General features: G+C 44.2%; 5 protein-coding genes and 1 long non-coding RNA gene across 22 annotated transcripts in view; 1 reads left to right on the forward strand and 5 right to left on the reverse strand.

Annotated features, from left to right (window-relative positions):
• Positions 1 to 11,313: 11,313 nt before the first annotated feature.
• Positions 11,314 to 13,938, reverse strand: LOC111248125 (ribonuclease T2-like). The gene has a single exon (XM_022799926.2). It carries the CDS (start codon positions 12,514 to 12,516, stop codon positions 11,524 to 11,526), a length of 993 nt encoding a protein of 330 aa, XP_022655661.1. The 5' UTR covers positions 12,517 to 13,938; the 3' UTR covers positions 11,314 to 11,523.
• A 32,800-nt stretch (positions 13,939 to 46,738) lies between these two features.
• LOC111248314 (uncharacterized) lies at positions 46,739 to 113,138 on the forward strand. Of its 5 annotated transcripts, none has more exons than XM_086985547.1 (9): positions 46,739 to 49,218; positions 75,367 to 75,455; positions 75,804 to 75,934; positions 102,010 to 102,447; positions 102,995 to 103,337; positions 104,128 to 104,334; positions 104,582 to 106,699; positions 106,963 to 108,581; positions 108,867 to 113,138. In XM_086985547.1, the coding sequence occupies exons 4-9, from the start codon at positions 102,013 to 102,015 to the stop codon at positions 110,163 to 110,165; spliced, it is 6,021 nt and encodes a 2,006-aa protein (XP_086841673.1). In that variant the 5' UTR covers positions 46,739 to 49,218; positions 75,367 to 75,455; positions 75,804 to 75,934; positions 102,010 to 102,012; the 3' UTR covers positions 110,166 to 113,138. The 5 variants fall into 5 exon arrangements, with proteins under 5 accessions (XP_086841673.1, XP_022656175.1, XP_086841674.1 ...); XM_086985548.1 differs by having other exon boundaries at positions 49,204 to 49,218; positions 75,826 to 75,934; XM_086985546.1 differs by lacking the exon at positions 46,739 to 49,218 and adding an exon at positions 74,902 to 75,035 and having other exon boundaries at positions 75,826 to 75,934.
• On the reverse strand, positions 68,602 to 93,701 carry LOC111248315 (uncharacterized). Of its 12 annotated transcripts, none has more exons than XR_015325124.1 (5): positions 83,738 to 84,044; positions 83,261 to 83,385; positions 72,673 to 75,057; positions 72,278 to 72,374; positions 68,602 to 72,180 (listed from the first exon to the last, which is right to left on the reverse strand). It is a non-coding gene; the product is annotated as an uncharacterized LOC111248315 (long non-coding RNA). The 12 variants fall into 12 exon arrangements; XR_015325121.1 differs by having other exon boundaries at positions 83,707 to 84,044; XR_015325126.1 differs by having other exon boundaries at positions 72,673 to 74,561; positions 74,897 to 75,057; positions 83,261 to 83,779.
• A 10,446-nt stretch (positions 113,139 to 123,584) lies between the features above and the next one.
• Positions 123,585 to 126,035, reverse strand: LOC111248098 (lysozyme C-like). 2 transcript variants are annotated; one of them, XM_086985550.1, is made up of 2 exons: positions 125,464 to 126,035; positions 123,585 to 124,203 (listed from the first exon to the last, which is right to left on the reverse strand). In XM_086985550.1, the coding sequence occupies exons 1-2, from the start codon at positions 125,473 to 125,475 to the stop codon at positions 123,910 to 123,912; spliced, it is 306 nt and encodes a 101-aa protein (XP_086841676.1). In that variant the 5' UTR covers positions 125,476 to 126,035; the 3' UTR covers positions 123,585 to 123,909. The 2 variants fall into 2 exon arrangements, with proteins under 2 accessions (XP_086841676.1, XP_022655605.1); XM_022799870.2 differs by lacking the exon at positions 125,464 to 126,035 and adding an exon at positions 124,558 to 125,365.
• Positions 126,036 to 127,276: 1,241 nt separating this feature from the next.
• LOC147756973 (lysozyme C-like) lies at positions 127,277 to 130,443 on the reverse strand. The gene has a single exon (XM_086985551.1). The coding sequence runs from the start codon at positions 128,734 to 128,736 to the stop codon at positions 128,281 to 128,283; it is 456 nt and encodes a 151-aa protein (XP_086841677.1). The 5' UTR covers positions 128,737 to 130,443; the 3' UTR covers positions 127,277 to 128,280.
• An 8,937-nt stretch (positions 130,444 to 139,380) lies between these two features.
• Fsn (F-box synaptic protein) overlaps positions 139,381 to 144,179 on the reverse strand; it is a 7,303-nt gene continuing 2,504 nt past the window's right edge. The window contains exons 1-4 of the mRNA XM_022799778.2: positions 143,476 to 144,179; positions 142,958 to 143,040; positions 141,654 to 141,800; positions 139,381 to 141,453 (exon numbers count right to left, since the gene is read on the reverse strand). The exon at positions 143,476 to 144,179 is cut by the window's right edge and continues 2,504 nt beyond it. Of these exons, the coding sequence (XP_022655513.1) occupies positions 141,262 to 141,453; positions 141,654 to 141,800; positions 142,958 to 143,040; positions 143,476 to 143,860 (807 nt within the window). The 5' untranslated portion in view covers positions 143,861 to 144,179 and the 3' untranslated portion in view covers positions 139,381 to 141,261. The remainder of the gene's footprint in view (positions 141,454 to 141,653; positions 141,801 to 142,957; positions 143,041 to 143,475) is intronic.

Here is a 144,179-nt window from a genome sequence, read left to right on the forward strand (position 1 = left end):
CTGAGAAGCATTTGAAAAATGCTTTTGCATCGTGGACGTCCTCTTTATGGTGGACATTGACATTATCAAAGCGTATATTGGTAACCTCAAACCCTCTGTGATGTGATGTTTTGCAGGCGGTAGTATGACCCACCCTTGACAACCAGACATATATCTCTTAACTTCAAATACTATTTATTCTGCTAGTAGTTTTTCATTCGTGCACCTGTGCCAATACGCACACACTCGCCATTAACTACTCTTAGTTTGCGTTCGGTGGACGAATAGTCGAAAATTGATTGATCCATCAAGTAGCTGAATAACAGTGCTTCAATGACAGGCTGACACGAAGTCGCCAAAGGACCAATTCTTACTGGTGGATATGAGTAAGGTGTGCATTTTTCTTGGGGTCGACGTTAACCTTGGGAATCGCCGCACACACCACGCTAAGATTCGGTAGGAAACTTCTTTTCCATGCTTGTCAGAGGAACAATAGGGATATCTATGTTAGCCAATACACATAACCGTTTAGGGAATTATACTGTTTTTTCAGCGAACCACGTAGGGGTATTTGTATTCGCGAGTCGTATATAACTCGATTTCTACCTTACTATCATCATATTCAGCAGAAGTTTTCACGCAGCTTGAAATGTTCATTCTACCATCGTGTTACATTGGCCGACGAGTATCCGGACAAACACAAGACACGAGAGATGCATCTGTATGCATACGAAATGAGAAAAGGACAAGCGGTTTTATTTGCCTGTTACATTGTGCCGGACCCTGTTGACATCATTTTCATTGACGCCGCATTCATTGCTTGGCCGGCGGCCTGAAACGTTCGAGGTCGACAAAAGGATTAGCGCTCTGCCAATGCCATTTCCCTGTCTCGACTAGACTCATTTACTCTGCTACCGCTTTTACTTCTTCTTTTTCGTTATCTCTATTGTCGAATTTGGTAACAGCGGGAGAAATAACAGGCCTTACCCATACGCAGATCTATGTGGGCCGTCAGAATTGCAACGAGAATGGCTAAGCAAGAAGTGCGATAACGCTTTGAGTGGTGCATTTCGGCATCTTACCAATAATAACAGTACGCCGGTGCCTTTCGAGCCTGTGTACCTAGAGCTGACGAGCGATCTCGTGCTGACCGGCTTGCGCTGAAGGTGCCACCGAGCATTAAGCCGTCCGCTTTCTATCTGTTATGATTTAGGCCAGCACATTTAGGTCCAACGGTTCGCCTGGCAGGGAGTGGCTACTTCGACTACAATGGATACGGCTAATACTACACGGAATATGATGCATGCTGCGGTCTTCTCACTCCTCGCTTGGCAATTTCCTGCTATACCTGCTGGTAGCAGCTCTGTGCATGTGTGTTTGCTGCCAAAGACAAGAAACTGTCTTCCCTGGTCACTGAGGTCTGTGTGTACGTGCATATGTACGGAGTTGTTACGCATATAAGAGTAAAAGAGAGAAAGATAAAGAAACAGAGGTAGCGATAAAGCGAGCAATGAAGAAAGACCAGTCGTTGAGATATGGTATTCATGCTGGGTAGGCGTCTTACATTGACGCGTACAAAATAACCCCCTCATTCCCCCTTGAGCCTGCCTGCCTGCCTGCCTGCCTGCTTGCCTGCCTGCCTGTATTTCTCAGCACGGGAAGCAAAGCGTGAGCAAAGCCCATAGACAACTTATTAAACGTTTTAGAGCGTTCCTGTAGATGTATATGTGGTGCTGCGACTGAATAGGAGTGCACGCCTTTTCGTGTACACAACGCATTTGTATGATCTATGGCAGTGCAATATTGCCGATGTCCTTGATTTGTGATTATTATTGAGATAACGCGACAAAAGTTAGTGCTAAATCTCTAGGAATAATTCCGTGATAAAGGATAGGACTGTAATATGGTTTTGTGTGAAATGGGCATAATCAGTTTCCCTAGTCTTAGCGGAGCCTTGGAATGGTTAAGATTTTTAATTCATAGCGTACATACGTACGAGGAACATGCCTATATGGCCTTCGCTAAACCAAATCTGCGTAATATAATAGGATCCACTTAGCAGAATGTCAACGTTTTCGATTTTCTAATTCCTCAAATGAATGCCGAGCCTGATCAGTTGACAACGATACCCGTATCGATGTTGCTTTTTGCGTGGCGCTATCTTTTCAAGCAGATATGCTATGACAATTATACCGATGATCCGCGAACAAAGGAAGAAGATGCCGCCCCCCAAAAACCATACAAATGTTCTCTCTATTCTCCCGCTCAGAAGCCGGAGGCAGTCGTACACTAACATTAATGCATTCTATTTGGAATAATTTTAGCAATAGCTATGTTACCTCTAAGAACTCCAGACGCCAGACGATCAGTTCAAAGCAAATCCAAGCCCATAATTTAATCAGATACCGTAAATTTCTTGTCCAGTGATCTTGTGTAGCAGGTGACGCAAAAAGATTCCCGTGTAGGTATTTAATAGCATCTTATTTTCACAGTAAATCTTTGAAGGAACGCATAAATATATTTAGTAGTGCACTTCAAACATGGAAGCGTTGCTGAAGGTGTATGTCAACGAGAATAAACTTTAATGTCCAGTATAAAGCAGCACGTAATCAATCATCCATTATTGTTAGAATATTTTTCGAACGAATGCGTTCTGATGGAAAACATCTTTAAGCTATCTTCATAACGCTGCGTTAATTCGGTAGTCCACCTTTACGTTGGCTCTCTGCCCAGTCCTTACCGTGAAAACCGTTTGTATTTCGCAGTTGTGTTAACAATCATCCATTTAGAGGGGCTGCAGGTGACGCGGTGTAAAGTTCGTACGAGCTGATGTGAGCTACACCTTAGTCTTGCCTTGCGTTTCAGTAACAACGGCAATGTTATGATGCGTTTTCGTGCCTGTACCGCCTAACCACGCCCGACCACATGTTACCGTTTACTCCCATCGTCATAACAAGCAGTAGTAGCACACGATACCATCTCATCATCACTAACGCTACTACAGGGAGCGGAAATCTTCAGTGGCGACGACCCATCACGGCAGGCTTGCTATCCAGCATCTTGGCGCACCGTCCGTTAATTCGTTCCTCTCCCTGTTGTAGTTCCCGCGACCCCACTCGAATACGACAAGTCGAAGTATGAACGTGTATGTGTGCGCGCATATCTCTATGCAGGTTTCTCTAGCGGGAATCTCTGTAGGAAAAAGAGACAGAGGGGGGGAGCAGCGCTGAAAAAGGGGAATTATGGGCAAAGGTTATCCCTGAACAGCCTTGTTTCTGGTCAAGAAGAAGGAAACGAAGTAATGGGGGAAGTGGGAAAAACATTAGGGGGTGGGGGCGATAGGGATGTTATGATTTACGATGGCCATGGCTGGGGAAAAGGGGGCGCTGATCGCCGCTGTGCCTCTGACTCACTCATTCACTCCTACTCCTCGTCGCTGGCTGCCATATACAACCATCTCCTCTCTGCAGGCACCCCTCCGGCGATCCCCTACATTTCGTTCTTGTTGTGTCTGTCTGCCTGGCAAACTCGCGAAAATATGAATTTGACGACGAGAGTATGCATGCAGCTAAAGGATTCATCCCTACTATAAAAGAGCTGATTTCACCGAGGCAAGAACAAGCGGCATTATGCCCTGTTACACACGTAGCTTGCATGCGTTCCACTTAACGCATCACGATATTTAAGTAACGTGTGAGTAAGAAGTCAGAGTTGATGGAAAACACAGCTTAACCGAAGCCGAGCGTGAATTCATCTACGTTTGCACAATCGTTTCAAAAATTAACGTTGCTTTACTTTTATATCGTACTTTATATATTTTCCTGATTTCCTCGAGATCTAACACTGTTGAGACTCTAGCGAAGTGCGCTCTTTCGTTGTCAACTAAAGGTCAGGCAGTGTACCTAAATAAGGTGGGTGGGCCTTCACACAATAAATCTATGTTGTACACACTAGAATTAACCTACGCTTGTAGTGAACATGTCAACCATTAGAATCCATATCGGACGAAGTGGAGTTTCAGAGAGCTGTGCAAGCATTTCATCAAACTTGCTAGTTCTTATGAGAACGGTTTCCCCATCCAATAGAAGCATCACGTGTACTGCGAGATGACTGGCGGAATGCCGAGTCAGGAAATAAGCGTAGGGGCTACGGCGCATTTGCTCGTATAAACTTTTCATCGAAATTTAACGTGGATAAAGCAAATTTCCATCAATTCAAACCGGGAAATCTCTCAAACATTAAATAGAAAATCTCTATGTCAGTAGAAAAGTTGATACGCCGAGGGGATCACCTGGTGGTTTATTTAAATAGACACAGCAATTTATACCGACGATATAAAAACACTTGCGCTCAACCAGTGTTAACACGCAGGTAAAAGGCATAGCAGACACGTTTGCGCGCAACTTTTCAAAAGATTTAGGTTTGAAAATGTCACTTACGGGAGTCTTACAGAGTGTCTGTCGCGTCTAAGGTAATAAATTCTCTAATCTTACTATAGCTTTACCTCTTACATATATGGTCTGTTCTCAAATCAAATAAACGCAAATGAACGCAACTTCGGGGACCAATTGTAAAGCACGAAAACGAGATATTTTCAAACGGTTTCCACTTATAAAAACGGTATTGCTCTGCTTTGCACTGGCATCGTATATGTCAACAAAAAACAGTCAGTAAATATTTATATACAGTTGAAAAACGATGTAGTAAAATTGCGAGCATGAGTATTTTGTGGCATCGCCTCTTGCTTGACGAGAGCTTCTAATGCAGTTTTTTCACTGTCTTAGCTCTATTCCCATACGTTCAGGATTTTTCACGGGAATCTGAAACATTTGTTACTGCTTACCCCATTGGATGCTACGGTTTTCCAGAGGTGCTCTGTGGGATGAAGGTCTGCCGAATTGGCGAAGCATCTGAGCGTAATTGACAATAAATAGCGTAGATACTCTGAACTCTTTAATAGGATGCCTCATCGCGCATGAAGATGTAGTCACCGTCAGGAAACCATTCTCATAACTGGGGCAGCATTATGGGCTTAATAGTCACAGCACATTATACCGCCCTTCTAGTAGTGTCTGTGCGAAATGCATCAGCCCAGTGTATTTGCCAGAAAGCATTACAACTTTTGATAGATGTTTGATTCTAAGCACGATGCAATTTTCGGAAAATCGTTTGCAAACACGTTTGAAGGTAAAAAGGGCTTTCTTTTGTTAATAGTGTTGACATAAGACTAATATGAGAGATAAATTTTCTCCTGGTTGCAACAACGTTTTGCTCAATCAAAACGGCCATGTTTCGTTCGAGCATTCGACCGAAATTTCTTGGCAGGTATACATCCGTTGAGGCTCAATAATCTCGTAGGGTTTTTTTTTCGAAACATATATCACCAAGCAAGTTTTAAATTATACAAAACAATCTGCCCCCTTGCAGACACAGGTATGGATTGCGTTAATCACGCAGTCCCAGTAACAAAAGGAGTTCGGTCCTGCCAAAAGGAAGTGTGGCGTCGAGGTGACTGGCGTCCTCCTCGACGTTTCCAAAGCCTTTGATTCATACGAGAAGCAACGATCAGAAACAGCATCACGAGGTGTGCAGACACTCCCTAACTAACGGTGCTAGTATATTCTCGTTTTCCAATAACACTAACTTACCTGGTTATAACGTAGTCTCACCCATGCAGTCGTCACCTCTCTGTTTACTTGGTGTGAACGAGGAGGTAGAAGCGGATGCAATTTTGAGAATGAATGGTATTGAATCATATATACAAGCGAAAAACATGTTCATTCAGCAAATTCATTCAGACGATGACCGCAAAGTTGTCCTGATTTATTGACTTCTGAATCTCACCTATTAGCCAGCACCTATTTCAAGGCCTGCAGGTTTAGCAACGTTTAAGGTAAGCGAGACAACTGTATTGTTGTTACATATTCACAATAGATTTCGCTATATATTTCTGTGTCTTCATGCGCTTATCGTGTTTTCATTCAAAGCTTTTGTTGTGTTTTTAGATTGTAGTCTGAAGATCAGACTCATCCGAAGTCGATGCCGCATACGCTCAATTCCGAGAACTCGCTATCAACAACGTAACTTAACGATTGCTTACGTGCAGTACAGTGATCAACGTTTTCTAATTCTAAGCTTATAAGAGAAAAGCTTACCGAACCTAACATATAGTGGGAACCTTAGGCATAATACAGTTTACTCGTCAAACATGGCCAGAAACGGGTAACAATAACAGCACCAAACTACCATTACCCATGGGCCAAAAACCTTTACGTATATTAAGCTGTGCACCCAAGATAGCAGACAGGATTCCTTTACATGTTATAGCGAATAGAGCGTATTTGTCTCAAACAAGCAAAAACATACACAGGTTGAATAATAACATACATCGTATATAGCCAACCTATCTCCCAATCTAATGATAAAGTCTTACACAAGACCGAACCAAAACAGTCATGCATGCTTCTCGCCTGTCACCCACACTGTTGTATTCACTTCTTGCCAAATCAAAACACCCATCCGTGCTTCCTTTTTTCCGAATGACACGAGTAGTAAAACAAAAAAAATAGATATTTTTAGGCTATTAAAAACTAGAGACAGCAAGTAGATTTCAAGTGAGAGATCTACATAAAATCATTACCGCTACGACGGCGGTAATTACCACGCTTTTCTGTGATGCTGTATTTATATATGGACTTGATATGATCCACTCTTCGTAGCTTTGTTCGAAGTTAGCTGATGCGCGGAATAGGGTGTACCATCGAATGAATAGACGACGTCAGGATTCGTGACTCTTTCCGAGTAACTAAGAAGGAGATAGAACGCGCAAACGCAAATCGCGACAAGTCGGCATAAATATTAACGTCAGTCGGTAGGACAGTAGTGGCATAAAGAGATGGACGCATAAGTGGTGGCTTCAGCCCTCGACCGGGCCCTGGACAATGCTACGTTAAAGCTGCTAACTCACACTGCTTGCTTCGACCCTGGGGCATACACAGAACTCTAGCGTAGCCAAGATCGGCACTCCTTTGTAGCGGAAGTGCTATGTCAAGACAAGCTACATTCCCCCTGGAGAAAAGACGCTGTGCTAAGTATGTTATCATCCGTGCAACAGAACGATCCTGAGCAGGAGACTACGCACTTACCTCTCATGATCTCCTGAGCGACTTTCCGGTCTTGGCTGGGCTGGGGGATACGACAATGCTTAAGAGGAGTTTGTTGCTATGCTCGAAATGTATGCCCTCAATTTAAAGGCGTGTTTCTTTTTTCTTTTCGTTCTATCAGATTTCTTTTTATCTACTAAGCTATTAAAATTGTTAGCTTTAATTGGCCCGATGTCCACAGGCTCCTAGGAAGTTACTTTCGATACTACTTAATGCATTGGAAGTGCATCCCTATGCGGTCCTATGTTACATTAGACCGCTACTGAAGATACGGAGCTTTGTTATGTCTGCATTACAACAGTTTATCCAATTTCCCTATGGAGTGCTCCGGAGTACGCCGATGCAAGAACTTTGCTTTGAATCCTTGTGCAAATATCTAAGCTTGGAGAAATGAATTACATCTTTACTGTTTTGGGATATTTCAGTGGCGGCGCACCAGAGCGGAAATTACCGGTTATTTCTGAGCCTACAGATACTACATTTCTGGGCATGTTTCAGCCGTCGAATACCAAATTACTGATTCAATATCTTCCTATAATACGATTTAATTTTTTACATTTATTTTACTCCTTACCTTATAGCGATTTAAAACCTCATTGCTACTCCGTTACGCGGGTTGTCACGTCCGCTTTATTATAGACATTTACGTCTAGCCTCAACGCTAGAGCTTCCAGAAAGGAACTAGTAAAATTTTATGTAATCCCACGTATTTATTACAATGAGATGTTTAATAAAGAAAAAAAAAAACAGTTTAATAACAGGCGAACACCACTCCCCGTCCGGAAGACCACTGAAAATATGTTTCAGCCCCACATTGCATTTTTGTACATGACTTACGCCCTTACGCGTAACGGATATTGCTTCACACATGAGTGTTTTTCATATCTGCATACCGGCCTAAGTCCATTATATCAGAATCATCTACAAGGACATGCTGACTCACTTGTCGAGAGAAAAGGCCTTAGTTACCTGCAGTGTCCGTCCACGGCGGGCCCCTAGCATTTCCACGTCCCATAAAATTAAAGGCTTCATCCAGGTTCCTTCGATGAACCATGTTATCAGAGCAATAGTATGGTAAAAGGACTCCTTTATGCAGTATGTCGACAAGCTCTTTTAGGGCTGGGCAACACGGTACGAGAATATACGTGACCGTATACAAGACAGCTGCAAATATCGCAACGGTCAACGCCACCGTGATCAGCAAAAAAAGCCAAATCAGCATCCAAAAAGCACCTAAAATGCCTTGGACAGCCATCTCTAGCTTTAAGTGCCGCAATCTATTCGCCATAGCACCGTGCTTCGGCTAACGCTATAGCTGTACTAAGGTTCTTTTTGAATCGAAGCAAGTGAAGATCATACACAGGACTAACTTAGTAAAACGTCTTGGTTGCTAGGGCTGTTGGAATCATTCGTATAGAATATTCCGAGCTGCGAACTCCGTCAGGTCTCACGTACGCTCATACTGATGTATCGCAGTGGAAACGTAATGCCGTTTGGTCATTAGCCTATATGATGAGCACAACCGTGGCCTGGCTTTCATCGTCCGACCCACATTAAAGAGAGACAAATAACACCCATTAAGCACTTCCAGCACGTTATAGATTACGGCTAAAACTGTATTCACGATGTTAATAGTTACGATGTGTCAACCTACATCGTCGTTTCTATCGGAATACGAGGATCTGGAAAATTCAATGGATCCATACTTTGATATCCTGTCGTTCCTAGACCTAAAACTTGGTGACGTTCGTTCGGACACAGCCATAGATCTCATACGTCCCCAGAAGCGACTAACCTGCCTAGCTACGCGTCAAGCAATGTTCCAGTGTAGATCTAGATGATTATGGCACGTTTTTTTCAAGGTTCTCTATATAGCGGCTTCAAATGAAAATCACCGCGTCTAACATCGGAGTTTTCTGCGTAAAATTGAATTTACTACTGTGCTTTTTTTATGCTTTGTCGCTAATATTTAGCTAGTTAGACTAACAGCAGACGCAATTTAAAGTCACGTTAACTTATTAACGTTATTTTCCGTAAAATGAAAACATACATTTCACATAAGATTAATCTAAACTCGATTCTAATTTGCCTTGGCTTCTGATCATTATTCTGTTGGCGTGAATTAAATACACGGACTCCGTCTCAAGCTGGATACCTGCTTCCAGCGGTTTCGCTCCTAGACCTGGAGCCCCTGGGGGTCGGATACAGAACGTTCGCGGAGCATGGAGTTGTTTCGTCACAGTCGCGGAGCGCGAATGTATAGTCGAAGCATATGCGAATCTCTTCAAGAACAGAGACCCCGTTTATTGTCCTACAGACCAGAGTGATGTGGACATCATCCAAACGCTTTCCCAGGGCTTTTTCGAAATCGGTGCGTTTATATAGGCCACTCTTTTTCGGTGTCAACTTGTTAGACTTTAATATATCGTCTAAATTAATGCGTTTGTATAATTCAAGTACCCTTTGAAAATACTTACGTATAGAATTCACCGCGTAATGACGTCTCCCACAAGTCCCATATTTCAACCATTGATAATTCCAGTTATCAACGGCTGATCTGTTCACGATAGCCGTGGGCCACAGTTCGTTCATTTGGTTGACGTCCAACTTGTCAAGATGATTGTAAATTTGTGGATGAGCGCGGCAATATGTATCCTCCATCCATAGGCCGCGTATTGTCCAGTAAGGTTTAAAATTTGATGTATTACATGGAGTATCATCGAAACATTTGCCAGGGAGCCATTGGAGAACAAATATGAATTCCGTCCCGTGTCGATCGATCGCCTGTTGGGTTAGGTTAGAACACTGCTTTTGGGCATACAACAAAAAGAGTTGCATCAAAAGGCAAATCAGTAGCGCAGACATCGATGGCTCATCGCTTCCAGGTTGCCACCGCCTTTGCCACCAGCTATGCCCGCCGCCTCGAATCAGTCCTCCTCGAGAGCGTGCAGCCCCATGAACACCATAAAACAGCCACAAGCATACGCTAAGCACCGCAAATACGACCGGCGAGGCAAGTTGTTTAATTATTGTTTCCATATCTTGAAGGTAAGCTACACTCGTATCGGTCACAGTACATCCAAAAGCAAAGCAATTTTGTTAATTACGTCGCCCCAAAGCATTGGATGTTAATTAATCAGTTTTCATCGACTGGGCTACCTTGATACAATGGCCGTTCCGACAGCCATTTAAAAACATGCCGTTTTAAAAACCGTCTTCGTTGTTCTAGGAGTTTGTACGATTGGCTGGGTCTGCGTATCTTACAAATAGTACGTGACCGTTAATGTGACGATTGACATGATCTACGTAAAAATACGATATCATAGAGCGTAGATTGTTCAATAAACGATAAATAGCTCTTATACTCTTCGTAGTCTATTCAATGACATTTTCAAATAATCTTAAACTCTGTTTATAATCTTTGAAGGTTTTCCACAGCGTAGAAAGAATATACCCCGAAACGTTTGTAATTACTAATAACCTAAAGCGATCAAAATAATAAGGATAGACGATTTCAAATCCCAGTTCAGTAGATGGAGTATTACCTGTCCTTGAATCAAGGTCTCTTTTGGCCCTAATTGTGCGAAACACCGAGTTGCTAGCACAGAAGCTTGTTCCAACTCAGGTTTTTACTCAGTTTTACTACTTTCTGATGAGTTGCCTTGGAATAGTAACTATGTCTAAATAATCTAACTTATAATTTTGCACTTTACATACATTTGCCCCCTACTATCTGAACTAAGTACATTTTCTTGTTAAACTGTTTCACCATAGTAATGTTACAGCTTAATTTTGTTGGAAGCAAAAATTGAGGCATTACAGCTCTCTTTTTACCCGGGCACATTAGTGTAATACAGAATGCCCTACTTGATTGAAAGCAGGCATCCTATAAGTTCCTTCTAATTATATATTTCATAGTGAGTCACTTCTCAGCGTAATGTTACTTTGTTTGCTGAAATGCACAGACGGCGCCGCATAAATACTGGGCTTCATTTAGCAAAGCATTTAAGTACGAAGGAGAATACCAGAAAGCCAGTATGGTGAAAACGTAGCGTGTTTGTGGGTTTCTGGCTCTAATCCTATACAAAAACGAAAACTTCAGTAAGGGAGTATCGTTAAAGACATGCAGTTAACTAGCTTTTAGATTACCTAGCTAAACAATTCACCCGCATCCATTGATCGTTACACGATTTTACTTTGGTAATTTTTGTTAAGTTGTCGATCAAAAAAACAGCTTCTTGCCAGCCTCTTTGCATGATATCTTACGAGCGTCGGTGTCACTCAAATTCTTTGTGTAGGCGTTCAATTATTTTCGTAAGTTCCTTGCTGGGAAACGTCGATCAGCGTGGTTTTCAGTGAGTCTCATCTGTCGAGTATAATACTATGATATTATTTTCCGTAGCCAACGTACGTTCCCAAATAATGCTTCTAACCTGGTTTGTCTTATGACGGCATCACCCTCTGGGGGCAAGCTTGTGGGATAATACCAAAACTTGTCGCCGCATTTAGTAAGACTGTCCTGAGGATGGTTTTCTGATCGGTTTTTTTCCCATATACGAGGCGGTTGCCACGTGCAGTCTTTCAAATTAAAATCGTTGTCGAAACAGATCTGAATCTCCGTGAGCACCTGGCCTGCCTTTCGACATAATATGACAGCCGTGTGCCCATTAACCTTGTCTAAAGCTTGCGCAAGTTCATTTAAGCTCAACCTTTTAGTTGTCGATGGATTAATACCGCTGGTATTCAACGTGCTGTCTATTGCTATCATTTCATACAACTGTATCGCCTTGTCAAAATACTTCAGTACAGAGTTTACTTCATGATGGCCTTTGCAGCATGTGCCATGCTCGAACCATTCTTCGTCCCATAGCTTTTCATCAGAGAAGGAATTCATGTACGACGGCCAAAGCTCGCGTAATTTCTCCTTGTTGAGAGATTTGAGATGTCGGTTAAAGTAGGAGATTGATGCGCAACGAGTCTCGTCTGTCATGAGGCTCTGGATCGTCCAATGGTTTTTTTTGGCTGTCACGTTGCACATCTGATGCTCGACCGTTCGGCCGCCGGCGCACACACCGGGAAACCATTGAAGTGACATAACAAACTCATCGTATTGGAACTCTGTATCCCGCGAAATCTTGCTGAAAGCAACCGCGTTATAGAAACATACGAGCTGGGCAACAAAGATCAGGGTCTGCATAAATAGAATGAGCGGTAAACCTGCTGGGACTAGATTTCCTCCATCCGTCCCTCCGCCGCGGATCCGCATTCGCTGTATTCGACTGTACTGTACTCCATAAGCCAACCATAAAGCTATACTCAGCGTGGTGAATACCAGCGCGGAGGAGTTTACGGACTGTTCGGCATACTCCTGCATTCCGTGCCTTAAATGACAGCGCTTGTAAATATGAGATTCGTTTTACGGTGGCGCCTGGTACAAGAAAATGTACATTTGTTAAATCGCACCTCTATACATACCAACAGGGACCGTTGGATAAGAATTTGTTGACAATCGTCTCAGCGTTTGTCCAGTTAGCAATATTGCTTAATGACAAATTTCGTTGTCGGGCCGAATTCAATAGGATGGGTTCAATCAGATATTCCTCTTGAGCGCCATACGTTTATTCAGCGTCACACACATTTCTAGCTGAGAGTTGCGCCAAAAATCGTAACGGAAACAGGCTGACGGTAAAACCCCCCTATTTCATTATCCATTAATAAACGTTAATGTTATTTTAGCCACGAAGTGAGTAGATTTGAGCGAAAATATTATTTTATACGGAATAGCCACAGCGTAGGTAAAAATAATTCAGCTGGGAGGTTTGAGCGCCATGAAAAGTCGATAGAATTGACGCCATTTTTTTTTATAATTCAGCTGTATCTCGCGCCATTATAGATAGATGTCTTGCGGCATAACTGAACGTTTCGCTAAAAAGGATATATAACAAAATCGATGTATACCCTACAGTAAAAAAGCACAAACGTTTTATATGTTTAGTTGGTTTAGCCTTGACCAATGCCTGTGATACATGTTTCCGTTTGGGTGAGAAGAAAGGTTCGCTGGTAACATGCGTAGCGACGTGACTCGTTCGTGAAATTAGACCGATTCCCAAAGCAGAGGGATTGCTGGAAACTCTGAAGCTCCAGAGTAGCCCGACACTTTACTAGAAGTCAGAACCTCCAAGTCTCGGATCCGACTTCTAACTGAGGCTAAGCGAGCTCCTAGATAATTTGCCACGAGTACCATTATACGAATTCGCTCCCACTATGTATCAGACAATAGGCCTTCAGTAGAGGACTCAATTTTGGGTCCTTAAGGTCTATATGTTGGCGACAACCAAATGTCTTATTTTATGATTATTCTATACCGCGGTGTCTCTTGCTGGTGCATTTTATTGGTTATTTAATAGTTTTCTGAAAATTCTAGCCTTACTTAGGGCTCTGATTTGAATACTCTGACCTAGTAGTTGCTAGCAATAGCGGTTCCCACCGAGCTTTGGCCATCAGTATCGATCATTTTCCATTTCCGGTGGGTTAGCTCGTCTGCAAACGACATGCATGGAGCTACAGCAAAGATTTTCTGAATTTTTCAATAAACATTAAGTATTGTCTGTATCATTCCCAGGCTGGTTACTTCATTCCGAGAGAATACAGAGGATACTAACGCGCAACTCTGTACAACGGGCAGACGAAAGCTGAAAAACAACATATTACTCCTTATGATGGGCTTATTATGGGATTATCAAATGGGCTCCCGCTACTGTGGGATGGATGTGCTGGTCGTGCACGGTATTCTCGTACCTTCACGAGGCCTGTTCATTTAGATTCGGCAGATTGGCCGTTTCCGCACTGTCCATGTCTAGATACACAATTTGGTCTCCACATTTTAGTCTCTGCTCCACTATATCATCACAGTGGCGAAGCTTGAAATAGTGGTCGAAACAAAAGCGTATTGCCGTAAGTATATACGTATCGTCATCAGGCTTGCGGTTACACAATACAGTCACTTGATAGCCGTAAACATTTGATAAAACACTAGAAATATATGCAAGAGTGTGAACAGCTGTCGATGGCGTAAGAGCATTCGCAGCTAATTTGTTGGTTAGATTTACTTCTTCGAACAACGCTATCGTCTTGTCGAAATACTGAGGAACAGAGTTCAGATCATAATGACGCATGCAACATGTCCCGTAACGACGCCAAACTTTACTCCACAGTTTCTCATTATCTGAATCACACGACGGCCAGACTTTGTCCATGTGTTCCTCGTTAAGAGATTTTGAATAGGGATCGAATAAGGGCAATTTTTCACACTTCTCAGCGCCCATAGTCAAGTACCTTATAGTCCAGTCGTCTCTATAACACGAAGTTATGTGCGAGGGATCGCATCTATGGATTGGTCCTAGAACATAGCATACTCCAGGTGTCCATTGAAGTTCAAGGGCAAACTCCAGTTCGTCGACCTTAGACATGCGCCAAATTGGACTCGCATTCATGCACTGCCAGATAAATATCCAAAATTGTAAAAAGAGAATCAGAATGATCAGCCCATCGTATATGGATCGTCTATCAAGCCTATAGATTTCGTTAGGCCCAGCACCTCGAATTCTGCCCCTTTGCTCACGAGCAACTTGAAGGCCATGGAAAAACCATAATGCTGCGCTGAGGCCCACAATCAATAAAGGCATATAGGTTTCCATGAGCTCTACAGTTTTCGGCGTCGAGGTGGGCAATGACCGCTGTGAACTTTTGATCACGGCTCTCAGTACAAGCTATGAAACATTTCTGCATTCATTAGTTGTTTCGTCATCATAACTAGCTAATGGGACCTGTCGAGCTTGCCAGTTAATACGAACGCTATGGTTTGCCAGGTCAAAAACTATAAACATAGAAAAATCCAATTTACAACCATTCACATTTAATAGCCCCGATCGCAATCGGTTTATAGCTTTAGAGATAATTTATGGAAAGGTTTTCTATTCATCCTACGTTTCGAGCTAGCTCCGGAGATCCTTGCAATGATGTATCAACAGTCCTACTATCCTACCACAGCCTGAGGTAAAGTGTTCGCACCTAATGGCATCTTCCGCAGTAGTGTCCTAAAAATCCCGAAACCCTGAAACCGTGAAGCACTTCTGACCGAGGATTAATCAGTGGTCTATTATAGCTGCTTATATCTAGTGGCAAGTTTTTCTGATACACTATTAAACAACAATGAACATATAAACACACCTAGCCTTATTTTAAGGATATCTAACTTAGAACCCCGGGTGTTGCGACATGCGAGGATTGTTAACCCAAATGCATATAATAGACAGATTCTAGTAATGCATATACTAATTCTTCGCAGGCTGCAGTCTACCGTGATGTTTTTTTCGCTTTCCGCGTCGAGGCTCTGAACATATGTAAATGACACTTAGCAAATGTTGTCTCCTACCGCTAGAAAAATGATCCAAAATGTTTAATAATCTACAGGCTCCTGTGCTGTACAGTCCATCCGTTATAGCTGCGTCTGCCACTGTTCCAGTACAAGCACGGCTGTGAGTGCTAGTCGCTAGATGGAATGAGCAGCAAGATGGTTTCATCTTATCGTACAAGTGGATTTAGGCCTGCTTTCCTTTGTTCCGTTTTCTTAATGACGTTAGCTTCCTTAGAACATTCCTATCTTACGCATTGAAGACACTGCCACTGAATATCAGAAAATTAAAGAGGAAAATGAACGTGCGTGCTCAGACGTACCGACATATTGAGTATATGCATCGTTCATATATATGCGTTTCTCTTTCATGAACTTGGTAGTCCGGTTATTTGAAATATATCCGCCTAATAGATAAAGCAATTTTATTTCCCGAGCAACTGCTCAGAAAAGACGTCCGTCTCGAATGGTTCGAATCATCAGTGATTGCACACTATAATTCTCTGATTCGAGCCGGCAGACGCATTGTTTGGAATAGACGATACGTCAATAAATTCAAAGATATGGCTTGTAAAACGCGCATTCGTTTACTGGCCAAGGTGCCGACCCAAACACTCACGTAGCACGATAGAAGAATCTCGTTCACTATGACACAAGAGGAGACATGTCGCTCAAAAAGCCCAAAGAAACTTTCGAATGGTTTATTGTACGACAAAAAATCAGCCACTACACCAAATGCAGGGAAAACATTGTCAGAAATGTGACCAGACATCCAGCGATTTAAGACAATGAAAGGTCTAACAGGCCAACATAGGAATGAGCCAGTTCGAGCTTCGACAATGCAAAAAGAGAGGCTTATGATTATGAAACTTAACGTACGTCGAAATGTAAGTACTTATTCACAGCAAAGAAGTACGAGTCTATAAGACTCGTACTTCATCGAACTTTCTCATTATAGCGATTTACTGTTGTCAGCCGGCGTGCATTAGGTTTTCGATGCGGGAAAAATACGCGCTCTACAATTCAAGCAATGCTTTTTCGATGTCATAGGGCCAGGACAGCCTCCTCTTCTGTCAGTTCCTCTAGCTTTTTCTTGCGTTGAGCTGCGTATTATGCTTGGCAGAAAATGAAATGCGATAATTAGCAGGTCGATGTATGTTCTTCCCTTGTGAAGCCATCGAAGTAAAGAAGATAACTGTATCATTCCAAGTGAACGTCAGACTCTACAGTTCGATCGGTAGACGAATACTTTTCGCGTGCTTTGAAAGCAGTGACTTTTTGTAAACTGCATTCAACCACATATACATCTTTCCGTACGCTGCATGTACGCAGGGATACAGGATAAGCGCATTTGTGCGGCTACGATACTAAACAAATCACTATGTATATATACATTTTGTTTAAATAAACAAAACAGCATCCGCTCTCGTATTCGCATTTGTGGCTATATAAGCACGGTATCGGTGGCCGTGGAACACTCGTCTCAGCCAACAACAGATCTACATTGGTCGAGTTCAATTTATAATCGACGTTGGATCGCTGGCAGGCGGCGATAGAGATTGCGACAGAGTAATTAATAAACCAACGTTGAATGCCAACTAAACGTCACAGGGGGATGACGAACTCTAAAAGCAGATCGTGGACGAAGAGCATTGGATCTAAAGAAATGGAAATGTTTTTATGAATGCCACGTCAACGTCAAGCGCTTCTGTTAGACGGCCTAAATGGTCAGCATAGTTAGAAGCTGCGTATTAGAAAGGCCAAGGCGTTTGGAGCCGCGTGTCGTTTGCTCAGATAAGGCTAACGTGGATCGCGGGACTGCTCCGTGTGTAGGGAGACGGGTTTCCGAACGTGGCATAAAGATGAAACAATGTAAATGTTATCCCTACGTCACTGTATAGGAGCTATTCAACTGTAGGAAAATGCGGACTGCTTGCACGTCATAGGTCTGCAAGATGACTTGATTCCAAGGGCGGGGATAAGAGCGCACCGGCTCGCTGGGTCTCAGTGGTGCTCAACAATATATGTGCTGCAGAGGGTCGGAAAGAAGACCGGTTTTCTCCCATAGAAAACACGCTTTGTCACTTTGGGCGGGAAAAATTACGCTTTACTTGAGAGCTCTGTGTTCCCGGCCTGTCATGGGGGGCATCCAAGCGTCATGAGAACTGTTCACCAATAAAAAAGTGTTTCATGGGCCGGGAAAATTTCGGCTCAAGCTTAGGCGTACGTGTAACTTCCATGCCTGCCAACAAGTGAAAGACAAAAACGAAGTTAAACTGCTTCAAACGTTTGTGAATCCATGAACGACAGATAAGGTATCTGCATAGAGTAAGCAGATCAACGCGCGACATTATCCACCAAAACGAAAGTGCGAGTCTTCCATGGGCCGATCTAGGCTCTTAGGTCTTGTAACGCTGCTGCAGACACGCAAGCTCAATCAAAGCGGAAGCCAGACATCGACAGGACAACCTAGCCTACAGGACAAAATACACAGGATTCTTGTCGCGAGGGGAGCGTATCCAGCATGTTAGGGGGCCGAGGGGTTATAACTGGGACGTTGCCAACCAACGACGAAGTTGATACACTTTGGTTGAAGTACTTGGTCGAGAATGATCTATTTGGGTAAAATAATTTTCTGGATTCCTACACAACAAGCGATGAGTCAAATATTGGCCTTGAGATGGCAGAATAACAGCAAACGCGTAACGGGTCCACAATAGCACACTAACAGGATCACAATTATGGCTTAATTAAAATGGGAAAATCGGACAATTAGCATACGGGAGTGGTATCTTTGATGCGGGGTCGGGATGACCACCACACGGTGGCGGGATGTTTGAATCCGGGTAAGGCAACTATAAATTAGTGCGCTCGGCCTGCCAGAATGCGATAAAAGGATAAACGCAGCAAATGCGCACACAACACAGTTTGTGCCCTTCGATATCGTAACGGCTGACTAGCGTCGGACAGGCTAAAAAGGGATAGCTCTTCCATGGATCGATCTAGGTTCCGTCAGTTCTGTAAGTTTACTAAAACAGAACTGCAACGAGAAGTGTGCAATGGGGCAACAAGGTTTTTGATACTTTGGCCTAATAATTTTTGATTATCCTAAGCTATAGTTTGATAGCTTCGAAACATATGACTATACTGCTGGAGACTGCAGTGCTTTATCTAGTAGTATGTACCCGATGTAGTGTAGTACCCGATGGGCCAATTATGCTATGCTTATTTATTGCTGGTACACTAAGTGCTGTCCGATAGTCTTTTATGATAACAAATTATTCGTCAAAATGCTACTAAACTTAAACTTCACAAGAAGGTGTTTATCTCAGCTACGTTTCGGTTCATTACGATGGCATTTGCTCGTTTAGGCCTATTAGACCAGACAGTGAATAGGAAGATCACATGAAATCCAGGTCCTTCGTAGAAAGAAAAAAAATGTTTGTTACGAGACTGTTTTTCTCTTGTTAAACGTCATTTCTTAAATACATCATCCACTTTACCGCACCCACATGAAACGAGCTTTTAATATACAACCTGTGTTCGATTCAATATATCGTTACGTATGTGCACTGCCTAGTTTCTATTTTTTCTTCGGTACCAATATACTTTTTACCCATACATAATTAAGCCAGTTATAAAACCTCAGATCATTTTCTTCTTATCTCACTACCTGTGACTCGTCGTAGGGGAGCGAGCGTTCTGCTACGTGAACTTGTCTAGACACCATAGCGTTATCACCCGGCCACACTAGTCGTCTTTCGGCCTTTCTGACGCTAGCTGGCCAGGGCACCATCGAACAGTTCGGACTCTCCACTCTTAAGTAAAAGTCGATCATTAAAGGTTAAACTCGTGATTAAGTGCGATTTAAGTGAACACCTGATCCCATCGATCACCAAATAGCTGGGTAAGATGTCACAGCCATACGAACACGGCTACCTCCACTACCCACTACCGATGATTCTCGGTTCCTGATGCTATCATCTGGTTGGGTCTTGAATATAGAACAGGACAATTTTTGTGCCTTGAAAATCCCTACGGACTCGGAATGAAGCGCTGACGTTTAAGCGAACGCTTGAAGCGCCACCTATCTCTCTGCTCAATGCTCAAGTCTTCCGCTTAATTACAAACGACCATGGACGTACGTGCTTGCCGGGTATATTTCGTCAGATATTCACACTACGGGAATTGTTGTTGAAAAGAGAAAGAAACAGACTAGGAATGTGACTTGATATGTAGAGATTTTTTACGTTCTTGCTTAACGTTAGGTATTGGAATTGTGCCATAGCTATGCCCTCTCGACAGTAGGTATTACGTACGCAATGGAAAAACATTATTAATTTATTTATACGCTGATACTCCCATAACTAATGTTGTCCATTGTAAATTCACAATTAAACGAAGGCTTACTGTTATTTCATGTACAATACATTTATCATGTAGCGTTACGATCTACGGTGTGTCAACTGTACACGACCTTGAACTTTGCCGCCATTTTTTTGATCGACTGACAATTGCAAATTGCTTTAAAATTCGCATGGCAGTAACTAGTAACTGCGGTTTCTGTTCTACTACATGCCATATGTAACAGTACATCGCCACAACACGCAGATCGCCTACGCATGTTGGTATAAGCCAACATAGAAAATGGCCAATCCGATTACGAAGCCTATTCAACTGATCAGGATAAACTGAGAGAGATCAGTCAGTCATCGCTCGGCGTCGGAATTCGGGTTCCGGCAGCAGATGGCTCCGCACCGCCTAGGGAGCAAGGCGCATATAAGATAAGGTCCATACTAGATTTCGCCTTAGCGCTCGTAGCGGTGCACGTAGGGTAGCCACAGCATCGGTGCTTTCCATCCAAAGAGAAGCCATCCTGCACTTGTAAAGGATGACAGTGAGCCAGATGACTGAGTCTGATCGAATGAATTGCTTTGAGCAGTAATCAATTTCATTTAATGGAGACCGTTCCTCCGCACGGGACGGCCAGCTAGATGGCCGACTGGAGCTGTTCCATACTGTATAGAGCTACAAAGGCGCCAGCTTCGTGCTCGCACTAGTCATTGGACCGCTGCAGTGTGCGCCCAGGTCGAAAGCGGCATTGAAAGGCCGCCGGGGGTCTGTGCTCAGTCGCGTCAACTATTCCGAACTGTTCCTTCTCGAAATGGATCCACCCGCAATGGGGTGGGGTGCATCACTAGATATATCGACGTGTACGGTAGACCAGCCAACCTTCACTCAACTAGAGCCTAGATATCTATAGAGTACAGGTGAGTGAGGAAGAGAGAACACAGAATACTAAGGTTTGGGGATAGAAACGGATTGATTCATTAAGGGATACGAAGGACAATGATGACTGTGAATGTACTGCCAAATATATTGACGCTCGCAAATCAGGCTCTAGCAGGTACTGTACGCGCTGTTGTTTGGACACTACGTAATTGACGGAATGAGAATAGAATGATACCTTTAAAATGACACGAGACAGTTAGATAAAACAAGGTTGTCTGCGGTAATAGTAATGGTTGAATAAATAGGAAATCATTTATCGGACAATTAGCAATTTAATTTGATTTATATATATATATATATATATATTATTTTTAAGTCTACCAGATTTTCAAAATAAAATAAATTAAATTGGATTGTTCGAATTAAGAGAACTAACCGTTAATTTTTCATCGGTCACGTTTGTTCTGATTCTTTTATTTGACTTATCTCTCACTTACCTTTGTAATTTAAACAAACCTTACATACACCTAACATAAAACCATAAGACCTTTGCCTATACGAAGGGCCCTCTATAAAAGGGGCATCATAAACAATGTCCTAAAGACTACTCAGAATGTAAGTTTACTTTCTACTGTTCGATCGCCGATTCATCTTAACCCAATTTCAAAGTTCGTATTCTAGGTTGTTTCGTGGGAGATCAAAGTCTTTTTTAATGAGTACCCATGAGCATACCGTAAACGTTTTCGAGGATCCTTTTTATAAACCTTTACTCGCCATTTAGAAAGCTACAATGAACTTATCCAGTGATCGGAAGTTAATATCTATTGAATGACATGTATAAATCCATCAAATTTGTGTACTTGAATAGCGAAATACTAGTCTGAAGTCGTTTATAATGTATGCCTCACTGAATATATAAGAACGAAGGTTAGCAGCTGATTTCAGATAATTCAAATATTAAACTACGCTACATATAAAGTACATGAACACTACTATATAGACTGTTGCCCAGAACTGAAGGAAAATTTCATTCAATTAAATCTCATTCAATTTGATCCACACTAATTATCTTAATAAAAGCTGAGTCGTGGGTGAAATACGTTAACACCAATAATTGAAGCACTCTTAGATAGTAACGCATACTTTCAATGAAACGTCTATGTATGATTCACCATCTCTCTTGAAATGTTACTATCAACAATTTATATACTTTTTAACCAAAACAGCACTAATCTATAAGCGACGTGGAGTGTGTTCAGCCCAATTAAATGGTAGCGTATAGCGACAGTCACCGGTCGGTGAACTCCTGGGACAGCATCCGCGTCATCCTGTTCTGCTATCTAGCCCGCGACCCTTGCAAAACAGCAGACACCCACGCGACTGGCGGCAAGGTGCCGCCTTCCTTTAGCCACCTCCAGTCTCCCGGATCAGCAGACTCCGTTGCGAGCTCGCCCGAACTCCAAACCTCCTCCTCACCCCCCTCCCGCGGTGCTCCCGCTCCACAACTCTCTACGAAACTGTGCACTGCCCTAGACTCAACGCAGGCGGCCAGGTTTCCCTGACCGCCCGCCCGCCAGCTCGCATTAGTCTGTCTGCGTGCCCGCGGCAGACTCGGCGGTATTTCTTCCTGCCCAAGCCTACTCAATCGGAGTCCTCCTGTGCTGCAAGCTGCAGCACCCTGCTGCTGCCGCTAGTCGGCCCCATTCAGATTCCCGCGTACCCCCTTCTCCCTCAGACCGACCGCCAGCCGGCCGGCCAGCCGGCCGTCAAGGAGACCAACCCCTCGTATTCCACCGCCGTTGTACCATTCCCCCACCCCTTGTTCACCCTCTACCCGCCACCGCTGCCATTGCTGCGGCCTCTACCACCATCACCCGTCCCGTTTCATTCCTTCCTGAGCGCCTCTACCTACGAAGAGCTCGCACCGCCCTACCCTAGCCTAGCCTAACTCCCCCCAAATAACGATCCCCCAACTTTTTCCCCCTTGAAGGCCCAAGCCCCACATTACCGGCCCGTTTTGCGAGAGCGAGCGAGCCCGTCCGCTGGTCTGACCGCCAACCCGCAGCCGGCCCATAGCCAGACGAAGCTACCGAACCCAACCGCGCAAGCAGGCAAGCAGTTTCACTGGAGAGCCACTCTCTTCCTTTCGAGGAGCTTCCGTTTACTTTAGTTATATAGAGTACTACTGAAAAGTTCAATCTAGTGCTTGCTAGAGGGCGCTACTAGGACTAGTCTTTATTGCTGAACTAGGCGACACGCTGCCATGCAATGTTGAGCGAATCTTCTTTTGTCTAAATTAGTTGTAAAGAACGAAGGATGTGAGGAGGAGCTCGAAAATACAACCGAAACACATATAAAATTGGCATGAAAAAACCCTACTATATAGATATAGACATTAGAGCTATGGAAGAACGTCGCCTTTCTAGCTAGGCCGTCCTGCTTCGTGTTGTTGATGTCAAGTTGATTGAACCGTTTAATTATGTATGCCTTTGCCTTTCTGTATAAGATGTGTCATAAAATCAAGTAAATCATGTCCATGAAAATGCTCAACTGTCTGCATGCTTTAGGAAGAACGACTAAATATTGAACTTTAGACCGAATCATCGAAATTAACTGATATTGCTCGTATGAAAAGGCTACCATCACACAGATTTGGTTAGATAAGAACATTTGCCAGTATCTACTTCTCCCTCACATCAGGTAGCAAAAACAATGGCGTGTTTGCACGAAGTTTGAGCTAGTTCTAAGACAGCTAACGATATATAAGAGGAGTAAGACCCTACTCAAAGATGCAATGAGCGTTACGCTAAATAACAGAAATATGGCTGATGATGAATAATTTTTTGACAAATCTACACAGTCTGGGTTTTACATGATTTAGCCCATTCTAAAGAACCGCCTTTTAATCATTCGGCCACAAAGGTTTGGCATCACTTACTAGCTTGACAAAGTCAAAGTTTCAGTTTGTTGCAAATCGCGTAATACATTTAGGTGATTTGTATCCGTCTGAACGTCTCGAGTGGTGTCGAAGAACGGAGGTGTATCTGTAGCCCTTAGTAACATCCGAACTAGCTGGGAAAGCAACCTTATCTCGATGTCTGACGAAGGGCGAACAAATGTTGGACTCGGGGACCACGAACGGCAACTACCAAATACGACTTAAATCACTTCTGTATTTAGTTTTTCTTCTAAGAATATTTTCCTCCATAGAAGTTCAGTTTAAACGGTTGCTTCATCGAAAGGTTTCATGATGGCCCAGATTGAATGAGAACGAACATCTGTTAACTACTCAAACAAGTCCTCATTTACAAATTCTTTCAGCTTCCACTTAAACCGTTTCAAAGTAGTGATTTAGTGATAGCCAATATTAAATATACTCACTGTTACAGTAAAAAAAAAAAACACTGCTAGAGAGCTAATAGTCATAACGGTACGCGTAGGAAGGTTATAACCTTAACATGTTTGTTCCTGATGATCCACGAACATATCGTTAATTTTTCTGCCCTGTCCAGCAGTAATCGATCATATTTTCAAAAGTTTAATAAGAGCCATCACAGTCCGCACAGAGCGGGACACGTCCTAAGGGCGTCAGTTTCTTCCCCGGCCTCATAGATCTCTTTCAACCTGCTACCTTTCACACCGGTGCTCTGTTGGTCGAAATAACCACTTGTTTAGGTTAGAAGGTTCCCGAAGGACTAACAAAGAGTTCGCCGGTAGTGTGATGCAATGAGAAGATTGGCGCGGGGTTGACGGAATGGGAACAGATCCCGATGGTATAGAAACACACGAAAGACAGAGTGAAAAGACACAGCCAATAGTTAGACATAGTAATGAAGTTTGGCTTGAGGGCTCCGTCGAATAGCACCAGCGCCTCAACATCAACTTCAAGTTAGAATTGGATCTTTACTTGAATTACAATGTATGACGCTCATAATGGTAGTGCTCGCAAACTAAATCAAGTTGAGCATATGTTTAGTGTTCCTAAGTATTTATCTTGCACGGACGAAGGCACAGATGACACGAAATAGGAAAAAATAGACTTGGGCCAAAAGGCTTCACGCACGAAATACTACATTTCGCCAAAAAGAGTTCGCCACCTTAGCGCATAGATGCAGCTTTCTCCACGACATTTCCTTGCTGCTGCTGCTGATGATAAGGACATGAGGATACTGAAATAAAGTTCTTTTACACGGCTATTTTTCATAAACGCTGAAAGTCGCGGTTGTCCTGATGTGGTACAAATGACAGAGGCGGCAGGATCATTATCAATCATAATTTTTGGGCTACTCACGATAATAATCTGACGATTGATAACTGGCAATATTGCCCGTGTTCGTACAATGCTTTTTATTAAAATAGTGGATACTACATCTGTTTACTTAAACCGAGTTTGTAATATATAGCGTACGAAAATCATATGGATCGTTGCTCGGTCTTCCGAAGTTCACAGAATTTGGACAAAATCGGCTTTTCCAACCTGGTGTTTTCTGTCACGGAAGTCGTCGCGAAATAATTAAGGATGATTTCGCTTCATTTTTCCGAGCGGTCCCAAAGGCTCTATTAAGAATTAAGCCTGTTTTACGTTAAGATAGCAGAATAAGCTTAACGGTACGAGGCAATTATTTCAATAGGGCAACGGATTAGTGATCGTAGAACACAACATTTTGAAAAATACGGGGCAGCAATCGAGTGACTAGCTTCGTATAAACTGCCAAAATGACAAATCAAAAGCATCGCGTTTGAAAAAGATCTCAGCAACCATTCATACATATACTAAAGACTTAATAGAACCATCCACGTTTCATAAGCAAGCTCTTAAGTATTTTTTGTTTACTTACACGTGCCAGCGTATCATACGGTAACCTTCACGCTGCGTTCAGGCCAGAAAACATATTATTGAAGTTTATAGACGAGAGGTTTCAGTAATAATACAAAACAGAACAGGGATCTTTCATTGAAACACAAACGGAAGCTTCTGTAAACTATTATTTTGGTATGCTTATATGAAATAAAGGAGTTCTCTAAGAACGAAAGTTGTTCGCCCTCCTTCAGGTGAGATCTCATCCTTCCAAAAATGCCTCCCGCCGAGTAATCCTATGATAGATGAAGGCAACCCCACAAAATGGTAAATAGAAAATAAATGGTGACCGGGAGGGAGTATTGTGCGCGTATATCGTCTTTATGTTCCTATGTTTCGAGTTTTACGTCCGGTATCGCCGTAAGTGTGACGCAGGCCACGTATATCATGTGACACTTTATTATTATAGAATTTGAGGATAAAAAGATGTTATACTTCCGAAACAGATTTGACGGATGCGTCAAATCGGCCCTGTTTAGGTTTATGGCCAATTTCAGTTCCCCTATGCAGAAAGTATCTACAAATGCACTGCAGTCGATTTACTTTATCATATCTGTGTTGTGGAAACTCTTCCCCATCTCAACAATGTGACCAAATTATTATACCCAATTGTGACCAGCCGGCTTATACTCCTGATCAAAACAATTTGTCCTCCTTTCATCGCATTAGCCTATTTCAACAACATGAAAGAATAGTTTTCGGTGTTTAGAGAGCATTGTTTCATGTTATAAAAAGTAATAGTACATTTCTGAAGATCTCGGCATTTGACGACCACTCTGAAACAGATCAGGCGCATGTCATATACTATATAACACTACTCTCTAACAATTGCGCTCTAAAGTACCAAGAAAATTGAACGTGGTAAGCTATTCCGACACGTCTCAAGAAGCCAGTACCAAGCCACTGTGCCTATTCGGAATTCGTTTACAGATATAAAGGAAAAAAACACACTATTTTGCTTGAGAATTGAAGAAGTTATGTAAGCAACAAAAACAAGTTAAACAGTTCATCGAAAATACATCTAGTGAATTACGAACAATGGAAAATACTATGGTATATCTTATAGATTTAATAATCAATCACATATTTATATATATATATATATATATATATATATATATATATATATATATATATATATATATACATATATAGACACGTCTTGAAGAGCTAAATAGACTTATATGGTCAACGCCTTGACAATGAGAATTTATATTTCACAATGTAGCGTTGCTCTATATGTTTAAAGAAGGAATCGCTCCCGAAGAAAATCTGCTGAAGAACGTCCGCTCTTCGACTCAGCCTCGATAACACATTACATTTCAACTTCCTTCAATTTAGAATTCGCAAAGATATCACTGGCCGAAGGAACAGCCTGTGTTCAGCTGGAACACATTATTGGCTTTGTTCAACTCTGAGCCCCTTTCGAACTGGGTGTACTTGAAGCAGAAAGCCCAACATGTTTGCGGCAGTCACACATGGTTTCCGTCTCAACTCAAAACGCAACTCTAGTGTTTTATATACACGAAAAATTCACGTAAATGAGTGTCTGGTGATTTTTAGGGCTCCGCAAATCTACCGGTCCCCGAATTTGTGATTTTGCAGGTCTGCGACAACTGTAAGAAAGCTCCTCACATTTCTTCTGGAAGAAGGTGGATCGTTTTTCTTTAGATATGGATTCAGCGTTGCTACGACCTTCTTTTCAAAACTCTAAAGGTTCTAACTGCGTATTTACGGTTTTATTCAAAGCGATGTTCTCTGTGTTTATGCATGATGGCTCTGGCTCTACAAAAGAAATCATTTTTAAAGATTTTATGCTACCAGCCGACTTAAGCTCGAGTTGTTAGACTTGCAGGGCAACGAGCTAAATGCTCTCAATAAGAGACTAATGCATCTGGATTTCTCCATGAAAGAAAAATATTTTAAAAATTAAAATCTGTTGAAGATTTGACAGTAACAAGAGATACCCAAATTCAGGTGCTAAGCTAAAAATCGACCTTTCATGCTAGGTCGTTACTTGCATTTGTACAAAAAGATTGACTCTTCACAACGATAAGGAGTAATATGCCTAACATGTCATCGGGATATAATTTGTGAATAGTTTTAAGCAACTAGAAACCAGGCCTCCGTGTGACATATTTCCTTGCAGCGTAAGCTGCGTTTTGTGTGCTCTACTATTCAAAAGCAAAAATACCTTTCTTATCTTGCCAATTTCTTTGGGTACACTCTTGGCTCTTGAACCGGTGCTCTACAAACTTACAACCATGTAAGTTAGCTGAGGAGTTGGCCACATTAAAATTGTCCCCCCACTGCCAAAAATATCCGGGTTATTCTTCTCCTCCGCCCTCGACGGCATATCTCTGCCCGATGCCCCCGCGTCGATCGGGCGATGATTCGCATGGTCGGGTAGTCTCGGCGCCTCCTAAATCAGCAGCGGTGCCTAAGTGGTAACGCCAGCAAGGATCCGCGATGGCTTCTAGTTACTACGCTAGAGGCAACGGACCAACAGACCGACCCACTGTGATGTGGCGTGGCACGAAGAATGATCCGGCCACAACGTGCAAGTCATGCGGCGTCGATTTGACTTCCCGCCGCGGCCTCGTCTGCTTGCTTGTCCTGCCCCGGCCCTTTGCAGGCCTTCATATCGGCGGGAAGCACCCGCCACATTTTCTCAGAAGGTGACAGCCCGAATAGCGAGTTTAGGTCGAAGGGGGCGTATTGAAAGAGAGGCTAGCGATTGAGAGGGATATCGTCGTGGAACTTGTGCAGCAGGAAAAGGAGGCAGCTTCTATCGGGGTTGAAGAGAAGCGCCCTTGGCCAAAGAGGTGAAAGAAGGAACCCACGCAGGAAGACGGGCTCACAACAGCAGCGGCAGTGGCGGCGACGCCGATGTCGCTCACTCGTTGGCGGGGTGCATCGTTGGAGCACTGATTGATGAAGCCAGAGGCATGGCGATGAACGCGGCGGCCATCACTGCTACCTACACCGCCTTCATCCTCATGTCCAAATGATATCGATGTACATCGTCCCCCCCACATGCGCGGGGCGCCGTTGTTCTTCGACTGGAACAACAGCTGCGGAAGCGACGATGCCAGTTCGAACAGAGCTCAGACTGGACGAGTGACGAGACTACATATCGAAAAAGGTACGGCGAAGCGTGGCGTAGCAAAATAACTACGATGCCGCCACGGCGGTCGGGAGGGGAGGGGGGGGGGGAATAGGTATATGATACAAAAGAAAACTGCACAATTTAAAATGGGAATATTAATCAAAAATACGTTGGTCTATCTAATACCGGTGCAACTATTTATCATAATCACTTGCAATGTATAGGTTATTTCGTGATAACTTCAAGTTAGACACGTACCAGTGGTCATCATGATACTATTCGTAGAGTATGTATGTGACTCGCGCAGGTGGACGGGATCTCGAGCACAAACGGTTATTTGGCAACGCCATGACGTCCTTTCAGGGTATACATTCTTTTATATTGGCTTGTGTCTGGATAAAGCGTTCTAGACAAGAAGGATCTTATAAATATGCGGCTGCGTCCTAACTATCTGTTAGCGTCGAGTTTTTTTATTCGAAATACTAATTGCAGAGATGTGTCCAAGCGAAGACGAAGATTTAAGACGAACATTGTTAGCATACTCAGCGTGTTACAGAAATGCTCAATAAGCAGTACACCGTTATCCTTCAGCTTCAGCTAGAGATACATATTTCGCCGTTCGGATTCCTAACTTTTTAAGGTATAGAACATTGACAACCCTTTTATAAAGCTAGTGGAAGGCAAGCATGGCTTTTTACAAGAAAAACAAGATATCTTAATGGACACGAATTATTCTATTAGAATTGTGTTTTGTCTTTTAGTAGTACGTAACGCACGACGCAACATATATTCTTAGATGTTTGATAAACGGTAGTGGCTGCACGACTTAGAGATTGCCAGTGTGCTGGCAAGAATATTATCCCATGGGATTCGAGTTGTCCTATCATTGGGCAAGCATCGATCCATCCATAGGATCCTGAGCCTATCTACAACGCAGCGACCTACCGTTGCTTGTTAAGATGCGACAGGGACAGTTTCACAGGGACAAGATGTACAGAGCGTTGTATATATATTAGACTACTACGAGGTTACTACCTGGCTTGTGCAGATAACACGCACAGAGTTGTACAGCGTTCAAGGCGCCCGAAAGGCGTACATAAACGATTTGCTTTTCTGATTAGATAATTTTCAAATATTGTTTTGTAACTAAAGCCGCATTGGGTGCGAATTGCTTCTGGAATCTATCGACTCGTGGTAGTGATCCACAGTAATTACCTGGGCGTGAGCAGCCCACGCGATTTTCTTTCCGTTAGGAATACGCAATCCGTCCAACCGATAAGCTAGAAGATTTGGCTCATACATGGTATTTTGTCTACAAATATTAACGTTTACCGTTATCAGTATTTTCAATATTTTTTTTTATGACACATCATATATATATATATATATATATATATATATATATATACAGTATTGGCCGAGACTCAGTGTCCTGTTGGTTTTTCAGGTGAGTGTCGGACTACCCACGGAAACTAACGGCTTGAGTGGTATATCCGGTCGGCTTTTCCTAAATTTGTTTCTTGACGATGCTTATGGAATCGTGAAGCGTTTTGGGTATTAGCAGCCAGGCATACTTCAGTCTCCATAACTTTCAGCACCAAAAGAGTTATTAACGAACTAAGACCTTCATATTATTTATAGGCAAAGCATCGACTGGTGGAAGCCCGGTCGGCTTTCTGGGCCTTTCACAGTTAAACCTTACCAACCTCGTCATACGGACATGTGGCTAACTCATTTAACTGGTCATCAGGTCTTTGCTCACCGATGCAATTACGGGCGACTCAGCTTTGTATCGTGAGATTCTACCGAACTATGCGATTTCGCAAATTCGGAAGATCGACGTTCTCCGGATCCGGCCTGAATCCGCTTAGTCTCCGCCGCTTCCATCAACGACTCCCGCAGCGCGACAGTAGCAGATGCAAAAAGAACTACTATCTGTCGTAATCCATCGTCAAAGCCCCCCCCCCTCAACCATATGAAATCCCATTGCTCTGCTCCGATCGACGATAAGATGGTACGAGCTTCTGATAAGTGAATTGCAATGTCGATAGCCAACCGTTATAGGTCACATCGAGCATTAGCTTCTTAAAGATGAAATGATAACAACTGATTACTAGAGGTAGGTTTTTGCACTTATCAGAAGAGGTATTCGTTTGGTCGAATGGTGGATGAAACTTCCAAAAATCGAACTAAGTATATCTGCTTCGTTCGCTCATATTCTGAATTAGCTTGATCGCAGATCTTCGCCCGTTTGGCGCGATCCAGTTAGTACAGAATAAGTCTTTAACTTTCTACGAAATTAAAACACAATTATAATAAGTAACAGTTCTAAAAAATAATGACACTAATAATAATAATAATAACAATGATAACGTAACCTTAAAATATTAGTCGGTCGTAAGAAACACAATCTAACCAACAAGCCAAACCAAGCACCATTTAGTCTCTCGGATCTTCTTCAAAAATTGTAACATATGTCTATCTTTGAAGCCCATTCCTCCTGCTGATGGTGCGTTACTTCTTGCCAGAAATAGACCTACGATTATTAATTATTACTTGTTCATATTATTGCATAACTAGCCCTAAACAACTTCCCACTGTCCTAAGTCGAACTGGTAACTTTGAAAAATACATGCAGATGTTACGTACAACATTTTTTTATAATAAACTTATGTTTTATCTGTTGATAGCAGGCATATCTACGTCAACTAGATCCAACATATATTTAGAACGGATTCGAGACATGTGAAGGAGGTTTTGCTCGATCTCCTGACAGCTAACCAGCTCCATCCACAGACTTCTCAGCAATACCAATATAGATTACGCTGGATTGTGTCCGAGTGGGCATTTGTAATAGGGATCCTATTTTTATGGACATCCAAGTATTTAAATAGGGAACCACAAGCAGGCTAACAAAAATGCCCATTTATAGGACGATACGTCAGTTAAGCTAATCCATGGTATTGAAGCTTCAACTTAAGTTGCATTTTCCTTTCAGCAACGGGTGTACTTTTCACTCGAATATTTTAAATCGAATTAATGAGCATTTGTCGTCGCTTCTGCGCGATCCTGAGTGTATGTTAGCGTGTTTTTGTTTATTCCAGTTATAAGGGCAAATTTATGGGTCTCCACAGCGCTTACTCTGCTGTGCGGCAGCCAGTTTGCTACTTATTTGATCCTATAGAGAGGTCAGCCAATCGAGCAGTCGCGATATGGCTGCACTACAAACACCATTTTGACCTCCGTAATAACCATCCCGTAACTAAAGCCCATTAGGCTCCGACTGCCGGCGTTTGTTGCCCCCAGTCTCGTTTCCACGTGCTACTGTTGTTGCCATTGTTGTTGTGGCGACGACAGCGCCATCTTTTAGGCCACGCCGGCACTCCCCGCCGAGTCTGTAAAACATGGGCAACCGTTTGTTGGCTTCATTAACGTCAACGGAAAACTATGCTCTTCGTGTCAGCGTTCTAACAAGGCTAGGAGAAGAGAGGGAGGAAGAAAGGGAGGTTCGCCCCACGTCTTTTGGTGACAGTGGTTACTCCCCATTAGGCGGCCGAATCGACATCGCCATCCTTTCAAGCGTGTAGCAAGTTTCAGAGTTGACTGGGAACAGCAAGTGATCCAGTAAGCTATTGAACGAATTTTTTCTTGCGTTCAACGTCTAACGGCCAAGTCGTTAAGCATTCCTTTCAGACGGCTGTGTTATACGGCCGATCCCTCCCAGCAGCAAAGGAACTATGCTTATATCGCGATCTGACCCCCACCTGTCCCTAAGTTCAGTAGGCAAGCCCATTACCGGTGCGGTATTACAGGGGCATTGTTACGAACCTAGCAGGGACACAGCCGGCACACAGCAGAACACAAAGACAGTGTACATACTATGCGAAGCCAGCAAATGCCCTAAGCCATGCAATGGCGGTTATCACTCACTCAATCGTCTCCGTTTCATTACATCGCTCATCGTTGTTAGAATTAGAAATGCTTGAATTATATGCGTTGCGATAATCACTTTTTAAGAACTACTTGTCCTACCATTACTACTTACCGAAACCGAATCGACCCCGCTGTGTTTCGGTGCCCTGTTTTGCACTGTTTTTCTGTTCATTATCAATCGGCTCCCGATTGTTGCGATGCTTATTCGGCCAATGAGTGGGTGGCCCAGCACTCTCTCATGTTCCCCGCCCTGACGGCGCCAGCGTTACAAAAACAAAAGATAGAAGGACGCCGCCATGAACATCATGGCGGCGTCCTTCTATCTTCTATCATAGTTTTTTATTGCTAGTCAAACTGGGACGTCGTGCGGTTAACTCATCGATACGATTCTAGACATTAATTCAGAAGAAAACTCTACCTGTTTAGCTGTCTCGCGCATGGCGTCCACATAATATGCTGACGGTCTAACGGTCTGTGGCGGCAACTCACTCATATATATATATATATATATATAAAAGTTTCGAGTTGATAAAAAAACATTTTAGCATGCTCCAATTCGTTTAGAATGTCTGCCAATTGAAGCACTGCTACTAATTTCAGCATAAGTTATTTTGTAGATTGCTATATATAGGAAAGCGACCAAAATCCAGTTTGGTTTCATTATTCCTACATATACTCTTATTGGGTTCGAAGAAACGTTCACCGAAACCGTGTGCTGATTCGTACACAACGGGGGGGGGGGGGGGGAGCGTCATTTAAGTTGTTATTTTTTCGTTTCCACGTTATTGTTTAAATGTATATATCTAAGCATTTAGTGTATCTGCTTGTGATTTTTGTTGTTGCTAATTTTTGAATGAATTGGCGCAATTTCATCCCATCATTTTAGTTATTTAGCCAATATTTTCCTTACGGACTCGCTTAAAGTCATACCTAGCCCTTCTGTTAATACACCGTATTCAACGACACTGGCACGCGTCGTACAAACTTCAAAGCAGGCAAAATTACTCCTACAAAATTATCTGGCCGTTATGTGCTGAACCGATATAATAATAATATCATTCAACGTATTTCTCTTGAGTACAGTTATTCAGAACTTAAAACCTTATCTCGACCTAAAAGCATGTAATCATCACTAATATACAAGGATATTATCGAATGATCAATTTACCTTTTACTTTGAACATACGGCACAAAGATTAGGACAGGTCGCACAGGAAAAACAATTATGTCCCTGATAAGGCTTCCATAAATGGAATTGAGCTAGCGAAGGGAAAACTAAACGGAGTTTTCCTGACCTTAAGAAAAAAAGTGTTATAAACAAATAAAATAACGATCTTGTACGCATTATTGTGCACAACCATTGAAATTAGGTCGATAGAGCGGCCTGACGGGCCCTTCTTTCCGAAAGCCTTCCAATGTACGAAAGAAACAAATATCAACGCGTTCAAGTAATGATTGCAACGTTCTAACAAATTTATGAGATGAAAAAGAAACACTTCTTTGTCTCAGAATGTCTAAGAAACCTATATTTATTTTAGATTAAATTAACCAATAACGGCACGGCTACAAGAGCGTCGTTACGATCCGGCACAGAGAAGATCGTCGTATTAAACATAAGTACAAGACCTAAAAATTGCACAGGATTTAGAAATTCAGAGCTCTACTGATTCCAGTTAAATCAACTCTAAGACCTAACACTTTTATTAACCGCCGGGAAAAACAGCCAATTTCGGTTTGTTTGTCGAGTTATTTGTCTAAAACTAGACCGTGGGTCTCGAACTTGGCCCCCGCTAGCTTCTGAAACGTTAATCTCACGCAGATCGCTTCGATATAGCAAGGTCAACGACTCTATTCACAATTTATGCCTATCCAAAGTTCGACAAACTCTACCAACAGTTCCTGGCCACTATTTAGCCAAAAGACTATCCCTCTACTCGAATGAGCTTACTTAAAAATGATTTTCTAAAGCGCATGCTTATTCACGACTCTCTAGTCCGCTCTGTTTTTTTATCAAACACTTTATAAAGAAAACCTCGGTAACAGAGACCACCGACTGGTACTAAGCACCGGTTCATAACACAGAATTTCATACGTGAAGAAATTATCTAGAGTTTGATCCTACCTATCTCGATCAGCGGTTATCGAAACGTGTACTTAAGACGACGTAGGCTAAGACCATGAAGCACGGCACTGTTAAAATAACGAGTCGCCCCTTAAATACGGGCATTTTTGAAGTCACAGAGGGGGACTAACCCCGGTTTGGTAACATGCCAGTTATCTTTCATATCCTTTAAAGTAGGATTGCTCCATCAGGCTAATTCTATTCTAAAGTTCAGTTCTATACGCTTTGTTGCATTTTACGGTGAGCGTCTTTCTAGCCTCAGAATTACTCGTGTAGATCTTGGGGAACACGCCGACAGAAAGGGTCCGTACGATTCCGGACTACTTCTCTGGCACCCTCGCTGACCATGATGATTTGCAGAAGCTTAACAAAGAGAACGAACCAAGATCATGAAAGGCCGCAGGATTCCGGCTTTCGTTGGTCTCTGTTAACATCCGACAACGAATTGATTGGATGTGACTGTGGTTAGAAATACAAAAGGGCACTAAAAATAGCCGCCTATGTTTTCATATGTGAGGCTTCATGATAGCGTGACTCAAGGAATGAAAAGGCGACATGGCATGTGGAATCCATAGTCCTGTTCCGGACTCAAGGTAGGTTTGACATGAAATCTTCAAATTAGGACAAAAAAGAAAAGAATAAGTAGCTCAGCCGATTAATGTATAGAGTTATCATCAATTTCATCGGATATAAGACACTTTTTGCATATCCATTTTGCTGTTTCTAAAAAATATATACATCAAGCTCTATAGCGCAAAGGTTCAATATGCTTACTACGTTAAATGTCTGAATTGAGAGCAGTTTTTGGAAAGCGCGGGCTAGGAGAAGCAGGAAATTCCCTTCGATGTTTTTGTAAAGTAGCAACTAATATAGAACGGAAACCACTATGAGTTAATTTCAGTTAAGTTCTGCTTAGGCTGGCTTTATCTGCATTTACTGCCATTTTTAACATAGTTTGTTGTTTTCGTCCAGTTGTCCAAATTAAAATCATCGCTTTCTTTGAGATTGTTTATCGTTTTTATAGCCGGCGCTCGGCGGATTTGTGCAGGAGTAACAGCACTCGAATAATGGCCGTATTAACCAATGCTAGCTCCCCGCGTGGTCCTGAAATGTCAGCGGGAGATGACCTAAGAACCAATTACCGGTTGATAATTATTCGCATTTGTCCTGACGTTGCCTGCTCGATCTGATATTTTCATTGCCTGCACACTACATCAGCCTCAAGTGAACGAGGTTTTTCGTAAGCAGTCGACACTATGAGTTGACATTACATACAGAAGTACGGTACGCCGAGCGTACTTGTCTCGCATTGGTTGTGAGAGGTATAGCCACGCAACTCTGTCAAGCTTTTTGATCACACGCTGAATTAGTTGTGATGAAAATATCCTATTAGAAGGAGACTTAACCTTAATAGGGCCTTGTTATTACGACCTTTACGTATTGTATTAGCTGACCTTTTACAGCAGCTTTACAAGCTACGAGCAATAGGCCAAAGTTGCGAAATGATTTTGTGCTTCGGTGAAAAGAGCGTTATTAACAAAGCAGATATAACCGAAATATTTCGGCTACTCTTCTTATTGCTAAGATGGAAGCTTTGAAAAATGTTTAGTTGCCCTATTGTTAAAGAAAGTGTGATTTTCCCTCTAAGTTGTGCTTAAAGGCGTGCGTATGTCTTTAGGTGTGGTTACTGCACGTGTCTTTAACTGAGTCGGAGACATAAGATGGCACACGGTCTTAACAGCTTAGAACCCACAGTGCGGTCTTCTTTAGAAGTTGCCCTTGTCTCAGTTTCCCACTCTTATAATCTCTGTTTACAGGGGTGTCACTGAGTGTATTCTATTAGCAGCAATAAAATGATTTGAAAACTTGTGGCTCTCAAAGCTCACTATAATCTCACGAAACTCACAAGTCAGCTCCGCAGCGCACACAATTTCTAAAAACTTCATGATTAACAGTTAGCCACAGACACTCCTATCCCCCCCAAAAAAACTTGCTAGAGCTTATTGTCCTTGCTTGACGACCAGACACGGTCTTATCGTTAAAGAGTGGTCTTATCTAAAGGAAAGAAGATGCGCCAGACATTTATTGAAAAGTGCGTATATTTGAAAAAGGTACCGTTTACGCACAAAACGGCCTCGTCTGGTCGGAAGCGGTTTCAAAACGACGCCATCCAGGAACAAGTGAATGTATTTACCTAATTCTTTATTACAAACTCGATACGCTTAGGGTTTCACTTAGATGCGACATCATTAAGGTGGAATCTTTTTGTGACAGTGATTTGCTTCAGTCGGGTTTTACCCGCTTTTTTCGCATTCTTCTGGCCCTGTTTCTGAAATGACGGTACGGGAGTTTACTTGAAGTTTATCATCTACCGTCCGTGGATTTCTGTAGATCAAGAATTCTTGGATTACCCACAAAAGGAGTTTACATACAGGACAAGTACTGTCAGGTGCCAAAGCATCGTTGGCCCATTATTTGGCGGCGAACCTGTAATCTGCAAGCTCTGTTCGCTGCCAGGAGGGGATCTCACTTTCTAGTACTCCAAAGTGTTAAAAGGGTTTGTAAGACACATGATTTCAGCAGAATGGTCCACTCCTCCCGAAGGATCGAAGCAACGTGATCGCGTTATTAAAGGTTCAGTTTCATGAACGGTTGATCTGCAGGTAGGGTGACGTCGAATTTAATTTTAGATCGTGTGACACACGAGCTATTTTTATGGGGGCAACTAAAAAACGAGCCGTGCTACGACAATATACGATCGGTGGGCAAACATAAGAAAAAATATCCGTGCTCTTATTTCAGAGCTGGGCGTAGATGTATGCGAAAAGATGGTCAAAAACAGAATGAAGCCAATAACTACCATGAACAAAGCCAGCTTAAAGAATGACAAAACAGCCCAGCCTATTGATGGTATATGTAGGTAGAATCTTAAATCTATAAAGTTTGTAGTAGAAAAAGAAATACTATGTAAATACATTCAGATGTTTCATTGCTGGTTTGATATTGCATCGAAGTGACCGTTCCTGTGTCACCTCTACAGCGAAAGGAACTGGTTGGAGATTTGGGTACAGGAAGAGATTTACAGAGGAGAGAAGTTAAATGGAAGGAAAGGATTTTGAAAAATAGCGCGGTGGCAAATGACGTTATTGGCTGTAAAGACATACAAACAGGAAACAAAAAATAAGCATTGTATTTACACAGGAAACGCTTCTTGCGTACTCGTGATCCAAGTTGGTACCGATAAGGAATTAGTCGTAAATTCTCTATGTTGGAATCTTGTTGCAGTTTTTTTCTTTTAGGTTTATATGCTACTTTCTCTGTAGCCACGTTGAATTGTAGAAACACTGGCAGCTGACTATAGACTTGCTACTAGTAGTTTTGCTCTTACTTTCTTGTAGCTCTGTATCGGAAACTTCGACGTATTAGACCGCACGGCTTCCAGAACAATTGCTCTACATACAAGACACAACATGCCTAAAATTGTTATGCTTCGCTATTATGGTTGAGGTTTTTGAGGGAGGAGACCCGATACCTGTCAGCAAGATTATTGTCAAAAGATATTTAATACTGTTAAATGCCTGAGTAGCATGTATATATATATATAGCGTACAGTAAAGTCTATGTGATAAAGGAGCTGTAAAGGCAAAGTCCAAAAGGTTCTGAGTGATCGCAATACATCAAACGTGTTACCCTGGATAATACTGAGCGAAGTAAAATATATAAATATGGGGGAATGATCGTGGGGTCCAACTTGTTCTAAACATGGTGATTAGAAAAGAACCCTTTGAGTGATGGAAAATTCAAACAACTGCATAGAGATATGCTAATGTGCCTTCAATACCAGAGCTTCACGTAACTGAACACCATCTGGCCAACGGAAAGTTGTGCGTTAATGAAACCGTGAACTGAACGAGAATCGGGCGTCCAAACGACAACGCTATTATCAGGGCCGCTCAGATGTCCGAGCTACTACTGTGTCGATCAATTGACAGTCGTGATTGTGTGGGGTGAGTGCAGCCGCTCTTGACAATATGGCGGTGTATCGTTACGTGTGAGCGTTCGGTTGATCCTCCGCTGCCAGCTGCCCGGCTCCAGCGGGTGATGACTGATCGCGCCTTGATACTTCACCAACAATCAACTATTAGCTGTCAATTAATCCAACAAGTAAATTAATGTTTTATGGTGAAACTGCTTAACGTTATTATTATAGTTTGTTACCAATGGGCCATCTATGGGAACTTGTGATGTGCTCATGATAGAAGGTTTCCTTCCATCTTGTTACAGGAGCTGGCCACAGAGAACTCGAAAAAAGCCTCAGCTGCCTTTCTCCTGTCCTGATTGGGAACATTTTGTTTTTGTATACCCACATGTCAATAACCCTTTTCTATTACTGGATTTCGATGACCTATCGTGGTAGGTCCATGCCCGGATGTAACTTATTTTCACATAACGTTACATTGTTTATCGAAGGCGAACTTTATTGGGGTGTAGGACAAAAATTGTTATAGCAGTGTGGGTGAATTTGGACGAATCTAGCCACAAGATTCTGCGATATTATAGCATGGAATGTTAACCAAATTGGCACTAGAGCTCTAATCGTTCTTACCATATATACTAAATCACTGTATGCATTTCGATTAATGGAAGTCACAGCCATCGCGACGTTAAATTACTTCGGCTTCATGCCATAGAGTTTCAAACTGATGAGTACTGATTGTTTTCGTCCTAACCGCACGTCACTAAACACCACGCCTGCATTTGGTTCTATTCACGATAAGCTCCGCTAACCACAAAACCGCATATCTGATCCTCACGCCTTTTTTGTTATTATACGACTGCCATAACGGTATTCTTGCTGCGTACGAATATGTGGATTCTACCATACAATCAACGGTTTTCTTCAACTCGTTTACGGCCGTTACGCTTAATACTACCCATCAGCAAAAGTCTTCTGATCTGTAGCCCCCATTCTATCAACTTGCTGTGTGCTCAATCGAATCAAGAATTCAATACGCCCGTATGAGGCGTCGTGTTCCTAATAAAGTTCGTTTGGAGATAGAGAATATGTAGACCAGATTACTGGTTCACCTATCGTTACGCTATAACATATATATATATATATATATATATATATATATAGCGGTATATTTGCTTAATGGACTTTGATATTTTCGACGAAGACAGTTGGGCTGTAAGACCAACGGCTAATGCCAGGTAGATGTATGAGCTGACCCGTGACAAGAGGGAGCCCACTTCGTATGGGAAAAGCCCCTATTCAGTTTACCTCGCAGTTTTACTGTGTGGCGCGATGCAACAGGTGTTGCATTTCGGCCCCATGTGGGCGGAATAGGCTTTAACTATTTTTCATGACTGGTCCGACTTCAACAAGGATCTACTATATGCTATTTTAAGACCCACAAAAAGAAGACAGCTTTTAAATCACTACGAATACTGCCCTGGGGCAGTAATAGCAAATGTTCGATAACGTCTAGTCATTGCTAGCGCAATAAAATGATCATCATTATCATTACAGTCTATAGATATAACGTGTTCTATCGTCGTTCCATTCATGAATATTAGCTGCAATAGAATCCTTGAATAAGACTATCCATAAGTTTATTGTACAACACTGTTCCGGTATGTACAAAGCAACTTTACTTATGAGCGATGTGGTAAGGGCTAGAAGTATCAGGAGCTAGGAAAAGTCTTCTAATGATAACACTGTTTGTAAGTATCCTTCTTCTTCCAGTAACTTCCAGATAAGCTTATCGATAAAGCTGTGACGAATCGATGAAGCACAAAATATCTAAAGCAGCCAACTCATCAACACGATACAATACGAAACTTTAATCATGCGGCTGATAAAAGCATAAGTCGAAAGGCAGATTAAAATAACGTAGAACCTCGAGCATTGCGAATGACTGAACTATTTTCGACGACACTATAAGTTGATAAACAAAGGGCATATGACACAACTTGATTGGTTACCTTCAAGATCATTAGCACGGGCAAACCAGCCAGTGGGCTAGTGCCATGCTCAGTTTCCTTAAACATCTCCCATATAATCCCCTAACACCACCTTGCAAATGATGTCGAGGCGTTGGTCCGCATCCCGCCCCCAGAATCGTCCCGCCCCAGCACTGGCACATTGGCTCAGCCAGTGGAGTCCGCGAAAAGCTCGTAACAAGCATGCCCACACTCTCTACGGGCGAGCCATTACGGCGACGAAAGCCATCTTCGACGTAGACGCTGTCTCTAACCCTTTTCTAATTTCTTCCTGTAATTTTCTGCCTCTTTCCCTAACCCGGTTCTATACGCTGTGAGCGATCTGCCCATGGGAGATGTTCTATAGACTATTCGCAACCTCTGTTTTTATGACCACGAAAAACATTTCGACAGGTCTCCATTTCATTATCATGATTCGCGGGGTAAGCATTTTTATGTAGCTCGTAATTATTCATGTTATCATCGTGCTTACAGGTCATCATGCCACCACTTAAACCACTGCCCTCCATAGACCTAGGACCCTCGACCGGGACCTGCAGCGGGCCGGCAGGAAGGACAGGGCCTTAGGCGCCGGCATGCTTCCGCGGCGCACGTTGCTTGTATTTGCCTGACTTTGTCGGCCCGCGGCCTGTCTGTGTAAGCATCTGTTGCAGCTTGATCCATTCGCTCACTGCCATCGCCTTGGTAAACACTCCCTGCGGTGTTGTAGCGCGCTGTGTACATGCCTGCCTGCTTGTCTGTGCGAAGAGCTCTGTGCGCGTTCCGTGTTGTGAATTAGGCCAGCCACGCAGGCAGGCCGTCCGCTCTGCTCCCTACGCCGGCTGGTCAGCTGGTAGCAGCGGCAAGCGATCCTCTGCGCGCGCCAGATGGCTGCGCCGTGTTGTGGGCCCATGTTGTCGTGTGTCGGAGTACTTGTCTGGCTGATCGACTGCTGACTGGGCGCTATGTCGAGCCTGCTTCACTCAGACCGGCTTTTTTTTTCTCACTGGGTCTTATACCGGTACGGAACTAAGTTGGTGCTGATGGCTGGCTCTTGGCGCTCCATTGAGTCCATAGATGACTGACTGTGTGTGTCTTCGTAATCGTGTCTAGCCGTCTGTGTAGCCGAGGCGGGAGCGCGCATGCGCCATCGGTGGGCGCGAACTGTCGCTGATTGGCCGCGTCAGCCGGTAAGTTTCCCTTGTTCTGAGCACACGGATACGGTGGCCACTGAACACCGGTGGAACAGACTTACGCGTAAGAACTGACGCTGCCAAAAAGAGACAACATGCTCGAATGCGCCAGCGCATGTAACTGAACGAGAAACAAACAAACAGCCACATTTTCTGTTGCCATTGTCAACACTTGTCGGACTTGGGATCGGTGGGCCAGTCATTCTGCGCTCGAAAGTATCTGTCAGCTCTCGCCGCATCTACACGGGCAATCGTGCGGACAGCCGCAACGGTCGAAAAGTCTTTCGGGCATTTGGCCACTCCACGAGAAAACTGCACAAGCTTCAGATGATGGTAAAATATACGCACGCATTGTAAGCGGACGGATAGATCGGCACTCAGCAGTAGAGAGAAGTGTCAAAGAACAAAATGATGAGTGTGGTGGCAGTAATATTCACACATGAGACAACGTCGGGCGCCACGGTACGACGACAAGGATTGACAAGGAATGCTTTAAGGGTAATTAGATAACATGGCATAGTTTTTATGGCATATATATATATATATATATATATATATATCATACATATATATATAAACTTCAGAAGCGACACTACTGTAAAACACTGCGACATGACCAAGTGTCGTCAAGCGATACGTGTAGCTGATGGCATCGCGTGCATTAAACTAAATGCTGGGATACGGAAAAACCTATGGAGAATGATTCGGCAGATATAAAGCTGCTGCCATCATTGATGGAGAAAGATGTTGAAAGAAAGAGGATGTCAAAACAAAAGGACGTTACGTTGGTACTAGCCGAAGAGTGATTAGCAAATCTTGTCCTTGACTAGTTAATAGTAAGGACAAATTGACGTTCGCACCGTTGACTCACCACCTTCACAGATAAATGGTAGCAGAGAGATACGAGTCGCGTTGAGTCCAAGTAGTCCAACTGGTGACCTTGTGAAGGCTCAATTTTGAAAAAATATCGTTCGATCTTATGTGTCAACCCTAATTAATCATATTTGGACAATTTGATGAGTCAATCACCATTGTGTGTGAGGTTTATAAACTTCTATACTTGTTTTTCTACTAGAAATTAATCCGTCGCTCCTTGTCGTAATAATAACAAATATCTATTGGCTTCGAATGAGCATACACATTAATTTATCTATTTCTGTTCATTACATAATTGCAGACGGTAACTTTGCATTACTTTTATTGTGAAAATCAATCATGATCATAGTCATCATCGTTACCACAATCATCCGACTTACTAATTTCAGTATAGCAAAAACGTCAATATAAATAAAGGGATTGTTCTTGAAAAATGCGCGCTTAAATTCAATTTCCTTAAATTTCAATCGAACTTTACGCGCCTTGTTTGCCCAGCCTTTAACCTCGATATCAGTTAATTGTCAGGGTGTCTGTTCCCAATTGTGATGTAACAACAACATCGTTGTGAACTAGCAATCAGTAAATGTACTCGTCTGCGATCTTCGATACGGTCTTTGCCTCCGACAAGCAAAATGACTGTGCTGGTGACTGGGGCACAGTAATTCACTTTCGTTCGCGCGATTTTTCGTTCGGCGTCCTTTTCGCACGCTTTGTCTCCTAGTACTACAATCGCGTAGCAACTCCGCGCAGCTAGTCAGCCGCCATCGACGCTGCGTGCACCACCGCAATTGCCGCCGCTAGTGCACAAAAGGACAAAACGACCATGTACTAACCTTATGCACTCATCGAAACCATCATGTTACATCTACCTAGCGGCTTAGCGGTCCGCTCAGTAGAACGTTACGTTAGACGAAGCAGTGACCTCGCTATTGAATCCGCTTTTGTCCATTCGGTAACTTTAGGTGCCTGCCACATCGCCGCACAAAAAGGGGGCAGGCAGAACTTCCTCGTAACTACCTGACGACGACAAGGGCGACGCAAGAGATCAACCGTTGTTGCTCTGGGTACTGCTGACAGACAGAAAATTCTGCGCGTCTTTTTTATGGCAGACAAATTCGAACGATGATCCGGTTAATCGAGAAATTTTGATGATTCGGCCCGCTAATACTTTTATTGCATTTATTATACATAACTACGAACGAGATGATTCGAAACGATGAAGCGAATGATCATGATTCCGTAAACAAAACAAAAAATGGGAAATCTTAGATCCAGAATATCGAAATATGATATTAATAGCCTGTTGGGTTACTAAGACGTACCTATTGTTGTGTTGCTTTACGTAATATGAGGTTTATTAAACCTGCGACTATCGAAATATGCAACAATATTCGTATACATTTAATAATTATTCTCTTTCTTATTTCATCAATGTTGGTAATTTTATCCTAGAGTATGTCCGCGAGGTCCACTCACTCTTCAAAAAACGATTGTCATCGTTAGTAAGTCACGAAACTTGCGAAAACTTGGGTATTTGGTCTAAGTTCAAAGCCGAGCGCAAGCACACTTTGTCTCATGCTAGAATGAGCAAGCCGTGAAAGCGGACATCAATTTAGAGCCTTTTGTTAAATGGTTCGGCCTTAAATGAACGTATTGGAGTATTTTGCATAGTTGAATAAAAAGAAACGTATCAATTAAAGGGCAATAAAGCTGAGAAAATACGGTCCCTCTGTCACCTTTCACACGCTTGATAACACGTCAGCTCAATAAGCAAAATGATGATTACTTTACTTGTGGGCAATATTTTCTCACAGATAGATCACTTACGTAGCGGGAAACAATTCCGCATCGGGAGCTTACGTTCGCAACACTAGGTTACGCCGACGCTAACCCCTTCCCGATCAGTCCCTTTACTCATAGTATATTAGCGTCACAAGGAAGTTCAATAACCGTAGCACCAACTTAATATTTAAAAGTGTAAAAGAAACCAATACGTTTCATTCGATACATAGAGACAAACAAGTATTACACCAACAAATACAAGCGTGCTGCTGTTGGCTAGTTTAACCGATAAGCTTCGCTTCAAACTTAGCGTCCCGTAGAGCAGACGTGTCTCCGGTAGCCCAACCCGAACCAAATGGGCCATCTGTAAGCTATTTAATTACGCTTGCAGTATACGTCACTCAAAATGAAAGGTTGGTCATTCCTCAAGAATGTTGATGCCAGTGCGTAAGGTTGAATTCCACCGATTGAGCGGCGTGGCAGATGGCTTCTCAGTAGTCCCTAAGAGGACCAACTCGATAAATTGGCTCGTTTACGCTACAACATGTCCAATATTGATCAGATATTGCGCAACACGTGCAAGCATCTCATACGCGTGTCCACCTTCGAGCATGTACGTCGATCTACTGCTGCCGTATGTCTTCACGCGCAGCCACGATACAATAGAGTGTACAGCATTTGGCCTACTTGATTAATGGCTTATCTTATTTGATTGATGGTGATCATATAATTGACGCATTAGCGGTATGCGTGGCTGTTGGCCCGATACATATATGGCTTACACGTATTTACGCTGAACGTCTGCATTACTTGCTAACAAATATCTATTACGCAGTCGATTTTGCCGTTAACGGATCCCACTGAAAATCCCTTTCGGTTGGAAATGAAAATACCTGCGAGAGCTTGCCTTGGCCCCGCCCCCAGAAATCATCTCTTTTCCATACCGCTGTGCTGCCACTTACTGCCTGCTGGCCGTCGTGTCTACTATAACAGCTTTTTGACCACCTGACACTTGAACGTGTGTGGGGCACCGTGTCTCATTCCCTCCTCGTGGTGTCCGGCGGCAGCAGCAGCAAGCTCACGCCAGCACACGAGAAGGGCCGTTTGCCGCCACGGCCCCGCCGCGGCTGCGCCTGTTCAGCAAAGCACCGAATGATCTTAGCCGTAGCGGTAGCGCGGGCTTGGTCTCGCGCATCAAGCGCCTTCCGATCACCGACTGCTTCCACCGATGGCGGCGCCGCTGCCAAAGCCTCCACCGCCGCCGCTGCTACTCCTTCGATCACTATCACAACCGCAGCAGCAGCAGTAGACCGCGCCTGCGCCATGTTGTGGTTGTCCCGAGTAGGTCCCACCAGTATGGTGGTGGGCACAGGGCGCCCACCATTGCCAGCGGCTGCCCACCCATGACCATGGCCACTTTGCCTCGTTGTCTAGCCATTCGATCGTGATGGCAGCGGTCGCTATTCAAGCAGCCGTCGCCGCCGCGCGACAGCATCGGCAGAGAGTGAGAGGGAGAAGGGAAGAAAGGTGGCAAGTGCGCGTGTGACCGTATGCGCGTATCCATATGAGAGTATCGTATCGTGGCGGCGGCGGCGGCGGCAGCTGTGGCGGCGGCGGGCAGCACCAGTAGTATTAGCACAGAGGAGCCCGTGCTGGTTCGGTACCGAGCCATTGCTGCGCAGCAGTTAATAGGCCGTATCTGTTGTTTAGCCTATCTAAGTGCGGCTGACTCCGCCCACTTGAGGCCGTCGAGCTGAGCGCCAGCCGAAAGGTCGATTTTGCTGCCACTCCACACAGTTTTCGGCCGAACAGTCGCTTGCTGTGGGCCGCGATGAGCAGCTTCTTGCGCATCCCTTCAGCCAATCAACGTTCGTCATCGGCCGACTGGGGGAGAGAAGTAGGCTGTGGATGGCTGATGCTGACCGAGTAGCCGATGTTGGCTTGCGGCGCGAGGAAAGGGCACGCTCGCCAGCCTATGGTCGAACTGGCGCCCGCCGTCACGAGCCAGGAACGGCCAGCAGCGAACAGCTATGGGCAGCAGCAGCGACGGTCGCGGCGGCGGCCAAACTGCGACGACATGACAATACACAGACAGCCATAGAGTGAGCCAGCCAAGAGGCACAACCGCGCCGCTGCGTTGAACAACACTAGCGGCAGAAATAGTGACAAACGACCAACTGCTAAAACAACGTCGCCAAGTGCGACGACGGCGACTGGCTGACTGACACCCGCGCAAGCCGAATTGCCTTCTACTGTTAGTACGATTTCTGGAACAAGTCGCTGCGCCGTCACGTCCCACCATCAACAAACAGCAGCAGCAGCAGCAGCAGCAGCAGCGACCGCAACTGAGAAGAGGAGCCAGCCGTCGTACGAACTGCAATTGCAACAGCAGCGATAGCAGCTGACGAGCGAGCGAGCGAGCGAGCGAGCGAACGAACGAACGAGTCAATAGATAGACGGCCACAGAAAGAGGCGAACTCTCAAAGCAGCTCAAGGGTACACAGCCACCACGCTCCTCAGTAGCTAGCTATTATCAACAACGAAGAAGAAGGAAGAGAAGTAAGACTGGCTGTTGGTACGATAACGTGTGTGCGTGTGTGTCCAGTGAAGTATCGTATAGTTTCTTTGGTGAAGTGATAGAAGTCGAACGGCTGCAACAGCATCGCCATCGGCACAGCGCAGCACGGCACAGCATAACGCAGCGACTCTGGTCGGTTTTAAGCTTTCGACTATTTCGATCCAGTGTTGTGATCGCTGCGTGCAGGATAGGCTAACTACTAGTGTACAATGTACGCTATCGTCGAATGCGTACGCGTTTCGCACGCGTGCTTTGCCACCGTTCAATGAACCAAATCAGAATCCAACCAAGCAGATCGATTTAGGAAATGCGAAATACGTGTGTTCATAGAAAATAACCCAGACAGCAGAGATAAAATTGTCTCATTATCATCGTCTGCATCCTGGTTATTTGTGGTCATGGTAAAAGCAGTGATGTTAATGCAATAAGTACTGGTACCAGCAGCGGTTCAGCCTTGGCCATGCCGACGAAGTTCACTATATATACACACATACATATATATATAGGTGGAGGGGGAACGACCATGTTGATGATGGTTATGTTATTACTGCTGATGGGGGTGCAGATAGGCTGCCTTTAGAAACGGCGAACAGCCGATCCACCACGAGAGTCCCGTGACCATGCCCCGTACGTATGTGTTCTAAATGTGCGGAACACAACAGACCGATGCGAAAATGTGAGATCGCCAATGCTGCGGATCGATCACAGTCAGCTGAAGCGAACTCAGCCGCAAAGTAGACGTTAGAGGTAGTAGAGGGATATAACTCACGTTCGTCCGGACACATGTATGCTCATATGGCAAAAAGTGTATGGGGCAAGTGATCGAGCTAGAAACGAGAGGATGATTACTGCTATAAAGCAAAATAATGTAATCTGTGAAAAAATAGTGGACATAGCCACAGGTTGATTCGTGTTGCTAGAAAGCTTCCACCAAACGGCCAGTGCCGTGTAGAAACCTCTGGCAATAATATATAAACGCCTACTAGCGTTGTTCGGCTAATTTGCTAGAGGAGACAGTTACTTAACTTAGCTATCGGTTATTGACTAAGCCTTCGATTTCTACGAGCCGGCATTCATCAATTACCGCTACCGTTACTAATCACTGCAAGCGCTATTTCTCAGCACTGATGCCTGTGCTGGCGCTCGGAGAAGGCCGGCTAAGCAAATAACGTGCCTGGCCCTGCCCCCATACATTCGAACTGCCATCAGCAACGGCAAGCTATATCACGCCGATTGCGTCGTTAAAACTACGAACAGAGATAAGACGAAGCGCTGCGATAAATGGACCAACAGATATCATTCACAACAACAACTACTACTACTACTACTACTACTACTACCAGTTAACAATCAGTTCGCGGACTGCCGTTACCGTGGACCGCTGGATTTATGTGTTGAAACAATGAACCACAGCAGCGGCTCTGTCGCTGCCCCGCTGCCGCCACCGCCGCTGCCGCCGCCGCCGTCGCCGCCGCCGCTGTAACGTCACCATTTCTAGAAGCTCGTGGTTGGGGTGTGCGTGTACCTATCTGTATCGCTACTGTGTTTCCGTGCTGAGTGAATGCTGTTGATGTTTTCAGTGGGGGTGGTCGGTTTCTAGTCGCGACAGTAACCGCTGGCCATTGCGGCCGTTGTTGTTGTTGTTGTTGTTGCTGCTGCTGCTGCTGCTGCTGCCGCGGCCGCCGCCGCCGCCGCTGTTGTCGTCGTCGTCGCTGTCGCCACCGCCGTCGCCGCCGCTGCTGCTGCTGCTGTTATTGTTGTTGTTGTTGTTTTTGTAGTCGTCGTTGTCATTGAATTTTCTTCGGTTCTTTGGACAACCCGCGAATGCCGGACTTTTAACTGTTGGATACGACCCTTTTACAACAAACAGCGTTTCGTGACACTTCTACTGTAGCTACGAGAAGAACAACAACAATAATAATAACAACAGATTAACATGAACATAGTCCAACCACTGTCAATAACAAAGCTTTGGAATATTTGAAAAATCATGACGTGAGTATCTTTAGTCTTTCACGTGCCGAAACGGTGCCATAGCACAACGATAGTGGAATCGCATAGGGTGTTTATGTGAGCGGGCGAGCTGCAATTAGCATGTTTCATTACAGTGTAAATAAGGTGGAATGCAACGTGTGCATTTCTCTTAGCGGGTCACCAGTCTCACAACAAAACGTCTTCCCAATTGTTTGTCGAAAACATAGTTTCCCCGTGTCTGGGGGCAACTGGTTCCCTTATTCCGTTGACTGTGACATCGTCGTCGTCGGGCCATGCGAGAGCGGGTCCGCTTCGCCGTCTGTTCTCGGCTGGGAGCTGTGTCGACTTGTGGCGTGTCGATGGTTATGACTAGCGGCACTACGTTAATCAACAAACCAATTAGACGAGACGATCATGCTGGTGCTGGTGCTATTGATGATTATAATAATGCATCTAGCTGACCGCTTTTGTCCAGCCATGTTTGATTGGGCCGCTACTGTGGCACGCTCGTTCAATGTGCGTCGTGCGACGATGGGCCCAATCGCTGCGGGCAGGCGTTCAACATAGGAGCTTCAAACATTAGTCAACAACCCAGCAGTGAGCGGACCAGTCAGCCACTCACAGCAACAACGGCCGCTGTAACCTCGCGAGACCATTCGGCTGTTTGCTGGCGCCAGACTGGGCTCGGCTTGATGCTACTGACCAGCCATAGAAGCTGCGACTCGTCTATAACTAATATAGTGTTTCCAGTGGTAATTAGATGTTACTCAAAAACGTTTGATGAGTGTTTTGTGGCGTCTGATGGATGCGTTGCTTCGGCTCAAATTATCGATAACTGCGAGAGTATCAGGGAGTATACGGGTTACGAGATAACGATAGCGCCATGCGACCAAAGGAACAGTGACTGCACTATAGCGACGGGTTTGGATCCGTCGTATGCTGTGCCTGCCTCTGTGCATGTGTCTGTGTTTGTGTCAGGGTACACCTATGGCTGCTAAAAGAGAATGAAATCTGCCGATCGATCGAGTAATCATCGGTCTGTGTGTTTTTTTGTTTGCTGTGCAGATAGTATAACTAGCTCCTTTTCATTCAGCTTCAGTGCCTATGCGCATGTGTGAATTGCTTGTTTTTTCGGCTTAATTCCGGCTGAGACAGTTGCATAACTGGCCATTCACTACTAAATCTTGTCACAAATATGAACAACAGCAGTTCCAGTTACTTAGATATAGTCGTACCCAGCTGGTTACGTTTAGGTCATGTACATGCCATCATCGCTGTACACATTGCAGTAACAATAGTCATTAAACAGATATGATTTATAGAAAAATACTATTTTACTAGGAAAATATCGCCCTTTCTTCCATGATTCCGTTATATTTGTTTAGATCTACATATCTGTACGACGACAATATCTCAGCCGCTCTAAACTGCTCTTAGTGGGATGATTCTGCGATCACCTGCGTCTCTATTCCGCGCTGCTGGCCAGTCACTACTGAGACTGTAACAGTTGATCTGTACCAAGTTTAGCGGTCAGACAAACACAGCCAGCTCACTCTGTACATACATACAACCTATTTAGATATAATTTCTTTACGAATTAATAGCGCAGGCAGCAGCAACTGATATTGCTCGTTTCTCGTCGCCTTGCGGAAAACACCGACCCTTGTGACTTCTGCTGCCGCTACCGCCGCCGTCGCTGCTGCTATAACCGCGAAAGGAGTGTCCGTCTGTCTGTCTCACAGGTTTTCCTCGATCGCCACCAGGGTGCGCCCCTGCCTTGCCTTCGGCTGCTACCATCGCCTCGCTTGAGTGGCTTGCTCGTCTTCGCTGGTAGTGTCGCTGCTGCTGCTGCTGCTGCTGCTGCTGCTGCCGCCGCCGCCGCCGATGCCACTATCATCGCTTGAGGGCCGCTGCTTCGTCCGCTTTTTCCGTTTTTCCGTCGGTCCGAGCGAGCGAGCGAGTGACCGACCGACCATCTCACGTTGTCATCGCTCGCGCTGCACCAGTTATCTACAGCAGCAAAAGCAGCGGTGGAATGTGCGTCTGTATGCCGGCCTTGTTGGCTTTCGCTAAAAATAAACGTTTCGACTTTTACGTCCGGCACCGCCGTTAGGCACTACTTCAGACGGCTGGCTTCCAATACGAAACGAAGTGCCCGGATTCAAACCTCGACCACCACGTGTCCTAAAGTTCAGCAGGCAAACGTTACCTTCTGCGCTATAATGGGGACTGCCGGCCTTTAGTGCTACTACTGCTGCTGCTGCTGCTGCTGCTGCAGAAAGCAACTCTGTTCCGATGGTGTATCGTTTCCGTGGCGGTCTTCGTCGTGCTGCAAAGGGTACCATTACACAGTGAGCCAATCGGCCCAATAATGAGAGAAGAGGAAAGGCACCAGGCAGCAAAAGGTAGAGAAGAGTAACCGAAATCGAACTGAACTGAGTTGCCGATAGGACCATCAGCAGAGAAGTACACCAGCCCAGCCGACTGACTGAGCAAGGACAGTGGTCATCATACACGGAGTACAGAGTTGTCATTCTTGTCTTCCTCTCGATCGAGAGCTGACTGGCCATGACTGTCCGGCAAGAGAAAAGGACCATCGAGCACGAAGAGTTGGTGTTGATCGCCTCGTACCGAAAGAGAAAACAGACCGTAGAACCGGGCGCGCAGGCCATTAGGACGTCTCGGATAGGTGACCCTGCATAGATCGCACATCGATAGCGAGCGGGTGGACGCCGGCAATGGAGCAACAGCACTCACAAGTGGTACTTATAGTTGTGGCTGCTAGATAGCGTCCGCTTTGCTGACAGAACGGGCAGACAGACGTGCCTAGGGCTTGTGTGGCGTGTGCTGGGAATCAACTTGAAGGTGTACAGCTGTATTTTAGTCAATTCCCGCGCCCACATCGATAGATGGATACACTGCTCAGCGATAATAGCGCACTACATTACGATGCCTTTAACCATCGTTGCATACCTGCGTTCACCTATTCAAGAAGCGAGCCTATAAGCAACGACGACGAGTTATTACTAGTGGGTATACTAACAACACCGCCGATGTCTCAGAGCTGGCGGGGCTCGGGGCATTGGGCTGATCCCCTATCCACTTTGAGCATCTAAGCATTATCACGATCATCACCATTGACATGCCCATCTGACACCACCGCCAGTTGCAGGACCACTTAGTGTCCTCGGACCTATTTATCTGCCTGCCGAGATGCATGATTATGGCACGGCTGTATTCATACTATACTCGTTCCTCAATGGCGAATCCTGCTGCTCGTGCAGCTGCAATCATCATACTAAACAATCGATTCGATGCATGTTCAGATATGCAATTTTGGTCACCTTTTACGCTACATGAATTAAATAATGATTGCAGACTTTCCCACGTCTTGTTCTTTGGGTAACTTGTTTGCAACTAACGTTATTTGCATGCACATGCACATGTCTTTTGACGGCGCTATGCGACTGGCTAAGCAAACCTCCAATTGTGGTCTGCCATAATAGAAACTTCGGGGGTTTCTATTGTGATTGCGAAGTTTAAGTAGTTCATATTAATGTTTTCGGTCGCACCTAATAACTAGGAAAATACCCGTCAGATAATCATTATCAGTATTCCTTATCATATCGTCATTTTTGTTCGTGTTTCGTGGCCAATGTCCCGAGATATCGTTGCTGGGTTTTTGTCCTAAAATCGTTATGCACGTTAGTACTACAACAGTTGTCATTTTTGTCGGCGGATCCCTAAGAAATGTTGGTCTCCAGACTCAAAAACAGTTCCACAGTACTATTACATGGGGAATATACGGTAGATACGCATGTCATTGACGAACGTCGTGTATCAGTCAGAGATATGAAACAGTTTACCGTTCAGTGACATGTGCCATAGCAAAAAGCTATCTATATTCTGTAGTTGACTATCGTTATCGTTAGAACTTATATTTTACTCTATTTCGTAGAAGCTCAAATGTGTACGTTTTGAGTAAGGCTCGACGCTTACAATCATGTATCGATGAAGAAAGGTTAGAGGTCAAACAAGAAGGCCTATATTTATATGGAATATGTTTAATATCCATTTTATTTCGGTCTGCAAAGAACAAGCTTCAAGTTGAGCTTCTGTGTAATATATGACAGTATGCTTGACACTGAAATATGTGACAGCATGCTAACTCACTTTTTTCTCTTCCGCCGGGATACTCTTTTCTTTCTTATTATTCGTTGCGTCTAACCGATCTAGGCTTTTGATTTTTCATCAGCAAAACAAATATGTAACGTTATTGATTTGCGTGGTCGTTGATAGTTATCGCTGATAGGCACTGGTGCGGTAATTGACTCCAGTTATCATTTCCGATTTCCGCGATATCAATTGTTCACAGTCCTGACACAAGGATTCTAAACGGAAGGGCAAAAATAATACGTGGAAAGTACTTTCTCGCGCTCTTTGTCTTCCCGCATTTTTGCCGACTGCAACAGCGGTGCATGTTGTTGTTTTGGCTGTTCGGCCGATGGGTGACGCTCGACATTGGTCGTCGTTCCGCCACCGCCGCCACACTCGTGACACCCTTTCCCACGCAAGTGGTAAGGGCTTGACCCCCTGTGGAAAGGGCAAGCGATAAATTGTGTACGCTGACGGACGAACAGCCCTGTAAAGATAAGGAAGATTCGGCGTTGTCACCGAGCATAGGGGGATGGGTTGGGGTGGCTGGCCTCAGACGGAGTGAGACCAGCTCAGGATGCTGCCCAATGCAGAGTGGACGAACAGGCAAGGAAGCAATGCCCGTTTGATACTACTACTACTACTACTACTGCTACTATGTACTTAGTGACTATAAAAGGAGGATCAGATGTGGATACACCGATATCACAGAGAAGCATGTTTACAGACACAGGCACAGACATGAAAGCCACGTGTATCCAACTTGTCGTGGGGCGTTGTTGGATAGCATCTAAAATGACCGACAGGTCATCAGTTTGCAACTAAAAAAAACTAGAAAGATTAGAAAGGTACCCTCGTATGCTGTACATTACTACGTCCCCTATTGCTCAGCTCGATCGTACTAGCCTCGACCTAAAATAATCCAGCCAAACAACATCTGTACATTTATATGTATACAGTTTTGGCGGTCAGGTTTCGCTAGCAGGTGGCATTGCTGCTGAATCCTGATAAAATAACCCAAGGTAACAACTGTTGCTTGCGGCTGGCATTGCTTACCAATAGAAGACTGCGTCATCCTGGATGACTCGGTGTCACTTGCTCGACCTGTAAAGCGTTATGACAGCGGTGCCCGCTGTTGTTGCCGGTACATCGTTGTGATGGTAACGGCGATTGCGCTGGCGCATCGTCACCGTTGCTGTTTCCAATCTAAGGCGGCGTTGCCAGCCAAGCCCTCATAGAAAAGGCAGAGGCTAGACGCGATGCGACGCCGCAGCTGGTGTTTTCCCTGCTCGTCTGGCCACTCTGGTTCACGATGTTCCAATAGCGTTAGGAAGTAGCGGCAGTTAGTCAGATATCGGCGGTGTCAGGAGACGCTCGCGTTGCTCAATTCGGTTTATGCCGCTCGGCCCAGAGCGGGCGGGATTACTAAGCCGGAGGCTAGGAGGAAATAAACGCGGTAGTAATACTGTTATAGAGATTGTCGTTGAAAAATTAACCAATTTCCATACCGCAGACGTAACCCATACGCACCGTGTGAATATGTACATGCATGTTATTTACTTATCTGTATCTGACTGCGCGTGTGGCTTTACGAACGAAGGTATTTCCGGAGTAGATGACTAAATTGGATGTTGAGCAAATAAGTGCATGAAATAGTGTAAACGAAGGTCGAGATCAGTAGTAGGGCATTGTCTAAGAGTATTCCGCCTGTCAGTTTTATTAGTCAATGCACCCTTATAGTTCGGTGCAGAGTGTTGATAGTTCGTAATACACGCGGGATGGCAGCATGGAGACTGTGGTAAAATTAAGAAAAAAAAACAAGTATCAAACCTTGTTTGGACTCGTTTTTCTACATGTACGTACATTTCGCAACTTAATTTGTGCTGGTGCAGATCTTGTAGTTTAGAAGAGCTGTGGACTATCGCTGAGCTCTTGTACTCTAACTATGGATGCTAGCAAGGCTGACAAGTGCTACCAAAGTGGACTCCTTTGTCATGTCGTAAACTATACTCTGATAGCACAACGAGACAAACGCATGTAGGAAGTCTTCCAACAACTCTGTTAAAATTTACCTGATAATCCTTGGCTCACTACGGGTGTCTGTATCCCTCTTAACATTGTGTAGGCATATTGTTTCAGGGCTTATCTGTATTCACTGTTAGAGATCAATTCGACAAGTATCTTTTAGTAGTTTTTGTCGATAAGGCATTCGGTCGACTGGCGCGTGCTGCATAGCGCGATCAGTAAAAGTAGAAAGTCAATCGTCGTCTGTAGTCCAACGTAAACTCGTAAACGTAAACGTGATTGCTAGCACTTGTCTTCATGTAAAAGACGAAATTTTCTAGCACTCAAAAAAAAGTCCCAAGAAAAAAGAAGATCTACTCAAATTAGCAAACTGAAAAACATAGATGGATTATCAGATAGTATCTGCAAAATAAACTCAGCTGGGAGATATCTCTATGTGCGTACGAGTTACGTTTCACAGGGGCAGCCTAGACAGGTCTGAGCCACTAGATTTGACGAACTTGATTGCAGATCGTTTGGCTTCTATAATAAGTATGAATATTAATATTCTTTCGTTGGTTATTACTATCAGGCTCTAACATGCTTGTGCTATAACCTGATGTGTCCACAGTTCCCGTCTCAGCCGTGTAAAAACATTTCATTGTTATGTAGAAAGTTTGTCAAGTAGTGGTGTACAATTAAAGCATTTTGTGTGGACGGGAAATAGCGTCCTAGAAAGCGGGTCTATGCGGAAACATCATGGTAATGTCTAATATAGTCGTTCCGGTAGAATGGCAAACTAAAACGGATGTGAAATTGCTAACAACTCGAAGACCCGAATTCGTTTCTCCGGTCTTCTTCGGAAAAGTTAAAATTTCCGTGAACATTCAACTTTGCTTACGTGCTGCAAATTTTCCGCCAGGCGAGCCCCTATAATAAAACGTAACTTATCAATTACGCAGATCTGTTTTGTGCCAATTGGCAGGAATACGTGACTAACTATTATGTTCAACCCCAAATAGAGGATAATATCTTTTGCAGAGAAAGCTTTGGTTGATTATTGCAGATTAAACAATAAACACACTTGATTACTGAAAGTAGTTTTAGAAATTTTTATAAGCTCTAATAACTTTATTCCTAGACGAATAGAACAACGGTAGGCAAGGGAAATTGCTAAGTTAGATAATTATTATCTAAACGTGTTTTTTCACCGTATAGTGTTGAAAATCGATTTGCTACAGATATGTGTGTTATAATTAGTTCGTTCGATAATGATTTTTTACTACGCTACAAACGCCACTAGTAATTATTAGTGTTGCTCTATATAACGATTTGCTATTACTATCTTCCCTGCTACGTTGATTGAAGTGGTGATTTTTTATCATTTTGCCAATTTTACCTAATCATTGCGGTGATTTGTGGTGTTTACAAGACGTTAGGCTAAATTGGCCTAGCTATCCCGTGATTTATCAATGCAAAACATGGACTTACTTACTTACTAATGAATGTTATCCTAATGGATAACACTGTAACTTATTATTTTTAATTCAAGCCAGTAATTCGTAGTGATGGTTACGACGTTCAGCATTTCTATCGTCCTAAATTGTTTCATAGAGGACACGCAAGATCGAGATAGAGCCCACGAAAAGGTGCGCTTGCATTTGTCTTTAGTAAGCTTAATGATGTCCAGTAATGCGAGGTGTTTTTTTTTTTTAATTACAGACAATTATTAGTATCTTATATTAGTAAAGTAAATTAAACTATCATAATTTCAAAGTGAATCAAATTAAAAAGGGAGCCGCGCTGTCTGCTAACCCTGGTGTTGAGAACGCCGAAAATCGTAGCAGTTCAGTGGTGCCTTCCCGTGTTAATTATTCTCAGCGTGCTATTTCAAACATACGTGAAATTAAGGCTAAAAATACAATAGATAATTATGTGGGCGACAAAATGTTGAACGTAGATTCGCGCTCTCTTTCCGCCTTGTAGAACTTTCGGGACTGACCGCCATACCAAGGGTTAAAATAACTCTCGGTTATTAATTAATGATACACAGGTAGGCGCATAGGTGGAAAACTACTAAGTATAATAAAGGAACCTCATCATAGGAGGATTTCAGGTTTCTGGTACTTTAGTGGCTTTTGTTGTTGGTAAGAAATCAGCATTAGTTTGACATGGTGGACAAGAAACTTAGCCAGCGCCGCAACGTTCTGGAGCCTGATTTCGGAGCGGAACCAACTTGCAGATGCATTGTTGGCCTTACGCTGTTAGCCTTGTCCTGCGGATCTTGCTTTGATTTTTATGCTAGAGTAATGTAATGGTGATGATATTACGGTCATTTCCGTTTGAATTTTTATGCTATAAGCACTTAACTCACTACAAGCTTAGCGCGTAACGTTCGATTTGATTTTCTTAATTTTTTTCCCCCACTTTGTACGTGCACTCTTCTGTACTATATTCAACTAACGGCCTAAAACTTGTTTATTAGAAAACGATCACATAGGGTCCATTTGACGAACTCTAAAGTCGTTTTGTCGAACTTGTGAGTCCCCAGCGGAGCAGAGGGTTAACTTTAGCCGCCAAAAGTGTTTGGCAGTGGTGCTAACAGTTCGTACAATCAGATGTGGTGCCTATTCACTTCAAAGGTTAAAAACCTGATAGAAGTTCTCGGTTGCCTACAGCTGTCGTGTGGCAGTGCTACGTTTTATAGTAATGTTGCCCTTCGTTACGCTACATGTAAACACCATGTGCCATTGACTCCGTTTCGTTTCGACAGCAACAGTGCGACAAGGCACTATGTGACGCTCGACAGCCTGTTGCACCCGGAATTTCAATATATGATAACTCTTCGTTGCCATCATCGTCGCTGGCGTGCGTCATTTGGCGGCGATGCCCGAAAGTGTTACCATGCGCAACATACCCCAATGATGTATTTCGCCATGTCCGAATGTAGGTGGCTTCGCAAAGCAACATGAATGCGAGTTCGATTGTCACGAGTCGAGTGACGACAATGACGACGATGATGATCTCAATAGGCTGCTACCTCTGGCTTCCTTTTTCATAATGAATTTCGTCCCTGCTACTGCCTCCGCTTTCATTCCTCTCACCGGCTAAATTAGCAGGACCTGCATGAACACACGTACAAACAGGTTTGAACGGCCGCGCCCAGCCGGGTCGTCATATGCATGCTGCGCTCACAATAAACAGTAATAAGTAGAAAGTCAGAATTGAATATTGTCTAACACGGCATAGTAATAACATAAAACGACCCGCTATAAACGTACAACAATAGACATCTGTTAGGTAATAGATGTTTGTTTTTCTGCATTTTTGATGAGGAATAGTTATTGCAAACGTTGCTGCCGCCGCCACTACTCCTGCTGTTTACGTATTATAGTGACACATATTATTGTTCTTATTATATTTACTGTTGTTATCAGAAATGATACATCTGTTCTATCTTTGCTGCGTGCAATTGTTGCATATGTCCCGTTTACGCTGTAAGAATAGAACGGGGTGGGGGTAGGGGGTTTATTGCGGTAGAGCTGAATACAGACAATATGCCGGTAATAATCCTACTGGAATGATTCGTATATATTATACTAGCCAGTTCTCAGGGCAATTGGTCACAACGCCAGAAAAGACATGCTTTGAATTTTGCCGCGTTCACTGCCGCTGTCATAGGCGGATAAAGCCAGAGAGAGAGAGAGAGAGAGAGAGAGAGAGAGAGAGAGAGAGAGAGAGAGATAAAGCAGTGTACATGTTTGACGGGTGTTTATTCAGAACCCAGCGCATGTGTTGAAATAACAGGAGTAATAATTACTGATTTTTTTTCATCACAATTCATTGAAATGATCTAATTGTAGACGCATTTCTATGAACCAGCAGAAAAACTAAAGTGTAGCTATTTTAGAATAGGGCAATTAGTTCAAGTGAAAGCGTGAACGCCTTGTAGGTGTATTTGGTACTTCATTGTTAATACGGCTGTCTTACATCTGTCTTACTAGCCTAATACAAAACTTACTTGATTGTTATTATAATTAATATCTCCGTTACGTTGTAAATAATAATCCATTACAGACAGGAGCTAGAGTATAATTCGACTCTGTTATTCGAGGAGGCAATTACCTGTCATTACTCTATAGACAGCTGCTAGAAAGAGCATCGAACGTAGCATGGATATGGGCGTAGTGATGACGCAACTTCCAACGAGATAAACTAACGAATGATGTGCGAAGTTCGAGGCTTTGTTCTGTTCCGTGCTGTTCTGAAGAACGCAGGCGTGCTCCTGCGTTCAGCTGCTGATTTGCAGAGTGGATGCTTTCGTGCTGCTTACTGCAGGTGTTTGGTCGCTCCTCAACAGGCCTTTTTCAGACTATTGTGTTATGACGATGGCGCGGCCATCCCGTTCCACCAATGGTCGAATAATATCCATGTTGTTCTCTGTAGAGTGCTACTGTGTCAGGGTGTTCCGAGCGCCGCACTAGCAGCAGACCTTCTAGTTTTCGTTTGCTGTTCTGTTAGTGCTTCGCTAGCTGAATCCGGCATAGAATCCGGCGGTTCATACAAAAGATGAGCCAATTGCGTGAAAGATCTTCATTGAGCAATCCTGTCTACTGTGGCTGCTGTTTCACGCCAATCGTCGACTCGGGCTTCATGCGGGCTTGCCACGGTCGCTGCAAATGGGTGACGGAAACGTTAAGCATTGAAGAAACACGCTGGTCTAAAAGGTGCACAACAGATCGAAACTAAATTTTTTCTACCCGCTAAATGAGAAGCACAAGGGCAAATAGTCTGTTAGCGGCAATAGTATTTCGAATTTAAACTTTAGTTAGGCATGCCAGAACGTTTAAGGAGTGAAAAATTGCGCTTCCGTTGAGTACTGATTCGAACAGTCACTCACAATGGCGTGGACTAAGTTTGGCCTTCAGAAATGCTGCCTTCATGGGGATGGCTATAGTCACCAAAAAAGAGAAAGGGTTAATTTGATTGTTATACTGTTAGCCGGATCGGCTGTTATACATACGCCATCATAATACAGTCGTCATGTCTAATAGGTTAACTGCGTTGCGTCCTCGTGGTGGTTCGAGTAAGTGCAACTTAGATAATCTTCTGCTGCTTATTCCGCTATCAAACTGGCATCTCAAAATACCGAAATCAAATCTGACTTTGACTCATTTTGTCGTTTGATGGCTCCCTTGTAACCTAGGGATTCGTTACCGATAGCCGCTGAGGTTGCTGCCGAGGTCGCTACCGTGACGTTGGCGCATTAGCGTTACTGTGTTCAGCTGTGAGTTGGGAATCAGCCAGTGGGGCTGCCGCTGGTTCCTACGACAAAAGTTTTCTGTGTGCTGGCCTGTGAGTTCGTGTTTTCATGGGTCATTGTGTGTAGGTCCTGCATGGATGCCTCTTTCGCTGCTGCTCTGTACCATTGACTGACTGCCGCTCACCTACGAATTGAGCAACAGCAGCGTCACGGAGGCAACGCGCCAGCCATACCAGGGACGCCTTTGTTGTGTCCGTCTGTATGACGCCGTGTGTGTGCGCGCGCGTATATAATTACCGGTGCGGGCAGCTAATCTGGCCCTGGTTGAGAAGCGACGAAAAAGCTATTAGCCTCGTATTCAGAGGCGATGCGTCATGCGTCCGCTGTGCGCCACCATCGCTCGTCTACGTTTGTTGCTGCCTGGCGTGAACTGGGGTCGCAATCTCGCCGTTGTCGTCGCCCACAATCCAACTACACAGAGCAGACAAACAATTATACGCTTATCACCCGTTATTACACAGTTCGAAGTAGTGCTATCCAGCTAGATAAAAGCCTGCTCCTTTCTCGCCGCATGGCTCCGTCTCTTCTCTCGTTCACTGTTGCTGCTCGATAGACACGTGCGACTGTGACCATCTTCTTGTTGCTGTCTCCGACTGGCTTCGACGACATTTCTGTTACCGCCAACACGGCCTGGTCAGGTAGTAATCAGGCTGGTCTCGTCGTAACCAGCGCTGCTTTCACGGCTTGAAAACTGTTGTTACGGTTACCGGTAGCGTGCGCGCGCGCGCGCGCGCAACAGTCGTAGCTGTTAACTCACCGTACGTGAATAGCGTATCGACACGGTAACAACGATGTTGGCTGACTACGGGACAAGTGGCCGCTGGCTAAGTCATTACAGTCAGTCGCGAAGTCAGGCCAACGCAGATCGGCCAGTCGAGGTCACTACCCGCTTATGGCTATTTAGACTGCATGTCATTCTCCCTCCCTGTATGGTAACTGCTACCGTCGTTAGTCCTAGAACGCTGTCTTCTGCTGCTATTGCTGATAAGTCTTCGCCATTGAAAGCTGTGCGACCCGGTGCGTGGCTATGTTTGTATTAGCGTATCTGCCTGTTTAGTGCCTGACAGTCTGCACCTAGTGACCTGTTACCTAGTAGGTCGCGCTATATATGATGGCAAAAACAACAACATAGACATTGTTCATCATCATCATCATCACCACTGTCATCACACTAGATAATAGGAGACACAATAGTTAGAGCTGATTAATGAGATTAGTCGAAAGTAATTAAGGGGCGACCTTAGCTTCTTCGTAGAACTGAAAGCACGACAAGCTTCGCGTTTCTGGCTGCCCGCTAAGATTCAATGAACTTCGGAACGTCATTCTACAGTTTTATTCGTTCGAAATCTTTTATCATCACTTAAATACAGGGTTCCTTTGGTAAGACAGACTCGATCCAAGCGCTTGCCTTTTATCCAGCTCGGCGCCCAGTGTTAATTAGCTTCCACGATTGTACCATTCCAGTTTGATCACTGAAATGCTTAAGTTTCCAGTGGACTAAGTACCTCCTACACAATATTCGAGTTGCTCTGCCGCAATAATCTCGGTTTATTTTGAACCCAGACATTAATGTTACCCCCCCATTCCCCCCCCCCTCCCCCTCCCCCATATATATATGTCGGCGGGACAAAATAACAAGCTTTACGTTTATGTAAAACGGCTTTTTCCGGCATTTGTAGGGCCACATCAACACAGAGGGTGACGTCTAGCCGTTTTAGTGTGACCGGTTGTTCCTACACAATAGCAATAGGCAACTAAGTTGGTTGCAACTGAGCTACTAAATTGATGCAGGGAACTACATCGTTCTAGTTGTTCAGGCTATTAGCCCGAACGTATCCTGCAACTACCCTGGTAGAATAGAGAACTGATTTAACAACATCGCACTAACACAGCAGTAACAGCACGACGATACGTTCCTTCTGAACTAAAAGTCATTACGAGATGGTAAGAGGCAGATGCACAAATTAACCGCTGTTGGTTTTTTGGGGGAAAGGGGGAGGGACGGAGGAGGAGGAGGAGGAGGAGGAGGGGGGAGGGGGGTAGTACGGGTTATTAATGCTTGTCTAAAGTCGGACCTGGCGTCCGCCCAACGACAGCAGTTTGGCGAGTATTTCTTGTGCTATATTTCATTGAATTGAGATGAATCTCACTGCGGGACTGAGAATTTCCAAAACCACCTGAATAGTGTTGGGTCATCCACTTTGCGCGCAAACGCTATACGAATTGCGTATTTTATGCTATGCGAAGTTAAAGACCACGGTTTTTTACTGGACTGCGTTAAACTCTCGCACAGGTATTGTTCGGTGTTTGAGACTCGCTCTCAGGTAACAGTCGTAAACTTTTACATAGATATGCATAAAACAATAAAAGAATGATCCATAGATGATAAAAAGGTACGTTATTTTTTTGTCCATAGCTTAAGGGTAAGCGTGGCCAAGCGAGCAACGTTTGTCAAGCCGCAATAGAGCTTTGCCGGTGTGGTCCCATAGAGGGCAGCTGACGCGACGTTGTTTTTTGGTGTTATCTTAAGTTAGTCGGTTATTTAATATGCTAGTCATTTCTTATGAGATATTGCAATCGAGACAGCCGGAAGTTAAGTAGGTGCTGGATCCGCGTTATAGGTAGACGCAATTAAATGGCCAGTATTTCACACAACATATTGCATGGGTCCACAAACGAATAACTTATAATAATTTTTCAGGAGCAGTGCCTTCTAATTAGTTGGCACAAAATCTAAGAAGCAAATTCAGAGCTAAGAGTAACCTTATAACCTTGATCCTAATTATCTGTGCACTCTAACGACATCCTTGTTGTTTAGTTATGAGGACTGTTGTTTGTTGTTCAGCGTTAAAGCAATAATTCTAATAAGGAAACATCTGTTGATAACACATGTGATGCGCGTTAGAGTCTTATGTAGAACTTGAATTTGTCCGTTGCACAGCTGCATTTATACTGAAAATATATATTATTTGGAGTGTCTCGTATTAACTACGGTTCCTATCTCGAAATTTAATTTAGCATTTCTGCTATGTTATCGACATGTACCGTCTTGCTATTTATCTACAAAGGCAAAGTTCCCATCGACCGTGTTTTTAGCCATCCGAATAGGCGACCCTTTGGGACACTGCCTTGGCCTGTCTTTAACATTGTCTGCTTGTCGGCCTATTTGATTGATGCGCAGTAAGTGGTGCCAAAAGACTCCAACACGCTGATAAGTTGATATCGTTCACTGGCACCGTGTTACGGATTTGGTAGACCCAGCTGAAGGCGAATATATATACACATCATTTATGTGTACACTAAAATGTACCGGCGTCTTTGCACATGTTTGTTACAGCCAGCAAGCCTTTTGAGCATGTAGGGAATAGACCATAATATCAGCACAAAGCGTCAGTTGGTCTGGAGTATTGTGAGTGTGAATAAGGTGATGAAAGGCGTGTGGCATTCAACTTTTATGTACTCAAGTCTTTTGCAGGAATTAACAGCAATCGCAAAAGCACATCAGAATTTGCTCAATCTTTCAATCAGTGGCGCATTCGGTACCCTTGCGTGATGATATTAATGAATCATGTACAACGAACCAAGGCGTCCACGTTAGTGTTTTCAATTATCGAACACAAAAGAAAAGACAAAAAAAGATGGTCCTAGAGGCCGCTGGAAAAAATGTGACCATTTTTGTGATGAACACTTTTTATCGACACTATTATACTTCTATACAGTTTAACAGTTGAATCGCATCACAATGACGACGTCAATGCTATTGTCCACGTTTGTGCTGCTGATGGTGATGATAATAATGACAACGGTCATCTAAGGTCGGTAGCGGCGGCGATGTTGATTATGATGATCTGCTTTGAAAGTCCGACGATTTGGCCGGTCATTTACAGTCTGCATCCGTAGTCTCACGTTCGTCGAATCTTCATCACCTCTGCGACGATGACGGAGGCGACGGACGGGCAGTACCGCTGCGATTACCGAGAGTGAAACTGAAAGCTGTGATCTGTTATGTCAGTGTGTTATTGCATAGTAGCTACGTGTCCCTTCACCTCTCCCCCCGTCTAACGCATCTCCGGCGTGTTGCCTTCCATTGTTCATCTCAGTTCCTGTCGGCCATATACAATTGAACCCCACTGCAGAACAGCAGATTGGCGGGCCAAACGAGCTATGGCACAGACCTGCTTGAGATGTTGATGTTGTGTTGGTCGACCGACCGCCTCTTCTGCTGGACTGCGTCTCGCTGCCGTTTCGGTTTGTGCGGTTCGCTTTCTGCTATGGAAGATTTTTCTTCTTTTTCTTGGGCCGGGAAGGAACCTCGTCTTCTGGCTGATGGTCGTCGCTGTCTCATTGCTCGATCTGTCTGATGATAGCCGTGGCCGGTTCTCGTCGACATCGTCTTGGGCCGCTCGGTCATCCTTCGGATAACGCAGCGTAGAGTGACCCTCATTGCCAGCGGCAGCTGTCGACGACCCAACTCCTGCCACTGTATAACGAAACCGCTGGCGGTGCCGCAACAGTTGAAACCCTCGTAGCCACTGCCGATGGCGACGGCCGCTGCTGCAATAGCAGCACGAGCAGCGGTAACGGCGACGGAAGAGCGGATGTTGTTGGTGCTAGAGCGCGCTGCCTCCTTCGCTGCTGCTGGAGCTGTCGTTTTAGCTTTTTTTCGGTAACTGTAATCGTCAGCTCGTTGCGGTCACAGCAAATACTAATGCAGCACAGCACTCGGCACCGTTGTTGGGTTAAGAATGGAGCGCGTATCGGCAGCTACAAGACTGACGCCACGCTCTACGACGTTGCTATTTATCTCCTTCGGCCGGTTCGACCTTCTGCAAGTTTGAAAGCAGCGCAATTTTGGCTGTCAAAGAGATCATGTTTGACGAACGTTCTGTCTTGGAAACAGGAATACTTAACCTTCTCATCGAAGAAAAACGCCTTTTTCAAGGCGAGCGCCAGATAACGGGACACCTCACTCGCGAAATTAGGGCAAAACTATCACGTACTACTATTATACATTGCAGTTAACGGGGGGTGCCATTATCGCTATAGGCAACACGGCCTTCACAAGGGCTTAGTTATTGTCCGTGAGGTAAACAGCAGCAATTGTTACCAGACTACCGAGTCTATTCACTAATTCACCTATTGTTATTACGATATAACAGGATTAAATTCACACTACTATGTATTTAAACACGTCCAGTCGTAGCATTCAGTACAGGTAATTGCCTCGTAAAGTTATTTTGGCTGTTTTTTTTACTCGTGTGTGCTGGATATATAGACCTAGAGCGAGCCACGATCTTTGCGAAGGTAACGTTAGCAAAAATCTAGCTAGAAAGAAGCGTAACGATCGCGTCATGTTTGAGGCGACTACTTCAGGGGCTTTCGCGCCATTTATAACCTCTCAACTGGCTAATACCGTTGTCACTGGCGACAGGTTGTAGCGACACCGTTCAACAGGAACTGATGTGACCCATACACACATTGGATCGCTCGCTTGTTAGCATCTTGGCGTTTCTGATGCTTTGCGTTTCTTTCTGGAAGCCGAACAGGTCGATATCATAGAGGATCATCACTCGCTTCTGCATTAAGATAAAATGAACGAATGGATGGAAAGTGTCGATGATGGCAGTCCCCGTGTTGGCCCTATTACAGGGCGGCAGCCAACGCTATGTGGCCTGATATTCTCAAGGTATCAATCTCTTTCGATAAATTAGGAGGAGATGACCGAAACGTCCGAGTGGGAAGATGCGTTCATTTCCTTGTCGTCTCCGTCGCCCCCTTGCCCTTCCTACATGTATCATATATCTATTCTATATGCCACAAGTAGCAATAGCAGGGCAAGAAGGTTCCATTAGTTAGAGTAGCATCGTCTGTTTCTTTCTAACTAGTGTCGTAGTAACAGCAATAGGACGACGCAGTAGTTGCCGGGACGGAAGATTGGCCAATGAGCGAATACCGACAACGACCAGATGCCCAGGCTCTCATTGATATTTCTATGCTTGCGCGTGTGTTAGTGTGTGACTATTTGAATTGCTTGAGGAAAACGCAACCACGGAAAAGACTGGCGCGACACAATAGCGTCTTCGTTCCTCTCGTTTTATGCGATTACCGGTCGACCGCCCAGGTTATAATTCGCCCATCTGTCTATCTTGGGCTGCCGTCAAATATGAAGCGTGCCGCTGCCACTACAAAAACTGTATATGAAGACATGTTTACTGAGTGCGTGCGTGCGTGCGTACTATACTGATTTATATGAAGGATCCACGATCTTTTAGATCAAGCTGTTGGATAATTGTACCGGATAAGATAATGAACATACACTACCCATCTTAATCAGTCATACCCCTGTAGCTTTATTATTATGCATCATTCCTTGTGTAGGACCTGCTCTGCTGCCTCGTCCGGGTAACTATAGTACACGAGATAATGCCCGACTGCCTAACTTCGAATTATCGTGAGAAATCCATAATTTCCACGAATGAATGTCGAGCATCTGTCGAGGAACTGAGGCAGCTAACGCGTGCAGTCATTTCACGTTACGTCGACGTTACACCGCGACGTCTGTGAAAACGACAGTGATAATGATGATGTTGGCGTGCTTTATACACAGTTAATCCTTGTCCCTACTATTCAGAATTACTGCGTACCAACTTCTGGATATTCATTCTCTCACCTTCGCGCATTTGTGATTCGCTGTATCGGTAATGTTTGACAATAGCGCTTTTTCTATTGTTATCGTCATGGCTGCCGCCGCTGCTGATCTCAGTGCCAATAGGGGGACACCAGTATCATCATCATAATCGACATCAATGGAAAGTGGCCGTGCGCTCTGCCTGCCGTCGTTGCTGCAGTCGAGGTGGCGGCAGTGTCGTTGTCGACAGCGTCGGGACAACAACAGCGATAAGGGCCTATCGATATCACGCGCTGCAGGCGACAAGGAGAGGCGAGAAGATGGTGGCTATGGTCGCGGTTGACCGCGCACAGCCTGCGCGGCCCACGGAAGATAGCACTAGTGCAGGAGCCGGTAGCGGCCGTAGCGACGCGACACTCAAAACATACACGCACGAGTGCTCTGTGGTCTACAGCTGTTCGTATTGCTGCTACTGGCGCTTGTGTGCTACGTTTGCTTTGTTGTTTCGTCGTTCGGCTTTGCCGCCACTGTTTCGCCTGCTGACTATCAGCAGTAGAGTTACAAGCACTAGACCCAGCATCGCCGGTATCGGCCACTGCACCGACTCTGTCGCTACAACTACTGCTGCCATCTCGAGCAGAAGCCAGCCGTTCGCCGCCGTCTAGATGGACGAGGTAGTTAGCCGATTGTCAGCCGCTAACTGTGTGGCGATGGCTCAGATGGCAGTAACCGGCAGCGTCGTCGTTGCGATAATAATGGCAGAAGACTAGCTTACTATACATATTTATGCATATGATAGTATTAGCAGGCGTATAGAAGTAACCGACGGTTGGGGAACCAGCGAGCGAGCGAGCGAGCAGGATAGACGACCCATCGCGGTTAACTTGTTGACTTGCTTTTGTTTCGTCGTACTGCGATTCTGTCTGGCGAAAGGAGACAAACACTTCTGCTGCTAGGACGAAAATAGCAGGCCGACTGGATAGCGTTGACTGCGGGCGGAAGGGGGTTAGAACGAGGGACTAGAGAGTGGGCAAGAACCATTTTACATACCCAAAACACATTGATATAAGACAGGACGATCCAATAACGGCGTGTTTATTACTGTCGCTGGCGCTACCTTTCGCTGCTTTTTCGATGTTTATCGGATTGGGTCGGATCGACAAGACTAACACGACGAGAGAGTAACGCTAATGGATTACTGTGTTAATCAGATTTCTCTAACAACCGTGGAAACAAATTGGGTTCTTTTTTGCAGGATGCTGTGTATAACTACTGCTAGAACTACGGCTATTACTCTTGGAAACTTATTCAGACCCAGTACACTATTTATTGCAATAGTTTGACTTGCTAAAGTCGATTTTATCGTACAGTTTAACAGCAGGAACTATCAGTAACAACATAGAACCCTGTCTGTTCGCGTTAGCCGCGAAAGGAGAGCGTCGGAGTGGGGTCAACGGATGATTCGTATCATCGTTCGTCAGGGTGCCATTAGTTAATATCGGTAGAAGTAACCTCGATGGTCTTCCTGGCGTCTATGCTGCTTCGACCGCGGGGCTGGGGGCAGTTCGATCTGCGGACTGGATCCTCCATTATGTCGTGTGTTTTCTACAAACATTGTCCACTCATTGATCGCTGATACGCCCTCCCTGTTTCTTGCCGCCGCGAGTCCTAATTGTGTTATCGATGAGGGTCCGGCGATTTTGCTTTTCTATCAAGCGTAAGAGTTTGTTGATTTCTTTAGTCAATGAGGTCTTCACCAGTCAGTGAAGTGGCGCATGAAACTGGGAATTTAAATAATAAACATTTTTTCGACTGTATTCACCTGTATCACACGGAATATATATATATATATATATATATGTAATAAATAAATTAGTCTCTCTTTCTCTCCCTCTTTCTGATTAGTTTTCGTACTGAATAGTACTAAAACAAAGCTTTTATAGGCCACTGCAGCAATACGTCAAGACAGGACAGTCTCAATGTTTGTTTCATGTTTATGTTCTATAATACAACAAACGCTTGCGTCAAAACTTTAGCTCGTCTATACCCATAAGAATTATATAGCAGATAATAACGTCCTCTAAATGTAGTAAAATAGCTTACACCGCCATTTCCCTTGTCTGCAATATCGTTGCTTAGTATATATACTACCGCTTGTGTTATTATTGTGTATATGTCTGTGCAGCCGCTTGAGCAGCTTGATCTCTCGGGACAGAGGTCGCCGGTTCAAATCCCGCCATAATAGATCTTATTGAGTAAAGGAACATTGTTGCATATTGTCTTATGTAATAAATTTTTAAAGCTGTTTAACATCGTCCAATCTGATACGAGCCTTGGAAACATTACCACATCGTCGAGTGCGTCGAGTAAAGGGATCGGGTTTTTATCCTGTGGCATTTACTTTGACCTATTATTACATAATGTTTACGTTGATGTTATCAATGGTTGCAATTCGACGCCAGTGTTTTTGCTTTGTTGCACCGGCCTTTTGGTGCCAATAACGATGCTTTGCGCCGAGGAGTCAATATAAAACATCAGCTAACGGCAAAAAACGTAAGGCGGTCCGTGAAGCTTTCACAAACGCACCAGTACTCGACAGATTTCTGTCTAGATACAATAGCAAAGAAAAACATCAAGAATTGCTTCATGCACGAGCTTCGTCTAAAAGTCAGTTTAAAAGCAGGCAAATCATTGACCATGACGACTCCTAGTGCAATATACAGCAGTACTGAAGGCATCATTGCTGTAGTGGAAGATTGCGCATGGAAATCGCAAACAACTGGTGACAATGGGGTGGTCACTGATCTTATTACCGCAGTTTATATCCCGTTCGTTCAAACTGTCTGATCTACTTTGCTTCGTCTGTCCTGTTCGTACAAAAATATTCGATTTTTTCCCATTATACAAAAGCTTTTCATATATGTCCTTCAGTCTAGAACGTCGTTGATTTCTGAACTTCTGGCGCACAGCTAGCAATATTGTAACATGTACACCGAAGAATTTCGAAAGCTACGAAATCCGGTCTGTTTGCACTTATTCGTAGATCATGTATAGGGAAATGATCAACAGCATCTTTGTTTATCCAAAAGCTTCAGAAGGGAGACATTGTGTGTATTCAATTTAAACCACATTACACTGTGTTTTTTGAGATAGGAGTCACTAGCTCTAGGGTATAAAGGATTCAGTGACCAACGTTGTGGTGTAAGAAAGCCGCGATGATCGAAGTTAATCGTTAGTTATTTCGTTTGTTTATAATGATAATAACACTGTTCTCTTTCTGAAGAAGCAGTCCGTTTTCGCATAGGTTGATGGGCTCTATTTGCGAATGCTTTTAACGCGCTATGTTCATCAGCTGTCCGACGCTTTACTGTGGTCATTTTCTCGTAGTATTTATCATTATCGTCAACATGAACTCGCAGAGTTTCATCCGGCCCACCACACGTTAAGTGGTCGTCGTCAATTTTCAAAATGATTTTAACACTTAGCAGAATGCGAGAGCCGGTGATCGTCGAAGCAGTTACGACGAGACAGAAGAACTGATCCTGCAGCGAAGTGAGTTGGTCGCAAAAAGCATTACCTTATGTCCTTTGATTGGTATTTTCTTCGCCGCAATGAAGTGATGGCTCTTGCAGAAAGCCGTAGAGCAATCTGCGCTGTCGTTGCGATCGGGTGCAGTCTGTCATCCTTGAGAGGTGGAGGAGAGGGGTGCTAATGGAGGGACCGTGCTCCTACGCAGGTAGCACTTGGACATAGCTCACGGCTGTATTTAGAGGCTAGACTCTGAAAGCGAACGCGCCATCTCATGTGTTGCCGGTGCCGCTTTCTTTTTCCTCGTCTTCTTTAATGTATTTGTCTTCCCCTTTCCCCTTGATCTTCCACTTCAAAATGCTGTTCGTCTACAGCGAAATCTACCTTGTGTGTCGCCTTTTCCTGTTCGTCTCCGATCGTCAGGCGACAGCACACTATCTTATTCTCTTCTCTGTACAGGCCTCATCCTGGTGCGCTATCTGGACTTGAGAAGTTTGTTTCATGGTGACGAACTGCTAAGCTTGCTGATGATACTCTTGAGGGGGTACCTCTTCTTTTGTACCAGCAGCTTTTAGCTCTAGACATCCCGGAGAAGAGCTAGTCCTCCGCTACCCCCTCCCTTTCGCTTGTCCATCAATCGGCCGCTGGAACCTGACAGCAGCTTACCGGGAAAGGTCAGGCGGCAGCAGCAGCTCATCGTAGAAGCATCATCGGTGCAGAGTGGAAGAAAGAGATTCACGCTGCGGCTGTGCGCCGTCCGAAGCTATTGTGCGAACGGCCGAGTGTCGGGAGTAGAACGGCTCGTGGTTCGAGTCAATTCAGCAAGGGAAAGAAATTTTGCCGAAGAAAAAGAAGGCCGAGGCGAAGTAGAAGCTGAAAAAATAGAAGGAGCAGAGGCAAAAGCCAGCTCTATGGTGGGGAGTTTTGTGCTGAAGTCAGTGGGAAACGAACGAGCTGAGATAGGTCGCCGTATCTGAAAGGATGCTAGAGATACACTAAAATGAAACCAACGAGGCCGGTTCCACTTCGACGCTGTTGAATACGGGCCGGCAGATAGAGCGCCGTGTTGGACATAGACGTTTTATGGGACGATATGGCTGCTCCGTCACATCGCAGAGATAAAGACGAGCGGAGGACAATACACTAAACTGGCGGACGGACGGAGTGCGACGAGTGTCTAGTGGGCAAATAAATCCGTGTGCTTCTCGCTGCTTTTGTCGCTATTTATATACTATCAACGGAGAAGATATATATCAGCCTCATTGGTTAGAAGCGTTTGTGCTATGACGAAGATGATGATGATGGTCCTGTTAGTGCATCTTCGTATAATCATTGCATGCCAGGCCTGAAACGAACAAATGGAAAACCATGTTTATTATCGGCAAAGCCAACAGAAGACAAATTGCATCTTAGGACAACATACATATATCGAAATATTTTACCGCTACTGCAGTTGAGCTGAACTTGATAACGCTGTTATATGAGACACCACAATCCTCAGAGCTGGCAAAGCAAACTAAGACAATGATAAGAAGAGATCTGAAAACGAAAGAAAGGGACCCTCGACATCATTTGCATACAATGATTGTCGGAATGAAATCGCCGGCTTAAGGACAGAGCTTATTAAATATATATGTATAAAGTAGGCGTTAGAAAATAGCTGTGCCTTCTATTTGTTGCGAAAAAAAAAACAAATAATCACTCCGCTAAACGACTATTTGCTAAAGTTATTTTTAGAAATGTTAAAAGTATTTAAGAAATTCCGTATCTCATTTCAAGTGTTCTGTTTGTTAAATTGGCACGTGCCTTTTGCGTAGCTCTTGTGAGCATCATGTACCTCGACACTTTAGATGAGGGTGATAACTCGTTAGTCGAAAACTGGTGTTGGAATGACGTGTCAAATTTGGCGACTCCGAGTACACTGATGCAAGCGCTTCGGGATGCACGATTCTACAAAGTGCTTCAGAGATACAGAGTTGGTGCTCGTCAGATATCGCGGTACGGAGTGGGGCTAACCTGCAATATGTACCGTCCGTAACGACCAAACCGCTAGTATCTATCCAGGGACAGAGGCGACAGCATGGATCTAGCCGGAGTGGTTGCCCAGCTAGTATCCAATCTGATATCCTGGAGACGGAGCGAGGATAAAGAGCGAGAGTGAAAATAGAACAGTACGAGAAGAGTGTGCACAGGAAAGAGTAACAGAGAGAGAGAGAGAGAGAGTCATAGTCAGGCTATGGCAGCAGAAACCTCCCCACCCAACCGAGCTACTCCGTGAGTAGCAGCGGCGAAAGGAAAGCGGCTTCAGGGAGGCTCTGGTTACTGTAGTATTGGCGAGCAGGAGGAGGCGGGGCCTGACATTGGCACGAGACGCTCAAAGACGAACTAACCAACCAACCAAGTTCGTCGGCGAAGACGAACTACGGCGGGGGACCGCTGACGGTTTGGGGGGAGGAGGTGTCCTGTGAAGTGCCAGTTGCTACGTAGTTTCTCTATGCCGGTGGAATCAATGATGCTTACACAGCCTCTTCCACACTCATACACACACACACACACAAACACACACACACACACACACACACACAAACACACACACACAAACACACACACGCACAGATATTCAGTCAGACACAGCCGTACAGGCAAGCCTAGGCACGCTCGACTACATCGTGAGCCTATATCTCTCTGTCTGTCTGTCTGTCTGTTTGTCGGTCTAGCTGCGGTTACTGCCGCACCGCTGTGACAGCCATCATCCCCAGGGGTGCAGAGTGGCGAAGCCGTGTACGACGCTGTGCTGTTATGCCAGCCTTCTACGGCCGTTGTGTTGTGGGTACTGCCGGCCTGTGTGATGCTGCAGTCGCTGCTGATCTGCTTGCTCGCTGGATGGCGCATAGAGGATGTTCTGCGCGCGATTCAAAGGGTCAAAGAAACGAACAGATCCAAATCCTGAACTCTGCGCAGTGTGCGGACTCAGGAAACGATGGTCAAACATTGGGGCCAGTATAAAATGGATCCGACGGCGCTATCGCAAGCGGATAGATATACCCATCAGTTGGTAGATAATCGAATTCAAACTGTCAGAATAAGGCTTCAATGTCTTGCCATGTCAGCGGTGTGCTTGGCACCGATTAAGTAAAAAAAAATCGCGAATAACTTCAACTAACCCGAGTTAATGGAATAAGCATTTCCCTACTTCGTAGAGTTGGTGCAGATCTTTGAGGCAAAATGCAGCAGAGAGCATCGCACTATCCACGTTCAATCTGTCGTTAGATTTATTCTTAGTATACGTGTTAATAAAACTATATCTGTTATGGATGAGATTTATAGAGACAGTGAGTAATTCATGTGTCTAATACTCCGCACAGAATGGCCGTATGTCTTCGAGAGACAGGCTGAGTATTTGCGGTGGAGAAATGTGAAGAGTTCTCTAGCGAGGCTTAGCTGGGCCACGGTCACAGCTCTCCTGCTGCGTGGGGCGGTCGGAGGATTGGAAGACGAAGTACGCGTCGTAGGAGGAGCTGAGGCAGGCACAGGCGTAGGCCCTTGATGTAGATGTATCCATCGCCGAAATTCGAATCCACGACGATGGATAGGTGGATGACAGTGACGCGGGCGCCTTAAGAAACGAAGAGAAGCGAAAAACCCGATGAAGAACTTGAGACGACGAACATACAACAATAAATAGTGAAGACTATCGTCGCCGCTGTGGCCGTTGCCGTTGTCGGTCTGCTGAAGTATGCAAGATGTCCTTAACGGTATTCGGATTGAACCAAATGTTGTCGCGTTTCAGTCCGATGTTGAGTGGAGCCCGCGTAACACATTCCAATAATAGATAACAAACATGAAAACAAATGGCTTATATATATATACACACACTCCACCTAGAAAATTCCGTAAAAGCAAGAAATTGTTCAGGCAGTGTATCGAATAATAGGTCACTGTGAGCTTGCTAATTTGCTGTCTACGGAAGCCTTTCTACAGTGTGCATACGGCAGGCATTACATATAATGTATTCGAACAACTAGGCAGTGAACGAGTATGTAGGACGGCGTCACCATAACTGTGGTGATGTGTGATGTCCAATGGGTGGAGCGGCCAGCCCTCCGGCCACAGATCGATGCCCCTGTCGCTCAATATGTCTGAGTAGGGCGACCTCTCGCTCATACTAGAATCCCGTTACGAGGCAGGACAATCGGAATGGTCAGTCGAAAGGCGTCAGAACCTAAAAAAGTACAATTAGTATTATTATCGTTGGCCTTCTAATAATTATTACTGTTTCTGTAGATTATCATTGGTACAATTACGATAATACCTTTTATCTAATGCAGCAAACGCGATATTTGCTAAAGCGAGAACAACGAAGAGAGACGAATCAAGATAGATACAAACAACGCTAGAGTAGAAGACAGGAGGAGACGATCAGTCCGCATCACCTATGATAAACTACGCGATACGTTTGTACTCTCTAGACGAAACTGAATCAAATTATATTCGTACATTTATAAAACTGTATGCAATTTCTAATTTGCAGATAAACGTAAAGCTGATCAAACCGCTTCGAGGTCAGGGAAGCCGCGGTAGCTCCATCAAGCTTGAATTCGGGTCACGGTTCCGGTCGAGGTAAATACCGACCTTACTATTTTCTATTTCTTTACACATTTCGTGTTTTGGCACATATTAAAACTTGGTATCATACGTAGCAAAAACCATCATTTTTATTTTCATAAAAAATGTCCTTTTGATTAGTGCGTAATGATTTGGCCCATTTTTACACCCTAACGCTCTCTTACACCTTAACGCGCGGCTCTTAAATATATACAGCTTTTTTCCAACCTAATTTCTATATACGCGTGCGTAACCCTATAAGGAGGCCTCTTCTTGATAGATATTCCTGCCAGCAAAGGTAAATTTTATTAGAACTATTGTAGGTAACTGTTTCTAGTGTCATTGATTGTATCATTAATTAAGTCGCCTGGGTCCCCTGCCTAAGCCGATTCGGAACTATCGTTATATCTCTACATTGGTGCCAGCAACGAGACCGCCTTTGGACACGGCGTAGCTGTACGGAAGCCCCTTGCGCGAAGGAATCAAAATGCCTGGTGAGATGTATGACAAATTTGCAGTAACAAAATGCTAATATCGAGTTGATCTCCATACGAAGGTTATTTTAATGGAAACCTTTAATAGCATCAGCAGTCCCCTGTCGCTACGACCAGCAATAAATAGGCCAGTAAGGTCATTAGCGTGCGGTACGTGGTCTCGAAGAATGAGCGAATCAGGTGCGTCGAAGATGTACAGCCGGCCTCGAGCAGATCTGAGTTCCAAAAGCAACTCTTGTCGTTGTAACTCAACGATGGCTTGATCTGCCTCGGAAAGAATTAGGCATTTGGAAAGCCTCAAAGGAAAGGGTCAGGTCAAAAATTGATAGTCACATACGCGTAAGACATAGACTCTTTCTGTCATTGTAGACAATGTCTGCAGAGAAGACAATTGTCACTATGGCGTTAGCCATGTCATTGACATACTCAGCTCCATTGATTCTGACTATATAGGACGACGGGTGCGCTAATGTTTACTCACTGCCGACGCAATTCATTCATCTTACTTGAGCCCTATTTATTATTGTTGCTTATTTGTGAAGGGCTGTGAGTCGCATATGATGGGAGCGGGTTCAGCAAAATTCAAAGCATATATTATACTTCAGCTATCTGTCAGCCGGTTTTCATTCATATTTCATCCGACCAAACAATAACGAACAAATGCTACTACGGCCGCGCTCGTTCAAATTTACTCCTCTATGAGGCAACTTCTCTTGGATGAGTGCAGAATCGCAAATAAACAAGAAACAATTCAACGATGTCTGCAGTGAACATCACTTGAAATATTCCATTTAAACGCAGCTATTCCCATATGAGAAGTGAAATTAACACCACGAAAGGTTTGTCCGGCTTTTTTTTTTTATTTTGCTCCATTCATTGGAATAGCAGGTGGCGTTGCTGTTTATTATTTCAAATAGGGCGCACGACATGCTATGCTAAACGTTGCGAAAAAGGGTGTAACCGCACTATGTGCATCGTCTCATCCAGGAACATCCTTCAAGGATTCCTAGAACGATTTACCACGCTGCTACAAATCCTCTTAAGGATCATCTGCTTTGTAGATGGAGTATCCTGCTCGCCTGGCGGGGGCCGGGACATGTGCGTTTTGCCTGAACCACTGGGTTTTCACTGATTTAGGTAATGATGGCATTTATGTTGAACTGTACATATTTGCATGGCGTGTGCGCATGGCTTGACCGGTCGGCTGTGCCATACGATGACTTTGCGTCTGTTGTTTGCTTGCTTCCCTGTCCTCTTCTTTGTCTGTTTGTTTGTTGCCTTCACCCCCTAGGGAACATTAACAACATCAGACCACCTGACATATCCATTTACAGATCAACAGGCCAATCTGATTCTCTTAGCTCGCCCTTGTCACTGGACTGCAGCCTCGTTTGCTGACGCTGATGCTGCTGCTGCTGTTGTCATGAGTCGTTTATTTGCGTTGCGTCACCAGTTGTGCTGCCATGAAAATACGTGTGTGCATCCTCATGCTGTTCCAAATCAGACAGCTGCCCTGTCTAGCTTTCTCTATTCGTACCTGGGCCGATTTTCGCGTACTTTTTCCTTAACTCGATCTACCAGCAGTGCAAAATATTTATGCCTAAATTTGTTAAGTTGCTCCTGCTAATGTTCTGTATACTGTGCATATGCATCTGTGTGTGTGTGTATGACTGATACAACGGTAATCTGCAGTATATCTCCTATATGTTTTGCTGGGGCCGCTGCGCCCGTTTTTGCTAGTGCATCTGCTGTTGTTATTGCATCAAAAGGGCAGCGTCCGCGATGTCGCCGGCGCCAGCATAAGCCAGCGCAACATTGTGCGAGCACGGCCCGACACACAGAATAACAGGGTAACGAAAGCAAGCAGCAACAGAAGGCCCGAGTGATAGGGAAGACGGAGGAGGTTGAGTTGATGGGAATGCTGATGGTGTTGGTGCGAGCGATGGTAGTAGTAGTAGTGCGGTGCGCTGCAGCGCGCATCCCAGCCACCGCAGTAGGGCTATGCCGTTAGAGGGGGCCCCGCGTCCGGCCTCGAGAGGAACCGAAACAGCCGCCAGATGAGAGGGGTCGTCAGAATGAGGGGGAAGATGTCGAGCTGTTTAATGGGGCAGAGACAGCACCAGCAATCGCAGGCGGCAAGCCGCTAAGCGGACAGGGCATAGCGGGGACACTAGGTAAACGCGTCAGTGAATGGTAGACTGACGATGGAACTATTCTCTAGAAGACCAAAAAAAGACGGAGACGGAGACGAATAACCAAAAAAACGATGCTCTTTTAGCAAGAAACACTGCGTTTGTGTAAAAAGAGGTAAGTGAAGAAGACGCGACGGAAAGAAGCAAGGGAACTACAATCGGACTTACAAGTTTGCTGCTTTGCCCCGATTGAACCTTCAATCGCTGTACAGAGCAGGACCCAACAGCACATGCCCTGACATTGTGCTGGTGCTGGTCCTGGTCCAACTAACGAACTTCAAAAACATCGAAGGATCAGCTCGTTCAGATGACAAAATCTTTCGCATAAGTACAAAGAATGTCCCGATAGTTTCAAGCGATTTACTTCTTAAAACTATTACCGAGGAATCCGGTTCGATTTCTTAAACAAAAGGGCATACAGCGACTGATCTTCTGCCTGCGGTATTAGCGTAGCTGGTCGCACACAAAGTAGACTAGTTTCTATCCAGGGAGCAGTTGAATATGATTTTCGTAGATCTTACTGGGGGAGTGTAAGGGGAATTGTTTTGATTAAAATGGTTCTGTTATAGCCAGCTATCCGTAAGCGCTGGTCACTGAAGCTTGCCCTGAAGCCATATGTATTCTGTGCCTGAATCAGGCTTCTTTAGAAGATATTTGGCCTTTTAGTTCGATACCATGATAGTAATCGGGCGTCGTGGCGGGGTTTCAGGGCTCCCAACATTCTTCATCACAGTTCGGATGAGGTTGCTTCAGTCATTATCATCTGCGTCTAGCCGGCGAGCATTATTCATCTAAGGACGAGCAAAGCAGGTTTAGGAAAATCGTTTGCTGCTCTGGATCAGGGCTTGCACCCTGCTTAATGTCTTTTCGATACCAACCTGATGTTAATCCAGACCTTGTTTCAATCCGCTCGCCCAGCAACAGTAGAGCTTCTCAGTACGGGTCGGCGGAGCCCTCGCAGATCTACAAAGGCATCCGTATGATCAGCAATATATAGGGGTTGAACGTCAATCTATATGCGAGTTTCTACAGAGAAATGAAGGTATTGCTTTACTATCCTCGTAAGTATGATGACTAGATATGTCTATGTCCAATAACGCATATCTGGTTCAGTCCGATACGCCCCCCCGCCCGCCCGCCAGCCTGCTTGCCTGCCTGAATACGACAAGATAGTGATTGATCCAGAGCAAGTGTGCGCTGTGAGCGAGCGTTGCTTTGTCGTCGGCTGCTTCGCTGATTCGGTTGAGGCTTTAGTCGCGTCAGCTTCGCTTGCCGCTTGTGTACCAGTGAGCAAAGCATAGCTCGCAGGCGCACGGGTAGAAATAGTAGTAGCAGTAGTAGTAGCGAGAGAGGAGATTGCGATGGATTCGGGTGGATTGAAACCATCCCCAACCATGGGGTTCGGGCCCAGGATTTGTTTTTGCGCGCCAAAAAAAAAAGAAAAAACACTACAATTGTTTCACCATGCCAATGCAGAAAAACTTCCTGTGGTGATATCGAGACGTACGTTGTTTTCGCGCTAAAATTAACAGTATGAACACTAATGTGGACATGACTGCTAATCATTTATCCGCATATAACGACCGACGTGTGTAGAACAGTATGTGTAAAGCACATGATCCATCAGGCCCCGCGTAAGTTGTACATGTAGGAAGGCGAGATGACAATATTTCTGACATTGAACCTCTCTGTGCTCGACACTTTTGCTCTATCGAAATGAAATGGTGAGTCGTTCAAGCCTTTTCTCAGTGCAAGCATTTTTTTCTGGCGCTGGATTCTAAAAGTTTCCTATGAATGGAGGCTTTGTATCCCCACCTATTGTCGACATGGTACATCGAATGGATGGATTCGCGTGCTACAGAATGCCTGCTGTCAGAAATGAGTGACAGCAGTAGCGGCGGCACCCGCCGAGAGAAAAATACCCCCTAAGGCTGACCGATCCACTTCGTATCCCGTCCCCCTCCTCCGTTCTCCGGCGGCGGGGGGGTCGACGACATTCACTCTTTGGCTAAGAAAACAAGACGATAACGCCTTCGGCGCCCGTTAGAGGGCTCTGGTGCTGCGACAGAAAGAGTGATCCATACACGGTATTATTGATGACTTGATCATGATGGCTACTGCAGCGTCGATAAGGAATGGCGAACGGTCATGTGGTGCTGGGTCCTGCTTGCCCGATATTACTCGCAGGATAATTTAACCGTTTATGACTACCTTCATTTACTGAGCAGATATATTTAACGCTTGATTATGCAAGGGTGGTTTTTAAGATATCAGTACGAGATTCGCTCTACTACTAGTTGCTTTGCCCGCGTCAGTAATGCCCCTGGAGCAATTTTTCCTTGCGGAAACAAATATCCTGCTAAGCGTTGTTTTTTTTTCCATTATCTAGTTATTTTCTGCCCATTGCTGCTGGTGATGCTACGCTTTTCGGTGCATAATGCTTCGTGCATAGTAGTACGCGTCTATGTTTCGCAAGCGCAAGTTTGCTAATAAGTCAGTGCGCGCACACAGCTATAGTCGATGAGAAATAGCTCGATGGCAAACATTTATCCCTTCTGTTCCATTCAGCTGTACAGAGCAAGATCACTAACTCATATGGCTGGTAACGATATAAAAATGTGTGAAGTTCAACTGTTTTTATCACGCGAGTCCGATGTGATAACATCCTCTATGCAGAAATTAAAGTTGTAAAATTATATGGCGATTCCAATCTTTCGGTGTCTCGTGCGCGATGCGGCCACTGCCGTGGCCGAGACCCATGCATCTTAACCGCCCCTCAAGTCGAACGACTCTATTTGCTGTTACTGCTGCAGCCTCACCTCGTCCCGCTCTTGAGAAGGGCGTTCGCCGAACTTGGGGGTACGCAAGCGGCCAGCCTCTGGCTGTTGGTGCCTTTGATGGTGGCGTAGTAATAAAACCTTGAGCCGCTTGTTATGTAGGCTGACGGCATGCACATTCTGCAGCATGAAGATATTGGCTAGCAAAATTAAAGTTACTTCACATCAATTAGAAATTGTATATAAGCATGTTGTCTTAGTGAACTAAAATAATTGAGCAGAGCGAAAAGCTATGGATAAACAACGCGCTCCGTTTGTGCGACGATACTACTATTTTTATTGTTGTTCTATTCATGTACAGTTACATTTTTTGCAAAAGACAAGAAAAACACGCTAAACAGGAGCATGTCGTATTCGGTCATAGGACCAAGCACACCAGCCCCGGAAGCAGTGGCTTTAAGGGAGATTGGTATGATCATTATATTGCGGCAGCTTGCTGGTCATGTCATCCTTTAACACAAGACTTAGTTCGATTGAATCGGAAACGGCTTATTCGTTGATGAAGATAATATGTAACCGAAATAGATAGATGTATGTGAAGTACTTTGACATCGTGGACGTGCTTCTGAGCGGAAAGGATTTCGTATAGAAAGTATGGGTCCGTACCGGCGGAAAGACGCACGAACATAGCCACGCTTGCCGTTATTATCGGCCAAATCTGTTAACTTGTACTCATTGGGACTGGCGTTAGTAATCGCAGTGAACCAATTCTCATATTTCGTTTTTACCAAACCAAATAAATCAAAATAATTGCCGATTATACAGACCTTGTCGTACCCCGACTAGGGTGACGGGGGTCATTGAAAGAAACCCTTTGTCTGTTCGGTTGTGTGTTCGGTAAGTTGTAATTTGGTGTCACAAGTTTCATCATCCTTTTCGTAGAGGCATCTTTCTCCGTTAGTTCATTGCGGTACGTAGAATTCGCAATCCTCCGAAGTTTGTTTTGTCCCTGTCCAATCAAGTGGCAGTACTTGGCCAATCAATAGCCGTATTAGATGAGGAACGAACCAATAACGTTTAGGACAATTTACGGCTTCAGACGAACGAAAAAAACAAGTTATTGCCCATGAAAATCTCATATCAAATCAGTTACTGCCATCCGCCGGTCGCATGCGCATACATGCGTACATGCAAGATATCTCTAGTGATCAGTGATCCATCCGTTTGCCGAGAAGTCGTGTAGCATAGCATGGCTTCCTTCCTTAATTCCTAACGATTTGTCGGTGATACTCGGCATGTTAGCGCTTGGGCGTAGAAAAAAATAAAAATCGGAAATTCTGTCTTTCTCCTCTAGATTTATTTCTCCTGCTCTCTTAAATTAAACCTCGATGTGGCGTATTCGTGTCCCCATCTCCTGTGTATCAAAATAGTGCATAAATATATGCTAAGAAGCACGAGAAGGCAACGTCTAATGGAAGACCGCCATTTTGTCGTTACTGCCATCACAGTTGTCGAGTGTGATATGCAACATAGTTGACTCATAGGCGGCACCAAAGCTTCGGCTAATAGTAATAGCGGTTATCCTGTTGTTGTTGTCCTCGCCGTTGTGTCTCTGAATATCTATATGTACTTGTGTGTACAAGCGTTGTTGTACGAGTTTGGCTGTTTGTGTGTGCCTGTGTGCAATGATATGGAGCAATGGGGGGGGATCAAAAAGGGAAGGGTACTAGTGCTCGGGTAACGCTGCCTGACTTGCATTGGATGGCTTTGTCAATGCTGATATTCGTTCGTGTGACTCCGTATACACTTGTGTTTATGTTAGTGTGTGTTTGTATGTGCGTATCTCTGTGAAATGTTCTGTATTCGGCTGATAAAAATGGAGAAAAAAGCCAGTCTATGCGTTGATAAGACGCAAAAAGGGAGGGTCAGGCAGAACAAACAAGTAGTTACTGTAATATTTTAACATTTAAAATACTTATCGTTTGAAGAAATTCATTTTAATATTATCTTTTTATTTATTCTCTTACGGACGATAATGGCAGTAATTATATTATGATAGATAAAGCCACTCCGACATCGTTGATGATTTCTGTAATAGTATTAGGATTAACTCTGCTCAATTTACTAGCCAAAAACAAGGCGCAGGATATCATCGACATTAAAATATCGGGTAAAACAGAATTGGATTATCGTTTTTCTCCCGTATCGCTGCACCAGTCTACTGGGTCAAGTAACACGGCAAGCGTCGTGGTCTTCAAATCACACTTACTTAGCTTTTTTATTTTGCGCATAAGCTATCTTCTTACGAGTGTATCACTAGAATGGTGAAGTCCTCTGACCTCTGTCGCTTCACATACCTTGCCATTTTGCCATCGGCTAGTTCCAGCTGTTGCAATAGAGGGTTTCTGCTCTTGGCTACGACGTTCGTTGATGGATACTTCGCTCCAATTGTATCTCTAGTATTTTACGTTTGCGATTATTTCTAATGGCAATTTAAAAAAAAACTCTTCATTAGGGGACGCTTTCGTCGGTGCTAGTTGTTGTAGGAACGTTAAATAATAGTCCGTTTTTATCTTCTTACATTGTATTGCTGTTACCCTTATATTACTCGTATTGCCATATCGATTCATGCGTGAGCCAAGGGAAAGGTGCCCTCTTTGAGAAGAACACAATTATCATCGTCTACGGCTTCCAGTGCAACGGAAAACAGTTTAGAACTTTTCGTTTACGGAACGGTTTATGGAAAAACATCAGAGCTGCCAATAATAAGAATTCATAGAAGGATCATTGTAAGAAATCTTACGAGCACACAACTACGATTATCATCATCGTACCATCACCATCACAGGCCTTGATGTATATATATACGTGAGGTTTGTTTACCCTCTCTTCTAGCGGATCGATAGTTGGGACGTCGCGAACGTAGAGACACAAAATACATTTGGAGGTACACCAACACATTTCTACCAGAAGGAAGATACAGATGACAAAAAATTTAACAGCGGGTCAGGTAGGCAAGATGTCAGATGGACAGACAGATAGACTGACAGACAGATGCACATGCATGCATGCACGCACGCACGCACGCACGCTCGCTCCTAGATTGGGCGGTGGGATCAATGCAAAAAAGTGTTGTCCGCTGCCTTCTCTGCTGGCATAGTTGCTGTATCTGCGAGAAGCGGCAGCAGCAGCAACACCCCTTAGAGTCAACAGAGATGGTGCGGCAGCTTCGGCGCTGCCAAAGTACTAAAGGCGGAGGGGACGGGTAGAAAATTTCACGAGGTGTGAAGATTCAGAACAGCAGCAGCAACGGCACCCGCCGTCAGAGTGGTCGCTGAGGACTGCGAGCGGTGGTGGCGGCGGCGGCGGCGACGACGAAGACGACGCCAGCGCAACAGCGATAACAACGGGACGAGCGATGTCGAGAAAAACGGCAGTTTTGAGGCGGCGGAACAGCAACAAGCCTGTTGTGCCACGACGCACCGAAAGTGCATTGACTTGTATAATAAACGCCGATAGAAAAATAATAAACAAACATCAGGCGGATAGAAAGAATCGAACTGAATCGGAATGAGACGTTCTGACTAGGGCGCAAGTTTGTGTCTGTTTGCTGACAATCACAATTCCGTGTGTGTCGATGCGTGTTTAAAACAGTTGCTTCCCTTTTTTAGAAATGAAGAGAAGTACCTAGCATGTGCTGATGGAGGAGCCGAACGCAGCGTGTCTGTGTGCGCGAATAACGATCTGGTCAGATCTTCTTCGTATGGGTGAAGCCATTTAGTGACAACGCGGATAATGTGTCACAGAGATATTCACTTCAACCATTTAATTAAACATTTTGATAAAAGTCTGATAGAGGCTGCTGTTGAAAAAGGTTTTGAGCTTGACTAAAGGGTACACAGATGTGATTGAGATTATTGGTTGTACTATCGCGGAACCATCTTTCCATAATCGACATACATACCTGTCGGACAAATCATCCAGGTTAGCTGGCTGATGGCTCACACAAGTGGCTAATGACGTACAGAAAGAAAAAACAAAAAAAAAAACTCATATGTGCACTGTACTCCTTCAATTGTCTATCTTCTGGTATTGATGACAAGTACTCGTGTGGGGACGTCGAAGCTCTCCTATGCTTGAGCATAGGATAGTTGTATGGGAATGACGTTTCGTCAAATGCTGGGGCAGATATATGTAGGGGTTAGGAATCAGCAGCCTTCCTTTGTTTCCCGCTGAATTTTGTGACGAATTGAGAGTCGTCAATGCGGCGCACTGCTACGCGTTTTTCTAGCACTGATAATATACGGTCGCTGTTTTTAAAGGGAACAAGAAGCATAATATTGGTTGTAAAGCTGGAAGGGGCTGATTTTCTTTTGACTGCTGATGCAGGCGGACGAAAGACTCAAAGCTTGAATATCAGTTCTTGAGTACCCACTATGCTCCACCGATCAAAGTGGTTTTCGTATGCATAATATACCTCAACGGTGCTGTAAATTGAAAGGCATCAGCTTATGGACTCCGTCAGTGACAGACATAAAGAAGGTGTACTTACAAGTCTACATAAAACAATTGATCCTGAGGTTTACAATGGGTGGCTAGCATAAAAGAACCGCATGATCGTGAAGCTATAATGGGTATTATTGTGTAAACATTACTCGCCCTCGGTAGCACTTGATCTTATGAATAAATGATGATGCACGTGCTGGTGATGGCGATGATGCGGTGATTGCGGCGACAGTCATTTCTGTGAGAAAATTGATTCTGTTCCATGTCAAATGTCCGAAGTGGCCGTATCTCTATCGGTGTAGGATAGCTCACATCCCTAGCGGGGTTAAGCTAAACGAAATATACCCGTGTTCCATCTGCATCCGGTAAATGAGTATTCTATTATCAGGAACTGCTTAATAATCTTGTTTTCAAGATTTGATAAGCTTATTGGTCTGCCTGCCCCTAATCAAGCTTCACCCTCTGCGATGACAATACAGTGTGGGAGGTTTGGCACAACGGACGCTTTTAGGCGAACTATTGAGCGCATCGAGACAACGCTGATTAATAGATTTAATTAGATGCGAACAGCATCCGTATATCATTTGTATACTCGCATGATCAGCTGAGTCTACTGTCACTTCCACGTTTATCTTTGCAAGGTTACCATTTTCTTTCTACTGTTGCTGTTGTATCATTTTCACGGTCATTTTACCCCTCGCGCCGTACACCTCGTGAGGTAGTAAGAGGACAGCGACGTCGGGTCAAGTATGACAGTAACATACGCTCCTGATGAGATGCGTGTAGTGCTTACTGAGAGCAAATGAAGTAAGGTTAATGGAATAGATTATATATAAAACGAAGGGCAAACAAATATCTAAGCTATAAGTCGGTTCTTCGGGAAGAAAAGCGGACAACGATGGCCTGGCTAATATACGTCGTGGCGCTGACAAGCATCAACGTGTATCGAAGCTTCGGCGGCTTTCCGAGTGATGGGGCTAGTAGCTGGTGACAGAACAGGATGTGGAAAACCAACGACTTAGTAGTTATCCAGTGCGTAGCGCACTTACGCAGCAGATCATCATAGCTTAATTATATGTATTTATAGGTTAGTCTGCTGCGCACTCGGCGAAAGCTACACCGTACCCATAACTATGTACGCGTACATCACTGCACTGCGTATCGAGCAATGGCAAGCTTTTTGTAAAATTCAATGTTTTTTTTTTGTTTCGTGGACCAAATTGGCAACTAATGCTCACGTACGCAGTCTTGGCACACCTTCTAGTGTCGTCCTAGTTGCTGCTGTCGTTGCCATCGTCGTCGTCTATCTCGTTTCTGGTTTTTATTAGCTTACGCGAATCTGCTAGCAGTACATACAGCATAAGCCCTTCCCTTCCCCCCGCCCCCCCTCGCCTTATCGAGACGAACTGAGCCCCCCGTGGTGACCGAACTGTTGCCTATTGCGAGGCTGGCGGCGGTGATGAGGCCACAGAGAAATCGTTTCGCCAAGTGGAGAATGGCTGCCGGCGAAGGGTCGCTTAAACTGGGTCTGCTCAGGGCATTTCAGTGAGTGTTGTGTCACTGGCTGGGTTTAGTGGGTAAGTGAGCGCCTGCGAATGAATTTCTGCCTTCTACGACTGCTGCTGCTAGATGTGCTTTTCAGAAAGAAAAGATTGTTTTCCTCCTTCCTCCCCCCCTCTCTCTCTCGTGTGCCCAGGTTCGCGCACGCTAGAACCCGAAACTGCTGGGTGGGCAGCGGCTAGAGTTCACATTAAAACGAAACGGTCGGGCCTACGTTGCACATGACAATCGCATATCGATGCGCACTCAACCACATTCAGATCGATGTGCGAAATAGGTTACGGGTCGACGTAGTTCGTTCTCCCACTTGGATTCATTTTGTGGGTCTCACGTTCTTGTCCGCTCGGTCTGCTGCCCACACGATGATGCATCCGATGATGTGAATGTGCGCATGGGTGCATTTTACATTACATATTTGCTTCGATGCCTCTCTAATTTTCTAGGTCGTCAGATTAATGCGGCTATCGTCTAAATACGTAACAACATTTGAAATAAGGAGATCATCATTGTTGTTACTAACCGCTAAGCTATAGGCATTTGTGCCATCAGAACCATCTAAGCGAACTTTCGACCAGTAGTGCAGGTAAAGAATATTCGGGACAATTTTCTACTTTCTATAAACCACAGCCTATATTAGATTTGTATAAATGGGTCGTTCCTTTTCTTTTTATATATATACTTGGTCATTTGGTAAGCATGACATTTCCGTAACAAGCGAATATCGTTTCTACACGCATCAATAATTGATGATGTGTCTGTCTAGAAGCAGGGTTGATGGACAATAACTTGTCTCTAGCTATCTGGTACTTTTTTTTGTGCGTCGACCACTGACCGGCTAGTCAGTTACGTCAGTCATTATAACGATACTAGCGTTCGTAGAGTTGCTCCGATGTACCCATATAATTATACAACTTTGTCGAATTGTACACTTATGTCTATTCAACCTAGTGTTAGAGCCTAGACGCGTCGAAAGGCGAAATTTAGCATTCACCATCGCGCCAGCCAGAGGTCAGGCCTGGTTCCGATCGGTAGGATAGCCGGCTGTAACGCGCGTTATTACAGCCATTTGCTGCATTTGCGCTCAGAAAGCAAGCGTACGACGTTTACTTGGCCGCGTTCTGCGCCTCGGTTTATCGTCGTTGCCTAATGACGTAAGGGATTTCTGAAACAGAAACCAAGCACCACGTGGTACTGCTGCCTATAACCGAAGCAACAACTTTGCCTTCGTCCTCGATAGATATCGTTAATTTTATTTATTGTCGTGTGATAAATAGTGCGATATGCATGGTTCGCTATCGTTGAGCCGCGAGACTATTCGTAATGGTTTGCCTTTTTTATATGATAGCTAGAGAAGTATGCGTGTATAATGAATGTTGTGCCGGTGTTAGAAAGTTTTGGAGATGCGCGGTCGGCTCAATTTCGAAGTACACAAGGAAAAGTAACTTATTTACATCTAGACGGATCTATCGAACTACGGACAATCTTATTCCGCTGAAGGGTCGTAAGGCGTCATCGAATCCAGTTACAGTGGTAATCAAGCAGTGAACAATCAGGCCGTCGTCATACAGGACCACAGATAGCAAACCAATCAGAATCTATCTCAATCAAAAATTCGTCGCTGCGAAAGGCTCAGGAACGGACAACAGCGTACAGGCCACAACGCACACACACACACACACACACACACACACACACACACACAAACACTCTATCATACACATGCACACATAAACATGCAGACAGACACGTGACACTTGTTCATATAGTTGACTTTGAAGAAGCTCCCTCTATTCCCGCTTTCTCGCGGGCCTTTCATCGGCCTGGTGCGGGCACTGATTCGCTGGTATCAAAGCGAAGCGGATATGAGGCTTTGTCCTCTTTCTGCTTTTCTGTCTCTTCGTTTCCTTTTTCGTGCTTCTTCTGCTATGCTCTTACTGGCGCTCTGTCTTCGCGAACACAAACCAAACTCTGGCAATGTCCTTTCATGGCTCCGCACGATGCGGCCAGTTCGTGGCTAGCGTAATCGGCCAGCAGCATCGTCGATTGAGGATGATGATACCGGCGAACAAGTGAAGGTGTATACGACACTGGACGAAACGAGATGCACCGCTTAGCAACACGGAGCAAGCAAAACGTACAAAAATAAATAAAGGCTAGGCGGGGGTAAAATGTAAGTCAAAGCGTCTAATAGATACGCGGTGATATGTAATAATGAAGATGACGATGAGAAAAGTAATGATGCTGGTGGATGATGATGATGATGGCACCGATGCTTGCAGTCATGTTTACGGTGGTGATGATCACCATGGCAACGAAAGTTGAAGGGAAAGTGGTTAGTAAAATGAAGCCACGATTCGGTATTCGGTCATGTTTATGTAGACAGCAGTCAACGGTAATAGGAAACGAATGTGACTGCTGGGGATGAAGTTGTATAATGGTTTTATCAAAGGGAATATTCGAAAGAAAAGTTCTGGCTTACAGTTTACGAAGAGGGAACATGAAGAAGAAGCAAGATGAATCGTCAATGATGGAAGTTGAATGAGATTTATACGAAACTATTAGGACCTGTAAGAAGGCCGCTAATGATTATTTGCTATCTCTGTGCAGAACCTATGTTGTAGTGAGTACAGCTAGGTCCGGAATTTAGTTGTGGGAACAAATGTCTATGCAACATCATTTGTACAGAAATCTCATCTGTTGGTCATTCGTTCGAGACCAGAGTCGCAGCGCTTCTAATGTATAATTGAAATTTGAATTAGAGATTATGCCTATCCACTGCCCGTCGATCCGCCAGATTTACAGCCAAAAAAGTATTAAATGGTTTGAAAACGATAATAATTACTGCATTTTCGTTAAGGCAAAAACTATGACTATGATAAGTGATTATGGCACGATTACGGTTCGAGCGTGATCGTCGATGCGAGATTGCCATTGAATAGCCGACATCGATGCTGCCAGCACTCGAGCTGTTCCCTCGCACCGTCGAACGACCGCTCACCGTTGCTTGTCTGCACTCCATGATGGTGGCGATGGTGGTTGTAACGGCTCTGAGGATAGCGGCAGTGGCGGCAGACGAAGTTTCCTGTCATTGGTTGCAATCGTCTTCAATAGCAGATGGCTGCCAGCTGCGGCCACGGGTGCTGTTGCCGCCACCGTTATGTTGCTGCCGTTGTAGCTGCTGTTAGTGACAACGGTGAAGAGAACTATCAGCTGATTGGCTGCTGGCTTAGGACAGACGACAGTGACAACAAGGGCTTGTACGAGCGACAACAGCATCGGCTGTTGCAGTGGCAACAGCGTCAAGTGTCGTTACGTTGATGATCAGAACGATGATATCAGCAGTGGTGCTTTCAATTGTAGTGTATCTATGGGTCTGTGGCCATTCGCGCTAACGACTGGGGACTGACTGCCAGCGACAGAACCGCGATGGCTCTGGTTGGTGCCAAGCCCCGGGAACTGCTATGGCGGCTGTCGCGCAGCCGCAGCACCAGCAGACTGGAGTGGAGCCATTGTCGTAATGTCGATCAGACCCGATAGCGCCGTCGGCGTTACCTACCGTCATCTCTGCTGTGTTCACAGAAATGGCGGTAAGCAACGCCGTACCGGTATCACGATCATCATCATCGCCATCATGCTACTGGATCGTGATGTCAATATCGGAGGTTTAGAAGAAAATAGGTAGAGGTGTATCGGCGGCAGAGAAGAGGGCCGTAGCAGTTGCATTATTGACGTTAGATTGGAGAAATAGGCCCCGATTCCTCCAGCCATCTCTCTATTTACGTTAGAAGCCATCAAATGCTCTCACTACCACCACTTAAGAGGAACGTATACGGGCAGACGCATGGACTGATACCCAATCGTGAGTGTATAAGACGTGCTTAAAGATATTCTACATAAGGTATTCATGATTACGCATGTCATTGTCACCCAATCAGATCTCTGTACAGCACTGTTACGTCGTTGATTCAGGAAATCGATGGGATAACCATTCTGAATTACATGTAGACCTACACAGTGTCCACGTCTGCAGATAGTCGTGAACGAACGGGCACGCACAGGTGGATAGATGGATAAAGGCAAACATAGCCTTCTTTTAGTAACAGCGTCCGCAGCAGAAACGCCATCATCAGAAGAACTGTTTTGGCCTGTCTTGTGCAGGATCGATGTGGCAATATGTGAGATGGCCAAGAGATTATATACGTGTGTATAGAACCATTACTAACAGAACAGAAAGACATATCAGGGCCCGTAAAACCCCTATCACTACTTTTTTGGTGGCGCGCCAATCGTTGTCATCGTCCCAGTCTTCGAAACCGCGATGTTGGTGCTACTGTGGCGCCACGTGCCATTTAACATTGTTTTAGTAGTGACTGAAACCACCATTATCATAAACAACAACAACGACATCTCAACCATAATCAATTTTTGTTCATTTCAATCATACATATATATAAATAATTATTATTATGTAGTAGTATATTCCAATGGTTAGGTTTAAAGCAGCGAATCGCAGTGGCCCATTCAACCGGATGTTCGACGCTTACAACCGATAACGGCTTGTGGTACGGTAAAGTAACCAGGCGGCCAAAATTGTGTATTCAATGGAGGAAAACGATCGTCGGTGAACGAGACACGGCGTTGCCTATTAAGAGTAAATATGATTTGCTGGAAATGGACACGAGCGACATATAGATGATATTCGGCGATGCCGTCGCAAGCGTGTTGCTGCTCAATGACAGCTTGACTATAGAAATGAGAAGAAAACGCATTGCGCCAGCGTCGGTATGTTTTAGCCTGCGGCAAAAGCATTGCAATCAAGTTCCACTAAACACTAGACACACTCATGCTAACTGATAGCGTTTAGCAAGGGTTAAACTTTAAGACTGTAACGACGCCTTAAGTGGACGGAAAAGTTACAAGAATTTGCAGATGGTTGACGTTAAATGTATACGCGTACACAGATTGTTCTTGAACCGTATCAAGATGGGGATAAGACAGACAAGGGCAGATAAAACAAAAAATAAATACCGGTGATATTCGAACCATCACCGTTCGTTCGCTCGCTCGATCGACCGATCGATCGATCAATCAAAGCTGAATTAATAATACCTTATACATATGTTGGCTATTGTTGTTTTCGCTAGCTCGGCTGCCCCAACCGCTTTGGGTTCGCCGTTCGTTATACTTGTTGTTATTGTTTGTTGTGACCGCTTCTGATGACGGCAGCTTCAGTTCGGTCAACATGGACAGGGTACAGAGAGACTGAAGTAAACCCGCAGCTAGAACGACTCAGCAGCTCAAATGGTTATTGCTATCTACTTATTGAACCGTCAGAAAAGTCCCAGCGTCCCAAGAACTACGGTAGAGAGAGACCCATAACAAAGAAGCTGCATCAGGGGTGGATAAGTTGGTTTGGGTTTAAAAGATCGGAACAGTCTGTTTTGTCTCTTTTCTCAGCTCCGCTCTTTATGTGCTTGGTGTCTTTAAGGCATTCACGACCCCGCTGATGATTCCTTCCGTCTGGGGAAGAACTAGACAGTCACGTAAGAAGAGAGAGGAATCGAAAAAGTTAGAAGTTTCTTTGGATTAAATATTCACTAGTGCTTATTTGTGCCGTTGATTATACTGCGTCTTTTCAGTTTACTGTGGATCAATGCCTATAACACCCACATATACACTCTTCTCGAAGGCTCAAACGTGCAGCATGCAGACAAATAGATTAAGAAGACCACAAACAAACCTGGCGTAGCGCACGCACGATTTATACGAGCTTAATATCATCAGAAGTTTTCCGGTAGCTTTTCGCTCGTTGACGTTGCACCATACTTACCAACATTACACACACGTGCACCTTTCGCACACATATGACATGTATATAATGGCCCGCTTCTGGTGAAGCGTTTTCGGTCGCATACGGCTAAAGAATGGTCGAATTTGAGAAAAGCTGTGTGTGCATCATCAGCCTAAAATAACGGTTTACTTCAGAGGAAACCGTTCATACTTCTCGGAGCGGGGTGCTCGCAACGGTTGAAGTTCAGCAATCAACAGCGGCAGCGGCAGCTTGGGTGCCGTCCCGCCGCTCTAGTAAAATTAGTAATGGTACTGGATGACGCTAGTAGTGCTTGTGTTGGCTTCACCACTGCGTTGTTAGTGTTTTCGCCGGTGCCCCACGGTCGTCCACCGCCGCCGCCGCCGCCGCCGCCGCCGCCGTCGCCGTCGCCGTCGCCGTCGTCGCCGCCGCCGCTAGCAGCCGCAGATGCTCCGTGGCTGCTGTGGCCACAACCGCGTCGATTCGGTGGCAGCCTGTGGCAGTTTGTTACTGCTGACCAGTCATTGTCTGTCAGTCGCTGATGGTCGCCGTGGCCAATGAGCATCGCGTACGATCGTCGCCTCTTCGTGGGTTATTGGCGGCCTGACTGGCTGGCTGGCGGGCGGTCTATGAAGGGCGCCGCCGCCGCCACCACGGGAGAGGAGAACCCCGAGCGAAGTTCAAGTCAGCCAAGGCTTCGGGGGTTGTTCAGTTAGTCCTACGACACTGGCCGACCGCCGGCCACTAGCTAGTCTAACGTCTCATCGTTCGTCACAACGCCAATAGGAAGGGCGAAGGATAAAAGGGAGAGAGAAGCGAAAGCACGAGATATGGCGCGGCGCACGCTGCAGCGAGACTTTGGCCGCTTGGCTGCTCACGAATGCTGGACGAAGGGAGGGAGCCAGCGAGCGAGCGAACGAATGAACGAACGAACGAGATCATCACGATCATCGTCAACACCATCGCTACCATTAGCAACAGCAGCACAGGCAAACGAACGCGAGTGAGCCGCAAAAGAACAGGCACTGGGCCAAGAGGACGACGGTGGTGATGCTGATGATGAATGTGATCATGCTGATCAGCGCCATCAGCAGCATGGTCACATGATCGCCGGAATGTCCTAATGACCAACGAGAAAATCATCAATTTGACATGCAAAGAAATAATGATGGGCAGCCGAGCAAGACCCAAAGGCTTGGAAGGCTCGATTTGGCCGCCAGTCTGAGAACGCTGCCCAGTCTAAGCGACCGGACGCAAGGCCGGCACGAAACACCGACAATGTGCAACTAGGACTAACAGTAAGAGCCATAATAAAATTATAGAAAATGAATATTGTCATAGTTATGCGCTTGATACCGATTCATATTGTAATAGCATCAGTGTTGTAGGCCGCCATATACAAAAGAACTTCGTCGTCGGCCGGTTGTTGAAATACTTTCTCAAAGATACCAATTTATGTGCTTTGGGAAGAGGAAGTTGCAGTTTAATTTTAACTCATTCACATATCTAACCGGGATGGATGTTTTCTAGATCATACCTGTTTTTTTTTTTTTTTTTTTTAATATTTAAATACCTAAATGGGCTCAATCATAGTCCTATAAGGATAGCATTAAAGGTTTTGTTGGTTTTTTTTTTTTATCGACCTATGGGGCTTAAAGGTGGCGTCCTGTTGAAATGTGCAATCGAATTCGTCGGTAGCGTTGAACGTCTTCTGGCATTATAGTTCGCCTGCAGCCGTCCTTGCTTCAAACTCTATCGAACCTCGTATAGCTGCAGCTTGAATGTACCGAAGCCGCATTAAACTACAGGTCTGAGAAGGCTGCAGCATCAGTCAAGCGCCGCTTCGTCCCTGGGGACAGAGCCGCTGTTACTGCTATCGGCCGTGCTAACCCCAGCATAGCTCCTTTCTCATCCGTCATTCCCTTACCGATGGACACTCGGCGGTGTTTTAGTCTTGAGCCTTGAGCCTTAAACAGCAAGCATGCATTGGTGATGCGTGTCTCCGCCAATACCGTCCTGCTCTATCTTTCGTTGTATGCGAACGGATTTCTCGAAGACGCTCCCTGGCGGCGGAGGTAACAATCAGCGCGCCACAGCACGGGCACCCCTACAACATCGACTGTTGAGTACTGCTAGTGCCGAACATATAGAACATTTATACAATATCTACCAGTAGTAGTAGTTGTAGCAGTAGTTACCAAGCGAAAAATTGACAACGCTTGTTGGGCTGCTGCAGTAGTGGCGCAGCCCCGGTAACCACATATCGGCCTGTTTTTCTTCCGTATCTCGGCCCTTTTGGCACTGCTGCCACTGCCACTGCCGCTGCCACTGCATTTGTCGGCTCTAGCTGCAGGGCACGCTGATGATTGTTATGGCAGGCTGCTGCCGCGGCCGTCGCAGCCGCTGGTGCTGCCGGAGGCCGGCCGGCCGGCCAGCCAAGATGGCTAAGCTAGATGTAGATGGTCCATCGCATTAGCTGGTTGATTGCTTTTTGCAGCGAGATCATTTCTGGCACCAGGGGACGCTTGTGTCGCTCCGTTGGCGAAGCGCTCATCCGGTGGCGCTTGCTAACAGCCAACAGCGGGTTGAGTCTGCCAACGCGTGGAGCACCACCTTGCGGCAGCCATCGTTCCGGCTGCCTACTCTTTTTGCCCGTGGGTCTGTCCTCTCCCAAATGGTCGTGGCGGCGACCCTGCCATCACCAACCACCATTACAACGACGACTGCTGCTGTTGCTGCTGTTACTCCCTGTGGAGACCGAAGGTGCTGCTGCTGCTGCTCGGCGCCGTTGAAACCGCCGTTGAACTGCGGGGGAAAGATCGGGGAGAGAGAGGGTAAATGAACGAACGAACGAATGATCGAATGAGAGGAAAGTAGCGTACGGCGACGGCGCAGCAGTAGTGGCAGCCAGTGCCGGGTGTTTCGAAGTGTGCGTCTATCAGCGAACCGCTGATCCCGCTGCCAAACACTGTGTGTGTGCGTAAAGTTGTGTTAGACTGTCTGGCTATGCAATGGATGTATCCTATGGCTCTTTGCGTGCGTGTGTGTTAGGGCGTCTGTATTCCTGTGAGGCCGGTGCGTGTGTGGGACGACCGTGGCTAGATGTTTGTTAGGAGTAGTAAGGTGTGTGTGTTTTCCGCTCATGAGCGAACTGTTGTGAGTGGCTAAACGGGTCTGGCTGTTGGCCCTATCTATCTGTGTGTGGGTCTGTTCCTCAGTGAGTTGCTGGCAACCGTGACGATATTGCGCTCTTGCGGGCGGGGAGAGTTGACTGGTCGTTCGTCTCAATCTGCAGCCGCTACCGGCGCTGCCCAGTGGGCGGAGCCAACGAAGCCCAACTCCTCTCGAAACAACGACGACGACGATGACGACAACGACGACGACAACGAGTCGCCACTGCTATGGTTGCTGTTTAAGCGAGCGACGGTTGCTCGCACAGCTCGCGCCTGGTCACTCGTTGGCTGGCTGGCTGGCTGGCTGACTGCTAGAGCCGTTAGCTATTCAGCGGTTTGAGCTGGCAACGATTCGGTCGGTCGGTCGGTCGGTCGTTTGTCTATTCTCCTGCTTTGCTTGCCTCCCTTTTAATTCTCTCTCTCCCCCCGTCGAGTAGTCTACCTCCCTCCCTCTCGCCCTTTGCCGCCGCTACAGTCTGTATATCATCATCGTATTTGCTATCGCTCCCTCCGCAAACATCTACGAGCAACAGCAGCAGCAGCAGCAGAGTTGGCCAGCAGCAAAGCAGACACTCTTTGGCCGCTTGGCCTTTGTCTCGCTCATTCTTTCATCCGCCACCCCTGCGCCGCCGCTTCTTCTTCGTTTTCCTATCGCTCTCTCGCCCTCGCCGCCGCTGCTGCTGCCGCCACCGCCGCCGCCACCACCAGCGCCGCCGCTGCTCTGCTATTCACGTGCGGTTGTAGTGGTAGTTGTCGCCGCCGCCGCCGCCGCCGCCGTCGTCGTTGTCGTCACAGTAGCGGCGGCAGCGGCCGCGGCGACAGGGAGGGCAGGACAGCACCAGCAATGAGCTGAACAGAACGCCTGCGGCCGTCGTCCGAGCATCATGAGGAGCTGCTCAGAACAGCAGCGTTAAAACGTGTGCCGCCTGCCGCCTGGCTTGCTGCAGTCGTCGGGGTCTGGCCGGCCGCCTGCCTCCAATCCTGACGACGAAGACTACCGCTACTGCCGACTGATTGTCGTCGGTTGTTTCGGCTGGTTGGTTTACCGTCTGTAGCAGTGGACTGTTGCTGTTATAGCAGCAGCAGCAGCAGCAGTTTCGGTGTATGCAGCCGAATGCCGTGCTGGGCTGCTTTGATGTCCTGTGGCAGCGCTCCGTCCCCAGCAGCACAAACACCAACCACAGCGGCAACGAGCGTAGCAGTAGTAAGCGCTGACGGGTGAGAAACGACGGACTGGTTTGTTTGACTGACGACCGCGTTTTGTGTCAGTAGCGGCGACGGTAGCCAACCTGTACTAGACAGTCAGCCCCTGCCAGCTCCACTGAATGCCCCTCCCTCGGTTGTGAATGTCTGTCTGTGCCCCTGTGTGACCGACCATAGTCGGTGTTTAATGATGATACGAGCAAACTGCAATAGGACGACCGATACCAGCCACAGGCTGGAGCTGATACTGGTGCTGAGGCGGCAGAAGTAGAAGCAGCTGTATATACTGTGCTGCATTTAATAATAATCGACGAATTCCTACTCGACTAGCACAAGTAGTTCCTTCGGCCGTACCTTATCAGTGAGTGTGTTTCGTAAGGTGTTTCATGATGGCAGTACACGGACGCAGGCAGTTGTACAACAAATAGGGGAACGTCACTTGTACGGACAAACCCTAGCTAAATGACGACTACAGAAAGTGAAAGTGATATATCATCGTGATGTAGCATACCGTATGAATATTGGTGGGAAAAGAGAACGTTTTTTGTGTAAATCGACATAACAGCGGTTCCAACACTCCGTTTCGTTGAAACGTGAAGTACTGATCACTGCCAGCAAATTAGTCCAAATACGTGCGGATAATATCGAAAGGATACTAGATAGTGACAGATTTAGTTGGGGGCAAAAGATTCGCTCGTGTGTGCGTACATAGTTGTAGCTACTGTGAAGTTATTATTATCCTACGCCCAGCAGTACCCCCATAGTGTCGTTTTCGCCGCAGTTTCAACTGTGTACTAACTTGAGGATAGCGTAAATGAAGAACGCAATTATCTATCATCTGTCTATCGGCCTGTTCACTGGTCGTCGCGCCCGTTTGGATACCTGTGAGAAAGAGTGTAACGATGTATCGTTCATTACTGAATTAGAGATGGAAATAGCGCCGCCGCCGTCGTCGTAGCTTGGCTGCAGAAGTGCGTGTCTGTCCCTGTTTCCCTACTCGGCTGTGTGTGTGTGTGTGTGTGCGTGCGTGCGTGCGTGCGGGCGGACGTGCGTGCGTGCGTGCGTGCGTGCGTGCGTGTGTGTATGTGCGAGTGAGTGAGTGTGTGTATGGGTGTGTGAGCTGTGTGTGTGTGTGTGTGTGTGTGTGTGTGTGTGTGTGTGTGTGTGTGTGTATGTGTGTGTGTGTGCGTGTGTGTTTGTGCGTCTTCATTGTGTGCTGTAGTTCTGTCGATCAGCATTTTGCTGGCTGACGCTGATATGCGTTGATACGATGTGTCGCGATATTGGTGAAACGGTGCTCGATGTGTTGTTGTTAATACCCTTCCACAAGTGTACGTTTATTCGACTGTGATATCACTAGGATCAATAGCATTAGCTGTGCCAACAGCGCCACCGCTACAGTTGCCGCCACCGCCGTCTTTGGATACTAATAAAGCTCACAATAAAAATAATATCGAAATAAAAACAACACAGAGAGAACGAGAAACGTCCAGGAAGCAAACGAAGACGACTGTTCGTTCATCTGCTGTCGCTATCCACCTGCATATCGACGTATTCAAGTACAATACAATAGTCCAATGGTTGTCATGATGCTCGACATGCAGAGGGTGTGGGAGGTAAGCAACGTAACAAATAAAAAAATGTAGGAGAAAAGTATAGTGAAATGAATATCGAGGCGGACTCGATCGCATTCACGTGTCTCGATTTTAGTGTGGAACATAGTATCTTAAGGGCCCTTTGCCGATGCGCTTCTGCGGGAAGCCTGTCGATATCCAGGCCAAATTCTAAACTTCGATCGGAGCTTTCTCAGGCTGTAGTAATGCTTCTGACGTCGGCAGCACGAAGCTTACACTAGACAAATGAATAGTATTATACGCGTCCGTACGAGCAGGATATCCATATGAATATGTTTGTCATACAAAGCTACAGAGACTCATTAACGAACCGATGTTGAAAGATCAAAAGTCTAGTTGATAGCCGGCGATAGTTGTGGCGGTAGCTCACGCTAGCAGCTCACCACTTTTTCCAACTAGCGCCCGGTAATACAGCGGTGAGCTGGTGCTCTAGGGGTACATCTTTGGTGTGAACTCATCATCTCTTGCTGGGCCGTTCTGCTGGCTTCGATGGGCTCCTGCCGCTGCCGCCTGCCGCTTGGGTCTTGCTTTCGGTAAGCAGCGCCGAGCCCGGCAGTGGTGCGCAGAGCAGTGAGAGGTGGGCGTCCCCTGCGACTCGCGGGTGGGAGAAATCAGTCGGAACAACGAAGGAGCAAAGAAGTTGCCAATCACCCACTGCCAGAGCTGCCACCGACCGACTGCTGCACTGGATTCAGTCCTAGATTGGATAGACGTGAACGACCCCATAGATAGGCGCGGTTTTGTCAAGCTCGTACTTTATAGAAATAATCTATTAACTTTGTTTATAGAAATAATTGTTTTAGAGACGATGTAGTTAATTTCGGGGGAAACGAATATGGGTCACGACCTCTCTGTAGACAAGTAACTACAGTCTGCAACCATGTATGCTTTACAATTACCGTTCACACGCGAGCCGTTTGGGCGCTCACCTCCGTTGAACGCTGGGCTGCTTTTTTTATATTAAATTTTTCGATAACAATTGTGCACCAACAGAACATTGTTGGGGATAGTGGACCGTAGGATTGCCAATTCTAATCTGAATAGTTTTTTATTATAGCGCTTTGACAAGCTCCGAAATCTTTGTTAAGCGGATTTTTAGTATTTCGAAGTAGTGCGCATATCCTATGCTTCTCTCAAGTGGGCGTATTGTACCAAGCGGCGCCAGGCCGTGTAAGCCAGGCATCGTGGCCCTTTTCTTGAAGTAGAGCATTCAACAAAATCATAACGTCTAATTTTACGCCGATAGATCATTGTGCGACTGAAGTATGTTTGTGTTGCGGGCAGTCTTTCAATCTGCTTGTTTCCGCATATTGAGTGAGCTGTCTCGATCGTTGATCGGAATCACATGGGGGTCATATATTAAATATATAACATTACTGTGGTAGTGGCATCCCCGCTGGGAGTTTTTGGTGGCTATTAAAACCCTGTCGCTAAAAATTCTCCGTAATTTAATAGACCTGGTCGAACTCTTCCATAAAAGACGTTTGCTGAATGAAATTTAACCATGTGAAAAATATTCCATTCAATATCTCTGATTTAGGTTCAGCTGCTGAACGACGTTATCAGTGTTGACATATTGTGAATCAACAATGATCGTTCAGCCATTTAGTTGTGAGCGCTTTTGTCGTGAGCCGTTGCCGTTATTCCGATTAAAGCCAGCTCCGATATATTAATTAAAATCGTTTTTTCTTACGCCGCATCTATAGATTTGAAGAAGATTCATAAGTCCGTTTGGTGCGAAATGATGGACTATACAGTTGTTTCAATTGTATGTTTATTACTTTTCGTTGTCAACGGTTTACGAATTGCTATTACGTATCCGAATTCTCGAACTCATCCACTCAGACGAAAAAAAAAAAAAAAAAAAAACCAAATTAGGAGAGTAAATAAATCTTCACGCCTAAAGTTTTCGATGTTGGCCATTAATTAACCCGAGCAAACAAGTCACTTCAAGGCGATGTACCGGCCGGATTCGGTGGTGTGGTGTGCCTATGTATAAAAAGAAGGTTATCCGTATGTAGCTAAGCAGATTAAGGAAGACTGATACGAACTCGTTTTATAATAACGGTGTGATAAGCTGCCATAGCCGGCAATGAAGGTAATTAAATTGTACTACGGTCAATGCCTGAAGATTCTGTATGTTTTGATGAGGCCAATGGGCTAGTATAATCTATATCGGTTGGCGTATGATGTCGGGCTAGCTATATTATGTAATAATAATTTCAAGCAATTGTCTAGAATCAAGTATACCTTGAGGGGACTGTGACGAAGGTTTAAAGTGTTAAGGTTTGAACTCCCATTATAGAACGTTTGGTTAATCATACCTTTCTTTTAGCATGGAGCTATTTGTAAAAGTCTGCGAGAAATATCCATTAAGTAAATGTGAGGACAAGTAGTTAGTTTTCAATCTGGTACCTTTGGTAGTATTTCGCTCAAAACCATAATCATCCATACCATAAGATGCGAACTTTAAAAAGTCTATAAGACCTGATAAGAAAATCCTCTAACTAGCATACTACGGCTACGGCATGCTTCGGAGAAAATTGTGTAGCTTCTGTTAGCGTTTTTGAAAAAAGGGTACCGACGTTAATTTTTCTTCAACCTTCGATCGAAGCACGTCGCTTATTGCATAAAATGGCTTGGTTTCTACAACTTCTTCATTAACTTTACTTTATTTGGGATACGCTATTGGGGATTACGAGGGTTTTTATATGTTAATGAAACACAAACTAAAACTAGAACGGTCTAGATTTAAGCGTTAAAATGTCAGCTATAGGCCGTATTTGAAATTATATATTATAATTTCTTATAATATAGGTTGGGCCTGAATTCATTCAAATAAGTGGCATTGTTCGACTCATTCGGGATAATCTGATTTGTAGGGTATCCATAAACTAGTTCGTAAACCGTCGCAACGACACACGTCTACAGTGTATATATGTCTCTGAGTTGGTTTCACGTGCAGGACCTTTTAAGGTTTCACTGCCAAGTGACAACTACCAAAAATTTACGCCAGTCGAAACATCTGAGACACGTTTTTTTACATAGATTATCACTACGACTTGAACCAGTTGACAAGCCGACTAAACAGACTAATCACTTTTATTTATAAGTAATTCGAGTACGATCTTTGCTATTTACTGAAAAATTTAGTACATTTGTAGTATTATTAAGTATCATTTTCTTGCTGTTGCTCTAATTGCTCCTCCCTGAAAAAATAGGAGATGATCCTCGATAAGAAGATGAAGGGCAGCAGCGCGCCCCAGCAAACGAAAGCCCGGGGTCCCGCCACCACGACGGCCCCAGCCGCTATCAAAGATAACGGCAAGGAGGCGCCATCTGGCGACAAGAGCAAATGCGGAAATCATCAGAGCGATTCCGTCGGCCAAGGTAAGGATGGTAACACCACGAACAAGGGAACCGAGCCAGGTTCATCCGACGAGGCGGTCGACAATAATAATATCACCGGCGGCCTCGGAACAACGCCATCCGAACAACGGCAGCAACAGCAAGTTGCACAGCCGACGCCGGCCATTAAACGTCGTCGGGATCAGGCCGCCACTCAGGCCGAACGCAAGGAAACGTTCAAGGAGAAACGGAGAAGTGCCGTAGAGATGCGCAGACAGAGTGGACCCGCCGCCTCTTCCGAACGCCGTGAGGTAAGCGAAAAACACTGCTAAGAACAACAGTCATGAAAGACGATGATGTATAATGTTAAAAAAAACAGATACCAGTTAGGCGTAATTGCAGCATAATAACGGCAGAAAGGATACTGGCATAATGAAAAATGCAGCTTATTTATATTAAAATCTGCTATGACTTGTACTTGACGCGTTTCTATTTTTTTCTCAATATTCAATGGTAATCCTAGCACGTACCGAGATCGTGATACTGGACTGGAGCTTAACGTAAAACAAGCTATCTAAAGTCGGATAGTTAATCATATCATATGTGACATGTATATCAGATCCTACAGAACCTATAAAACAGCGACTTGTGCAACAACATTTCTTCGTTAAGACCAGCTGAACCCTACGGGTTCTGCGGGATCTTTTACGTTAAACGGATACGATGATCATACTACCTGGTAATAGGTTGTTGCTCGTTATTTTCTCGTGTCAATGTACTTATGCCTCATATGTTGTTTAACTTTAGAACTTTGTAACAACGAACTGTGTTTGTCAATTCCTGTCGTTGATCTCACAGAGACTCCCGCGTCGGGCGCACTCGGAGCCTCGGGAAGATGCCACGAGCGCGTCGAAGGACAAGGAGTCCTCGCAGCCGTCAGCAACAGGCCACACGGGACCGCATACAGCGACTGGCAAAAATACCAAATCAAGAGGAGATCACCATCATCATTTACCTGATGTTTCTGAAGGCGACGAACAACATGAGGGGGCCACTGTACCGACTGGCACCCCCGTCAGCAATGTGCCAATGTACCCCGTCAAAAAGGCTAAATTAACTGACGTCAATAAACATCTCAAATGTCCCTTATGCCACGGGTACTTTGTTGATGCTACGACAATTGTGGAATGCCTCCACTCGTGTGAGTATAATAGGAGTACATAACTGAATACACGTTGCCTTTCTAGTGACAATGTCCTATTAATAATAGCGATCGCAGCTTCGTCCTCAGAAAAAAAAAAAAAGCTGTTGCCGAAAAGATGTCTATTTAAGGCCCGCGAGAGTTTGTGAATGAAATATGTTGGCGTTTTTGGTGACCAGTAACATACATCCCCAGATCGCCGAGCTCTGTCCGTTACTATATTGGCAAACAGTCGGTCGGCCATGCTATCAACATGTCAGGTCCAGGTGTGAGTCAAGCAACATTAGATCATCTTTAGTTATCGCCCACAAGCATCTCTAAGCGGCTTCAATGAAAACAGAAATAATGGCATTTTTCCTTGAAACTACTACACGAAACGAAAAATATGCACAGCTTGTTATTATTATTATTATTATTATTATTATGATGCAATGACTCATCGGACTGAGACGGCCCGCTGGCTTATTTCTTTCTTGCGTGCAACGGCTCACCGTGCTGGTTAGTTCATAGAACAGACCGGAATTTGTTGTGGCGTTAGTGCTCGTCTGCTATTAGGCAGTTGGTTGATTATTTGTATGACGATATGTACCGAATGATATTAAGTTAAATTGTCTCTTGGAGATAACACAATTTGATTACAAGTAACTAGCCTGCCAGAAGTATTTGTCCTGTCGGTACAACAGATCGCAGAAGATACGACGGTAAAATTTATTAATGAATACTATTTTAAGTTGTGTGTGACATTGGTTAGCTGATAACTTTGTGCGTTTGTGCTTATTGTGTACATTAGTTTGTCGTACGTGCATCATCAAACACCTAAGCAAAAATCAGTTTCCTAATTGTCCGGAATGCAAGTTCCAATTAGCTGGGACAAAATTGCATCAGTACCTGCGGAGTGATTCGACACTTCAGGACATAGTCTACAAGCTGGTGCCCGGCCTATTCCGCAACGAGATGGAAAGACGGAGACAATTCTATGCCAATATACCCCTTTCGCGTAAGTAGTTATGTCGCTGTAATAGTAAAATAATGGTTTCCTTTTGAGCGTAGTCATTAGCCCGCCAGCCAAGGACACACTTACTTGTTCCTTACTTGGACAACTTGTTTCATAGCAGTGTTTTTTGGAATTAGCACTAACAAACAATGCCATTGGCTTTGTTTTGACCTGTGACGATTTGAGCTTGCAACGGAAAACTTAGCATTCTACAATTGAACCAATGTCATTTTGGTAATTTGTATTTCAGCCAAGAGTCCGAACTACACGAACCTATCGAGCGAAGAGCGCGGCGATCTGGTCAACGTTGAAAGGCTGATTTTTGACAGTTCGGACAACTTTGCCATATCGTTGGAATATTGTCCGAAGGATCTCGCCGTACGGCAGGTCTGGCTGCGTCCGTTAAGGCAGACACCCGAGATGAGCTATGGTAAACGCTACCTTGAGGTGCCTGGAAATTTCAAGGTGAGGTTGCTTAAGAAGTTTCTTCGTGCTAAGTTTGGACTCGCGCCCAAAGAGACGATCGACATATTATATATGCAGGATATACTTCTCGATGACTATACAATGGTTGATGTGGCCTATATCTACGCGTGGCGGGTCAACGAAGCGCTCAAACTATACTACAAGTTCGGCAATCTCGAGCAGAAACTGCCACCGGAGGAATTAAACGATGTACTCAACAGTAAAACGGACCGAATCGTTATTCGGGGTGAAGACGAACCAGAGTCGATGGATGTCGATCTTAGCGATAGTAAAGTATCGGACCGACTTAAAAATGGAGGCAAAGAACAACCTTTGAAGGTGCAAAAACAGCAAAACAAGCATCAGCAGCAGATCAAATCGGAAGAGGACGAAGATCGAAAGGCATTATCTTCAGTCTGTTCAAGCGCCACTCCCGAAAGTAAACCCACAACAAAGACCAAAGTGAAGAGTGAACATAAAGACAAGGAACACAAGACAACAAAAGCAGAAGAGAAACTAGGCGATAATCATAAAGAAACGGGCACCACGAGCAGCAACGTCAATGTCAAGCTTGTTGATGTCAAAGCTGAACGAAAAGAAGGCAAACGACACTTATCCGCGGCATACAACAGCAACGTCGCTTTAAATAATAATAATAACAACAACAACAACAACAACAACAACAATAGCAACAGCAGCAGCAGCAGCAGCAGCAGCAGCAACAACAACAACAACAACAACAACAACCCTAAATGCAGCATCAGTGGCAGTAGTAATGCTATGAGCACCGCACCAAGCATTATGGATACGCCACCCGCCAAGCGGCCCTGCTTAGGCAAAGAAAGAAAGGAGAAGCTCAGCAAGAAACAACAACAACAACAACAACAAAAGCAGCAACAACAACAACAACAACAAGAGCAGGCTGCGCAAATGGCGGTGGAGGCGATCGAGTCTTCGCTTCAGCTGAATGCACATACTGCGCAACTGCATACACTGGCTCACGTGGCCGCACAGGCTCAACCGGTCGCCGTGCCCGCGGCGCCAACGTCAGTGACGTCATCGTCGTCGGCGTCAACGGCGACTTATAGCACGTCTGTGTCGGATAATAACAACAAACTTTCCCACCCTCACGCCGCAATTAACACAACGACCACAACTGTTCCAACCTCTTCTTCTCTTTATCCTTCTGCTAATTCCTCACCTTTCATTGCCCCTAACCCCCCTGGCGCAGCATCGACAGTTACCCTAAGCACGATGCCGCCACCCCCAGGTGGCCAAGCTGCCGCCGGTGTTTCTTCCGGCCAGTTTTCGCCCCAGCTCCATTTAGCTCCTATTACCCCCGCCGCTGGCGGTGTTGCTGCTACTGCTACTAGCGGCAGTAGCAGCAGTAGCTCGAGCAACTTAAACTCGAACCCTCAAAGTTTAGCTCCCCATTCTTCCTCCGCCTCTCCGGCGGACGATCAACGCGTGTCCCCAGTGACTTCAGTCGCCATGTGCGTTAGTCAGCGGTTGCCGACTAGCGTCCAGGTTATGCAGGTTTCGCCGCACCCGACGGTCACGGCTGTATCCGCCGTCACCGCCGCCGGGGTAGCAGGTGGCCCGTCGCCTGTTTCTGCTTCCGCAGCTTCTGCTACTGCCGCTGTACCCGCTGCATCTGCCGCCCTGATGAAGAAAGCTGCCTCAACGGTGACTACCAGCTGCACTGCCACGAAGCCAAGCGTTCTCGCGCCCGTCGCCAGCGCTGGCGGGGTGAACCCGTTGGCCGGGTGCCAGATCGTCACCGGTCAGCCGGCAGCGGGCCCGCCGCCGCAGGTGGTAACGAGCGTCGCGCCCGCGCCACTTTCGATCGTGCTGTCGTCCAACAACGGGATCGCTGCGGACAAGATGACGATGTGTAGAATAGGTAGGGGAAACCACTAAGTGAATAGTAGCAGTTGAAGTAAGTCTAAGAAAATTAGAGACGAAGGATAAGTGACAATAGCATTGGGTCGGTATGCATTTGTGTAGTATATAATAGGTCATTCTTGTTAAGTCGTTTTCTTTCTTTCTTTATTTGATGGTAATATCGACGATCTTTATTGTTTGATTCTTATTAGATCCAATTATACCCCATTGTTTTATTTTTGACGTGCAATGCTTTCTGACGTCTTTCGACGTTTACCGCAGGTAATCCCTCCGTTGCGTCAGCGACTCCGAGCCAGCAGCAGCAACAGCAACAAGTGCAGCAACAACAACAACAGCAACAGCATTTCCAACAAACGTTCCTTAATCAACAGCTGCAATTGCAGCAGCTGCAAAATATGCTGCAGCAGAACGCTGTTTTGCAGCAGGCGTATGCGCAGGGTGTCGTTGTGCATAATTCGAACGGGACTGTGACCAGCATCGGGGGCCCAAGTCCTCAGACGATGAGCTTCATTACGCTGCCAAACGGCGTCACACTCTCGCCCGTACCGCAACCGGCCCAGCCGCAGCTGCATCCGCAGGCTACTGCACAGCAGTCGCATCACCATCATCATCAACAACAGCAGCCGCAGCAACAACAGCATCATCATCCGCAGGCACAGCAGCAAGCACAAGCCGCACTACCGATGACCGTCCAAGTTCAACAGGCAGCACCACAGCAATCCGGCCAATCGCAGACGCCGGGTGCTCAGCAGACGCTTCTGTTAAACGGGTCACCGTTAAAGCTGTTCTCTCAACAGGGGCCAACAACAGCACAGCTAACCCAGATCGGCCAAATAGGTCCGCTGGGCGCGATGACCGTACAGACCGCACAGCAACAACTGCAGCAACAGCTTATCCAGCAACAGTTTATCCAACAGCAGCAACAGCAACATCAGCACTTGCAACTGTTTAATACTCATCTGCAGCAGCAGCAGCAGCAGCAACAACAACAACAACAACAACAACAACAGCACCACCACCACCACCAGGCGCAACAGCTGCAGTCGACCCTCGTGCAAGCAATTCAGCCCCAAGCGCTACAGCCTCAACAGCAACAACAGCAACCGCAGCAACAACAACAACAACAACAGCAGCAGCAGCAACAACAACAAAGCCTCAACAATAACAGTATCCATGTAAATGTCAATGCGAATAATAGCAATGGCAATACAAACACTGCGGGCAACATTAACAACGGCACGCACAACAACAATCCGGTTGCTGCAAGTAACAACAACAACAGCAGCAGCAGCAGCAGCAGCAGCAGCAACAGCGGTACTACTGCTGGCATCGTCGTAAAGGAGAAAAAACCGACAAAACAACAGAGACTCCCGAAGATCAATCCCCGCAAGACACCCCCTGCGCAGAGCCAAGCCCCTAACAACCAGCAAAGCACTGCTTTGAGCGGTTCACCATCGAGTGCGGCGCCGCCGCCGCCGCCGCTTAATAGCAGTCATAATAATAATAATAACAGTAGTGCTAATAACAATAGTAATAGTAACAGCTCCAGTAATAGTAACAACAACAACAGCAGCAGCAGTAACAACAACGAGAGTAGTGTCTCGAAAAATGCAACAACAATTCCCGTCATGGCGAGTGCTGGCGACAGCAGCTCCGCGTCACTTAACGTCACCACACCTGGATCAAACACAGCGTTGACAGTGGCCAGCATCACTAGTGCTACAAGCAACAATACACCAGTCTCCACCGTCTCGACGATGCTCACCATTCAGCCTGTAGTCAACAACGCTTCCGTAGCCGGGTCAGTAACTCTATCGAAGGCACCGTCAACTCAGGTTTCTTCGATATCCACTGGCAATGTCCAAGCGTCGGTTACTCAGGTGAGATTTCCTACTTTTCCATACCATTTACTTTGCCAAAATTTACAAAAATGGCCAACAGCTAGCCCGATTATTGACAAAAGCGATATATATATATCAGTATTTTTATTATAGGAAATTTTACCGACGAATAGTGCGTATAATAATAATAGCGTATAATGCGAAACGACAGCTTTGTTCAGGTGTTTGTGTGAACGAAAACGCTATTTGGCATTTATTTTCGTGCATGCATAAACTATAACGACCAGGAGTGTCTAACTAATAGGTTCTCCGTTGTGGTTCTAGGCTGCCCCTAAAGTCCTCAGTCCACCCGTTCAGCCGTCAGCTTCATCGGGCGTGACTATCACACCAATTGAGTCGCCGAAAACGGTTTCAGCAGCTTCAGCAAGAGCTTTACCTGCCGCGACATCTGCCAACGCGTCCGCGCCAAACATGACTTCTAGTGCTACTATCAGCCAGTCGAGTGGCCATAGCACTTCGAGCAACAACAGTTCCTCACCTTATGATCCCATAAAGACGTTGCTTACCCTAATGCCTCCGGATCACAAGGACGTCGAGGGCTCACTGAAAGCCGGCGGTAAATCCCTGTCAACGGGCTCGTCGAGCAGTAAATCCATCTCGTCGAGCATCCAGCAAGTTGTGCGAAAACTCCAAATGAGCTCAACACCAGCTGCTGCAACGCTAACTCCCATTACGGCAACGGCAGCAGCAGCAGCAGCGACGGCAACTATGACAACCACAACGTCGAATGCCCCTTCTGTCGGGAGCGCCAGTGGCGTTAGCAACGTAACTGCGAATGGAGTTGCCACGAATATCGCGGCCGTCGGCACCTCCGCCGACGCCGCCGTGACCAACACTCCGGGCAACTCCGCTTTACCCGTTTCGAATGCCCAGTCAATGACGACTGCAACTACGGGTGCTGGCGGCGGCGGCAGCAGCAGCAGCAGCAGCAGCAACAAAAACAATCTAAATACTAACAACAACACTAGCAGCAGTGGCAACAACAGCAGCAGCAGCAGCAACAACAACAGCTCGAGCAACAACAGTCGTAAGCCACATATTCCGATTGCTGCGATGCCAAATAGGCCGATCGCACCCAGACCGCCATCCCAGTCTGGTCCATCGGCCCCGACTAAGAGCCACCCTACCGCACAGCAGCAGCTCACTGTCGCATCCTTGACAGGACAACAGCAGCCGGTGGTTCAGCAGTCCGCGCACACGCCAGCTGTTGTCCAGACAGCAGCAGGAACAGCAACAACGACAACAATTGGGTCGACTCCCACAGCTCCATCTGCGGCGGCAGCTGGCACCGTTCTGGCGACTCAGATCCCGGCGAAAACGCCACCCCTCACCGCTGCAATCGCGCCTCCTGCTGCTGCTGCTGCAGCAGCAGCAGCAGCAACAGCGGCGCTCTCTGTTGTAACTGCTTCAGCTGCTGCTACAAGTACAGCTGCTACAGTTGTTGTTCCATCGGTGACGGCAGTTACAACCGCTTCCAGCGCGAGCACCGCTGGAACCCCGAACAATACCGCTGGCCAGACGACGACAGCAACAGTTACGCCAGCAGCGCCAGTCAAATCATAATAGTGGCGTAATAGGAATTACAGGCCTCAGCTGCCGGTCGACAAAAACATCAGGCCTTTTTGAGCTACACTGGCGAGGCACTCACATGATGCAGCTGCTAATACGTGGAGCGACTGTAGCGCAGTGCAATCCACCCCCACCCAGCCAAGCTCCATTGACCATTGTAAACGTGTGTACAGCCTCAACAAGTGAAAACAATGCCAATCCACATAAGAGTGATACATATATATTTGAAAACGAGTCTTTGAAGGGTGCGCCGATAGCAGTGTGGGCGAAATTGGTAAAAGCTAGAGATCTATGTTACATTCTACACATTGTATATATATATAATATCTGGCTGCTTGTCCGTCTGGTTACGAGGTGTATGGTATCTAATAAAGTACGAAAAGGACCAGGTGTAAGCAGGCCAATGGGCTGAACGTGATTCCATGATAATTTCTGCAACATTTGCATACCTGTGTCTCGTTTGCTGAATTAGAAGAGAGAGAACGCCTTGTCTGCCTTCGAACTGACACCTAGAGGCATTCGAGCGTCTACCGTTAAGCAGACCGCTCAGTCATCTCATCCTTCATATATTATTTATCAATGACATACTATCTTGTATAGGCAGATGTGGTGAGTGTGTACGTCGTTAGGTGACACACCGCGTCAACGAGCTATAGTTAAGCCATCCAAGCGAATCGTTTTATGTAAACCCCCTTTTGGCTTTGGCAAGACGTTTGTAAATAGTAAGCAAACGGACACGGACTAGTTAGCTAGGAAGCATACAAATGTCCGCAGTCGCGCAAACATATTTTCATATTGCGAAGGCATTTTGACATTAATTTAATAAAATAACAGGCTATGTAAGCCTGCGTAAAACTGGCCACATTAATCGCTGTTACCTACCCCCTGCCCTGTCCTGCCCTGCCCTGCCCCCCCCCCCCTCCCAAAAAAAGACTCTGTATATTTCGGAAATGTGTATTGGTCCTCGTTGACATGTTCAACGACGGGCTATATTAATTTGTTACAACCAACCGTGTCTGGAACTAGTTATACCGAAAGTGTCGTCCAGTAACCGATGTCACTCTTAATAACGGCAATGAAATCAGCGAGCGTTCAGCGATCGGAAAGCACGTTATAGGTCGTTTTTTTTTCTATCTATCTATTGTTTTGTTTGGACATGTAGCCGAAATGGAAGCCAAGACGGATCCCTGGATCTCTATTGTACATACGTAACCAATAACGACACATATAACAGCAGCAGCAGCAGCAGCAGCAGCAGCAGCAGCAGCAGCAGCAGCGTAGTCGAATTGAGCTTCCCTGTGTATGAGTATAGGGACCTTTTGGCGACAAAAAATATGAAGGTACACCAATTGTCAGGGCAAGTGTGTAACTGAATAGTGAAAAGAACCTGTCTGCTATCTATCTGTACAGAAAAAAAAAAAAAAGCGAACGATACAGAAGGAAAAAACCGAGACGTCTGTGTACACACATTTTCTATAAATGTTGAGCTAGTGGTGTATCATAAACGTCGGGACAAGATCGTCAGGAGATAATCGCGAGGCTAATTACGATGGCGGTGTTGTTCGCGGTGCGACTAGTCGAAGGACAGAAAAGCCGGCAGCCTGTTAAACGCGCAGCTGAATGCGCCTGTCAGTGAAAAGGACTAACGTAGGCCGAATCAGGACCTTGTTTGTGAGACTAGAAAAAGTGATAGAAGGCCTCAGTAACATAACGAAAGCAACATCATCAAAAGCGAAACACCGAATAATAACTGACAAAGTCTGAACATCACAATCTCGCTCAGATAGTACATACACGGATATGTTCGATATACATTACCATATATATATATAAACTGTGCTATAGTAAGCTATAATGTGACAGTAGACAAGCATGCGTATACCTAAAAGAAAGAAAAAAAAACAAATTATTTTGGCGGACGTACATTATGTGAATATATTAATGACAACTATAAATGTAGATTTTGGCTATTCTCGCGGCTATTGGCATATAGCCATCGAGCCACAATTTTGTGGACGATATGACTTAATGAGCATGGACCGATACAGAGTTATACACTTAGTGAAGTTTACATGAGGAAACAATTCAGAGAAACCTCGCGGGTCTAGCCCCCCCCCCCCCCCCCCCCAAAAAAAAAAAAAAAACGGTGGTGGAACCTTGGAGTTTTTTGTTTTTCGTAGACGTAACTAAGACAGGTAACCGGTAACAGATGCTGGCTCATTTGGAACCAGAACGCTCATATGTACAATAGTTTTGGTAAAATAGTCTACGTTAGCAATGACCGGGCAAGCGGGGCATGTTCGCTGGTCAAGGCTAAGCACAATAGCGCTGGGAATCAACAACAAAAAAGAAACATATATGTAATAATAACAATGTATGTATTAACGCAAAGAGATAATTTATAGCATAATAGCGTTCGGTTACCACGTATTTATTATTGGCCCCCATGTACAGTTCGTATATTATTACTATTGCAATTTTTTGGTAAAGGCGAACATAATATACACAGACACACATAAACAAACACACAGTCCGACACGAAGCGGTGGTAATTTGTTGATGTCGTGTGCGTGTCGTTAACGCCATTAGTGATAACGGGAAGGAAGCCGACAATACGTGGGAGGAAAACGAAGCAGACAGAAGACATAATAAACAAACAAAAATAACATGATGCGTCTAACGATGATCAGATATTAATGACGATTATGAAGAGATCTTAACGAATGCTAAAAGGAAATCATCTGAAACAGGAAAAGAGGACATAATTTCAAAGGAACAGGAGTAAATTATGACGATGCATGAAGGATCACGACAATGATAATGATGATGATGATGATGATGATGATAATAATCGAGGAGGGAGAAAAATAAAGGGAGAGATATTAGGTTATCTGTCGAGAGTTACAGAGAAAATCGAAAAAAAAAAAAAAAAAAAATGGGAAGAATAAACTATTTTATAACAAAGAAGTACGAGTAAATCTTTCTTTAGTTTATGATAGAGAATATCATGCCGATAAAAGGTAGATCTAGCCGAGAATAGATTGCTGGATTGACATATACCATATCTAACGGTAAAAGTTCATAAGCTTAATGCAAGGTATTAGCGGCAAAGAAATCTCTGATTGCAAACCTTACTCATAGAAATTGCTATCGCTTAGCTCGGCTATTAATATTATATTTACTATGTTATACTAGGTAATATATAAAATAATAAAAGGAATAATATTAAAAAAAATTAAATAAGCGTTAATAATTAGAGTCTAGGGTGACCCTGTCTTAATTGAATGCGCTATATTTTGATATCGATAGATAGCTTGAACGGGTCCGAGCGTCCAACAAATATATCATTGTTTACCGGACTCTAGACCCAATTATGAACCGGTTATGAACTGTGGTTCGGTTCGTTAGTGTTCTCCTTAAACCTTCTCAGGTCGGTCATTTCAACGACGAAAACACCTCCCGTCATCTGGGAGGTGTCGTCGTGGCCGTTAGAGTCTACAAGGTCGTATCGGGGCGAAAAGATCGTTGCATCGAGTCGCTGGATAGTGCTTGTAGCGCATTATCGTAAATATCCCGCTAATGGTTTTGATCCTGTGCTAATCGCGGTGTGAGGCGAGCGATGTGATCGTGAATAGCTGGTAGATGCCGCTAATGTTTGAGACGTTTTCAAGGTAGGCGTATGCTATAGCTAGACCAGGAATTCTGTTCGGCTAAGAGCTTAGTGAAATTCTCACTGTAGAACAAGGTTGGTGTTCGCTCGATCACACAAAAAGTACTGCCAGGAAACGTTGCTCCGTCTCCATCAGCGTTCGTTTGGGGCCTTTTGTAGCCAACAGCCATCTATTCGTTATTGTACGCGCCTGAGTTTTCCTGTTGGCAGTCGTCTGCCCAGTGCTTAAGGTTTCGGGAAAAACGATTCGCAGCCATTAATTGAATCCATGCAGGATCTTGCCTAAAGTTTGCCATTGACATTATTGCTTGTCGCCTCAATGACCCCCAGCCCGGACGACAGAGGGTAGAAGTCATGCAGTGATACGAGCTTTCCTGGATATGAAGACATGACGACGGTATAGGCGATGATGGTAAATCTGTCTCGCGGAAGGCAACGTTTCCCGCTTCCGGATCATCGCTGTGTGCGTAAACCGGGACGTATGACTGAAGAATATATCGGTCGCGACAATTTCGGCGGCCTATTTGGTTAAAAGTATGCTGATCGCATAAAAGTGTATCACCTTCTTCAGTTGTAGTACATACAGGACTTACCTACGATGTATTTTTAGCGACTATTCGTGTCAGGCGGTCACGCGGCGTGCTAGCTGCTGCATCACTATATTCCAGAATTGGTTCATTCTAGAATAGAAAGCTCTCTTTTAGCTTTGTGTGCCGCTCGTAACTAGTGTCACTTTGCTCTTGGATGTAAACCACAATCCTTTATAGTACTCAGTCTGTCCTTTGCAGTAATTCTTGTAGAAGGTATCGAATTGATTCGACATTAGATCTTGAGCTAAGACAGCCTCGAGACCTCTGAGGCTCGAGGTGCTCCGGCAGCATACGCCGTGACATTGTTGCGTACTTCATGATAGCGCTAGCCTTCACTGACCGCCAATTCTTTAAAGTATGTCCATGTTACCGCTTCGTCAACGACACTTATTTGTAACAATAGCAGAGAGAAAGCTTGTCTGCGACTGTGAAGCGACATCAACACACACAACACAGCGTCAGCCCTTCATATGGACATTTTCACTATGAACGATAGCGATAAACTATTCATTGTTAACAATATAGCAAACAAATTAAACATTATCATTTGCCAGCATTAGAGAATCCTAGAAGGCCATGTGTTACGTCAAGCCGACATTGCCAAGGGGATTTGTCAATAAGCAATGATACGTTGTTGCCACTCGTCAGCTTATACGTTTAGCCTTAATGACACTCTCCTTTTTAATAAGAGCGAATTTAGTTCGCCTTGCTCTTAGGTCATAAGTGTGCCCCCAGTTCTCTAGCTCGCAGTTACAGGGGCAACGACGTGGCAGAAATATTAATGAAAATGAATTATACTACTGAAAGTAAATAATAATAGCGTTCTAGATAGCTAAGTTTCAGCTAACGCACATACGCGGTTGATTGCTCCTATGGGTTGACTATATACGTATATGGCAGCTTATTATTATTAATCAGTAACTTAACGTAAGACGAATTGCTAGTTGTATTTTTACCCGTAATTTGGGCTATATTCCGCACAGGGTGGCACGAACAATAGTGTTAGACGGTTTTAGCGGAACGCAGGGACCAAACGGTCTTAGGCCTAAGAAAAATAGGCACAGAAAATAATGGCGTAACAGTGTCTATGCAGCTATTGAGCAGAGTTCAAATCCCCCTCCGCAGATGGGAAGGTGGTAAAAGATCGAACTTGGACATAATCACACTCCGGTTAACAGCCAAAGGGAAGGCAGTGAGTACCGGGATGCTTCCCCTTGTTTAGATTGCTCGTATTCTGATAGGTTCTTGAAACGACGCGAAGTTACGGTATCGAGACTTGCCATAAAAGGATCAGCCAGGCCTGTTCGGTTCACTGCAGATCGTTAACGTCCTTTGGTGTTAGCCTCATTAGGCTCAAATTTATTCACATGCGTTGATTTATTAATTCAGTTTCTGTGTTACGGTAACATATAGATTGTCAGCTGACGGAATCACGGATCACTATTCGATCGTCCTACCGCGACAACGAATGGCCACTACTATCAGTCGGAAAAGCTTGTGTGGTTTTCCAATATATAGCGCATGTATTGTGGATTGTTGATAACAGGAAACGCTTTCAACCAGTCTCAACGTTTACCAGGTTCGTCGAGCATAGGGCTGAAGATTTCGATACGGGTAGCTGTATGTTGGGAAAACTATTATTGTTCAGCCGAAAAAAACTAGTCACAGTATAAATATCAAACAAATGTGTGCTGAGTAAGATTATTTTCTATTGTGTAATTGTGCGTAAAAATAAAAATTCTTCACGGCCTTGCTTGTTTCTTCACTTCGAAGACGAACTGTTACCTGTCGAGCTTTTCCGTTTTTAGTTGTTATGCAATGTTGGGAATTAATTAAAAACGATTTATGTACTCTTAGTTACGAACCATTGCGTTTTTACCTGTTGTGCTTAGATTTCAAGCAATAACAAATAGTTCAACTTGATTTAGGCAAGATTTTCCTGTTTGAAAAATAAGCTGTGGCGGTCGTAGAGTCCACCTATTGATACATTTAGGCATGTTGAAAGGATTTCTTTTAATACCGGTCAAGTTTTTCCTCTTCCATGCCATTGTCGTGCACATGTAGGTGTATTCTGAGTCTAAAAAAAAAAACGAATGAGGTCTTTCGTACATTGATATTAAGGTTCGCAAAGTAGATTTAGTGTATAAGGCCGTTACGTCACGGTCGCTTCTTTCCGTCTTCGATCTGAAAAAACCGATAACGATTGTCGGCATTCCGACGTATGTAACTAGTACTTGCGACTAGTACAGAAGGATCCCGCGATTAGTTATCTTCACGTTCGGCCCTATCAACCTATATCTTGAATTATCAATCGCATGATAATGGGACCCGCACTTCTGTAGCATCTGGAGCGATGTCCTTGCATGCTCAGGACGTTTCCGAGCTCCTGTAAGTGGTAGGAACCTTTTCATTCGCTCACGTCATCTAGTCTATATGTCACGATTTCATTCAAACACTAGACAATAACAATCGTACATAATGGTACGTTTATACGAGAGGCCACTTCAAAACAAGCATTCCCGATGCTTCCAATGCAAGCCAACGAATACAAACCTTGGACAAACAGTGGACTAAGTTTTTAAGTTTCCTTTCCTATCCTATCGTGGAGTGAAATCAGGCCTAATGGAATATTGACATACTAATGATACGGACAATATCATTGCTGATTTCTCTAGAAATCAAGATGTACCAATCGCTTGACAATGAAAACTTAATGAACATAACTCAATATTCGTGTGCAGCAAAGATGATCATTGTATTGTTTTGTATTTTAACTCGTTTTAGGATCATCAACGTTTAACGTAAGGACCTCGTTGTTTCACCTGCCACGTTTCATTGCACCGAATTTGTTTCACATCTAATAAGCGATGCTTTATTCAAGCTCAAGGCGCTAAACAGGCTAAATGGATAGATGGATGATTGGCTAGTACACGCCGTTTTCTTTCTGATGGTATATTTAAGCACATGCCTGTATATCTTTTACGATTTCGAGCTCATCTTACCCAGTGTGTACTACCGGTATTTATATGGCAATGGATCTTAAAGATGAACAGATTGTTGGTGTTGAGCTTAAAAAGTAAGGGAGTGCCAAAACGGTATGCAGATCCGAGAAGATTCAATGTCGACGAAAACAAGCTTTTAATATAAGGCTCACACGCGATCTTCGTAACACTGGCTTTCGTTTGGAATGAAAATGTACCATATGCCGGTTTTCTAAGTAAATACTCAAACGATATCGGATTTATGACAGTCTTCTTGTGTGAATACGACACTATACCAGAGACAGAAAATGCCTCTCAGGGCGTAATTTATTGGAGGTCATTAGTGCCCAAGGTTCCCCGTTAGCCATAAGAAATTTATTTTAAAATGCTATTGGACGTATGAAAATCTAACCAATGTACAGAGAGATCATATCACAGGTTCAGTCAGATCATATGCCCGATTCACAAGGAATCGGATAAAAATGCTCACGGATAATGTTCCAGAAAACCAAAAACACTAACGAGCTTCACTAGTCCGAAAGCGAGAGAGAGAGAGAGAGAGAGAGAGAGTGAGAGAGAGAGAGAGAGAGAGAGGGTATTGTAAAGCTATAGCAAACATCTTAAAAATCGATACGACGATCAAATCGTAAGCTTGCCGCTAGCAAATCAAGTGCCCATTGCATCTTGAGGCGTTGTCAAGATACATGCTATCGAAGACAGCCTAGGCCAAAGGAGACTGTTTTGTATAGGGTGCTTGAAAAAATGTGAATAGGACGCACCAGTTTAGGGAAAGATCGCTTGAAGCAATAAAGCTATATCCATATTAAAGGACGCAATAAGTACACGTAATTGTGTTGCGCCAGCGATTGAAACCCCACACAGTAGACAAAGAAAAAGCTACATACATTTACCAAGAGCTACAGTGTGGTACGGAATTTCAAGCAGTATATTAATCAAATCTTTTTCTTCGACAGTTCAGCGACCGGTGGTAAAAATTTGAATTTACTAGAAGAATCTGTTCAAGCACAGGACGAAGCACCCACTTAATATATGAATATACGATGATTCCGAACATACGGGTTAGGCGAAAAGGTCTCATAAAATATTCCGTCCATTCACCAGACCTGACGCCAATATGTTTTTTCTTGCAGAAATGCCTTACAGTATACGGTAAAAGAGTGACGATATTGAAAGATTTCAAAGCCACAATTGAGCAAGACCACAAACAGTACTGAAGTTGCTCTTATTAAATCTGCCAATATATAACCCGTTGCCATTAGCAACGATTAAAGCCTCCGCGGCTGGGGACGCCTATACATCTATGTAGATTCCTTTGTATTATAATTACTAGTTATATGTAAATAGAACAGTATTGAAGTTACAGTCATCGTGTATTTTTTTTTTGGAACATCATTTATATTCTTGAATGAACGTAAAAATAGAAAGTAGTTGAATTACGTCATTCAGGAACTAACAATTTTTCTTTTCATTGCCTCTATCAACGAAATTTATAGCGCTTAGATACAGGATCGAGGCTTACCTCGATGTTGCTTTCTAAGCAATATCCTAAGCCCTTGTTTATGTCTAAATCAAGTAAGCGATGGCTATTGATAGTGGTAGTGGAATTTTTACCCATTTTTAATCTTTATTTGTTTGCATAAATAATCGATACATACATACATACACACATACATACATATAAAAGCTGTAAAAGTTATTTTTTTAGAATGCAACGTTGTGTTAATGAACATGTTCCTAAATACTGATGGAAAGCGGTGCCTTTGTTGGACAGTTAGCCTTAAATCGACTTATTTGAGGGCTATAATAACATATGGGACCTGTTTTTTGAATGCAATTGATACGTTAGTTTCTACAAAACGATGCATTCTATCTCCATAAGTGTAGCAACCGTGAGAATTACCCTCTTGTTTAAGATAGCAATGGTTTCTGGCATATGGCTGCGGCCGCTAATACTTCATTAAACCACCTTTGATCTTAGAAAAATCATATGCTATATCACGTTCACCTCCTTTTTCATTAGGATCTTTTTTATTTTAGCCCTCTTGAAAAAATATGCTACTCTATAAGGAAAAACCACGTTAGACTAATTAGGGACATATCTCGTCTGGGCAGATACCAAAGCGTTACAACTGAAAATCGCAGACGATCTACGGTCGGCACCCATAAGAATGTTTTTGACAACATACTTAAATCGAAGAAACTGGCTGTGAACGGGGACGTAAGTCGTTTTCACCTCATTCGTCGCTCTCAGACAAACAACTAAAATGTTTTTTTCGGTTGGTGGTGTACCAAATGGTTTTGGTATACCAATTGGTTACCTAAACGGCTGTGTGCAATTAGCAGGTATCAACTGAAACTTTAAGTAAGGAAATCAACTAACGAAGAACGTATTCACTGCGGAATCATTGAGCCGGACAGTGTCCGCGCGGTATCTTCTTTTTATTCTATTAGAGCATAGATTCTTCAAATGTTAATGTCAGTTGACCCCAGTTCTGCCCCGCTCGGTAGCAAAAGGTTTTCCAATACGGATTGGAAATAATATACAACAGCAGTTAGGAAGTAGACATTTCATCTATCATCGTGTGCATTCTGGCAGTGGATTAACGTGAGCGCTCATATAACGAGCTTTCCTCAGGGAGGGACGCTAAATTGGCATAGGCTCAGGGTCAGTCGTCAGTAAAGTTAAGCGTACTCCCGGTGTAGAATGCCCTTTAGCGCGTTTCTTACTTCTTTATGACCGTGCTTTTATTGCTATACAGGGGGTGTTGGTGACTGTAAATATTACTGCAGAGAAAGAAGGAGTTCAAGATGGCACTGCTATAACTTGATACCAGAGAAAGTAGCTTCCGACGTAAAAAATAAAAACAGTCAATGAGAAACGATAGTATGATGACCTCGTATGAGGAGTAGACGGCACATGAACTTAGTTCTTAAGACTATTTAATAATGCTCATTAACAACATCGATGTCGATGCTATGATGCCCAGTGTTCTCGTGACGATGTTCTGTCGTTCCCTAGCCCTTTCCCGACTAAAGTTATTTCAACTATAAATGTCAGCAGAAGTTCTCAAGAAGTCATCAAGCGACAGATACCTATCGCGATCATAACAATAGGTAGCCATTGTACTATGGACGCGAAGTCTACCCCATGAAGAATAAAAACCTTTGTCGTTCCGCATGAAGTCGGTGAGCGCGAGTGGTCGAAGCAAAACTTTCGTACTGCTCTATCTAGCAAGTTGCGACTTGCCTACAAAGCTGGCCTGTCAAGAACTCGGAGTTGGTTCATAGTTCTTTTTACCTGAAAATAGTGTTAAACTATTTGATAAGGAATATGCGAATCTTTACTACTCTAATGGTATTGTGCATCGTAGGTCTCGGTTTCACGACGCTTCAAGTGGTGTGTTTGGACAAAAACAAGATTATTTTAGGCGGGGCAGTCATTGCTAAGTTCGCGCTGCTTAAAAAAAAGTTTGGCGGAGGCGGAAACCAAGGTGGCGGAGGTCGTGGTGGAGGCTGGAATGGAGGGGGCGGTGGTGGAGGCTGGAAAGCAGGAGGCGGCGGCGGCGGTGGTGGAGGCTGGAGTGGAGGAGGCGGTGGTGGAGGCTGGAATGGAGGAGGCGGTGGTGGAGGCTGGAGTGGAGGAGGCGGTGGTGGAGGCTGGAAAGCAGGAGGCGGCGGCGGTGGTGGAGGCTGGAGAGGAGGAGGCGGCGGTGGGAAGTGGTAAAAATTATTGTTCGTTGTTAATAGCAAGGAAAAGAGAGAAGAAAAGAGATAGAAAGTGAGGGAAAAAAGGCTGTTTAACGGACGAGAAAAACAGAAACTATATATAGATTGTGTGTCAGCTTGTTGAGCTGTTCCGGCCGCGGCCAACTGTGTACTGTATTCGGGCAAATGATTCATTATAGAGGATGTTTAACGTTAAAGGCTAGTAGGTATGCTAGGTAGCGAGTGGCATTATTGTAGCCTAATCTAGGTTAATCCGGTATAGTGAAGGTATAGTTGAAACTGCGTTGTTTCGAAGGCGTACTTTCATATTGATTGTCAAACTAGCAACAGATCGGCACAGGCCATGCAAAGAAGGAGCCGTGAGTAAATTATTCAAAAAAGCAAATATTGCGTTCATACACCCATGTTCATAGTTGGCACAATTTGATGTAAACATTGTTGACATATCGAAATAAATGCGGTTTTCGCGATGCCTGCGTATGTTTTTGTTAGTGATTGTCTATTATATAGTTTGGTTGAACAAGGCAATGAATGCGATGGCCACTGGCCAGAACGGCGCTCGGTGCGTAGATGGCTCATCCTATCAACATCTGTAGGATCATTGGCCGCTCTCCGCGTCAAAGCTACATAAACCTAAACTAGCCAAGTTTATTTTATTGAAGTAAATGATTAGACCTTTTCGCCGTAGATGTGCACATAGTTTAACATATAATCTGCGCTACAAAAGTCGAAATTTCAGCACTTCGGGTCTTTCATCATTTATGAATAGTATACATCGGTTGTGATTCAGCTGGTACTGCTTGTGCCTTTCCCCGTTACTTTTCTACCTGGATAGGGCAATATTCTGTATAGCTAGCGCACTTCATTTAAAGGGATTCTTTACATATTATAAAAGAAAAAGAAAATTGGATAAAGTTATGTTCTCGCTATTACGTATCCGAAGCCAGTATGTTCTTCATTTTATTTCTCAGCGACTTTCACACGCTAATACAGTGAAGCCATAAGTGCGTACTGTGAATTAGAATGGATGATTGAACTGCATACAGCTAGTAAACTTCACTTTCTTGCTGCATTTGCGTAGAACGATAGACAGAAAAAAAAAACAGCCAAACGTTTTTACTAACACTGCAATATTGCATACACTATACCTAAAAGAAAAAAACCACTTAGGATTTTCTCCGGATTAGGTTTTTTGCGGGATCGCTTATTAGTTTTCAATCGACCTATTTTTCGGTATCATAAAATTGTTTCTATGTTTTCCATGGCTGGGAACGCGTTATATATAATAATAATAATAAGCGTTATATATATAATAATTATAGTTAAACTAAAGAAAAAAGATGCTGATTTTACTCACAAGTTGTTAACTTTACGTAACAACTGTCCCTCTATCCTACTATCTAGGGCTTAGCAGACCTACCTATAACAAACGCCGTGAACGGAACCACTGCTTCGTTGTTCCTTTTTCCTCCAAGTTAATTTTGCAGATATACTAATTTAGACCTTGAGATCAAGTTTATTCCATCCCCGCAACATTGCATACGAAATCAGGAGTCGAAGCTAAAGGTAATAGTTGTCATCCCAGCCAATAGGTGTCCTACCCGCTACCAAAATCGCTTTTATATCCACCAAACAACCATTTCCGAAGCCGATTATGTAGCGTCGTTTTCATAGACTAGATAGCTCCTTAGATTAGAACAAATTGCCAGGTCAGAATATTATTTCGTTTGCCTCTTCTAGGCTACGAGAGGCGAAGCGGCAGAACCGGTATAATAGATGCATAGCATGAGCACGATGAGATACGCACGAATGCACGAGCATGTAATAACACGTAGATGGCCATTATCGATGCTGACGTTGTTAGTTTTGCTGCTATTTTTATCAGCGTCGGGTGATCAGAGTTTACAGTTGCTTAAGGTGGGTGCCGTCTTTAGCTACCCGTCTGGTAACCCATCAATATGCAATACAGGTATAGTAGTTTGGAGAATCGAAATTCAGTCGCGCTAAGAAATGACGACGCAGTTGTAAAAATATGTTTGTGATTTGCTAGTGCATACTGTTTCTAGTTCTATTGTGCAGAGTCTATAAACTGGGATTATGGGGCCACTGATATTCCAGTGCAGGCAGCAGACTAACTGAACGAGAAAACCCAGAAAGATCTAGTAACCATAACGGCCCTCCATAGTTAACCTAAGTTTTAATGTTACGAATCTCTATCACAAACCCTGTTAATGTTTGGACATAAACAACAATGGGACAAAGGTAAGACTCGATTACACGACGATTAAGAGTTTCTCGTTCAATATCCGAATCACTGGTAACGTAAACAGTAGATCTAGTTTGGTATGGCAATGTTAGAGAAGGCTGCGTCATAAGGCTATGTAACTGCGCATCTACCGAGAACCTTAAAGTAAGAACCAAAATGCCTTTGAGCATAGGTGCACAAAACACTAGCGTGCAAGCAACATTTATTTTGTTATTATAAAATAAAAACAGTACCATAAAGATTCCAATTCAGTCCGAAACCAGTTTTCAATAATATTTGATGTTCGCCATTTGAGTACAGAAAGCTGGGTTTTATGCTAGAATAACCCTTCAGAACACTGCTAGTTTTTAAGCGGCATAGTACAAAACCTAGTGCAACTGAAACTAGTTCCTTCATAAGCGACTGAGGCCAAATGGTAACTTGGTCTTTCTTTTGTATCGTTCAAACTTGATCGCTTGATAGTTACTATATAATGCTGAATCTCTTATTCGATGCCGCAACCCTCGATGTATTTGTTGATATCCTTGTTTAGATAGCACTGGTGGTACCAAACTTTCCAGAATCGAAAGCCCGTTTGCTTGTAAGCGATTGACGCACAAAGGGCATCATCCCCTATGCTGTCATCGAGATACGAATCGCACAGCTTGTGACAAAGCCCGGCCCGGCCTTCCGGGGGTGGCTTGTTACGGCAGTAGAAACGTGACGGAATTTGAAATAGCCCGACTGAACGTTGTGAATTTATACGCAGAACCTCAAAAGATGTGTTGAAGTGGCTCACCTGCACGAAAAATGGACAGCGAAATAGTAAACATTACAACTAAACCGTAATTGACAAATCTTAATTACGGAATTTATCAAATCATGCTTATAAACGATCTATGAGCTAGTGTTGTATGTCTGTCATAAACGCTTGCGCCGAGCGCTTTCATACTCGTTGTTTGTCCTTGCTTCTTCCTTGATCTTCGTACGTATTCACGTAATTGTCATACTGCATAGCCTTACAGATGTCGACATCGTGGCATGCCCTATTACCCTTCAGGTGCTTATACCATAAGGTTATATTGTACTATAGTACAACAATCGACTTGGTCCGGCATAAGGGCTAACCAAAATAGACCTAAAGTTATCGTACCTTGTCAGCGATACACACAAACTGCTTGATATTCCAAGCCCCTTTGATTGTTGTGTGATCTCGAATCGCCCGAGCCACTTCACAGCGGTCCACCAAGCGCACGTCAGCTAACGGCGCTAAGACGAGCAAGCTTACCACAGTTATCCACAAGAAATTCGATGTTACTAAGTCGTGGTTCAGACATCCCAAGCTGGAGCGGTTGTTATCGCGCGAAGACATTGCCGTAGCACTTGAATGATATTTAGGACAGGTTGGTTTTTTGTCCTTTCGTCAAATCTCTTCTTAACGCATCGTCTTCACGAAGACACAATGCGTTTAGGGCTTGACAAAAAACAACTTGCTGATGAGAGCAGGATGAATCAAAAGATGAACGCCTTTTTGTTCGAGCCTGCCACGGGTGCTTCGAGTTAAGTTATTATGATTACGGGTCACTTACATACATCCGTTCGTAGATTTGCCGCTTGACAATTTTAACGAAACGAAGAGCAGTGCTCTGTGTTGGCGCGCCTATTTAGAAATCCTTTTAAGTGACTCGTCAAACGCAAATTCCGAGGTGAAGCTAGTTAAATTAGCAATACGGTTTCATGCTCGCTTAAATTAGAAACTTCCGCCCAAACCAGCCCTTCGTTATGTCGTTTGGCATAAGGCTGACAGCGATTGGCAACGAAGATGCTTACATGGATAGATGGGATCTACCGTATTCACCTCTAGTAAATATACATCGTACCTATGCACATCCTGAATCATTGTAACTTAAATTAGTAATCAATAGCTCCTCTATAGATACATCGTAGACAAGATAAATGCAGAGTAAGTAAATAGTTCTGAAAAGCAGCAATAAACGGTTTCAGCCATTTTGGAATGAACGCATTTTATGACGAATGTCAGCTCTATCTGTCCACTGACCTGACGGTGCATTTGTAGTAAATTTCGCGCTAGCGTTAAATTCGAGCCATAGTTATAATGAACACTCGCATCATTATAATAGTCGTGCAGGGTCTATCGCAGATGCTTTTTCGATACTGGCTGCATGGTGGGGTGCGTCGAACAATGGATTTGCAATGAAAAAAACCACCGCATGAAGACATGAGAATAGCTCGCCCATTAGAAAGATGTTCTTTCTTCTACAACGCAATAATTGGACTGTACTTATTACGGCACAGGAGTTGTTTTTCAGTTACAAGTTATGCGGAAGCGGAATCGTATCGCTGATGTGTAACCGATTCGTCGGCCCAACTTCGACGTTACGGCTTTTGGCCGAAATCGAGTTTCCTTCATATAACAAAGCCTGCCGCTTTGCTTTGAGCCGTCATTTTACGTTTGTTTCGAAATCGACATTGCCAGGCAATGCACGATCTGTACTCTATAACGAGAGGACGTAGCTGACTATTATCTATAATCGAACAGAAAAAAAAGAACACCGTCGAGTGATTGATATCGACTTGACATTATCACTATTTCTAGATTAGCGTGCTCGTTACGACGATCCTATTGCTACGAGAGGAAAAATAGCAGCATATCAACATGTTTAGAAATGATCCGTCCGAGCAGTGCCGGTTGCTTTCTTTCTGCTAGCGCAGTCTGCTTTTATGAATTATCCAGTCTTTGCTGTACCGCATAGGCAGTCGTCGCTGTGACTCCAACCGAAATAACCAAAACAAAGCCCAACTGATAGGAAACCTACATCTCCACTCGTACGGGTGCTGCACAACCGTGTGCAGTCCAGCGTGTATGGATGACGTCATTTGATGCATGCCCCTTTGAGTGTCTCACAAGCTGTTTCTAGAGATGTCGGTCGGAGTTCTGTATAAACGACGTAGTTAAATAAATATATTGTTCTTTCGACGATTTTTATTTAAAGTAACTGATTTTACTGACTGCTGATCAGCTGGGGCTTCGTTTATCTATAGGGGCTTTCTGTCACATTGTGATCTTTAATTGGTTTAGATTATATGACAATGGCATCGATGGCGGAACGTGTGTGTAGAACGATCAACTCGGTACCTCGGGACTGAGTTGACCAAAGATTTGACAAAATTATTCTGCATATCGCTGCACTCCTTACTCGGTATACATAGGCCGCTCGTCAACAACGTGCCGCAAGTCTTATCTCCTATTGTATCGGGCACCGACACTGAGCCTAGACAAAAAAAGGAAGCCAGAAGAACTTACGTCAAAAAAAAATTAGCGAACTGGTGTCGAAGGTTAGTTATGGTACTTTACGCTGCCAGTCTTGCTGGAATATTGGCCGACCACGGGGCAATCGATCAAAACAGTTAATATTACGACATTGTACAGATTATTATCTTTGAGTTCAGTAACCATCCTTGGGTCGCGGGGGGTCGTCTACACGCACAAAATTATGATGCTCCATATTGCGCTTTAAAGCTAACACTCAATATATATGTATAATATACACATATGTACGAGTTCTCAAAAACGTAACCCGTTCCATCTAGATTATTATATAATTTATGACGGCCGAATTTCATAAAACACGACGTGATCCTGCCTGTTAAAACTGGCACATATACGATATATGAAAACCCGCCATTCAGAGTATTTAGATATGTCTCGTTAGCTTTGTGATAAAATTCATCTTCAATAGATATATGTATCTACGTTTCAGTGAATCGCTATCGTTTCATATCAATGTAACGAACACTGAACCAAATTGCCAGCTGCGCACCTTTAATATCTAAATAAATACTAAACCATATAATAAAAGGTCAATGTTTTATTTTCTATTTCACGACGTCATAATGTACGCATACGAGTTCGCTTAAGTCGATCGTTGAATAAATGCTAACTGTATGAAACCGTGTATCCATTTGTCATGCTATGGCCAAAGGGATTGCTTTCCGATTAGTATTTTTCTCAGTCATAATAGCGGAGCTATCCGTAAGATCTCAATAACCCAAATCGTTCCTCAGAACTGTTAACGGACGGAACAACTTCAACGCTCTATAGCTTATGTCTTTGTATCAAATGCTGTATGTGTTGGACTGCCGGCGCTCGACCTGTGTAGTAACTAACAGCGCCATACGTGAATTATCTACATGTAAATATTTCTCGAGCCGTGGTCGACATGGTCCACATATACAGGTATATGTATACATACAAACCCTTATTTGTAAAAGCTTTGTCATTAGGAATATGCTACATGGCTATCATAGTTTGGTCCCTAATCGGCACATAAAGGAAACGCTCTCTTCTTTTTAGCGTACCCTACAAAAACAGCGTCCCGACATGTTTATATTTTTGTGTGTGGATGTTTTACAGCGCTGAATCTGGGTTAGCTTCATACGGATACTTGTAGTTGCCTTAAGTGCACTTAAAGGCTGACTTCGTTGACATTTATGAGGCGTGGCAAAGCATCCGAATGTATCTGCAAACATTGCTTTTTGTATCATATATTTTTCGATAGCGAGCAAATTTATCCGGGAGGCTAAAAAATACCGTCACCTCTGTAATTTTCTATAGAACACTTTCCATGAAATCGTTGAACGTTGTCCGCCATGTATTAGGCTCAGACGCGTACATAGGAGTGTTTCATTGATGATGGATTTTACGTGAAAAATTAATTTTTTGCATTAATTATTATCGTCGAAGTATTATCGTCGTCTATAGAAACTGTTTGAACTAGGCTATCCATTTAGACCAGAAGCTATCGCAGAGAGCGTTCCAATTGTTAGGCGACCCTTTGCTTTCGTTTGGATTTTTTCAGGAATCGATTCCACAGTCTTTAATGTAGCTACTAATATTAGGATTTAAAAAGCAGTTATTATACCAGTTTTTCCAGAAACGAAATCCGTAAATAGCCATTGCAATACCGGCACATTCTACGTCGTCGCGAATGTCGTCATCTTTGAACGCGTCACATAAGCGATGGCACACACCAACACGACCTCGCTGAGGCTTTTCCAGGCAGTAGAACTTCGATGGAAATTGGAAGATACCATACGACTGTTGCTGATTTTGCCGACTGATCACTTTGCTTGTATTGTAGCCAGACACATAGGCGACTATACACACAAACTGTTTGACGTGCCACGCATCTTTGTACGGCGTATGTCTGGCAACTTTCTGAGCAAGTTCACACCGTTCAACGACTCGAGTCGAACCTGTTTCGAAGGTTAGGACCGTCATAACGACAATGACTACGGTGTCCTTAAACATAGTGCCTGTGTGCTTTCAAGTGCCTGCTTGATGCCGTTTGTGCGTCTAACAAAATGCCAGCACCAAAAACAATAATAATAATAAGAACAATTCAGCGTAGCAAATCATTAGGCATATTCGTTTGGTGTCGTTACACGTACAGTATGTGCAATTTCCGAATACGCTCAATGGGGTAGTCAAGCGCTAGTAACCACTGGCTGTTTGATCCCAGCAGAGAACTTAGTATCTCCAGATTAAGGAAAAGCTAGTTGGTTACTGCTGAAGTATTGTCCAGTACATGAAAAAAGCAATACTTTGTTAGAAGGCGAACGTAGGACGCTTATTTGTGTCTAGCGGCTCTGTGAGTATCTAATGCCACCTACACTCAATGATACTGGATCATGTCTTTCAATCGAGCGAGTTAGCGTATTACATGGTTTGCTATGTTCTCGATTGCGCGAAGAGAGCAGACAACTGATATGATTAACGTCAATTGAAGGATGACTCTTATAGCTACACAGGACCTATCAGAAGCTCGATTCGGAACGAAAGTGTCAGAAAAAAAAAAGTTAACGGCTTCTATGCCTAATTATTCCAGAGGTAGTAGCCTCGTTACCGTGCTGTTGGTTCCTATAAGGTGGTGCATTAATAATTAGAGCACTAGTTTATTTACTGTTGCTCGCAAAGGTGTCTTTGTGGAGTCAGTTGCGGTGCTAGGTGGGTCCGAGGCTACGTTCTTGTTCAGCCTATTAAACCTACAGGGGATTACACAGTTAGGATAGCTTAGGTAAAAAATGAGCAGGCAACAAATATTACACGATATGAAACCCTTAAAAGTTAGGTCTAGATTTTCATCCAGTCACGCCGGGAGCTTGCTGGCGTGTATATATTGCCAATCTCTCGTTGTTGACTAGCAAAGCTCACATTACTCTTTAACGAGTTTTCAATTGTTTTGTCTGTTCCGCTTGTCCCAAGGCTTAAAGTTTCGTTACTGTTAGATTCGTTGCTAACTAGGTTTGTCGAGTCTGCAAAACACGAAAGCCTGAACAATTACGCTTACTAAATATAGTTCGACGGTCGGTTCTCTAACAATTATTGTCAAAAAGACAACCTATTGAGTGTTTTTTTTCGAAGAACACGAAAAACTGACGTTTTGAATGCAGAGATAGAGCTAATGTTCGATATTCTACAGCGATTTACTAGCGCCTTGTTCTTTCCGTATTTCATATTTGTGTCATTTTTCTTTCAGCAAGTTAGCTATGTTTATGTACGTTTTGCGATAATTGCGTGCTGCAGTAGCTCGATATGTAGAATAGGTATGTGAAATCTGCTATTTTGAAGGCAAGAGCCTATTCAGGCGTCATGGGACTGACAAAAGTGCCCTACATATGCATTAATGGCAAGGCTTGCCTATATACGTCTGACTGTAATTCGGTCCTGTTAGAAATTTTCACAGGTGACTTGAATCAGTTATAACTGTGAAGTACATTGCCTGTTTTTATCGATCAACAGAATCTCAGTTTTGACCTCAAATATTCAGATTTAATGATGAAGCGGATGGTCAGAATTTATTTATTTTTTCGTAATAACATGATTACAGGAGACGCTTCACAGATCAATCTAGATTAACTAACACCATGTACCTAATGAATAATCTGACATAACATAAAACGTAGTGCGCATTCGTTGTTGTGCTCTTGTTTGGCCTGCCATGCGAGCACTTCCTTCAAGGATTTTCGGGGTCAACTCCACAGCCCTTCAGAAATGTGTTTATATTAGGATTTAGAAAGCAATGATTGTACCAGCTCTTCCAAAAACGGAATCCGTAGATAGCCATTGCAATGCCGGCACATTCAACGTCATCACGAATGTCGTCGTCTTTGAATGAATCGCACACCCGATGACACACACCAACACGACCTCGCTGGGGTTTTTCTAGGCAATAGAACCTCGAAGGAAATTGAAATATTCCATACGACTGTTGATTGTTTTGTCGTTTGACAACTTTGCTCGTGTTATAGCGCGATACCTGGTAAGCGATACATACGAAGTGCTTAACATTCCAAGGATCTTTGTACGGTGTATGTCGAATAACTTTATGGGCCAGTTCACATCGTTCGACAATACGAGTCCAAACGATATCAAACGACAGGGCGAACGCACAAACGAGTAGAGCTTTTGCACGAATCATGTTCCCGCTGCTGTTTGAGACGCGCTCACGGTACCAACGGCATTCGTTTGACTTCAGTGACAGTGAGTAGCTAGGACTCGTGTCCTTTTTAAAGCTCAGTTGATTATCAACTCACGCTTCTTAAAATAGCTCTTCCGAAGTCAATTTCAAGATCTTCTTTTGCCGCCAAAGTCAGGCGATCCTAATCGACACATCGAAATGGCATCCCGCATACGGTGGCTGACTTCAACTATTCTAGATACCTTTCTCATGTAGCAGTGCGCCGCCGCGCACTGCGTAAACTGGTGTTCTTGCGAGAACCCAGCGTCGGTGGAAACGTCGACTGCGAACTGACAGCGAACATGGTTGACCTTGCGTTATTTAGCGACTCCTCGAAACATTGAAAATAACAGATTAAGGCGGTGATTAGTCTCAATTGAAGAATCCGACAGGCGGCGCTCTGTGAGCGTGACAACGAAGACGCAGATGGACTGATGATGATAACCAGAGCGGCACTATTCTTAGAATATTCAAATACGTGTCCACTTTCACGTATACCGATCCTTTTAACAGACTTTGTAGACCTTGTACCGAAGCCTTGCAAACCACCATTGAAACAGAGCGATTTAAACGATCGGTAGAAATACACTAGTTATCGTTAAAAAGATGTATTTTTGTCCATAAATCTGATCATTGCGTGCGTCTATGAAACGAGAAAACAATTATCTTCTTGGCAGACTAATCGCCAACACGAGCTTGACGAGGGTGGCCAACGCGGACTGTGTCTAGAAACAACCATTCATATTATAATAACAACTAAATAACTTAAGGCCTAGTGTTTACCAATAAACTATAAGCATTGACTGTCGATATTATAAACGAAAGCCGACCACATGTTGAGTTCATGGAAATCCAGAACTTTCTCCGCTCTATTTGTATTCATCTTTTCAAAGAACTACAATTCTAGGTTTATTCTGTATAGATCTTTTAAGTCTATGTCACAGCCGGAAAGACAGGATCCCCACGGTATACGAACACAACAGAAGCAGTAATTGAAAAAGGAGTCGGCCTAAATTACATGCTGATTCGATTTAATAGTTGACTAATGAGCTGTGGACGTTCACATGGCATCATCTTGATCATTCTCCTTACCGCTGGTCCTTATCCTTCACTAGCAGCAACACGTTGCCTCTGCTTGTCCTACACCAGTAGGACTAGTTGGACAGCGTACCTGATGAAAAAGGGGTTTCTCACACGAATCGCGCGAACAATCGGACTGACAAATACACGCGGATGTGTCAAAGCGGTAACAGCAGAAGTAACCACAGTAGCGGCTCCAACAGTGATATTCAGGCGTCGCGAAACTAATAACGTTATTGGTAACAACGTTGGCGGCAAAACGCCGTCGCGTTATGTCTGTCTACGAGCGCCGCTTTTCCACTGAATATGTTGACGTTTCTGTATTGGACTGGACGGGCGGAACTGGTAAACGAAGAGAGGAAAGGCTACTCGCCAATTGTCAGATACGCCAAAAGCCGTCGATACCCTAAAGATTTTACCGTCGGCTTTGGCAACTGGTGTTCTGTTTGTAATCAAATAGGTTCAGTAGTAGGGGTAAGTTCCCTCAGGAATAGCATCCGCAGGTGGCGATCTGTGGACCGTTACCTGTGTTAGTCTGCTGAGTTGACCCTTTTTTTTAGGATTTCCTCTTATAAACATCCCCTTGCGTGATGGAAACACAACATTCACGTTCCGCTCTCGATTTTTATGCATTGCCAAAAAAAAAACACCTAGCTGAGACGTCACGTTGATTTATAAAAAAGCTGCGGTTGATGATTGCTAGTATTAATCCCTGATTATGGTGAAATTGTTATTGATTGATCACAAAGCAATCTATCGGCAGCTCGCCCAAGTATATCTTTAAGCTTGAAAGTTAAAGGCCTTTGAGAAATGGAAGTAAGTGTTCAATTCAGCCATATCAGTTTGTCATTACGAAACAATTTCAAGCGGGGAGCGGGTCATGTACCCTGAGTCCACATATAACTGTACATATGAAGTTGATTTTCACACATGTGCGTTTATTTAACCATCACACCTAATGCTAGAAACAGATAAAAAGGGTGACACTCCGCCAGTTTGTGGACTTGAATGATCTCAGAGTTACTGCTATGCGCGTCAAAGTCATAGGCGTATAGCTTTGATGAGGCGTAACCTGTATTCATCTCGAAAACCTGCGACCTTCCTTTGTTACTAACCTTAACAAAGTCATAGTGTCAGCTAGAGTCACAAGGCATGATTTCCTCATACTTCGTAAAGTCGCTCTTCTTCATGTACTTGCATTGATAGCAAGGTGTATCCTACTGCCCAGCTGGATCTCAGGCTGTCGGGTACATCGGTGTTTCGTCGCGCGAAAAGTTAAAGACCTTACTTCGTACAAACGGCCTTAGAAAATGAAGCAGTTTCTTTGCATCATCAATAGGGTGAGCGGCTTTAACATGAATCTCAGCATTTCAAGCCTGAATGGTCAACGCGCTGTTGGCGTATTTTAGGTTTAGATATTTTCGATACATTTTTCGCTCGTCGAATGTGCTGTGGCGGTGAACATAAAATCTACTTATCGGATTACCCTTTACTGACCTACAAATTAGAAGCTAAGCACCTTAAATGTTAGTTATCAGGTACCTACACAAGGACATCTTGACCGCACACGGTTTGTTTCTGGTTAAAAATAGTTTGAAGGGACCCGATAGAGTAAAATGATCAACAACATATTTGACATTTATTTTGCTCTGAAGGGTTGCTCTTTTCGACATCTTATACTCTGTACTATTCCGAAATCTCAGTATTTTAACGTAGCGTCACACGGTCAACGGTCGTTATCGTGTGTCTATCGGGGTAGATTCCTTGAATTGCCTACCTGAACAAAAAGGGTTTATTTACGCGGAGATACTTGTCGAGGCTCCTCATTTTCATTGTTAACTTTCTTAAATCAGGTAGCCTGACTACAAAAAGAAAAGGTGTACATTCAGAAATTGCGTAAATTGCACGGACCAATCTTGATGTTAGTTCATTATAAATGCTAAATTTCAGTTCTGGTTCACCGATGTTCTTCGAGACTAAACCATCGTTTCAAGTCGAAGAAATGTCTTCGTATCCAAAGATGGCGCAATTAAAGCCAAAGCTGATAGAAATTTAAAGACGAAATGTTCTGCTTATAATTCACTAATCGTTATCGTCGTTTCTGTTTGGCGTTTTCTGCTATCCAATTCTCGGCCTTTTTAGTAACAGTTTCCTTGATGAAGGTCACCAATATGGATTTCGATTCTGGAAAGGTTGGGAAGACAAATGTTTTTTTCAAAAACTCGACCATCACCTCGAGGGATGTGCACCTCAGACGATCGCACAGATTAATCATCTGTATTATAAACACCTAGAGTAAACACAGTCGAAGTACGTTCCCATCCATACTCATGACTATGTGCCCGTCCCTTAAAGCTGAGATTAGGAACATATAGTAGCTAGAATTTGTACTCTGACGTTGCTTTCGTTGTTCGCTGCTGGCATGGCGCAAGGCTAGAGGAACTGGGTTAGCGACAAAAAATAAAGGGTCGTCTCGCAATAATTTATCTCGAGCGATGCACGGCGACCAGCGCTGACAGCTTACCCACCCCGAACTTGTGACTGTAACCCTCCCTTTTTTAGTAATGTAAATGCATTCATTCGTTTTGATAAAAGCCTTTGTACTGTACCTAGACTTAATTGGTCTCTTACAATTATTCCACTATTTGGGATACAGATTTGCGGCACTAGTCTACATAAGCGAACTAGCTACACAGGAACGTAAACATATTAAGTAAGCACTTTCAACTGACCTAAGTCTTTTCCGAAGGAAGGAGCTCCATTTAAGGGCAGGGTACGAACGACCGGAAACGACGAGAAAGCGCAAGCTAACCATTCTCAAATGTCCCTGTCAGACAAATACAACCTCGGAATAATGAAAGATATGCGATGAACAGTCATTGTAATGGAATTATTATTGTGGCATAGAGCGTTTGATCAGAGAAACAGATCAGCACGTTCAGAAGTCTGTAGTAACTCTTTCTGGTGATCGCTTGAGGCTTTTTTATTCTGACCACTCTGAAGAAGGAAGATTTGTACCGAGAAGAAAGAAAAATTATTAAAATTTTCAAGAAAGACACCTGCCGCAAGACTGTTAATTATCATGAAAAATCCGGCAGTCATCAATTGGCCAGCCGCGTGCGAGGTGCTCAACAAGCCGCCGCACATCCAAACGGCCCAAGTAATGCAACCTATTCACTGTCTAGAATTGTTTGCTCAACCACGTTCGAGCTGGCCTTCTCCTGTCAGTGTGATGTTGTTGAAAACTATATCTAATTAGAATTAGTGGCCTCGCTGCTCAAGCTAGGCCCAATAATGTTGAGGAAAGGTAGGTATGCAGAACAGTGCCCTCAACTACAGATGCCTGCGCAAGGGATTTTACAGTGCTGAAGCTGTAGGCCATATACACAACCCAGAATATCATTAAACTAAAGGCCCAGCATGAGTACCAGCTTTAGTAGAACGCACAAGTAGTTATGGCGTCACTTGGGTAACATACGCTTGAATATCTATATCCTAACATTGAGCCCGCGTAACGATGTCAATGCGGTAGCATTGAAATACTTGGCCGTGATTTACGCAGGCAGTTGCTGCTTATCCAGAACTTCTTCTCACAGTTAGACCGTGTAATCCATTGCTGCTATGTGGTATCCTTTGCAGATTTCTGTGATATCTCGGGTAGGCCTGTGTTACGCTGAGGTACCTGCGAATGGTTTCAGCGCAAGCGCCACATAACATACTGTTGGCTGTACAAACTCAGAAAATTATAGGAGATCTTTTCAATTACTTAAACTGCCCTTTATCACTTTAGTGTCATCATAAGATACATCAGACGACAACATACCCATATTGATCTAAGACTAATCAATCTTGTCTCGTTAGCACGACGAAGGTAACCGCTGGCTACATAGTCTGGCGTTCGTACACGCACCACACAGTTGCGTCTGTTTCGTGCAACAAACCAGGTCCCACTAAATACAATGTTGTGGAACAGGCTATCCCTATGTGTAGGTACGATGAGGTGTCGATCAAAATGCTTTCAGGTTCTTCTCGTGGCCTCATCGTGGATAAGGATATTGCTTGCTTGCAGCTAGTCCATAACTGCTCGGACTTTTGAAGAAAGATCGAACTACTGCAGGTGAATATAATCGAACACTAAGAAAATGTGAAACGGTGAAGCTGTATAGAAAGGTAGCCTCAAATCGTTGTAACATAGATCCAATTATTAGATTGCAGATTAGATTGCGAAAAAAATGAGTCGGCATCTTGTTTAGAAGAATATCACGAAGATAACGCAATGCATCGGGTACCTATATACTGCATGTCCTATACGTGCATTACAGCTAGAGAGATTTATCATTCATAATCTTAATTCTAGACCAGCGAGTACGCCATAACAGGAATTGGTTCCGGATTTTTTTCGGCATTTCTTTTAAAAGCGATCCCCTTTGGTTTAAAATGCCTGTTGCTATAATTACAACCTCCCACCCTTAAAAGTCCACTGCCCACGAAAAAGTGAAGGTTAGTTTAAATATACTGCATGTGATCCGGATCATTCAGGCACGTTGTCCTTTATTTTTCTATATACAGCTCATTTCTGCCATCTGCTTTTCGAAAGACATTGAAAATCTGAGTGATAGGTTTACATAACTGGAAAAGCTATTAGAAAGCTGAGCAAAGTAAGGCACGTATGAAACAAGTAGGTTAGATACGTCTAAACAAAGCAGGGGTTCTGTTAGAAGTGCAAATATGCCCTGTACTCGTGCGCAAGTAATTTGAACAAAATAGTTTGTAATCCTAAGCGACTTAATAGACTCTCTAGGTAAAATATTTCCATGGGAAAATCTCACACTGGTGTGAAAAGCCTGGGTTAATCTACCCATAACGTTATTTACCTTTTACATTGAAATATCTCGTTTAATGAATGATATTTGAATTTGTATCTTGACCATCACAATTCGGTGTTTTGCAGATCAAGAAACTCTAAGGGACGGTATCTAGATAATAGCAATATGTATCTCTAAACTGCACTTTAATCTATTTTGGAAATGTTTACAGCTTACACATCTATATAGCTAAACAGCAGGCGAAGCAGCGAAAACAGCAGGAGCGGGTACCTGGAAACGATCAACTACTGGCCACTGAAGCCAAAATGGGGTCTTTCAGTTTGTCGAACTGTTTAATTAGCCAAAAGTTTAAGTAAAGCAGTCTACCGAGGTAAGTAATCACGACCGTTAGGTAGTAGATAAGTTTTTCCTTTCGAATCGAATATCATTAAAAAAATTGTTACATTGTATATATTAAAGCCGTTTGAGAACCAGGCAATAGCCAGAACGGTGACGATAAACAGTTGGAGACGATCTCGAGCGCCTTCGGACAAAGTCAACTTGTACCTAGGCTAATATCAAATAGTTAACATTATACATCATACCTTTGCTAGTTACGGCTACAGCTTGGAGCCTTAACGCGAACAATTGTCCGGGGTGAACATGTTGTTGACTGGATGTTCAGATTTATCTGTTAATCGGTGCTTAGATCGGTCTCCATCCATTGGATATTTCTCTGTCATATCTGCTGCGCTTCGGCGTGAGCTTGAGATAATTAGTTACGAAATGTTGAGTTAAAATATCTCTAAACGGAGTACACCAACTGATATATTTAGCGTTGTATCAATGTCTAACAACTTACGGAGCATATACTTTGACTCTCGTTATGATGCGCACCGAAAGGTCGATGATTTTTTGCGATGTCTCGCAAACAGACTACATACCAAGATAACCGCTTAAAATACCAGCATGACTAGAACCTTAATCGAGTTAAATCGGAAAGGCATGTTCTACTAAAGTATCAAAGCCGGTCAGTGCTCGTCTCATAAACCAAGTTTGACCATTTTTTTTTTTTGTTGAAAGATCTTACAATTTATCCCTTGTTCTATCTTAAATTATGTTGTTGTTGCAATGAAAAAGAAACTTGTGTTTTTTAATTCGTCACTTTAAACCTGGATGGTCGATGCGCGATGCGCCATTTCACAGCAGATATTAACGGTGCCGTGTGCATTACATGTCATTTTGTACACGAAGCCCAATGGGAGCAAATCGGTGGGAAAGAATATTATTACAGTATATTCGAATAGGTTTACTGACTGAAGGAGGCTTGCAGAAAGATCGACGTTGAACAGTGAGAACATTCATAAACAAATTATTAAAAGTACGCCACAGAAGATCATATTTAGACTCGAGCGGGTTTATAGTCTTCCATGGATGAGCGCCCTTACGCGGAGCTCTAACTCCGTGAAGGACACGACATTTAGAGACACTCTGATTCCGTAAGTATAATATAATCACTGTATTTGTCTCGTGTAGATTACACAGAAATATAACTGAATCCGTTGGTAATTATTCCGAAAGCAGTCCCACCTTGAAGAAAATAAACACGAAAGCAAATTACACACATGTAAAAACCAATGCATCATAAAAATAAATATCCTCTATCTTAAATAGTACATTTCATAATACTCTGATTGTGTCACAAGACCAGACAAAGTTTTATAAGTAGCACAATTAATAGCGTATGCGATTGGAAATATGTCACTGGTGGTGACCGGGATTGGCATTGTAGGTCAGATTGACATTGATCTGTAGACAACATTAATCCCAAAAATAACTAAAATCATTATTCGGTTAGCAATAAAGAGCAAATTCCTAAAATTATTATAAACTATCGTCTTGTGTCTTCAATCGCGATGATGGGGAGTTGTTTTCAGATCAAGACCAAGCTAGAATCGTTAAATCATAAGTGAAGACCACGAAGTGTTTCAGTCACAAGTTCACGTCTCTGAACGGTTCGCTTTTATGGACTTTTCCTCCGAATCTTCCTTTAGACATGCTAAGTGTAACCAATACAGGTTAGGCGTCATGGCGGAATCCCGTGCTTTTTAGTTGAACAATGATAAATTTGGAATAAGACATTTCATTATGTTGCTGTTACGCCCTTCAGTATTTATCGATTTCCAGTTCTGCCCCCCTTGCGTGGGGTTTAGCGTGGGTAACAAGCTCTTTTTAGTGAGTCTTAAGTTACGAACAATCGGGCCATTGGATATACCGGATTTGTCGTCGTATCTAAGCTTATTTTCGTACCTATTTCACGTGCAAATTATCACCATCTGTCCGGAATACTCTAGGAAAATACAGAAATGCAACCCAGTCGAATTTAAACTAGAGTGAGTAAACCCGAGGAGCGTTACTCATATCTAGTGGGAGCCGTTTGTTGGAAACGTAAAGTTTATGCTCTATCTTATTTTAAGCGGAGTGCAAAGTGTACCTAACAATCTGGAAAACCTCGTCAAATTAAACATTTTCTATAATAATAACATGGATTTTAATATGAATATCACATTGCTTTATTGATTATCAGCTGGGTACGAAAAATACTCATTACCATGTTTCAATGGTGTATATATATATGTGTTACCGTCATGTTAATTTTTCTCGCCGAAATGAGACTTATCACCGGATTTCGATGGTCACAAAAATGCTTTCTTCTAAGATGAATATTGTCTGTACATATTTAAATGAATACAGTTGATGCAGTGGCCTAGACGACCAAGCTCTTGTCTCAGACCGGAATTGGCAGCTTTAAACTCGATCAGCGACACATCTATATAACACAACTTGTGTAAATAAACTTATTATTACTACTAGCATCAACCTTCCCAGAAGAAGAGCCTAGTCACACTATTTCGAAAAAAAAAAAAGCGTTTGTATTTTGCTTCATTTGCCCTTTACATAAAGTAACATAATACAAAAAATGACTAGTTTCTATAAGTTGCAGATGGGGAGCGAATTGCCATCCAGTTCTCAGGGAGAGGAAGAACAAAAACATTGATCCCCTTCTTCAAAAACCTTTGGGCCAATGCGAACAAGAGAATGGTGCTTTGTAACAAAATCGGACCTGATATGGACATAGTTAGTGCATCGACATTTGTCTACGAACATCAAATGAAGAGATTACAGGTCCTGCCGACTTCTATATTCATAGATGATACAGCCGTTGTATGGCAACCAAAGATCTCCATGAAACTTTCACTATAAATGAACGATTTTCTTTTATCAAATACGTTAGATTCGATTTAGCTACCTAGTTGTGTCCTTTCAATGACTTGATAGCTAGACAGACCGGATCCTCACTCCTAGCCTTTAAATAGCTACGTATACAACTAGTAAACTCTGTCTTTAGTACGAGAAAAACGAAATACGTCTGTAACATTGCGGAGCTTCATGCTAACAGGAAATATTTTGCAATAAGTGAACACCCATGCAATATTCCAGATGATCAATTCAATATAACCTAATACATATCTAAACAAATACAATACTATTAGGGTAGTTTTCCGATCATCCGCTTGCACGAGTATATGGTCGTCAGTTGGGAAGTGACCCTTTATTGAAGTCGGAATGATGACTTCCTCGCCTAATATGTCTGTATTTCAATGATATCTGATGGGATAAAAGCTTTTACTTTCATCAGTTTTAGAGTAAACAGCTACCTGTTTATAGCAAATGTCATAAAGAAAAACATGACTAGTTAATAAACTTACTTTGACTATAATCGAACAAGCTACAATACACTCTAAACCCCGTTCGACAATATGGCGTCCGCGACAGCTTTTTTTCACAGAAGCAAACGGATTATTTAATTTAGCCTACATAAAAATGGTTTTCAGTGATATCACGTATATATATATATATATATATATACGTGATATATATATATATATATATATATATATATATATATATATATATATATATATTCATACCAATGTCGGAAGAAACTGATTTGTATTAAGCACAAGCTCTATTCTTATACACAACAACATGCTTTTGATGCCTGCGATAATGTCACTTCACTGGCAATCTAACCTGTTTCACAGAATCGATGATACTTTATACAAGAGTAGTTTTCACTGATGGATTTCCGGTGTTTCTACATTCTTCTACACACCTATCTGCTTACTATACTTTCAAACATGAACCACTCTTCACGAAGCCTATTTTTTTCGAGCTGCTCGCACACTTACACAAGAACGCACACAAATACACAGCGTAAATATCACTTTGTTGCCGTGTTAACCTTTTAATGCAAAAAAGGAAAAGAATTTTTTTCGCCTGCAGGTGTATGGCTGGTACGGCAATATAGTTTCAAATGTTTTACTTCGTTAATGTACCACTTTCGGAACTAGAATTATACCATTCCTCTTATCCGTCAAGGGGATGGCCAAGATAGACCATTGATACTTCAGTATTGCCATAAACAGCTGATACGGCCGGAAACAGCCTGCACCTGTCAGGCAGACCACGAAATGCGACCCCTAGAAATTCGCAGTTAGCTCGCTCGAACGACAATGTGTGATCCTCGCAGTCCAGGACGACACGAATTCTCTCGCCAACCTGCTCATCGTGCAGAATAGAAGATAAATTGGGAGTACAAAGCTGCTACTTCATCATAGACATTGTCTAAAGTCAACGTTTTTGCCATACAGGAGAATATATTCCGTACTTATATGTCCATAAAACGCCGAGAACAATGAACGATTGTTACTACATGACCTTCTGGAAGGGAACGATTTAATTTTTTATTGCAACACTACCTGATATTTCGGCGGATTACTAAGTGGTGGATATATTCCGTGATTATCTCCATTGTGAAGAAGAACGTTGTCGACAAGATTCCAACCCCACGATTCAGAGTTCGAGCCCAACAGAGCCACGTAACCAGGACACTGGACTGGGGCTTCCTAAGCGGTGTATGTGTAGAATAGAAGCAAATTAAAGTTAAAAAGGACGGCTTACCTAACGTAGGATCCAAACGTTTATGATAATAAAAATTCAGGGCTTTCGTTCTGCACTTCACGTACAAATTCACAAGGCCTTAGATATTCAGTACTATCAACTTAAAGTTTAATACAAATTAGCAATATAGTTTATTCAGCAATTTAAAAAAAATTTATTTCATGCATAGACTGCACTCACATGAAACAACGGTATCCACAGTTATAAAATGTCAGCTTGTCCAGAGCTATATAGTCCTTTGGAGATTTTGAAGAATTCTTAAACTGCTCATTACTGACGCATAAAATTTAGTAAGTGTTTAAACCAAGCCTTAATTGTTTACGATTACAAGTTTATTGAATATAATAATATAACTGTAAATTTAGACGTCCGGATATTGCTTAATGCTGAAAATTAAATATCAGTGGTTTTTCTTAAAAATTACGCGACCGAAGATTAGCGAAAACACTTTTAGCAAAAGTAGACTTTTAGCGAAACAACATTTTGTTATTAACGTAATCGTTTCAGGGACACTGGAAAGTCAATGATGGCATAGGAGGTGATTGCAATCTGAAAACCTAGAATCGAAGTTGCTGTGATTACGGAAGCTCTCAAGCAGAACACCATGCAACATAGGACTTCCCTATGAACGTGTCATGAAATTATAAAGGAATTACTGGAGATCAAAAAGAAATAGTGGATCTTTGTTTCCTCACGAACCGACACTCATGGCGTATACCCTTCGGACAATTATTATTAGCAAACCCGTTACTAGACTCGGCCTAAACGAGTACGTCGTTGCTGTAGAAGACATATGAATTGGTCTGCCCCATCCACAAAGGAAAGGTCAGACCGAAGAACAGCTTCGAAGAAGAACGAAAGTCAATGATTTCAGTCAGTGATAATGCGAAAGTATGGCGATGCGTATCATCAGAATACAGCTGCTGATAAGTTCCCAGAGCGCTAGGGTTTTAATATGTGAACCATAGAGCGCACCGCATATAATATATGCTAAAATATCGTTGTACCTTCTTGTGTTTTCGCATAACCTAATACCTTACATACACTACCATGCACTAATCTGTTAACAAAAAAAGTAAAACGCATCAAAACAACGTGTTACCTTTGTGGACACTCCAATGACGGCGACAGTTCCGAGAGGACCCTCCCACCAAACTTTCCAACAATGGCGACCGTTATTAAAACCTAAAAAAATATTATAAATGTAAGAGAACTTCAGAAAGTATATTTGGCATAGTAATTCAAATCGAACGAATCCAGACATTGCACCCGAACGTACACGTAGTGGCGCTTAGGGTATAACTAAAAGCTTTCTCAGAATATTCAGCGTCGACGAAGTCTTTCTAGTATCCTCAGTAGTACCTATAATTTAGTCTGCTAACGGGTCATGTCAAAGTAGAGCATCGGACGATGATATCGTAAAAAAAGAAAAGGTTACTACTTTTGTTTCTAAAAAAAAGTTAAACTATTCTTTAGGACAGTTGTTGAAGCTGTCATCTCTACAGATGAATTATATTGGTATAATATGTTAAATTTCGTTACGGCTAAACGAATTTGTCGTATTCTCTTTATCTCGTCCGATTTGTCACTAGTATCTCCCATAATATAAGTCAAACTCACCGATCTTTCCCTTTGCGGCATCTGTTGACTGCGCTACAGGATTTCGATGGATCGTGAATCCGTTGGGCTTGACGTAGATATTCCTGGAACACTCAGAAGGATCCCAAGCGTGGAAGAGACTGCGTAGTTTCGATTTGTATGTCGGCACATCCGATAGCATATTTGTAGGCGTTTTAAAATTTTCGGCCGAAAGCCGGCGCATGGCGTGCAACCGCCAGATTTCGCCATTTTCATCGGCTAACAAAGCGTTAAAACGTCGACAAACCAAAGCTACTTGTCGAAGTGAATTGAGATCAAGAAACGTAAAGATATACTCAAGAATCGAACGGGGCAGCGTGAGCAACACCGAACCAGTGGTGCTCGGGGCCACCTTCGGAGGGGCCATCCCTTTTGTGGTGAGTCAGTGCACCCCTTATCGCTGCTGAATAGCTCTACCGAAGTATTCAACTTCTTATTCGGCCGTCAAGGCACGTATTAAGCTTCTTGTAAGGTCTGTCCCGCTGTCGCGTCGTTGAAAACCCTGATGAGGTCCCGTTGTTGAGTGTTCGGAGTATCGTCTGCTATCCAGCGGTAGGTATAATCTCGGACATGCTATTACCTCCTTAACTGGTGACTATTTGCAAACAACGAGAGCCCCGTGCCCTCCACGCTTGGCTAATGGCTTCCCTTTCTCTTTCGCCTCACCCGGTACCCCACAGACAGTG

This window comes from Varroa destructor, unplaced genomic scaffold, assembly GCF_002443255.2.
Source record: "Varroa destructor unplaced genomic scaffold, Vdes_3.0 BEIS01000003.1, whole genome shotgun sequence".
NCBI classification, from domain to species: Eukaryota; Metazoa; Arthropoda; class Arachnida; order Mesostigmata; family Varroidae; genus Varroa; species Varroa destructor.

Excerpts from the sequence above, each read along its gene's own strand:
- LOC111248125 (XM_022799926.2), bottom strand. The coding sequence starts at position 12,516 with ATGCAGGAGTATGCCGAACAGTCCGTAAACTCCTCCGCGCTGGTATTC.
- LOC111248314 (XM_086985546.1), top strand. Across the intron at positions 75,456-75,825 it reads GGGTCACGGTTCCGGTCGAG|CCGATTCGGAACTATCGTTA; the intron begins GTAAATACCGAC and ends CCCCTGCCTAAG. Across the intron at positions 104,335-104,581 it reads TGCCAATATACCCCTTTCGC|CCAAGAGTCCGAACTACACG; the intron begins GTAAGTAGTTAT and ends TTTGTATTTCAG.
- LOC111248098 (XM_022799870.2), bottom strand. The coding sequence starts at position 124,776 with ATGTCTTCGCGCGATAACAACCGCTCCAGCTTGGGATGTCTGAACCAC. Across the intron at positions 124,204-124,557 it reads TTGTGTGTATCGCTGACAAG|GTGAGCCACTTCAACACATC; the intron begins GTACGATAACTT and ends TTTTTCGTGCAG.
- LOC147756973 (XM_086985551.1), bottom strand. The coding sequence starts at position 128,736 with ATGTTTAAGGACACCGTAGTCATTGTCGTTATGACGGTCCTAACCTTC.